The following is a 121,896-nucleotide window of genomic DNA, read 5'->3' as shown; positions in this document are numbered from 1 at the left end:
TGGTGTTCAATTTACCAACATACAGAATAACACCCAGTGCTCACCCCGTCAAGTGCCCCCCTCAGCGCCTGTCACCCATTCACCCCCACCCCCTGCCCTCCTCCCCTTCCACCACCCCTAGTTCGTTTCCCAGAGTTAGGAGTCTTTATGTTCTGTCTCCCTTTCTAGTGAAAGGGAATATGAGGGAAGGGAGAAGAAATGTGTGGGAAATATCAGAAAGGGTGACTGGGCCTTCTGATTAGGGGTAATAAGTGTCACCATTTTACAAATGAGAATAAGGCCTAAAGAAAGGTATTGCCATCATCAGTAGGAAATGAGTCATTTTTTTTAAAGGTTTTATTTATGCATTTGACACAGAGAGAGTGAGCACAAGCAGGGGGAGTGGCAGGCAGAGGCAGAGGGAGAAGCCGACTCCCCCCGGAGCAGGGAGCCCAATGCAGAGCTGGATCCCAGAACCCTAAGATAATGACCTGAGCCAAAAGCAGACGCTTAACCGACGGAGCCACCCAGGCACCCCAGAGATGATTCATCTTAATATGCCTCTTCTCTCTGTTCTGAATCCAAGGGGCTTCATATATCAAGTGGGGAAACTGAAGCCCCAGTACAGAATTGTTCTCTCTAGGCACACATCCGAAAGCCCTTGGCTAACCTTAGAGCCTCAGCCTAACGGAGCACTAGAGATGTGATATGCTCAATAGGAGATAGCAATGAAGGATGCCACAATATCAGCAAAAAAATATGGGACTGTAGGGTCTGAAAGAAAATAGGATATCCGTGTTAGAGAGTAGAGGCTGAAGATTTAGGGACTGGGGGGGGGGGGGGTGGAGATAAGGGGTAGGGGGATCCTTGAGCACAGAATGACAGAGTTGAGTCTCTGAAGCAGAAATGGAGTGGAACTGAGGATCAGGAGCAAAGGAGGAGGGAGGTCTGGGGTCTCGGTTAGGCAGTTTCCCTGGAGACTGAGGCTGAGGACAGCCAGCGGCTCCACTGCCCCCACCAAGCCTTCTGCAGCAGACGCCTGGTGCACCGCAGCGTGACTCCCAGGACGCGGGGGTTCTGGGAACCAAGACACCATCCTGGCCAGCGTGACGTGGACAAGACCCATGGGGTCCTCAGCCACCTGCAGTTGCTCGACACAAAGCGGGCTCCGGCGCAGCGGTCTCCCCGCCCCTTCCACTCCTTCCAAAATCTCGATTTCTTGGAACTTCTGGCCTAACAAACCGTGACAAGTCTCAAGGAGGCTTCGCTGACGCCATCCCGGGGAAGCTAGGGATTGCCCAGGCTCCCGCGGCGGCAGGAAACGTGCCGGTTAATCTCGCCTTTTGCATTCTGATGCAAGAAAAGCTTCCAGCACTGACGGAAACCTTGCAGGAGGTCCCCGGGACCTTGAGCCCTGGATAACGAGGATGCGGTTCCAGGAGGATTCTGGGATTCGTAGTTTTTTGAGGGGGTCTCCAACCGCGCAGGCCCAACTCCGCATGCGCATCGCGCCCCGGAGCCCGGCGCTTGTTCTCGCGCGAGGTTGGCACGTGCAGGTGGCACCTGGGGCTTAGATTGGAGCAGCTCGAAGGCGGGCAGGTGCGGCTGCCGCACGTGCCTCTGCTTCTTCATCGAGCTTCTAGCTCACCTTCCTACTGGGTAGGATTTATTCACCGCGGAGCTCCCAATCTGGAAGGGGCTAACAAGCAAACTGACAAGTGGCAGGAGTAGAAGGGCAGGTGTTTTCATTGCTGTGCGGAGCAGAAAGAAGCGAGTAGGGGAGAGAGGTTTCCCAGAGCCACTAAAGTTGGAGCTGAAACGCGAGGGACTGAGTGCCCAGGAGGAGCTGGCCGAGAGGTATGGTCAGGGCCAAGGCTTCCAGTAGACTCCCAGGTGACTGGGGAGCCTGGGTGGCTCAGTCGGTTAAGCATCAGCCTTGGCTCAGGTTATGACCCCAGGGTCCTAGGACCCAGCCCCTCCCTCAGTGGGCTTCCTGCTCCCGGGGCGCCTTCTCCCTCTCCTCCCTACCTGTACTCTTTTGCTGTCTCTCTCTCAAATAAATAAAGGAAATCTTAAACAAAACGAAACAAACAAAAAAAAAAAAAAACAAGTACAACGTGGTTTTAGTTTTCTGCTCCCACCTGAAATTTTTACCCTTTTTAAAATAAACTTAATTTCTCAAGTACTTCCTAAAATGCCCAGTTTTAGTAAAACAAGTAAATTTTTGTGTTTTTACCCAAGTTTAGGCTGTTAGTGTGATGCCACCTATAGCTGTTTTGTGCACTTTTTTTTTTTTTTTTACTGTTTATTTTTGTGTGACTTTTATTGTCTTGGTGTATATTTTCAGTTGTTAGCTTAAGTTGTATGATATGAGGGAGAACATGACACTAATCTTGGAATCAGGAAATGAGCATTTAGACTACAAGCCTTTGGGGTAATTAATCCTCAGTAATGAAGAATGATATGTTATTTATTGTGTTTCTTTTGGGACTTTGAACTATCTCAAGGATAGAAATCTAAAGCAATAATATTTGTAATGATTCCCTAGCTCTATAAATAAGAATATTTTATAGTGATGCCTGGGTGGCTCAGCGGTTGAGCGTCTGCCTTTGGCTCAGGGCATGATCCCTGGTCTGGGGGGATAAATAAATAAAATCTTTAAAAAAAAGAGAATATTTTATAAATATGTTGAAGGAGGAAATGGATAACAACATCTGGTTTTACACTAATAGTACAGTAAGATTTTTAGGTTGATGTGGGCTTTTACTGTTTGGTTAGTGGGGGTTTTTTTGTTTGTTTGTTTTTTGGGTAGTGTTTAATGTGGATGGGGTAAGAATAAATCTTTTGGGGTACAGGTCAATTATGAGGGGTTAAAGAGACCTGTGATGGTCTCTTAGTTTTGTTTTTTGAAAGATTTTATTTATTTACTTATTCATGAGACACACACACACACACACACACACACACACACACAGAGGCAGAGACATGGGCAGAGGGAGAAGAAGGCTCCATGCAGGGAGCCTGACATGGGACTCGATTCTAGGACTCCTGGGCCGAAGGCAGGAGCCAAACCACTGAGCCACCCAGGGATCTCCTGGTCTCTTAGTTTTGTTTTGGATTTGTGTTTATTTTGCTTTCTATTGTTTTCATTTTACAGACAATCCCTGACTTAACAATAGTTTGACTTAATTTTTTCTCTTTACTGTGGTGCAAAAGCAGTATACATTCAGTAGAAACTGCCCTCAAATTTTGGATTTAATGCATTTAATACACTTAATCTGGAACGCCTGGGTGGTAAAATAGGCTTTGTGTTAGATGATGCTGTCCCACTGTAGGTTAACAAATCTGAGCATGTTTAAGGTAGACTAGGCTAAGTGATGACATTCTGTGGATTAAGTGTATTTTATTTTTAAGTTTTTATTTATTCATTCATAAGAGACACAAAGAGAGAAGCAGAGACACAGGCAGAGGGAGAAGCAGGCTCCATGCAGGGAGCCCAATGCAGGACTCCATCCTTGGGACTCTGGGATCAATGCCCTGAGCCAAAGGCAGACGCTGAGCCACCCAGGCGTTCCAGATTAAGTGTATTAAATGCATTTTCAATTTAAGATACTTTCAACGTAGGATGAGTTTATCAGGACATAATTCCATAATAAGTTGAGGAAGATCTGTAGTTTGTTTTGGGCAGAGACAACATCCAGTAAGGAAGATTCTTGCAAAGTGTGGCATTGATGGCAAGGAACTCCTGAGGTGGGTGGTGGATAGCAGGACAATCTCTTGGCTAATTAACACCAACAAAAAACATGTCAGATCTTAGTGTTTAGGAAGATATTTACTACCTTGGTATTTTGGTAGTCCACCTCAAATTCTATGTTAAATTGGTATTGAGAAATACAGAACTGCATTCTTTTGGGATTTACTTGGATAAGATTTTCATTTCTCTGTTTTATAAATCTCATTAGACATTTTTTTTTTAAGATTTTATTTATTTATTCATGAGAGACACACAGAGAGAGAGAGAGAGAGGCAGAGACACAGGCAGAGGGAAAAGCAGGCTCCATGCAGGGAGCACGATGTGGGACTCCATCCCAGGTCTCCAGGATCATGCCCTGGGCTGAAGGTGGCGCTAAACCACTGAGCCACCCAGGGATCCCCTCATTAGACATTCTTTTACCCAAAACAAGCACTTCATCATATTTTAAATGGGCTGCTTCTCTGACTTGGTGTTTTTTTTTCTCCAGCTATAAAGACTCCTCTGCAACACACTCATTGAGATTGTCATTCCCCAGGGCACCTGGATGGCTCTGTTGGTTAAACGTCTAGCTCAAGTCATGATCTGAGGGTCCTGGGGTTGAGCCCTGTGTTGGGCTCTGTGGGCTCAGTGGTTGGCCTGAGGATTCTCTCTCTCTCCCTCTGCTCCTCCCCTCACCCTTACTCTTGTGCATGTGCTCTCATTAAAATAAATCTTTTTTAAAAATTACCATTTTTGTTATTTTTCTCTAGCTTAGCTTCTTCCTAGTTCATGAAGCCTCTGAACACCCTTTCCTAGTTCCCAGTATTTTTTATCACTATTATCCACTTTGTTAATCTCCCTTGTAGTTTAGTGATTTGTATCTCATTTTGTGTACTTTGTGTACTTTGCTGCTTTATAAACTCATGCAAGACGTGCAGTATTTTTTGCGTGTATTTAGAGACCATATATTATCTTTTATTTTATTTTATTTTTTTAAAGTAGATTGCACACCCAGTGTGGAGCCCAATGCAGGGCTTGAACTCATGACCCTGAGATCAAGACCTGTGCTGAGATCAAGTCAGATGCTTAACCAATTGAGCCATCCCTGTCTTTTATTCCTTTAAAAAAAAAAAATTGAGAGATAGAGAGAGAGTGATAGAGCACAAGCGGGAGTGGGGGGTGGCGGGGGGGGGGGGGGGGGGTGGGTAGCCGCAGAGGGAGAGGAAGAAGGAAGCTCCCAGTCAAGCAGGGAGCCTAAAGGGGGGCTAGATCCAGGACCCCAGGATCATGACCTGAGACAAAGGCAGATGCTTAAGTGACTGAGCCACTCTGGCGCCCTTCCCTCCCCCACCACCGTCTTTTATTTTTAATAGTCATGTACTATTCATTTTTATATGTGTATATACAAATGTCTAAAGCATAAATCTCTGTAATTCCCAGCCTGAGGCCAGGAACCGCTGGCAAATTATCCACCTATTTTTGATGTAAAAAAAAAAAGTGTAAACATATCTCCTCAAATAAAAAAGTGTAGATTTGAAAAAGCTATTAAAAATTATTTTTACTCAAAATATATAATTTCAAGTTTGTTAAAAGCTAATTATAAACTCTTGATTAAAAACCTGAATAAAGTTTAAGTCACTCTTTCAATATCAAAGGGATTCTTGGGAATCCCTTGATTAAAAACCTGAATAAGGTTTTAGGCAATCTTTCAATAACAAAAGGATTCTTGGGAAAAGCTTGAGAACTATTCTACTTAGTACTTAGTTAAAAAAAAAAAAAAAAAAATTAAGAGGAACCCAAAAGGGATTTTGGGAGAAAGCATCTTTCCAATCTGGTAGCAGCCATTTAGCTCAAAGGTCAGCCAAAGTGGGTGCTTACAAGTACGTCCTGGGGCTGTGGAGGAAGAAGCAGTCTGATGTAATGGGGTTTATTCTCAGAGTACACTGCTGGCCTGTCTGCCAACTCTCTGTGCTCCCCAGGATACCCTGCCCAATCTAGCCTGATAAAGTGCACAGATTGGGTTAGAAGGCCAGGCAAATTTATGTCATATATCATATTCATGTGCACTGCGGCAACTGCAAATGCCCAGTTCCTAAGGGTGTTATATATGGCAAGATTGTTCATCATGGTGTTAACCAGCTAAAGTTGATCCCAAGCCTTCAGTCTTGCCTAGGAGGGAGCTGGATTCTACTGTGGGCCTCTGAAAGTCCTGAATTCTTACTGGGTTAGTGAAGATTCCACATACAAATTCTTTGAGGTTATCCTCATTGATCCATTACACAAGGCTATCAGAAAAAAATCCTGATACCCAGTGGATCACCAAACCAGCCCATAAGCACAGGAAGATTTGAGAACTGAAATCTACAGGCCCCAAGAGGCTTGGCCCTGGAAAAGGTCGTTAAGTTCCACACCAAGCAGCTTGGAGAAGACGCAGTACTCTCCAGCTCCATGTTACTGCTAATATAAGTAATGTTTGCAAAATTCTTGCTAATAGACAATTCACAACAGTCAGAAAAAATTTTTTTTAGTATATGTGTAAGTTTGCCCCTTCTTTCCTAAATTCAAATATTGCCCCTTCTTTCCAAAATCCAAATATTCTTTTAGGAGGGAAACTGAATGGGGAAAAATTAGAGAGGAAGACAAATCATGAGACTCTGGACTCTGGGAAACAAAGGGTTGCAGAAGGGGCGGTGGTAGGATGGGGTAACTGGGTGATGGGCATTAAGAAAGGCACATGATGAGAAGAGCACTGGATATTGTACTCTATTGGCAAATTAAATTTAAATAAAATATATTTTAAAAAACAAATTAAAAAATTTTTTTCTTTTAAGTAAATAATTTTAAACAAGGTTTTAGTGATTTATCTCTTACCAAAAGTATCTTGAAAAAGCATACCTTAGAACACCAGGCTAGCTTTGTTTCTCTTCCTTTTAAAAATTCTATATTCATGTTATGGGTTAAAATGTGTGTATTGTCCTTTTAATTATCTTTTTCAAAAATTTATAATGTAGACAAGTATTGATGCTTATTGATAAGTTCAATTTTCTGAATATTAACTGCCATCTGTGTTGACTTCAGTGTGCTAATCTAGGTCATCAATGCTTTAATGTTCACCTGGGGGTACATCAGACTTTATTGTTTTTTGACCCCAACACGTTACCTAAAAGTATTTGCGAAATGGAAATTTTATTTATAAATACTACAAAATTAGCAATTCAAACAGGATGTTAATGTATTCTGACCCTAAAATTTCATCTGTTTATGAACTTGAGTCTCCTGAATTTCTAATTCTATTAGGTCAGGAGATTAAATTCCTCTAAAAAGCTATTCAAATACTCTTTTTTTCTTTAAATTTGAGAAATGTGTTTGATATTTTGCAGGTTTTTTTTTTTAACTTTCTAAAGGACTTAATTCTTAAATCCATAATTCTTAAATCTTAATTCTTGGTTAGCAAAGCATAATCCCATAGGCCGTAAAATGCAATGGTTAGGCTGTAAGATGCAATGGTTTGGTGAATTATGATGATGACTGATGATATGAACTGATTTGCTAATGCAATATAGTTTCCCACATTAAAGAAATGTTTTCGATAATGTCTAAAGTGTATTTAGAGTTGAAGTTTTAGTTTTCTTCTTTAGCCATAAAGGAGACAGAAAAACACTCATCAACCCTTGCAGTATTCATTAAATTAAGAGCTTTCACCACGGCCATAACAAGAAACCTAAATAATTCCGTGGCTCAGAGCTGTGCTTTCCTGAAGTTAGGAAAAGGATCCTGTGCAGGACACAAAGGAAGGGACAGATCCCAGGCAGGCCTGATTCTTCAGCAATTCTGGTTTTCTGCCAAGTAAGAGAACTTAATGAGTCAAGGCCTGAAGGAGGAGGAAACTACTATCTCCTGGGAAAGGCCTCTTTAATCTGGAACACCACAGATTTCTCCGAATGGGAGTTTGGATCAGAGTGTCTCCTGATTCTTGATGGAAACAATTCAGTGTGATCAAGGCCACACACCTGGTAAAATGACTGGCTTCTGGAAACAGTGTTATTCTGGTATTTAGGAATAACCCAGATGCTAAGCACCAGGAAATAAGCTTTAATCAACTATATTTCTTGTTAAGCGCTAGAGGACTCATTAGATAATAATTCTGTTAAAATAATAGTAATGACAATAAGCATTTATTGTTTACTTCAAGGCAGGCACTTGATATTCATTATATGTTTAAGGCTTGGCATTCTTTTTATATTACTTCCTTTGCCCTACCAGCTGTTATACCCAGAAATCTGCCCCAGAAACTGTTGGGGTCCTGATTAAGTCTGAGAAAATTCTGTTGTAAATAAGTCACAAAAGATTTTATCTTTTATCATCTCCTGTCTTCTCTATTAAAAAAGGAGTTCAGAAATAGTTTTGTATCATTGTTAATTTCTTGACTTAGATAATTGTACTATGATTATGTATGTTAAAATAAATGGGGTAAGAGATATGAGGGAACTTTTTGTGGTAATTTTGCAACTTTTCTGTAAATCTAACATTAATTAAAAGCGAAGTTGAAAAACTTCATAATTTACTACAATTTATATTTTTTATTATTTTTCTTGTGGCAGAACAGCAATACATATTCAATACAGGGAACACTTTACATGCTTGTAAGAAAAAAGGTGAAAATGAAAATCCCCTAATTCAATCAGTTAGAGGTATCTGCCATAAATACCAGTTGTAAATTCACTGAGAGGTCTGTGTATATGGATGTATAGTATGAATGTATTAATTTTGCAATGACTGGCTCCATTGGCAAAGGTAAAACTTTGAATTTTTTTTTATTGAACTTAATTTATCTTATACCTTCAGTTTGCCTAGTGGGAGGTAACTTCTTTAGTCACTTCCAGATAGTTCAGGCGTTTTAAGATTTAAAGTCAACTAAATATAGGTTTCATCAGATTCAGTCTCCTTTCTCTTACCCTGTAGGCTGTTTGGGCTCCATTCACCTCCAGCAGGCACCAACTACTGAGCCTTCACAGCGTTGGAGGCTCCCTGGGGACTATGAGTAAGATTTTGAAAGGCTGCCCTTGAGCTCCTTAACAGAACCACCTTATTAGCTTTTACTCCTTTATTGCCCTGGCACATTTCTGATCTCTTAAGATCTGCAGAACCTTGAGGCTACACTCTGGAAAATGAAGCATAGCCTCCTTTTTTAATGGGATCTCCAGAAATTACTGGGCTATTATCCCTCCCTTTGTGGTGCTTGGCCTAGGGTGATGGCATTTGGGCCCTTTCCCTGAGATCTACTTAATAGATTTACTCTGCGAACTCTCATATGTTATTCCTGAAAATTCTCTTTCATTGAACTTTGTCTCTTTCCCCTTATGGGTGAATACAGCAAGCAAACACAAAACATCATACATTCTTTCAGAGCCTATTTGTTATGACATAAACTTGAAAGTTTTTTCCAGATTTTTGGGAATTCAGATTCTTAAAGTTATTTTCTTTGCCAAGGGGTTCAAAATTCTATTTTGTTGACAAACTTTAAAAGACCAGTCTTTTTTTGAGACAATAGTGAAAATATGATTATGTTATTAGTTATTAGGAGACACCAACAATTGATTTATTATTAATTTTGCTGGGCGTTGAGAATGGCCTTGTGGTTCTGTATGAAAATATTCATGATTTTTAGAGTAGTTAGTGAAAGCCATTATAGGCAGACTGGGTTGGGAAGTGATAGGAGTGGGAGGCACAGAACAGATTATAAAGAGCCATACCTGCTATTCTTTGATTTCGTGCTCACAGCATCAAATGGGAGAGTGATATGATTAATTTGCATAAAGGAGGATGAGAAAGTGTGTTTGTGACTGGGAGGTAAGTAGCTGGAAGAATTTTTTATTCCTTTTCCTTGCTCAGCATCCATACCCAAATCCATCAGCACACCCTGTTCGTTCTCGCAGCTTGAGCATCTCTTAGCTGGACACAATTGTTTCCTAGTTATCAACTAAACAGTCTACTTCTGTTCTTTTCCCCAACAATCTCCACAGAGTTGACAGAATGAATTTCTTAAAGCCTAACTCACATTGTTATTTTCTTGCTTAAACAATTAGGAGTCTACTGCATTTAAAATAAAATACAAACTCTGCCATAGACTATAAATTTCTATCTGGTTCTCCTCTTCCTCACCATCCTCTTTGTGTCATGACTAAGTGAAAGAGTATTCAAGTTCAACTGCTAGATCTGAGATGTTAAATAGTGACAAAATGGGCAAAAATGTTGACTTTAGCCAATTTTTTTTTTACCTTAATCTGCCTTCTTTAACAATGGGGCAGTCATTACCCACAGACCTTACGGAGTCAGGTTTACCTGTATATTCATATTTGCAATTTTAACCTGTATATTCATATTTGCAATTTTATCTTTCAGTCTAATGAGCACGCACCAGCTTAAGAAGCCAGTGGTGGCTTTGAACCTCACTTAGGGCCCCGTGTGACTGTGTGACTGTCAAAGATCAAAGAGTAGATGTACTTGTGAAGAGGTCAGTATTGACCCTTGCCCTTCGTAGAGTGGTCCATTTTACACTTCCTTCGGCAGAGTATGAAGAGTGGTCAATAAAGACAGCTTTTCAAGAGGCATTTTGTTCATTGCCTTAAGCTATCCTCTGTGAGCATGAACCAGTAATGGAAAGAGAGATCGAATTTGCAGGGATTTATTTCATTTCAGTAAATAGAAGGAAGATGATGAGGAAGACGAAAATGGTATCATTTTTCTTTCTTTCTTTCTTTTTAAGATTTTATGTATTTATTCATGAGAGACACAGAGAAAGAGAGAAGCAGAGACACAGGCAGGAGGAGAAGCAGGCCCCATGCAGGGAGCCTGACGTGGGACTCGATCCCAGGTCTCTAGGTCACCCCCTGGGCCAAAGGCAGGCGCCAAACAGCTGAGCCACCCGGGGACCCCCAACAGTGGCGTTTCTAATGAATTTATTTGCACCCAAACTCCGGTTCTCCTCGGACTCTCCTTAGGCTCCTGAGCCATCGGTGGAGCTCAGGGTCCCCCACGGTTCCCGGAGGAGGACGAACTTCCTCTCACCTGCCCACCTGGGCCGCCAGGTGCTGCAGGCGAAGCTGGTTCTGCCCACCACGCCCGGCGGTCACCGGTCAGTTCCCCCAGCCACCCATTTTAGGTCTGTTCTCTAACTCAGGAAATGAACATATTTCCCTTAGAAGAAGAAGAAGATGATGATGAAGAGGCAACTCCGGGGGGGTCGGGGGGAGGGTGTCAAAATTCATTTTAAAACAATATATTTTTACTTAACCTAAGGGGTCGACATTCCAGACTCGGCTCACAGATTGCGAGTTCGCACAATTGGCTGCCGTGTCCCCTCAGATTTCGCTACCGACGCTTAAAAACGAGTCGCTCGGGGGATGCCTGGGTGGAGCAGCGGTTCGGCGCCTGCCTTTGGCCCAGGGCGCGATCCTGGAGACCCGGGATCGAGTCCCGCGTCGGGCTCCCGGTGCATGGAGCCTGCCTCTCTCTCTCTCTATCATAAATAAATAAAAATTAAAAAAAAAAAAAAAAAAGACGAGTCGCTCGAGGGCAAGCGCCCGAGGTTCACCGCGGGAAACCGAGGTAAGTAACTCGGGAGCTCGGGGGCTCGGGAAACCGGGCGGCACGGGCCGCGTCCGATGAGAAAGTAAGAGGTCGGCCTCGGTCGATGCTTGGGCCCGGGCAACGCGCGGGCAGCGGAGCCGCCTCCCAGGGCTTGAGGCTGGGTATCGAGCAGGAGGCCGGGCGCCGCGGGCACGCCTCTCCGACTCCCGGGGCCGCGTGGCTTTCCCGCGCGCCCGCCTCGGGGGCGGGGAAGAACCCGGATGGAACCGCCCCTGCGGCCGGGACCCCCTACTGCCTTTGAATCCCTGCGTGGGGCGGAGTTGCCCTCCCTCCCGCGCTCTGATTGGTTCGCCTCCTTAGGCCCCCTCCTCGCGATTGGGCGAGCCCAGTGTCAGTCAGCGGGCGTCGCTGGTCTCTCAGATTGTTGCTAGAAGGCGACGGCGTCGACGTCTGACTAGACTCGGCGGCGTCTCACTCCCAGCGGAGCGCTTCTCCCCCGGCGCTCGGAATCCGCGCGGTGCTCCTCGGCGGTGGGGCCTGCAGGGAGGCGTACTGAGGCGGCTCGAGGGCTCGCTGGGGCGCCCAAGCCTTCCGTCCGTTAGCGGCTCAGCGCCATGTCCTGGATGTTCAAGAGGTGAAGGGGGCGGGGGCGGGGCGCAGGGGGTAACGGCCTGTCGGCGTCCCCAGATGAACCTGACCTTCCCCGCGCTCGCGCCGCCGCTCGTGGGCGTCCTGCCGGCGGCCCCCCCCCCCCCCCCCCGCCGCGGGAGAAGTGAATGCCCAGTGCTGGCTGGGGGGGGGCTCCCCGGGCGAGCGCAAGCCGGGGCCTGGGGGGGGGGGGGTCTCTCGCCCGAGGGCCGTGGAGGGGGCGGGGCGGGGTTCGGGGCGCCGCGCCTCGGCCGAGATGCTGGCCTGAGCTTCATTCAGGAAACACCCGTTAGATGCTCCCCGTGCGCTCTCGGCGGTTGCTCGGAATAAAGGGCCGGTCCAGCCCGGCCGCGTCCCCCGGCGGCTCCCAGGCCCGGTGCTGCGCCGACATGGAGACGCCGTGTGTGCGGCGCGGCCGGAGCGGGGTGCGCGGCGCCCGGGAAAAACGCGGGGAAATAGCTCCCCGGCGACCTCGGGAGCCCGGAAACTTGGAGGAAGCCCCTCGGCGGACTTCCCCTTATTTTTCACTCTCCACACCGGTTTTCGGGCCTGTTGCAGAAAGTTACCCGTGAGGGGAGGGAGGGAGGGTACCCGTGAGGCAAAGGGGAGCGAGCGACAGGCCCGAGGGAGGGTCACTCCCCCCCCCTCCCCCACGGCCTGCCTGAAACCACGGGTTCTGTTTGGAGAGAATTATTATTATTATTTTTTTTATTTTTATTTTTTGTTTGGAGAGAATTAAAATAGCGGATGCTGGATGCAGTCTCTGTCACCGTGTAAATGGCGTCACATGTAATAACAGTCCCACATTTGCAAGTTGTTTCTGGTTCGTTGTTTTTTTTTTTTTTTTTGTTTTTTAAACCGGCGTTTGGTGTGTGGTTAAGAGTCAGAGACCTCGTATACATTTCGGTTTCAATAGATGATCATCACGAGGAAATAGATCTGTGAACCCCTGTTGGGAGTTTTCGTTTTGAGACACTGGGTGGGTAGAAGAGGCATCGCTGAACAGGTAGGGTTCCTGGCGGCCTTCCCTGCTCGCTCCAGTCCCTGCTTTACGCATAGTAACGCTCTCAATCTTTTTTTTTTTTTTTTTTTTTTTAAGGATTTTATTTATTCATAAGAGAGAGGGAGAGGGGCAGAGACACAGGCAGAGGGAGAAGCAGGCTCCACGCAGGGAGCCCGATGTGGGACTCGATCCCTGTGGGACTCGATCCCGGGACCCCGGGGTCACGCCCTGGGCCGGAGGCTGACGCTCCACCGCTGAGCCACCGCTGCGTCCCACACACTCAATCTTTATACAGCAGTTCCGACTAAAAATTTAACATGAGATAAAATGAGAAAAAAAAGTGGCCTGTGACTATAATATGATCTTTGGTTAAATATTGTATCATTTTTCTGTGCTTTCTCTTTCTTTTTTTCTTTTTTTTTTTTTTTTTAATAGAGATCCTGTTTGGAAGTACTTGCAGACTGTCCAATATGGAGCCCATGGAAATTTTCCACGCCTCTCCTATCCAACTTTCTTTCCCCGTTTTGAGTTCCAAGATATTATACCTCCAGATGATTTCCTAACAAGTGATGAAGAGCTAGATTCAATTTTATTTGGAACTTTGAGAGGCCATGTAGTTGGACTACGCTATTACACAGGAGTAGTGAGTATGACTTAGACAATCAATTGAAATATATTTATAGTATTAACCCAGAAGATAAGAATGAGAAAGTGATGTGTACAATTAATACTTATTTTAAGGAATTAGAATGTATCTGGGAGGTAAATATTTATTAACTAGTGGGTTTGTGTGTGTGTGTGTGTGTATCCTGCTTGTAATGTAAAAAGCAATTTTTCCTGTATGGTTTCATTTGATAGCTATAATGACTCTAAAGTAGATAGGACATCTATTATCCCTTTTCTGTAACTGAAGAATTGAAGCTTGATTAAGGTTAGATGATTGGCTCAAAAAGCAGATACTAGGGGTACATTTGTAGAATGTTCTTTGCTTTTTCCTCTTCTGTCCCATAGCACATTTCTGCGTTTTAATATTTTTAATTGAGGAGGATTGATTCCTACCAGATAAGGGAATTGTCTGTTTTTTAGTCTTTTTCCCCCTTTCTGTAGTAAAACTGTCTCCCAGTTTTTCTCCTTGTTTTTTTCTTTATTTGCATTGTGTTTTATGTGTGAGAGACGGAGACAGTATATGACTTTATATCTGATGAGAAGTTGTCTTTGTTACGGTTATGTAGTATGTTTCTATGTTATTTGGATCATATATCACTAGTTTTATTCTTTAACTTATTATGAAATATTTTATTTTTTTAAGAATTTATTTATCTATTAATGAGAGACAGAGAGAGAGAGAGAGAGGCTGAGACATAGGCAGAAGGAGAAGCAGGCTCCATGCAGGGAGCTTGATGCAGGACTCGATCCCGGGTCTCCAGGATCAGGCCCTGGGCCGAAGGCAGTGCTAAACCACTGAGCCACCCAGGCTGCCCTATTAGGAAATATTTTAATACTGGGTGTTATTATTCTGTATGTTGGCAAATTGAATGCCAATAAAAAATAAATTTATTATTAAAAAAAAGGAAATATTTTAAGCATGCAAAAAAGAATAATATAATAAACTCCCATATACCTATGATTCAGCATTTAAGAAATTTTTCATACATTTGTCCTTTAGTACAAAAGAATCTCTACTATATCAGTTTACATCCATATAATTCAGTATGTATTTCTAAAAAAATTCAGACTTTGTCATACTCATCAAAATTAGTAATTCCTTATTATACCCAATAACTATCCATAATCATTTTTCTTGATTGTTTAAAAATGTGTTTTTATGGGATCCCTGGGTGGCTCAGTGGTTTAGCACCTGCCTTCTGCCCAGGGCATGATCCTGGAGTCCCAGAATCGAGTCCCACATTAGGCTCCCTGCATGGAACCTGCTTCTCACTCTGCCTGTGTCCTTGCCTCTGTCTTTCTCAGTGTCTTTCATGAATAAATAAATAAATAAAATCTTTAAAAAAAGTCACCTTAAAAAAAAGTGTTTTTATGATTTTTTTTTTTTTTTTGAGAGCAAACCAGAGCATGAGGGGGGAGGGGCAGAAGGAGAGGAAGAGAGAATCTTAAGGCGGCTCCACTGTGGAGCCTAAACAAGGGTCTGGATCTCAGGACCCTGAGATCATGACCTGAGCCTATATCAAGAGTTGAACACTTAACTGACTGAGCCACCCCACCCAGGCAACCCTCCTATATTTTCTTAATATTATTTTGTATTTGTCTAGGAGATTTCTTAGGAAAGAACAAGATTTCCCGAGTTTCTTCATGCTTCTAATTGTGATATTTATATTAAAGGACAGTTTACCTGAATATAAAGTCCTTGACCCGTATTTTGTCTTCATGATATTTAGATGTTGCATAAAATATTGGTGAAAATTCTGATGACAATATGATTTTCCTCCCGTATAAGTGAATTGGGAATTTTTGCCAACTGAATTTTTGCTAACTAAAGGGTAGTTTTTCTTATCTTGAAAGTCTAGTAGTTTATTAGTGTATGTCTTATGATTGCCCTGTAACTTCGTTTTCATCTATAGCATAAAATTTTTTTGTTAACGGTTTTGAATGCTTGTTTTGTTTTTCAGGGACTTCATTCTACCATCAATGATATTAGATCTCCTCTGCATAATATATGCCTGTGTATATGCCTATTACTTTGTCTAAAATCCTTTTTTATCATATTTTTTGACTTTTAATTTTTCATCATTTATTTCCTTTACTGTGTTTTCCACAAGGCCTGTGCACTCTTGTGTTCTTTCTACTTTAGTTTTTAATTCTGAAATAGTTTCTCATTTCTAATTTTTTCCCGAAATCTGTCAGTTCTTATCTCATATCCATTTCTTCTTTAGTTCTCTGTCTCTGAGCTTTCCTATTTCTGATTTGTGCTATTTCTTCAAAACTTAGATTGTTTTATAAATTATTTTACAGCAGTGTGAAATACTAAATCATGGTGTCTGATCTTAGAACATTACTATTTGTTGAGCTTAGAATAATTTCTATGACACTGGTAAGCTAATAATAAAAATATAGTGAACTGGTTAGAAGTAATCACCACTTAATTTTCCTATATTTCAAAATATGTGTTATTTATTTTATAAGTAATACACATTCATTATTTTTATTTTTATTTATTTTTTAAAATTTTTATTTATTTATGATAGTCACACACACACACACACAGAGAGAGAGGCAGAGACACAGGCAGAGGGAGAAGCAGGCTCCATGCACCGGGAGCCTGATGTGGGATTCGATCCCGGGTCTCCAGGATCGCGCCCTGGGCCAAAGGCAGGCGCCAGACTGCTGTGCCACCCAGGGATCCCCATTCATTATTTTTAAATGGCTAAAAGAAAAAACATTAAATTTCCCTGTAGTTTACCACCTTTCACCCTTATCATTTTATTTTTTCACACTTTACGCTATGAACATATGCATGTAAATTGAAGTCATTTTATGTATTAAAAAATGAGATCATGTTATATCTGTTAATAGTGACCACCCTTTCTTTCTCCTAGTAAATTATTAGGAATATTTTTTCATGTCCGTACAAATCTATATTGTGCTTTTAGTTCCCATACTGATGAACATTTTGGGGTTGATCACTATTATGAAGGTATAAGAAAAATTGAAGTATTTATCTTTGCACACTTTTTTTTTTTGTTTGACCGAGAAAGAAAGCACAAGCAGGGGAGGGGTGGGGAGAGGGAGAAGCAGACTCCCCATGGTGCAGGGAGCCCCATATGGGGCTTTCTCCCAGGACCCTGGGGTTGAGACTCAAGCTGACTGAGCCATCCAGATGCCCCAGGCATTGCTAATTTTTAAGGTTTTTTTTTTTTTTTTTTTAAATTCATGAGAGACACACAGAGAGAGGCAGAGACACAGGCAGAGGGAGAAGCAGGCTCCATGCAGAGAGCCCGATGTGGGACTCGATCCCAGATCCTGGGATCATGCCCTGAGCCAAAGGCAGATGCTCAACCGCTGAGCCACCCAGGCGTTCCTAATTTTTAAGTTTTTAATGTGTTGTTGATAAGCTTATGGTTAAATTTTTTATTTCTTGACACAGTATTTTATAATAAAGTAGATTATTTCTTTCCTCTTCTAAAAATACTGTTATAATTAATTGTAATTCTCCTTTCTTTGTTTTAATTTTTTAAAAAATCTGTCCTTTTTGTCTTGATGCTTGGACCTTGTTTTCTTTGTCTTTTATGGTCTCCAGCATTTTCGCCTATATTCTATTTTAAATTCCACTGTCCTTAATTACTTTCTACTTTATCTACTATTTATAGTAATTAGCTATCAGTAGTGACAGTTATCTAATTTTAATAAGTGATAATTTATTACAGTAAAGGAAAATTCTCTAATTTTCTTGTTTAAGATGAAATGTTCAACAAATACCAGGTTTTTTTTTTTGCCTTTTGAGGGATTGTATATTTCCTGGGATTTGCATAATCTGGTTTAAAAAATCGTGCTTATAGGCATTGGCAGAGAGATTTGGGCTGGGAGAAAACAGAGGGCTAGAGAGGAATATCTGTCTGAATTTCTAATTGTTCAGACTATTGTCTCTTGAGAATCAGTAGATGGATGCTGGTAGTGGTTTGAAGCAGCATTCCTTTGTTTTCAGGCAATTAAAAAAGTGATAATTCACTGCCATAAAATTCACCATTTTAAAAGCGTACATACAGTTGAGTGGTTTTTTATTCACAAGGTTGTACAACCATCCCCACTGTCTAGTTCTGGAAAGAACCCTGTATGCATTAGAAATCACTCCCCATTCCACTCTCTCCTCAGTCCCTGCTATCTACTCATTTATTTGCTGTTGCTGTGGATCATGCTTACTTTACACATTGCATATGAATGGATCTATGCAATACATGGCCCTTGGGTCTAGCCTTCATTATTGCCATCTTTTATGTTAATATATTCTAGTGCACCATTTTAATTTCCTCGTTTCTTATTCTATATATTTTGAGTTGCTCTGGGGAATTACAATATCTTTTTTTTTTTTTTTTTTACAATTAATATCTTAATTCATAAGAATCTAGTTTGGATTCATGCCAACTTAATTTCAATAGTATACAAAAATTTTGCTTGTAGATAGCTCCATTTCCCTCTTCCATTCCTTTGTTGTTAACATACAAATTAGATTTTTATGTACAATTTATGCTCATCAACACAGATATATAACTTTCATGCACTTCAAAATCAGGTAGGAGAAAAAAGTTAAACAACCAAAAAAAATTGTTTGTATTTACCTAATTACCTTTACCTGTAGTCTTTATTTCTTTGTGTAGATTCAAATTATTGTCTAGTTCTCTGATTTCAGCCTGTACGTCTTTCTTTAATATTTCTTGTAGGACAGGTCTATTGGTGGTGATTTCTCAGTTTTTGTTTAACTAGAATGTCTTAATTTCTCCTATACTTTTGAAGAATAGTTTTATCAGATATAGAATTCTTGGCTTTAGTTTTTTTGAAGCACTTTGAAAAGTTATTCCACTATCTTCTGGCCTCTGCTTTCTAACGAGAAATCAGATGTTAATCTTCTTGAGGATCCTCCAATAAATAATGAATTGCTCCTCTTGCTGCTTTCAAGATTTTTTTCTATGGCTCGATTATAGTGTGTCTGGGTTTAGATATCTTTAAGTTTAGTTTATTTAGAGTTTGTTGAGTTTCTAAGATAGGCAGATTAATGTTTTTCATCAAATTTGGGGAGTTTTCAGCTATTGAGACTGATATATATGTTAGATATGGCTGCTGTTGTGCCATAGGCCTGTTCATGTTTCTTTATTTTTTTCTTTCTATTCCTCAGACTCTAAAATTGTTCTCAGACTCATTTTCAACTTCATTGATTGTTCTACTTCTACATATCTGCTCTTGAGCCTCTCTAGTGATTTTTTTTTTTTTTTTTTTTTACTTTATTGTACTTCTTGACAGCAGACTTTGTGTGTGTGGTGAGACGTATTTTTGTGCTTTCCTTTAGTTTTTTAGATGTGATTTGCTTTAGGTTTTTGAACATACTTAAAATTTAAATTTTTTCCTAGTAGGTTAAGCATCTGGGGACAGTTGATAGCTTTCCTGTGAGTGAACCATATCATACCTTCTCATTTCTTCACGTGTCTCTTTGTTGTTGTTGTTGAAAAGTAGACTTTTTAAGTAATGTGACAACTGTAAAAATTAGACTCTTCTTTCTCTCCAGGGTTGGTTGTTGTTGTTGCTGATTTTGGTATTTGTTGCTTATTTAGTGAGTTTTCTGAATTAACCCTGTAAAATCTACTCATGTCTATACTTGATTAGCTTCATGGTCAGCCTCTGGTATACCAGAACCGAAAATCTATCGGTCTTTACTCAGGGGATCTGTATGCCCAAATGGAGCACTTCTTCAGTTGACAACTCTTCCTTAACCTTCATGTCCCGCTTATTCAGAGCCCTCAAGTTTAGCCAGAGGTGAGAGCTTAGAGTCTTCTTAGGTCTTTTCCTGATTGTATTCACATCCCAGGCACACGTACAGCCATCTGCTTGCATATGGCCTTCTGCATCCCCAGAAGTACATTGGAGCTTTTCAAAGTTCAGATGGACATTCTTAGTAGTTCCCAGCCTTTCTTTTAATCCTTTCAGTTATTGTATTGTTTGTTCTAGCTATTACCCGCTCCCTATAAAATTGTTTCTGACAAACACCCAAGGGAGAAGGTTTTTTATGAGCTCAGAGATTAAATAGAAATCCTTTTGCAAGTGGGAATCTTCTGGAGAACCATCATACAGGTCAAATAATGACAATTCTTTGTAGTACCTACCAATAGAGTTGTGAATCTTTGAAAGATTATTATCATTCCATTCTCTTCCCTCTGGTGACTACTAGACTGCGCCAAGAATTTTAACAGGTTACTTTTAAAGGCTATCACGCAGTTTGGGAGCTGGAGATGGCACTAGGGTACTGCTTTGAGCTGTTTTTCTTGAATTAACACCTTCCAGGTTTCTGCAGTCCTTTGGTTAATTTCCAGATGTCTGGAAAGGTTGATTCTGACAATTTCTGCCATTTTTTTTATTGCCATTATGGAAGATGGAATTTTCAGAAGTCCTTTTCTATTTTCAGTGATGTTGCCCAAAGGCAAATTTTAATCAGAATCAAAATGGCATGAGTGGAAGGCTGGATATATTTTCTCATCCAGTCCATTCTAACTTACATCTTTTTCTTCTTTTAGAGTCTGGAGAAATCAGATTTAGGAACCAGACTGCCTAGATTTAAATTCTAGCTCTGCTACTTACTAGCTTTATGACCTTGGGCAAGTTCCTTAACTTTTCTGTGGTCTAGTGCCTTCATCAGTAAAATGGGGGTAATGATAGTACCTACCAATAGAGTTGTGGGGATTTAAAAAGTCAAATCTATGTAATGTAGTTAGAACAATAGCATATAATAAGCACTCAATAAAGATTACCTGTTTTCTGAAGTCATGATATTGAAAATTTTAGTGTGAATCTTTTATTTAGTTTTGATTGTATCTTTCAGATACCAAGGGTTTGTTAACTTCCCAGTGATTGTAAGTTAAAAATATTGTGAGAAATCATGATAAAATATATTTATTATAACACTACGCAAATATAAGTCTAAGACAATATACATTTCCTGTATGGTGTTACTAAGTAAGCATTAAAAAAATTAATGGAAAGCCCAGATAGAGTTTAATGAAGAAAGCTATTGTATGTTTATTATTTACATTATCTGTTTATTATTTTATTAGGTTAATAATAATGAAATGGTTGCATTACAACGAGAGCCTAATAACCCCTATGATAAGAACGCAATTAAAGTAAACAATGTGAATGGAAGTCAGGTTGGCCATTTAAAGAAAGATCTTGCAGCTGCTTTGGCCTATATCATGGACAACAAATTGGCACAGATTGAAGGGTAATGTACTTTCACAGTTTAGTTTTAATAATTCTAAGTTGTGATTTTTGAATTTGTTAAGAGGCTATATAGTTGCCCTGACAACTTTTATCACTATGCCTTTAGTATGTGGTCAGTAAATGTGTTAATTCTTTTCCCATCTGCCTCTACTACCGCAGCCATGAAACAACTATTCTCTCACTTTCCTATTAAATTATTACCACGGAGAAAAAAGAGGCTTTTGTTCAAATATTAGGAAGTCCCCACCATCTGCCCAAGCCTTTTAGTGCATAGATTTGGGAGTTTGGACATGTTAATTTAAATCAGAGGTTGTATACTAGCAGCCTGTGATCATATGTAGGTGAGTTTCAATTTACCTATACAGTTTTTTATAATTTCTCGTTTATTTCCAATATTGAATTATGTGGATATTCTGCATTTTATACAGGTTAATTTTTTCCCTAATGTAAAACTTATTTATGAAGATTTCTCTTGACAAATAGAAGATCTGACCTTCATGTTCACAGAACATCAGTTGATTGGAGCAGAATAGCAGCTGCTGTCTTAGGCAGGGTGTACACTCTCCCAGTTATACCACCCCTTCCTTCTTTAAAACTCCCAGTCCTCCTTGGTTACATTTTCTTGGTAACCTTTTAGGCATTTAGTCTGTGATCTCAATTTAGGTATGGAATGTTTGGGATATGAAAAGGTAAGTTGGATGATAAATGCTCGGTAATGTTTTCTCACTTGTTTTCTCCATTCTTAGTTCATTAAATTTTTTGAATATTGAGAAATTTTTGGTGAATCCTGGATCAAAAATACAATTAACCCTTGAACAACAGGGGTTTGACCTGCACAGGATCACTTAAATGCAGATTTTTAAAATAAATGTAGTACAGTACTGTGAATGTATTGTGTTCTTTATGATTTTGTTAATGTTTTCTTTAGCTTACTTTAAGAACACAGTCTTATCATGCATAGAACCTACAAAATATGTTAATTGACTATGTTAATGGTAAGGCTTCTGGTTAACAATAAGCTATTAGTAGTTAACTTTTTAGGGTGTCAGGAGTTATATGTGGATTTTTGATAGCACAGGAGGTCAGTGTCCCTAAACCCCATGTTCAAGGGTCAGATGTAGTTCTTGCAAGTCATTCCCTATTCTCCCAGAATGGGTTGCTACCCTCAGTCGTTCTGTTCGTGAAAGCTTTACCCTTTCAGTTAAACTTATTATAGTACCTATCTTAAAATCTCAGTTATAAGCTATCCTGCTTTATTTCATTTTTTCAGTTTCTTCTGGCTTTCTGTTTCAGAAACAGAGGAACAGAAACTTGGTAATCCTATTTCTTAAACTTTATTCTGTCTTTCTAGTTTGCCCAAATAGTTCCTTTTTATTTCACTTCCTTGCAAAATTTGAGTGAGATGCTTAAAATATTTAGTAGTCACATTCTTAATGGAAGTAAAAAATAAGTTCTAATTTTGTCTGTCTCTTTTTTTCTCTTCTTAAATATAATAGAGTTGTTCCTTTTGGTGCAAACAATGCTTTTACCATGCCCCTCCATATGACTTTTTGGGGAAAAGAAGAAAATAGAAAAGCGGTTTTAGATCAGTTGAAGAAACATGGATTTAAATTGGGTCCTGCACCAAAAAGTAAGTTTAGGGTTTAAGCTCCTATTATTTTGATATTGTAAAACATTCCTTCTCTTGAGAAATAATTAGAGTTTGTTTGGCTAAACTAATTTGTGTTGAAGGCTCTGAGTTGTGACTTTTCTTAGGAATCTTTTTAAGGAGATCCCTGAATTTTTTTCCTCTATTTTGAAGTAGTTATGGATTCATAGGAGGGAGGGGGTGTATGTGAGAGCATGCACATGCACACATATATACTAAGAGGTCCTATATTTTCCCCAATGATAATATCTGGAAATCCCAGATTTTAAACATCATCTTTGATAGATCATAGACAAAAAGAAACTCCCAATAGGAAGTGAAGTATTTATTTGGCAAGAGTTTGTTCAAATAATGTGGAATTATTTTAATGATTTTTAGTTCTAAAAAAAAAATCTTTTAAATATACTTAGAACACAAGTTTTAAAAGTTACTTACTAAAAGATAATTCACTTGGTGATTTTATTCTTTTCATTTTGTAAATTACAGCTTTAGGATTCAGTTTAGAAAGTAGTTGGGGCTCTGGAAGAGCTGGACCAAGCTATAGTATGCCAGTTCATGCTGCAGTACAGATGACAACTGAACAGGTTGCTTCTTTTTTACTTTGTAATTTAAAAGTGAATTTTAAATGTTGAAGGTTGATGTTTAAAAAGAATACAATAAATATGTATGTGCTAGTATTTGTGATCTTTAGATATATTGTTACAAAACATGATATTGAATAAATAAAATATATATTAAAAACTTTTTTTTTTTTGAGATTTTATTTGAGAGAGAGCAAGCGAGAAGTGCACGAGCAGGGAGCCGGGTCAGAGGGAGAGAGAGAAGCAGACTTTTCACTGAGCAGGAAACCTGACATAGGGCTCAATCCCAAAACCCTTGAGATCACGACCTGAGCGGAAGGCAGATGCTTAACTGACTGAGGCACCCAGGTGCCCTTATATTAAAAACTTTTATGTGATAAGGAATACGTACATATTCATACATATATTAAAACACAGGCATTGTTGTATATGCATGGGAATTTTTAGTATGTTATTGTATTATTTAAATTTTTTAATGTCCAAAATTTTTAAAAAATTGAAACTTGAAACTTACTCTTTGTTTCAGTAAAGCTGCAACTGGAATGCAAAAAAAAATTCCAAATTGTAGGTATTAGTGTAATTCTTACTTTGTCTTATTTATAATCTAAGATACTGTTAGGCTGAGTTAATTTGGGAAAAAAAAGGATATAAAATAAATTAATGGAGATCAGTATATAAATTACATCAAAAATTTTTTTGTCTTTACCCATCTGTGTTAGCTTTTTTGTCTTCTAATTGTAGTTAACCATATTTTACCTGCTTATTAATACGGCTTGGGCCTAGTCTGGTGGGTAAACCCCAGGTTACCTCTATAACTTTTGATATGGCCTGATTTCTTCTGGCTACTGCTTTGTATTTTTGTGCTGATTTATAAAAGTAATCATAATGCATAATACGTATTGTTATAAAATCACACTAAATCAGGTTTAAAGAACTAACTAAATTAATGTAAGATTACAAACATTTCTTGATATTTTGTATCACATAGCAGATTGCTTGCAGTAATAGAAGTGAAATGTCGTTGACATAATAAAAGTCCAATGTACCTTGAAGGATCTACCAGATTTTTTCTTTTTTAAAGATTTTATTTATTTGAGAAAGATTGAGCCAGAGAGAGAACACAAGCAGGGAGAACACGAGAGGGAGAAGGAGAGGCAGACTCCCTGCTGAGCAGGGAGCCCAACATGGGACTCAGTCTGGGGACTCCAGGATCATGACCTGAGCAGAAGGCAGACACTTAACCAACTGAGACACCCAGGCACCCCGTGCAAAAATGTTTTGAATACAGCTAATAGAATCATAGAATTTCAATGGCAGAAGGAACCTTAGAGCCACTCCAAATCTAAATTATTCCTTTTATTTTATAAAAATTAAGATATAGGTCTCTTGCCCAGTGTTCTGTATAGGTTTATTTGTGACAGAGCTGTGACAAACCCCAGATTTATTTCTTCTGTATTCTTTTGATTGTAATACAGTTGCCTCTTAGAGCTAAAGCCCTTATTCATTCTGCCTTCAATGAGCAGTGTAGCAACTCTCAAAGAATATGTTACGTACCTTTTGGTATTCAAATCTTTTAATTAAATGATTTGAAAACTCTGAATTAAGTGAAATTATTTTAATTGGTTTGTTTCATGATGTTTCTTACTGCAATTTGTTGTAGCTTAAAACAGAATTTGACAAATTGTTTGAAGATTTAAAAGAAGATGATAAAACTCATGAAATGGAACCAGCCGAGGTACTGAGCCAATATTTTCTATTTATTTAACTTTTAAAAAAAGAGCATGCACGTGTGCGAGTGGGGGGAAAGGACAGAGGGAGAGAGAGAATCTCAAGCAGACTGAGTGCTGAGCCTGATGCTGGGCTTGATCCCACAACTCTGAGATCATGACCTGAGCTGAAATCAAGAGTTAGACACTTAATTGGCTGAGCCAGCCAGGTGCCCCCAATATTTTCTATTTAAAACTATTTGGAATTTTAAAATATGCTGTTAATATGTATAGTTTTTAGCACAAGATCCAAGTGTTTTCCAGAATCTGCATGGAGAAAAAAGACTGGTTTTATTTAACTATTTAAGACATTTATTTTATTTTATAGGCTATTGAAACACCATTGCTTCCACATCAAAAACAAGCTCTAGCTTGGATGGTTTCACGGGAAAACAGTAAAGACCTTCCACCATTTTGGGAACAGCGAAATGATTTATACTATAACACGATAACAAATTTTTCTGAGAAGGACCGACCAGAAAATGTCCATGGAGGAATTTTAGCTGATGATATGGGTTTGGTAATTGTTTTTTTTTTTCTTGAGTTAATAAAATTTTATTTTGTAATTATGATTTTATAGAAAGTAATTTTGAAGTAGAGATAGAAATATATTGGTGCCAGTGTGGGACTAGATTTTACTTTAAGTATAGAACAGTTTTGTCTATGTCTTTCACTTAAAATGAGGCTTTGTTTTTTGTTCTGATTTGGTTAAGGTATCCTTAAATTAACTAGCAATAATGTATAAACAGGTGTTTCTCGATTTTCTTTTGAAATTCAAGGTGGTTTATCTTTCATGGATTTTCTTTTAAAAAAGAGGAAGATAACAGTGTTACATGAAATTGTTTATGTTCTATCACGGTATTGTGATATATAGTGTTAAATACACATTTGTGATTTTTACACCAGCAGTTTTTATTCTGTTTGTTCTCCCTTATACTCTTAGAAATTTTTGATGATCCCAAAACATTTTTTGTGTTTGTGGGTTATATCAATATTTATGGTAATAGATGTTAAAAAATTTTAAGTCATTAATTTAAAAATAATAGTTAATAAACTCATTACTTGTTATACATGTTTTTAAATGAAATGGGACTATTCAAAAAAGTAATTTTGATAAGAATGGCATTATTTTACATTCTTACAAATCTCTCTCTTTTTTAAATATTTTATTTATTTATTCATGAGAGAGAGAGGCAGAGACACAGGCAGAGGGAGAAGCAGGCTCCATGCAGGGAGCCCGATGTGGGACTCGATCCCGGGTCTCCAGGATCATGCCCTGGGCCGAAGGCAGGTGCTAAAATGCTGAGCCACCCAGGGATCGCCTGCTGAGCCACCCAGGGATCCCCTGCAAATCTCTTTAATGTTTGGCCTCAGAGATGAGTTCTGAGTTCTCATAACTGCTTTTTTTTGAGTCTTGTGATATACGTACATAAAGATTAGACCTCACATAGGTATGTAGTTGGGAAATAGGAAGAATATTTTAATGGTCTCTTTAGATAACTATATTATAATTCTTTGATACAGCAACAAAATTAAGCATGTATTAGTTTATTGAAGGCTAACAGTTATAATGTGGAGCTTAAAATGGTATCCGTGATCTTTCTGTACTCTTTTGGATTAAAACCCATTGGTATAACTTGCACATTGAATGGATATTGTGCTAATGCACGATTTTATACAGACATTGCTTATTTGGAAAATAATTGGTTCATTGAGTTAGTTACATAGATCTGCCAGATGTTGACACGTTTCACTATATAGTATCAAAAGTCCTTTTTTTTTTTGGTATTACTGCTGATCTTATTAGAAAGGCATTGACATTTTGGGAAACTGCTGTGCTCATGGTGTTAGATACAAGTTTTCCATCATTCTAATTTTTGCTTGAAAGTTCAGATTTTATAATTTACAACCAATCTGTCAGTTATTTCTCCTTGAAGATAGCCATACTTTGTTCTGCCACTCAGTCATAAATAACTGATTGTTGGTCATTCTTTCAAGTAAAAATAGTGATGCATGAAACAATGATGATGCATGGTAATGTATGGTAGCTAGTTGAACTTGTAACCTCAGCCTCACAAGTACTTTTTCTCTAGATAATCCTCATATTTTGGTGTGCAATGAAAGTATGTGTGCTGCCCATCTTGTAGTACTGCTTCATTAAGAGTATTCTTTTTTATTCTTTTTTAACATTCTTAAAACTAGCTTTTTTTTTTTTTTTTTTAAGCATGTGAGTATGTGGCAGCCAAAAAAATAATGAACACTAGTACCATGTAGTGCCAGCTGCTTTGTTTCATGTTAAGGTACCAGCAGTTTTACCCACAATTCCCTTTTGTGGCATTACTACAGATATCAACACAAATAAGGTCTTAGCAGTATTGTGAAAATAAATTTTCATATACTCCTGAGAGGGTCCTGGGAAACTCTAGCACCTGTGGGCTACACTTAGAAACTGCTGCCTTGACTGTTTTAAAATTGCCAGAGAGTTATTCTGTGTTGCTGATTGTAAATTCAGCTATGGAAAGTAATGAAAAATTACGTTTCTATTTAAGAAAACTGCACAAGAAATATATCCTGTATGCTTTATTGATTAAGTTATATCTAAGTCTTATAGTGATCTTTAAATGAAATTTAATAATAAGATGATTATCTCATGTGGATGCCGAATTACTAATCATTTTAAATTAGCTCTGATCTACATGGCAAGCAAATAGTTGTAGTTTCATAATGAAGTTATTAGTTCAGAGTTAAATCTTAATAACTGTGGTCTTTCAGGAGAATGACAATTCTCAGGGATGCTTATAGTATTTTATGGAGTAAATCATTTAATAATTTTTAGTAATAGGGTGGGAAAGCATTTCTTAATATTTTTATTAATACATAGATTATTTAATACAATAGTATGCTTCTGTGGCCTTGAATGCTCTATGATATTTGCTCACTTGATTTTAAAATTGGTTTTGAAATGTTCTCTGGTCAATTGGGTTTCAGAATCTGACCATTTGTCTCTTAAAATACTTTAAAGGGCAAAACTCTGACAGCCATTGCAGTAATTCTTACCAACTTCCATGATGGCAAACCTCTTCCTGTTGAAAGAATTAAAAAAAATCAAATGAAGAAGGTAAAGTATTAGTGTGTTTTCTCTGAAGTCTCTGGTTCATTATAAAACCTTTTAATTTTGTCATTAAAAAATAATTTGCCAAAATATTGATAGTATGCAATGTTTTCAGAGAATTGATGAATGGCCTCTCTTATGTGTTGCTAAGAGCAAAAGTGGGGTACTACATTATTGAGGGTAATAATTGGGTAATATATATCAAGAATCTTAAAAGCGTTTATAATCTGTGACTCAGTATTGCCATTTCAGAGAGACTGTCTAAAGAAGTTATGAGAGGGGCACCTGGGTGGTTCAGTGGTTTAGCGTCTGACTCTTGATTTTAGCTTAGGTCTTGATCTCAGAGTTATGAGTACAAGCCCACCGCTGGGCTCCACATTGGGTAGGGAGCCTACTTGAAAAAATGTATTTGTTTAAAAAAACAAAGAGAAAAAAAAGAGATAAAGAGAGAAAACGAGACAGACAGAAAGAGAGAAGTTATCAGAAATACATTTTTTCCAGAGATAAAATTACAAACTTTTTCTCCACATTATTTTGTTTTTTTCTCCACATTATTTAAAGGCAGAAAAGAAACTCCTCTCAATAAGGTAACAGTAATGAAGAAAAAAGGTAACAGTAATGTTATTATATAGCCTTAAAATTTAATATTTTGCAACTACAAAATCCTATTTTTGAAGAATATTTATTTTTATATTTTTTAGTTAAAAAAAAAAAAAAGGCCAGGGATACATTTGTGAATGGAGTTGAGTCTCATTTTGGAAAGGCATATTTATGTATGTCTGAGTCCGAATTTAGTCATACATGCATACGTGGTGATAATTATGCCCTAGTAATGATGACATTATACCTAATTTGTATGTATTTTTACATATGGCATATAAACATAATATACTTGATTTCTAGGAATTAAAAGTGAATTCATTTTATGGGAAAAATAAATGGTATTAGAATGAAACAATTTTCATTTTCAGCTGAAAATTCAAAGAACTTAAAGTAGGAAATAACTGAACAAAAGGTATATGCAAAATACCTCTTTTTTTTGGACTTTTCTATACTGCTGCTGTTCTCATTTTTTAGTTTTCAAAGAGGTTGCATATCAATTTACTGCCACTGCTTATTGAGAGTCTTTTATTAATTTTTGCGTCTTGGTTGCATTTCCTTCTTTGTACTTTTTTTTTTTTTTAAATATTATTTATTTATTTATTTATTCATGAGAGACACAGAAAGAGATAGAGGCAGAGACATAGGCAGAGGGAGAAGCAGGCTCCATGGGAGCCCGATGTGAGACCTGATCCCTGGACTCTGGGATCATGCCCTGAGCTGAAGGCAAATTGCTCAACCACTGAGCCACCCAGGCATCCCTCCTTTGTACTTTTTATTGTGACCTTAACTTATTAAATGTCTGAGATTCAGTTCCTAACCATGAGTAGTTTGATGCTTTACATCCTGTTCTTCCTACATTTTTTTTTTTTTTTAAGATTTTATTTATTTATTCATGGCAGAGAGAGAGGCAGAGACACAGGCAGAGGGAGAAGCAGGTTCCACACAAAGAGCCCGATGTGGGACTCAGTCCTGGAACTCTGGGATCACACCTTGAGCCGAAGGCAGACTGCTCAACCACTGAGCCACCCCAGGCATCCCCTATACTTTGTTATTAAAATGGAAGAATATCACCTAAGACTACTTCTAGCTTCAGTAACAACTATCAGTTTAAAGAATTATCTATTATCTGTAAGGCTTTCCCTCGCCCCCGCCCCCCTCAAAATCAGCAATGCTTTTAAGGTGTTACATAGTAGGAAGGTGTTAGTATGTATCTAGTTTGTCACATTTTTGAAATTGAGGCTGAAAATATGATTTTCAGCTAAGAACTTATTGCAACAAAAATATTACACTGTTTAGATTAGCTACTCTAAGCTTACAGAGTGAAATGTCATTGATTTAAGTTCCAGTAGCGTGTAATATGACTTGCTAGATTGGACTCTGTAGGTTTATTTTTGAACTCTGAAGAAAAAACTTGCTAAGCAAAGTTACTTAATACATAAGAGTAATGTAATGGACATCCTTTATATGTGGATAAATAGATAGGTTTTATTTGCATGTTATTTAACATAAATGGTCGTACTAGTTATTGAAGAAGACTGGGTAGGACATTTGATGGAAAACATTTTGAATATCAGTTTCTTGTACTGAATATTGTGTATAAGTGATGAATCACTTAAATTCTATACCTGAAACTAATATTTATACTCTATGTTAATTAACTGAAAACTTGGAAAAAAAATAAAATCATTTGCCTAACTTGTAAAAAAAAAAAAAAAAGGGAAAGAAAGAAAGGTGTAATACTACTATGAAAAGATGGTAGCTTTGAACCATAATGTATCAAATATTTAATAATAGCTATGCAGTCTTAAATAATATAAATACTTGTCAGTGACTAAAATAAAATATCCTGAGCTCTGAAAAAAAAATGCAAATAAAACTTAATTTTCTACAGTAACCCTTCTAGTTACATATTTCTAGATATGTTCCATTTAAAATTTTCAACTTATTTAGACTCCTACCATTAGAAGGGGATGGATTGTTTCACCTATGTTTTTAGTTAAACTTAACTGGTAGGGTTTTGTAAGATGTTTCAAATTGTATTTTTTTAGTACTAAAATCAAATTGTCCTATCCCAATCTCAGCAAAAATTGCTTTGTCCTCTTGTAGTATGACTAAATCACTTACCTTTCTTTTTTATTGGGAAGAATTAAATTCAACCCAATTGGCATTTGTTATTCCTATCTACAGAATCAAGTTAATTAATTAAAGATTAGAGGAATCCTTCCCTATTAGACTCATTTAAAAATATTTTTACAAAAATGTAAAATTTTACTTTTATACAAGTTTAGGTATTCATGTATACATTGATGCATTTTGAAACAAAGGGATATACATAAAGGGAAAAAAGAAAAAGTCAGGATTGGCAAGAAAATCCCCAATAGAGTATGATAAGTACCCTGGAACCTGTACTATTACCCTGAGAATTTTGGAGAACAAGGATGACAATGGCAGCCTCATTAAAGATAAGTTATTTACTGAAGTAGGGACTCTTGGTTTAAAAGTTTATGGTGAAGTAAATTCCATTTCATGTTCAGTGTTTCTTTCAGTAATGAATATGCCATTTATAATTGAGTTTTGCTATTTGTATTCCTTTTGAACAGATAAAGATCGACTAGTTTTCTCTTTTGAACTCCCTGTGAAAAAATTTTTTAATCTATTTTTTCCTCTTCACTTAATGCACCTTCCCCCATTGCTCCAGAATGGGGGTACCAATCTAAGTAAACTTTTTTATGTAAAGTAAAGCAATATAAAGGATGCATTTTAAGCTTATTTAAAACTGACAACAGTGCTGTGTAAGAAATATGCCTTTTCATCCAGGAGTGTAATGTTAACGATCAATCTATGAAACTTGGAGGAAACAATGCCAGTGAAAAGGCAGATGGACTAATCAAAGGTAAAGTTTACTTTTCAACATGACCCCATATTTGATTTAAATTTTTCCAGTTTGATGATGTAATTCAAATTCTGGCTTTGTAATATATTTTAAGATCTCTCTTTTCTAAGGATCTCATAAGAACTGGTAGGAAAAATTTCATCAAGGAGGTCATGATGGAATTGGGTGGTTCTACACCAGTCAGAAAAGCTGAGGAAGAACATTTTTGGTTGAGAAAAAAGTTTGCAAAAGGAAAGTAAAAACAAAACAATAGCAACATAAAGGATATTTTGTTCTGGGACCTCAGAGTAGTTTATGGTAATTGTAATGTGCGTGGACAACAGCAGATAAGGGTGGAAGGTAGGTTAGAGCCAAATTCTGAAGTTAGAGGAGAAATGAAAAGAGGTATCTGGATTTAGCGATTATATAGCTGATGTAGCAGTTAATGACCTTCACTAAATTAATTTTTGAGAATTAGAGCAGAGCAAAACTGAAAATATTTTAAGATAAGAATAGCAAGTCAAGAATTGGAAATAACAGTTGTGTGCTATTATGTATTTTGCTAAATGTGAGATAGAAAAATAGGTGGAGATGAAGGCAGAATTGAGGGGCTTCTTGCAGGGGGTGAGGAACATTAAGAAATCCATGGGTTGGAAGAGATTTTAGGTACAATGGAGAGAACTTATAGGCCTTAGTGGGGGCAGTGAGATCAAGAGAAAAGATAGGTGAGTTAGCATCAGAAGCAAAGGAAGTAAGGTTAATGGAAAATATAAATAGTTGAAGGGGAAAAAAGGTAGGAAAAATGGGAGTTTATAGAAGATGCATTCAATTTTCTTTGTGAAGTGAAGTAGATCATCATCTGGGAGTCAGAGGAGTTAAGAATCTAGGCAAAGGATGAGTATAGTATAGACCTTTGTGGTAAGTGGGCAGAGAGGACCTGGCTAATTGGAAGAACAAGAATGAAGAGACTAAGAAAGTTGAACTATTAAGTTGGAAAACCAAGGTTTTAAGGAGGATATTACTAGTCAAGATAATTTACTAATACTCTGTGTATTTGTCCTCTTTTTTTGAAATGAAAGGATCTAGATGTAGTGGAGAACCCAGTATTTCAGATGTCAAGGGAAAGAAAAAGTATACCAAATCAGAATTGTCTAGCTCCCGCCCCAAAAGGTAAACTCTGTTAAGATTGATTGTGTGTAATGTTTGTTTAAATTCTCTCCATTTTCTCATATGTAGGAAGGAGATATGACCATTTTATTTCAGTTATAAAGTTCTTTCAAATTCTTTGTTATTTGAAACTGCCAAAATCACTGAGTTAGGCAAGTAGGTGTTATTTTATAATTGAAGAGAAGTACCGTTAATCTATAAAAGAAGTGAATTAGTAGTGTTTAATAATCACTTACCTTTTTACCACTTTTTCTATTTCTTTCACATAGGAACTAATATCTAGCTCCCAAGTTTTTTGTTTTTGTTGATTTTTAGAAGAGTTTTCTTTATATTTTTGAGGAGATGAAAACTGACACCTATTAAATGATTTGATAGAAGCACTCTTTGCCCATCTCAGTTCTTTTGTCATTTTACCTTTAGAAATAAGACGTGATGAAGTTATTTATGGAAAGTATTATATTGTATACTAGAGGGAGAATTTGTTTTTGTTTTTTTTTTTTATATATTTATTTATTATTTATGATAGAGAGAGAGAGGCAGAGACACAGGAGGAGGGAGAAGCAGGCTCCATGCCAGGAGCCTGACGCAGGACTCGATCCCCGAACTCCAGGATCGCGCCCTGGGCCAAAGGCAGGCGCTAAACCGCTGAGCCACCCAGGGATCCCCTAGAGGGAGAATTTGAATAAAATATATAATGCTCCTCTGATCTTAACTTGAATCTGTAACCTTATAAATTTCATTTACCTGCAGAAGGTCTAAATACTTGATATTTTGTTGTATTGTCTACCATGATATATGCAGATGTGATCTCAAATCTGAGTCTCTGTTAGCTAGTCCAATAAAGATCTCAAAAGTAAGACTTTGCTAATTGTTTTTTTTTTTTTTTTATTTTTTTTAAAAAGATTTTTATTCATTCATGATAGAGAGAGAGAGAGAGAGATCAGAGACACAGGCAGAGGGAGAAGCAAGCTCCATGCACCGGGAGCCTGACGTGGGATTCGATCCCGGGTCTCCAGGATCGCGCTCTGGGCCAAAGGCAGGCGCCAAACCGCTGCGCCACCCAGGGATCCCCACTAATTGTTCTCTATTATTAATACCTATCTAAACTGAGCATAAAACCAGGACTCTTCAGTTTCTCATCTAGATCTCCAGTCTTACAACTGAAGTAACCATGAATTGAGAAATAGCACTGTTAGGTTGACCAGATAAGATTTAAAGGATGTGGAAATAATAATGAGGATGTGGGAAAAACTAATAACCAACACACATATGATAGTTAATTACATGTATGTTTTCTGTGCAACAGGCATTATTTTAGGGGCTTTGAATGTAGTAACTTATTTTATCCTGTGAAGTGAATTGTGTTTTTATTTTTATTCCTGTTTTCCAAATGAGGAAACTGAAGCAGAGAAGAATATTAAGTGAGTTGCCTGAAGCCACATAGCAAATAAGTAGTGGAATGGGAATTTGAATCTAGGTAGCCTGACGAGGCAGTCCATTATTTTTAGGTGCTTCACCACTGAAATGTACTGTTCCTACACAAAATACATAAGATTTTTCATTGTGAGCGAATTATATTTTTTTCTCTTAGCTGCTCATTTCATTATACTAAAAGTATTGTCTTTGATAAGAGTTGTTTCTTTTTAGTTCAGTTTTATATAGGTGTTTTGTTTGAATGGCCAAATATTAAACACCGTATTAAAATGATTATTAAGATGGTTAACTTTTTCAAATTTAATAAATAGTGGTACTGTATTTTGTATAGTAAATGCATCTGCTTATAAAGCAGAATTTATTTAGCTAATTTTACTTTCATTTGGCAAATTTTTCTTTAATTTTTTTTTTTCAAAAAACAGGCAACACAAACATTTGTGCTACATGTATTAAACCTATATTTTCATATCCCATTTTGTTTCATTTTGATAAAAAATTTTTGTATACTTTATTTTAGAAGAAAAACTGCTGTCCAGTACAATGAAAGCAGTGATTCAGAGGAAAATGAAACAAGTGAATTGCCACAGAAAATGAAAGGTAATGTGAAATGAATTTGATTTGGTAATGTGTCTTATATTCTAATTTCCTAGTGTGACCATGTTTGTACTTGGTTTTGTTGTAGGCAAACTAAAAAATGTACAGTCTGAGACTAAGAGAGTAAAAGGTATGTATATAAATCTAGTATCCATAATCTACACTTAAAAATTATTGCAATCAAACCCCATAGGTTTTTTATATCTCTCTAGCTTAGAATTCTTTAGTAATAGGTCTTAAACTTGTCTGCTGTCTACATTTGAATTACACGTGGAGCTAATCAAGGGTGGTAAATGAATGAGGCAAATTGAAAGATTAATTTCAAATTAAAAGAAATTTAAACAAAGTAATTTTTACTACTTTATAAAATGACTTCAGTAAAACCTTATTCGCATATGTATAAATTAAAATTTTACAAAAGTTGGGTAGGAGTGCCTTCTTGGTAATATTGTTTGCATTACCATACAGATGTAAAAACAACCAGTGAGGATCATTACTTTTTCCTTTATCTTTAAATTATAACCCTTTATTTTTTTTCTTGTAAATTGGATCATATTGTATTTTTAATTATTTGAGAAATTGTATTCCATTTGAAAAATAACTCATCACCAGCTTATCTAAATATTTGTCAGACTCATCATTAGAAGTCAAATACCTGTTTCCTTGAAAATATTCTTCTGTAGGAAAGCTGAGTCCCCTTGCATATATGGCTGCTCCTACTGTCACATCTCTTCCTCAAGAGAAGTAATACTTTATGACAAGTGACTACATTCCTTCTTTGAGCTGGAATATGCTTATTAGTGTCAGGCATGTATTGGTCACTAGATATTTTGTTTTTATTTAATAATCTAAGCTTTTTAAAATCTAGAGTATGGAAGTATTTTTATTTCCTATCTTCAGGTGGTACCTGCATTTAATAAGCACAAGAGAAAATTAGTTTTCAAAGATCTTAATGATTCTGTGGTTTTTACTTCAGCAGGATCTTCTAAAGTTAAAGAAGATTCAGAGTTTGCATGTGCACTTATTTCATCTACCCCTGCAACAAAAAGGAGAATGTTGAAAAAGGGTCAGTAAATCTTCATGGTTTTTTTTTTTTTTTTTTAAGCTGTTGTTTTTCAATGTAAAAAATTTTTAATGATAAAAGTTATGAGAATATGGTACAAGAAGTTCAGAAGGTAGAAGAAAGAAAAAGATAAAACCCATTTTCTTTGGAAGTGCATGTTGATGTGTTCTTCTAGAACCTTTTCTTATTCTATTTAATTAGGTCAAAAATATGATGGAAAGAGGTCCTTTACTCATCTGAATAGCAGAAATGTTTTTTTCTAGTGAAGGCCTAGAATAATCGATGGCTCTTTAAAACCTAATTTCATTTTAGTTTATTTAAATTATAATAAAGATTCAGTTCTTGGTATGAGTAGGATTTGTTTTTCACTTATGAATGTTAGTGAGCTTTATTATAATTTTATATTTTGTAGTTAATAGGAAAACATTGCATGACAGTCTAAATATGTGAGAAGGGAAGAGGTTGAATTCTAGGGTTATGGAGGTCTGGGATAGGTTATTGTATCTTTGTACTTTAGTCTCCTATATTTTACATGTTGGGGATAATAACAGACAAAAGTTTGTTTTCATGGAGCTTATGTCTAATGATGGGGAAACCTAAACAAATGAACACATAATTTTAAACATTAAGCATTGTGAATAAAATAAAGGAGGATAATGAAATCAAAATTGTTGAAAGGGACCTGTTTAAGGAGGTGATAATTTGACCCAACACAGAATGATGAAAAAGAGCCAACTTGTGGTCTAAGAATCAGACAATAGAATTTTAGTATATGTGCTGCCGAAGCAAGCACTAGTAGAATTGAAAATATAGGCATTTTAAATAGAATACTCAACCCAAATTTTAGAAATTTTAAGAAATGTGGAATTTTCTGTTGAGATAGAATTAGAATTTGGATAGAATTAAGTTCACACACAGAAAGTTGTTCTTGCAGGCACATAGCCATTATAGAAGAAACTTTAAAAAAAAAAATCATAGCTGTGAAAAAAAATAAGCACATTTCTGGAAGAAAAGAGAATAGAAACAAAAATCAGTGAATGGAGACAGAACTGATAGTGCTCTCTTAAATAAGAAATAAAAGTCAGAAGGAAAAGATTGATGAAATTCTACTACATTTTAAATTACTGTGCATCAAAGTGTACTGTAAATAAGGTGAAAAATGTTAAGACTAAAGAAGGTATTTCTGGTAAGTGTAACTTAACAAAGGATCAGTGTTTAGAATGTGTAAAAGAAATCTCTACAAATCTATTGACAAAAGACAAACTAGTAGGAGAGTGGCCACTAAGAATACAAATGTGCATTCTAAAGAAAGAAAACAAATAACCAATAAACATAGGGAAAGATGCGCAGATTCAGTCATTGGGGAAATAAAGGAACAGAGAGATACCATTTTACCTGTTACATTTATAAACATTTAAAAATCTCATAGTGGGCAGCCCCGGGTGGCTCAGCGATTTAGTGCCTGCTTTCAGCCCAGGGCGTGATCTGGAGACCCGGGATCGAGTCCCACATCGGGCTCCCTGCATGGCGCCTGCTTCTCCCTCTGCCTCTCTCTCTGTGTCTCTCATGAATAAATAAAATCTTTAAAAATAAAAATAAAAATCTCATAGTGCCACATATAGGCAAAGTCGTAAAATAACAGGATGATGTGGTATGGATGGGAATATAAATTACCGTAGTGAGTAACTGAGCCAAATATAATGAAGATAGATATATCATTGAGATATGTAGAAGGACCCATGAAAAAATAGTTTTCACTGCTGTGTTATTTTAGAAAAATATTGGAAATAACGTAAATACTGTCCAGCAGGGTAATGGAAAATAAAATTGTAGTGTGTCCTTTCACAGGCTACTTGAGTCTCCTTGTAGCATGGCAGTTGGCTTCCTTCAAAGGGAGTAATCAGAGAGAGAGTAGGAGAGAGTACCTAAGACAGAAACTGCATCTTTTCTAACTTAATCTCTGGGGTGATATACCCCCACTTTCGCCATATACTATTTGTCACCCTGTTAGAGTGGGAGGAGACTGTATGAGGTTGTGACTGTCAGAAAGTGGGTATCATTGGGGGCCATCTTGGAGTCTGGTTACAACAGTAACTATAGTACAGATTCCAAAAACTGCATAAAACAAATGTTACCTTGTTGAATAACTGAAGAACTTAAGTACATATCAGGAGATACTCCAGACTTTTTCTCTCAATCACAATTGTCTATCTCCCCCCATAAGTAATCACTGGATTTTTATTTGTTTAAAGTGTCAAGGTAAAATCTACTTCCTGTTAACTTCATCATGGCTGGAAACAAATTTGCTTCATTTTAATTCTTTCTGATTTCTCTTCATAGAGGCACATTTTATCATCTCTTTATTGACTTCATATATATGAGAAGAATACTTAAAGATGTTTCAACTGATTGATTCTTTCAGGAGCATCTGCAGTGGAGGGTTCAAAGAAAACTGATACTGAAGACAGACCAAGGACAACACTGATCATCTGTCCACTTTCTGTGTTAAGCAACTGGATTGTAAGTCTTCACAGCCTTTTAAAAATGTTACATAATTTATGTTTTACTCTTGTATGATTAAAAAGTATTGTGTTAGAGTCATTCATTGGGAAAGATGTGGTAGGTCAGCCCTTTATGTCTAAGTTAAAATAATTGTTAGGTGAATTGGGGTTTTATTTGCTGAATTGAAGTAATTCTTCTTTGGAGATTTATAGTAGAGAAAGAAACCTAATATAACCTTTATAACCTTAAATGTTGTAAGATGAGGTTTGTACTTCTTCCTCTGTCATTTCTATCCCACAAGGTAGGAGAGGTATATATAGTTTAAGACTCTGCTGTATTTATGAACTATTGGAGACTCTTTTCTAGGAACTACCCTAACTTCTGTTTTATATAACAACTTGTAGCATTTAGTAAGCTCCTGTGTGTTCAGTTTTTCCCTAAGCTCTTTCCATAGATGTCTTCATTTAGCCCTCACAAATACTATTCTCACTTTTCTGATGATCAGTTTGAAACACACAGAAATTAAATAACTGAGTAAAGATTGTTGATAAATGATGGAGCTAGGATACAGTCTCCCAACATTCTGATTCTTGAGCCTGTGCTTTTAATTTTAAGGCTACCCACCAGAAAATTTTGTCTTTTTTTTTTCTTCCAGATTGCTTTTCTATTCTAAAACATTATACTGGAATGGAACCTCTTTATATGTTATTTGTAAGGAGCAGCTTTGGTTATGTTTCTTTGCCAGTTTGAGCTTCAGGCTGCATGTTATAATGAAATAATGACTCTATTGGAAGCATTGTGAACATAAAAGCCACTGGATGTGAACTCTATTCTTGCCATGTCCAAGGTTATTTGCATCTCTCCTGACCTTTCCTCCTCTAATCTGACCTTTCCTCCTCTAATCTCAGAGGTGGAAGAGGTCCTAGTTTTTGTAAGACCATTACCTTAGTCTGTACATTGGATTCCATTTCTTCCCATCTCTGCATTTTATCTGTTATTTTTCTCTTTGCCTGGTTATTTAGTCTCTTCCTACTGGCTTTTTCATGAAACATACTCAGACTTTTTTTTTTTTTTTAAGATTTTATTTATTTATTAGAGACACAGAGAGAGAGATTGAGAGAGAGAGAGAGAGAGAGAGAGGCAGAAACACAGGCAGAAGGAGGAGCAGGCTCCATGCAGGGAGTCTGACATGGGACTCGATCCCGGGTCTCCAGGATCACACCCCGGGCCGAAGGCAGGCGCTAAACCACTGAGCCACTGGGGCTGCCCAAACTCAGACCTTTTTTATTTTTTAAATACTTCCTCTTGATTTTGTCTTTAAGTTGTTATTCTTATCCTCTCCTTCACTGTTACACTCCTGGGGTTTAATTTCCACTGTGTGCTTTTATTTACTAATTCCTTAACTTGTAATCTGGCTTCTGCCACTTACTATCTAAATTACTTTGGAAAAGAGTAGTTATTGTCTAATTGTCAAATTCTGTGCCTCTTTACTTTCTTCTTGACTTTTATGTACTCTTGCCTTTATTGATTCTTCTCTTTTTAAGTTTTTGGTATATATGTTTTTTTAAAAATTAAACCCTCTTCTGATTTTTTTCTTCTTAGGACCAAAGGAGGTTTAGTTCTATATTAATGCTAAATATTAATGCTCTATTTTTATTCCAACAAAAGCATTGTTTTGAGATGCAGTGCATTTTGGGAAGGCCAGTACATGGGTACTAGAAGGACTGTTTCGGAGTGAGGTTTACACGTATTATCGGGGGTATAAATAGAACTGTGATTCTTTAAGAGCTTGGTTGGGGATATATATTTTAAAAATGGGTGATCAGCATTTCATTATAATTTTGTATTTGGAAAACAACAAAATTTTTGATAATAGAAACTTCGTAGAGCAAGCCCTGGCAGTCTTGCCTAATGAGATTATGGGAAAAACTGATTTTTTTAAAGGAATGAGGGATGGTTGAGCATATATGGATTCCTGGTCAAGAATTAGAATTTTGTGGGGTGCCTCGTGGCTCAGTTGGTTAAGCTTCTGGGTTGAGGTCAGGTCATGATCCTGGAGTTCTGGATTGAGCCCAGTTAAGTCAGATACTTCTGACTGAGCCACCGAGGCGCCCCAGTTCTTTCTCATTTTATACCCACTTTTCCCTTCTTTTTTTTTTTAGCCCCCCCCCCCCCCCCCTTTTTAAAACTTCCTTGTGTCTTTAACACAGTTCTTCTTAGGCACTCACTTTAAGTATCAGAAGCTTGTCTACTCCCTTTTTTTTCATATCCCATATTTAATTAGTCCTCAAGTCCCATCAGTCCCCTTTTCTTGGTATCTTTCTTTCATACCTGTCCTTCCCATTCTGATCTTCTGATACTTTAGGGCTTTATCATCTCTCACCTAAGAGATTCTCAGCTTTGTCTCTCTAGTATCCTTTGTTTTTATTTTAATTTTTTTTTAAAGATTTTATTTATTTATTCATGAGACACAGAGAGAAGCAGAGACACAGGCAGAGGGAGAAGCAGGCTCCATGCAGGGAGTCCGATGTGGGACTCGATCCTGGGACTCCAGGACCACATCCTGGGCTGAAGGCAGGTGCTAAATCGCTGAGCCACCCAGGGATCCCCTATCCTTTGTTTTTAAAATAAAGATTTTATTTATTTATTTGAGAGAGAGCAAACGCAGAAGCAGGGTGGGGGTGTGTGGGGGAGAGGGCCAGAAAGGGACGGAGGGACAGAGGAAGAAGGAGAAGCAGACTCCTCTTAGCAGGGAGCCAATGCAGGGCTTGATCCCAGGACCCCAGGATCATGAACTGAGCCTGAAGGCAGACACTTAACTCACTGAGCCACTCAGGTGCTCCTCTCTAGTATCTTTTTTTTTTCCAATCTACTCATGATTTGTTTTTTCCTGTTCAAAATCTCTCAGATCTGTTGTTTTCGTGATTAAAAAAAAAAAAACAAACCACAATGTCAAGTGTTTTAAACAGATTGTGTCTTCAGAGAGGGCTGGGACCAGGGTTTTTTTGTTTGTTTGTTTGTTTGCTTTTTAGCTTTACTACTCTTCTGGTTGATAAAACCTGGCAAATAGTAGGCTTGTGATAAATGAATGAAAGTGGATACTATGCTTGAATCTCTGCCTACATTCTTGAAAATATTGGTTGCTCTTTTACAGTTTAATTTTTATATTATGAAGTTTATTAACTGGAAACATCCTGTTAAAATATTAACATTTTTAAAAATTAATTATAATTTTCAAGGAATTTGGTTGTTTTCCTCCTAAAAATGAAGTGGCTGCTCATTGATAGGGCCAGGGAAAATTTATATAATGTATTATTATTACATATATGTCCATTTTCCTGACAATAAAATAATAATTAGTATTGTTACTGTTGTTATTTTAGTTTAGATTGTAGGAAACTTGATTTTCTGTAATTTTATTGGTTTGACAGTACTTTTTTATATCAAACATGACACTAAATCCATTTATTATTTTAAATATTTCTAGTGTAGTTTTTAGTAGTATGACAGTACTTTTTTTTTATATGAAACATGATACTAATCTGTTTATTTTTTTTAATATTTCTAATTTTCTTCTAGGACCAGTTTGGACAACATATAAAATCAGATGTACACTTGAATTTTTATGTTTATTATGGTCCTGATCGTATAAGAGACCCAGCCTTGCTTTCAAAACAGGATATTGTTTTGACTACATACAACATTTTAACTCATGACTATGGAGTAAGTATGCTGAGACTTATATTTCAGAAGTTGAATTTGAGAAATAGGTTTCAGATTTCTAATGTGTTCTAAAATTCAGACTTCATATTCTTTCTGTCTTCCTAAATATTTCTTTCATCACAGTGTTAATCTGAAGCAGAATTAGCTCAGTGTATTGAACCAAAGTCTGAGTAGAGAGCTAGACTATGTAGGTTTAAAAGCTAGCCCTGTTTATTTCCTAGCTGTGGTACTTTGAACAACATACTTCACAGCCTTGTTCCTTCAGTTTTCTCATCTGCAAAATAGGAGTAAATAATAATACTTTATAAATTTTCGATTATTCAACTTAATGTATATAATGATTAAAGCAGTATCTACCACATAGTAAGTCTTGATATTAAAAATTAATAACTTATATTTACAAAATTACATGAAGTACTATTTTAATTCCCTGTGTTTTAATTCACATGAAACATTTATTTCAGACTAAAGGTGATAGTCCATTACATAGCATAAGGTGGCTCAGAGTGATCCTGGATGAAGGACATGCCATCCGAAATCCAAATGCTCAGCAGACAAAAGCTGTACTTGATTTAGAAGCAGAAAGAAGATGGGTATTAACAGGTAAAAGGGTTATACTTATTAAGTAAGTTTAGGTGAGGTAACTTTGTAAACTTCATGTGGGTATAAAGTTTGTTCCATATTTAATCATAGAAGTCATTGAATAAAATATTTTGATTTGTTTTTTATAGTTGCCCATGCTGTGGCAACATTTGAATTCTAGTCTGTTTATGGAACAATCACTAGACTTTTTTTTAAACTTTGGAGATTCATTAGACACTATTTTTTTTTAAGATTTTAAAAATTTATTTGCTTGAAGGATAGAGTGCACAGAGGGAAAGGGAGAAGCAGTTCCCCACTGAGCAAGGAAACCTGATGCAAGGGTCAAAGCAGCGCCTGATCCCAGGACTCTTGGATCATAACCTGAGCAGAAGACAGACACTTAACTAACAGAGCCACCTAGGTGTCCCGTGTTAGACACTTTAATTTTCCAACGAGAATCTTGATTTCTGTTTCTCGTCTTGAAGCCAAACCTGTTTCCTAATTGTGATACTTCTAGAATATGAGGAAAAGGATTTATTTTTTTCCTTCTTACTAATATTGCCGATTTATTTATAGATTTTATTTATTTATTTATTTATTTATTTATTTATTTTTTATTATTATGTATTTATGATAGTCACAGAGAGAGAGAGAGAGGCAGAGACACAGGCAGAGGGAGAAACAGGCTCCATGCACCGGGAGCCCGATGTGGGATTCGATCCTGAGTCTCCAGGATCGCGCCCTGGGCCAAAGGCAGGCGCCAAACCGCTGCGCCACCCAGGGATCCCTAGATTTTATTTATTTGAGAGAGAGAGTGTGGGTAAGAAGGAGAGCATGAGCAGGGGCCAGAGGTCGATGGACAAGCAGACTCGGGGCTCGATCCCAGGACCCCAGAATCATGACCTGAGCCAAAGGCAGATGCTTAATTGAGCCACCCAGGCGCCTCGTAATACTGCTGATTTAAAATCAAGCTAATGGGGTAGCCTGGGTGGCTCAGTGGTTTAGCTCTGCCTTTGGCCCAGGGTATGATCCTGGAGACCCAGGATTGAGTCCCACATCCGGCTCCCTGCATGGAACCTGCTTCTCCCTCTGCTTGTCTCTGCCTCTCCTCTCTCTTTCTCATGAATAAATAAGTAAAACCTTTAAAAAATAAAATAAAAGCAAGCTAATGTTCTTAGATAAGGAAAAGGTTGAATTTACTGGACCTGTGGTCTTTTGCTTTGTTAGTATGGCAAGTGACAGCTAAAAATTAGAGCAAAACTGTATTTTGAGATTGCACATGTGTTTAACAAAGGACTGTAGTTACACCTTGATAAATAGTGGGTGTGCCTAGTTCAGAATGCCGATTTTCAACTGTTGTTTCCTCTGATTGGGTCAGATGGATTTTCTGAATGAATACACTGTAGGGTTACAACAGTGTTCTGTTATTTTTAGGTACTCCGATTCAGAATTCTTTAAAGGACTTGTGGTCTCTTCTTTCCTTTTTAAAACTTAAACCATTTCTTGATAGAGAATGGTGGCATAGAACAATACAGCGTCCTGTCACAATGGGAGATGAAGGAGGACTTAGGTAAGCAATTTCGTGAAAACTGATTAATATTAGCAACTAATAACTATAAACAGCTTGAACCAGTTGCCCACTTCAGTTACTATATTTTAACTTCAATGTTGGTTTTCTTCTCCCAAAAGTGTTTATAGCTTTAATGCCTTTGACTCTCAAATTCTAGTGATTCTTGTTTGGGGAGACAAGGATTCCTAACTACCACTAAAACTTAATAAGCCTTCCCTTTCTTTGATTTTAGTCAAACTGAAAGGAAAGGGAGAGCTTTATGGTCTCTGTTGCTCTTGCCCCTGAAATCACCATTAATTGATGAAACAATGACAGAAAAAAACTGTATGCTCTGAGGATACAAATATGCATTAAATTTTCACAACTTACCTTATATCACTTTATATAGTGGTAATTGAACAGTATGACATACACTGCTATCAGCAAGAGTTAAAGAAAATGGTTTCTCATGAAGACCGATAAAATTCAACTTGGTCATAGCCATTTCACAAGGTACTAGGCTAATATGTGATTTAATGTTTTTGCCTAGAACAGTGGTTTTTGGAGTTTGGTACCCATTAGCAGGTTGTGAAATCATAATAAAGATGGTAGGTAGCATTACAAAAGGAAATGAAATAGTAGATTTAAGAAAATAGAGTGCATCACACATAGTATTTTTTTTTTCATAGTATTGTTTTGTGAAAGGTTTCTGTTACGCGTCTATGTGTTTACGTGTGTATTATATATATATATATATTTGTTGGATGGAGTAAAATGTGTTTCTTACTGTGGTTATAGTGGAGGAGGTTCAACAGCCACCAGCCTCATCTGCAAAACTGCTTGATTCTCAGAACCAATTATGTAAATTCTAATTTAAGAAATTGTATTTATATTTCAGTGTTGGGAAAAACCTTAATTGATGTGCCTTTTTTTTTTTTAATACTGAGAAGGGAGTGTAAAGGTTGTAGAACCTAGAAGGTATTTCTCCCTCTTTTGAGTTGTTACATCATGTTTTAATCTTTTTGCCATCGTTACTTTGTAAAAATTACTGATTTTTGTACCTTGATTTTCATATTACTGAAAAACCTTTTTGAAGGTAAAATCTTTCCTCATAGTTTTATGATTTTTAGTATAATGCCTTCTACTTTGTGTTGGTACTTAAGAGTGTGAATGTTGAATATTGGATGATGTCGTTGACAGAAGTAAGAAGTAAAGGTAGTGACTAGAAGAACAAAAATGGGGAGAAGTAAGAAAAATAAAGACAGGATAAAAGAAGATTAAACTGACAGGTATTGAATTGAGGTCAAGGAATTCATTATTGTAACTATTGGTAGAATTTATGTCTGATTATCAGTTTGGGTAAGACTCAAAATAAAAGAGTTTTTTAAAAAAAACCTTTACTTAGGTTCTTAAATAGTAATATATTAAAATACTCTTTTTTGTCTTTGTTGAATCAACTTATATAGAAGTAAAAAGTTATGTAATTATTTGTTTTATTTTGACTTAGGCGTTTGCAATCCCTGATTAAAAATATTACTCTTAGAAGAACAAAGACAAGCAAAATTAAAGGCAAACCTGTTTTGGAGTTACCAGAACGTAAAGTATTTATTCAGCACATTACACTTTCAGATGAAGAGAGAAAAATTTATCAGTCTGTGAAAAATGAAGGCAGAGCTACTATTGGAAGGTATGGAAAAAAGAAAGCCATTTGAGAAAATAATTTTTATTTTCTTTCCTATTTAACTGAATAATATTTCTTAGAAATGTTAGTAAAGTCTGAAGTATAAAGTTAATTTGCTTCTTTATTTAAATTCCTTTTTTACAAATTCGTAGTTGAAGTAAATGAAATAGTATAATTTACCAAGTAAGTCCTTAAGTTAGGAAAAAAATGAAAAGTATATGTGAAATGGCAAGTTCTGAGTACTAGTCAGAAGACTTTGCTCACTTCTATTCCTGGCTCTCTGTCATGGAAATTGATAAAAACATTGAGAGAAATATACATATAAAGAGATAATAAACCTATTTAAGGACCAAAACCTTGGGAATGTTCACATTTAAGAAATAGGAAAGAGAAATTATCGTAGAAGATTCTGTCAAGGGCAGAATTATGTTTTCATAATTTCAAAGTAAAGAAAACTGTTGGAGAATCCCATGGAAGACCGCATAATCAAGAAAGAGGTAATGGTCAGTAGTGTCATATAATGCAGACTTAGAAAAGCTGTTTAATTTGGTGATTCAGAAGTTACCGGTGTAAACTCTTAACATAGTTTCACCAGGATAGTGAAGCATGTACCAAATTGTAGGAATAAGGGAATTATAAGGAAGTAGTAGCGGTAGGTAGGGTTAGGCCATTTTTCATGAAGCTTGTAAGAGGAAGATGGAAGTAAGACTGGTACATAGGATTGATAGTTGGTTGCTCTGTCAAATTTTTGCATTTAATTTGGGTTAACTGCCTTGAGAAGAGAACATGGAAGAGACTATAGGTAGAGAAAAAAATAAAGCAAATTGATGAAGAAAAATGAAGCCTAGTAAGGGATAAAGAGTGTAATCAGTGAAATAAGAGACAAGAGTATCTGCAGAGAAAGGTGGTGGGAAGTTGAGGAAGATAGCAGGATTTACAGCCATTATAATAAGTTGTAAGTTCTTAGAGTGGTAGATAGGCTTCACATAGTATTGGATATATATAGAAGTCAATATGACTTACCAAACATGTGAAATCTGGGAATAGGAACTGATAAAGTAGGGTTATAAAGGGATCGGGGTTGGTAGAAAGTGAGAAATTCTAGTTCAAGCAAGGACATGTTTGATGTGAGTGCCCATGGAACCAGAATGAGTAGGAAACAAGTGAAAGCAGAAGAGGGTTGAGAAAATAAATTCAAGTTCAAATTTAAGAACTTCCACTGAATTTCAAAGCAGGTTTAACAGCAATTAGAGAGATTGAAAAATATTTTTCTAACCAAGTTATTTCAGAGTTCAGAATCTTACAGTGGTGATTGAAAGTTCCTTTATTCATTCTTTCAACCAAAATTTAGTATGTGCCTGTGTAACACATACTGAGATACAGCATAATAGACAAAAATCTCCACCCTCTAGGAGTTTATACTTTAATGCAGGGAAGAGACAATTTTTAAAAATTAAATTTTATGGAAAAATTTAAAGCAGAGAAAGGGGATAGGGAGTGCTGACACAGTTTTTAATAGGGTATTCACTGAAGACCTTTCTGAGAAGGTTTCTGTGGGAAAAGATCTAAAAGGTAAAAGACATTGGAGTTGGGAGACATTTCAGGCAGAGGGAACAGCAAGCATAAAGGCTCGGAGTTAAGAGTGTATTTGGTGAGTTTGAAGAGCAACAAAGAGGTAAGTGTGTCTGGATAACATGAGCAAGATGTCATGATGATGTCAGAGATTGGAGTGGGAGTACACGATGGTTTCATAAGACAGTCCACATATTTCAAGGACTTTTGGCTTTTACATTCTATTAGATTAGAAAACCTTGAAGGGTTTTGACCTAGGAAAGTGATGTAATCTTAATATTTTAAAAGGATCACTGGCTGCTGTGTTAATAAGATTTAGAGTCTAGGAGTAAGGGCATAAATAAAGAGAACAGTGGGCAGTGATCAAACTAAGAGATGATGGTGGTTTTACTACTGTAGTAGTAGTGATGAAGGGTGTAAAAAATGGCTGGATTCTGTTATAGTTTGAAGGCAAAGCCAGAAGAGCTTGCTAATTGATATGGTATATGAGGAGTGATAGGAGTCAAAGATAACACCAGGTTTTTCTTTATTATTATTTTTCTTAAGATTTTATTTATTTATTCATGAGAGACACAGAGAGAGGCAGAGACCCAGGCAGAGGGAGAAGCAGGCTCCGTGCAGGGAGCCCAATGCATGACTCGATTCCAGGACTCCGGGATCATGCTCTGAGCTGAAGGCGGCTCTAAACCGCTGAGCCACCCAGGGCTCCCCAGCACCAGGTTTTTCACATGAGTATGACTAGAAGGTTGGAATTACCATATGTAGAAATAGGACTAAGAAAGGAACAGTTTTTTCAGGGAAGAACAGAAGCTCGGTTTTGGTCCCATTGATTGTATGATGCCTCTGAGATTTCTAAGTGGAGATGTCTTGTAGTCAGATATGAGATTAGAGTTTATGGGAATGTTCTTGATGTATATTTGAAAGTCACCTACGTGTAGATGGCAATTAAAGCACAAGACTAGATGATAGATGAGATCACCAAGAGTGAGTGATGTTAGAGAAGAGGTCTAGTGAGACCTCTAGAGAGTGGCTAGTGAGGTTGGAAGAGCCTTCTACTCTAATTGTCTGGTACTCAAAAGAGATTTGTTAAACAGAAATGCTGACTACTAGTGTAGTAAGTGACCATGTCAGAGAATAGACTGTGAAAGTTAATCTGTTTGAAAAGATTAAAGGAATAACTTTATTGAATCCTTAGAAAATATATAGGTTATTTTTAAAGTATTCTTTTTAATATATAATACATTTAGTAACATTTATTGAGCACTTACTAGGTGTTTTGCATTCATCTAAGTGCTTTATATGTTTTTGGTTTTTTTCTTTAAGATTTTATTTAGTTAGTGAAACATGGAGCTGGATCTCAGGACCCTGAAGTGATGACCTGAGCCTAAGCCAAGAGTTGCACGCTTGACTAAGCTACCCATACTAAGCTAACCTAACTGCTTTATATGTATTAATTAACAATAATCTAACTTAGTATAATAATTACCTACCAACATTTTTTAGGTGAAGAATGAGGCACAGAACAGTTAAGTAACTTATACTATGTCACACAGCAAGTGAATGACAGAGCTGGTATTTAAATTCAGGCAGTTTGGTTCTAGAGCTTATAAGTTCAACTTCATATTGTCTCTTCTTTATATTGTTGAATATTTATGTATTTATATTTTTAATAAAATGTATTTATTCATGAGAGACACAGAGAGAGAGGCAGAGACACAGGCAGAGGGAGAAGCAGGCTCCCTGCAGGGAGCCCGATGCAGGACTCGATCCTGGGACTTCAGAATCACGCCCTGGGCCGAAGGCAGGCAAGGCACTAAACCACTGAGCCCCCCAGGGATCCCCATATTGTTGAGTATTTAGAAGTAATTGTTGACATAGTACTACAATTACTAATAGCAGATATATATACATCTAGATAGATATAAATATTACTTACCATAGCCCAGGCACTATTCTAAATGTTTTCCATGTATTTTTTTTTTTTTTTAAAGATTTTACTTATTCATTCATAGAGACACAGAGAGAGAGAGAGAGAGAGAGAGGCAGAGACACAGGCAGAGGGAGAAGCAGGCTCCATGCAGAGAGCCCGATGTGTGGGACTCGATCCAGGGTCTCCAGGATCATGCCCTGGGCTGCAGGCGGCGCCAAACCGCTGCGCCACCGGGGCTGCCCTGTTTTCCATGCGTTAACTTTTTTTTATTATGACAGTCCTGTGAGGTATATGTTACTACCATGCCACTGTTAAAGCTGAAGAAGTTGAGTACACGAGTTAGGAAACCTACCCAAAATTTCACAGTTAAATTGGCAAAGCCAGGTTTTGAACTCAGTCTAGCTCTAGAGTCTGTGCTCCTAATCATTAAGCTGTACTTTTTCTTTTGCCTTAATGTACTTAAATAATGTGATAGACGTATAAGTACATGATTTTTGGATCATCCATTCTTCCTTCAGAAGCCTGTATTGTCATTGTTCTGCTGTACTTTCTATTGAATATTTCTATTGAAAACATGATTTTATTTTATGTTTTTCTCTAAGTCTAGTAATTTGACCAATACCTCTCTCTGTTGATTTCTTTCTGGAACATTGTGGTACCATTTAAATCTGTGGATTCCAGGCTTTTTTTTTTTTTTTTCTCTCTCTTTCCTGTAAAATTTTTTTAAATGTTGTTTTCTCTTCCATTATTTTATCTTTATGTGTTGGATGTTCTTTGTTTTTCATGGGTATCATTTTATGCTAATTTTTTTACATATTTTTGTTTTACTTTTTATCTCTTCTGTTTCCCACATTCTTTCCTATGTTTTTCCACAGTGGTTTGTCTCTTTTATGCTGATTTCAGTGTCACTTTGATTTCTCTAATGGTTCACTCTTCTTCTTCACACTCCTGAGCTGTAGCACCTCATTTTTTATCTGTTATTTTGCCATGATAGTAAATCATGGCATTATCCTTGCTCATAATTTTTATTTGTTCTATGGCAATATTTTTTTGGTGAGTTTTCTTTCATTGCCATTTTTTCCTTCTTTGATCTTTGCTGATTATTATATTTGAATGTCTTGAGTTCTTTCTGGCCTAGCTATTTGCAAAAAGTTAATATGAAGGAGGAAGGGGAGGCATAGCTGTGTCCCAGACTAATAGGAAATATCCTATTTAATTATGACTCAGGGTTATATCTGAGTTTTTTTAGGTATTATTTGTGTTTATACAACAAAGGTCAGAAGCTGTAGGGTTCCTTATAATGTGGAATCTTGTGCCCATAATCTTTCCTGAAAACATAGTAGGTCTGTTGTGTTTTCTTAGCTTGCCTTCTCTTCTTGGTGTAAAACTTATCCTTGCAAGTTCAGACCACAGCCGGGCACTCTGTTTTTGTCAAATTTTGCACATGAAAGATGATGATTTTCCCCTCAGGGCATGCCATCTATTTTGAAGAATTGTGCTCTAGCAGGTCTGTTTGAGATCTGCAGTCATCTCTCTCAGCATCTCCCTATCTGACTTCTATTGCAGTTGGTGGAACCATTTCTCAAATATTTTGCTTTATTGTTGCAAATCTCTTATGGTTCCATTAAAGGTAGTTGGGCTTTTCTGTTTTCCATTGTTTTGAAGTCATTTCCAGAGAAGAACAATGCCATTTTTATTCCACTTTTTTAGAATAGGGAATAATATTGTTTAGAGGCCTTCATAATATTTAACATTTTTTTTTACTTCTAGGTATTTTAATGAAGGGACTGTCCTTGCACACTATGCGGATGTCCTGGGGCTTTTGCTTAGACTGCGGCAGATTTGTTGTCATACTCACCTTCTTACAAATGCAGTGTCTTCCAGTGGTCCCTCAGGTAAGTAGATATGGCTTGTTTACACTGTTATATTTGTTAGGGATTTTTAAATCAGAATGAGAAATTTTTCTTATGCCCTAAATATAGTGTCTTATTTGTTAAATGGACATTGTTTTTGGAATAGGACACAACTGGAACATACCCACAAATTCTTACCAATGAAATGGAATAATAATGATGTCTTCCAGGATTTCCAGTGATAGATACTCTTAGATTGCCATTTTGAATTGGATCTGCCTTTTATTATGTGGTAGTATGTGCTGATTCTAATGATGCTTTTGTGTAAGGTATATTATATGGGTTAGCTACTATTTTAGCTTATGAATTTTAAATTTAAACTATGTTTTTTTTCCTGAGATAGTAAAAGCCTAAATAAAGACTATAAACTATAAAAACTTTTTCCTATATAAGGAAGATTAGCTTGTCTAGTCATATTACAAATAGTGCTGTGAAATTAATTTTTCAGCCTTTTCTCTAGGAAATGATACACCTGAAGAACTACGAAAGAAGTTAATAAGGAAGATGAAGTTAATTCTGAGCTCAGGTTCTGATGAAGAATGTGCAATTTGCTTGGATTCTTTAACGGTTCCTGTCATAACACATTGTGCACATGTCTTTTGTAAACCCTGTATTTGCCAAGTCATTCAGAATGAGCAGGTTAGTTTTATCCTAGATACAGATTCAGTGTTTGGGTACACTGGTCAGTCTTGAGTGTAATGAAAACCTAAGTCCAACAGACTATGAGGAGTTTTGCACTTGGATTCACTAGTGCACCTTTTATGGTTAATTATGTCAGTGATATATTTCTTTTAATTAAGTCCTTTTAAACATAAAAAGACGGGATGCCTGGGTGGCTCAGCAGTTGAGCGTCTGCCTTCAGCTCAGGGAATGGTCCTGGAGTTCTGGGATCGAGTCCCACATCAGGCTGCCCTCCAGGAGCCTATTTCTTCCTGTTTATGTCTCTTGTCTCTCTCTGTGTCCCTCATGAAAAAATAAATCTTTAAAAAAAACAAAACCATAAAAGACACTATACTTTTGGAGGCATGTTCATAGGCAATATCCTAGTTCTATTGTTAAGATCATTGCTGTCCAATAAATAGATCAGTAATGTGAGACTCAAAGGTAATTTTAAATTTTCTAGTAGACAGGTGCCTGGGTGGCTCGGGTTGAACACGTCTGCCTTTGGCTCAGGGCCTAATCCCAGGGTTCGGGATCGAGTCCTGCAGTGGGCTCCCCACAGGGAGCCTGCTTCTCCTCCCTCTGCCTGTGTCTCTGCCTCTCTCTCTGTTCCTTTCATGAATAAATAAATAAAATCTTAAATTTTCTAGCAGAAACAGATGAAGTTAATATTTTTATTTATCTAAAATATCTAAAATATAAAAATTTGAGATACTTAACATGATTTTTTAACTTAAGTGTTTAGAGTCTGGTGGTATTATACATTTCTAGCATGTCTCAGTGTGGCTTTTTGCTACATGTGTTTTATTGGCTATTGGATAAGGTAGGTCTGGATTCTAATTTATGGTAGAGTTTTTTGGAATGGAATAATGTTTAAGCAGTTTTTCAGCTGAGGGTAGAGTTTTTAAAAACATTTTCATTGGTATACATATAGAAAAAAAACCATCATTATTGTACAGTTGATTATGAAGTAAACATATCCATGTAACTACTACTTTTGTCTCCTTGTGTCCCCGTCCAGTCAGTTACCTTATCCCTAAAGGTGACCTTACTATATTGACTTTTAACAGCTTCAGTTTCAGAATTTTTTTTTTTTTATTACAATATTATTTGGTGTATAGTTATTTAGGAGATATTTTATTAGTATGGTACAAGTGGACACAACAAATACTGCTTTGAATGAGCCTGATAGGATTTAACAGGTCTAGACCAGCTTTATAAGCTATTAAGAAGGACATTTTTCCCTTCTAAAGACAGTTCCAAGTAGTGTGCTGTGTTGTAGTTAGGTTTAAGGTACTGTTATTCATGGTTTCTTTACTGGTCTGCAAATAGTACAGGTCACCCTGAACAATGCAGGGAGGGGTTAGGGATGCTGACTGCCTGTGTAGTTGAAATCTGTGTATCACTTTTAACTTCTAAAACTTTACTAATACTAATCGCCTACTGTGGACTGGAAGCTTTACTGATAACATAAACAGTTAACACATATTTTTATGTTATATATGTGGTATTCTTTTTAAAGTTTTTATTTATTTAAGTAATCTCTACATGCAATGTGGGGCTTACACTCCGTGACCTCGAGATCAAGAACTGCATGTCCTCCAACTAAACCAGCCTGCCATCCCTATATGTGGTATTCTTAAAATAAAGTAAACTGGAGAAAACACTAAAATCATAAGAGAAAATCCATTTATTTTACTGTGCTGTATTTATTGAAAAAAATTTTCATATAAGTGGACCTCTGTAGTTCAAACCCATGTTTAAGGGTAAATTATTTTATAATACTTGTTTTGGATTCCTACTGTTTGTCAAGATGACATACCATAAGTTATGCTCCCTTTTTTACCCAGTCCCACATAAGAATATTACATCTGCTTGGAGTTCAGTGTGTACAGATTTATTTCAAATGAATGAATCTAATAAAAAAGTCTAATGTTAGCTATTAAGGATATAGAATTTACCATACTTTTAAAAAATTGTAGGGAAGTTTATATTTGTTTCTTGGATAAACTTATATCTTATTTTTTCTTATATAGCCACATGCTAAATGTCCTTTATGCAGAAATGATATACATGGAGACAATTTATTAGAATGTCCTCCGGAAGAACTGGCATGTGACACTGAGAAAAAGTCTAATACAGAATGGACATCCAGTTCGAAGGTAATACACATGGGCAATATCTGGAGTATTTATTTTATATAAGGATACCACGTCTTAAAATAATTCTGCTTATAATCCTATCATTTGAATATTATACTCGGTTAGTGTTAACATTTTTATTGATAGTGGTGGATTTAAGAGGCAAGGAACTTCAGTTTGTATTCTTTCCGTCTTAATTTCTAAAAACATTAGTTGTCTTTTACTTTTGCATTTTAGGGAAATAATGGGGCAGGACCATTCTTTTCTAATAAAAAAAAGTTATATGTATTTTGCCCATTCAAAATGGAATCTAATGGGTGTCCTGATGTTTTTTTCAGATTAATGCTCTAATGCATGCACTGATTGACTTAAGAAAGAAGAACCCCAACATAAAAAGTTTAGTTGTTTCTCAGTTTACAACATTCCTGTCTTTAATAGAAACACCGCTCAGGTAAATTCACTGTTGATTCTCAATGTGAGTAAAAAGATTTTATGTAAGTGTTTTGATTTGGAGAGCAAAAAATAATGTTCTTCCAGTTCTATTCATTTCATCTGTCTAAAATGGTAGTCACAATAAATATTTCCTGGGAGCCTAGAATTTTAAAGATTAAGTCCTGTATTAGAAAAAAAACTGACTTCAGAACGTGACATGGTAGTAGATGGTTAGCAAATATTTGAATAAATATTCAATAATGAGTTGAATAAATGAGTGGAAGGATTAGTTTGAATGAAGAAATTTGTAATTACTTAACATTTTAAAAATTGTATGTAAAGTGTTACTTGTCTCTTTTGTCCCTCCATTAGAGCCTCTGGATTTGTGTTTACTCGTTTGGATGGTTCCATGGCACAGAAGAAAAGAGTTGAATCAATTCAGTGTTTTCAAAACACTGAAGCAGGATCTCCAACTATAATGCTTCTGTCCTTAAAAGCAGGTGGAGTTGGTTTGAATCTTTCTGCAGCTTCTCGAGTGTTTTTAATGGATCCAGTAAGTAGTTCTCTAGACTTTTCAGTATGTTATTAAGCTTTTTTTTTTTTTTTTTAAATAAACTTTGGTAAATACCTTCATTGTTGTAACTGAAAATTCTTAGACAAACTTTAGAAATAGATAATAACAAATGTTTATTGAGGACTTTCTTTTAAGCACTTGATGTATCAACTGAAATTCTCACAGTATCCCTATAATATTCCTGTGAGAGATCCCTGTGAGGTCTTATTGTCCTTATTTTACAGGTGAGGAAACTGAAACACAGAGAAGTAAAATAACTTGCCCAATATCACACAGTAAAATGCAAACCAGGATCAGGGTCTATGTTCTTAATGTCTGTGCTGTGATTTTCTACCTCTGTATATAGAATTAAGTTTCTATTGACTGTAATGCTTTGGTGTAGTGGTTTCATTCATTTGGCTAACAAATAATACAATCCTGCGTTGTGTCAGGGAGTCTTAGAGACACCAGGAATCTGGCTATAAATAAGGTAGACAAAGTAGCTACCATCATGATGCTAATGATCTAAAGTTTTAATGTGCAAAGAATTAGGTAAAATGTAATTTCTGACCTCTGTCCTCAGAGATTAAGGAGTTCTTAGATGAGGCCCAGGAAGCACCATTTTTTTTTTTTAAGATTTTATTTATTCATTCATTCATGAGAGAGAGAGAGAGGCAGAGACACAGGCAGAGGGAGAAGTAGGCTCCATGCAGGGAGCCTGACTGGGACTCGATCCCAGGTCCCCAGGATCATGCCCTGGGCTGAAGGCGGCGCTAAGCCGCTGAGCCACCTGGGCTGTCCAGAAGCAGCATTTTTATATAGATAATAGGTGATTCAGATACAGGTGGTCCAGCATAACAGTTTTAGAAACTAGTACCATTAATGGAATATTTTGGATAAATTTTAGCATCTAATACAGTATCGTCACTTGTGGTTGTACACTATAGGCCTAGCTGTAGAACTTTACTCACCAAACTGTGACCACAGAGGAGCAGCACCTTTTTCTTTTTTCTTTTTCTTTTTTTTTTTTTTAAGTTTTTATTTATTTATTCATAGAGACACAGAGAGAGAGAGAGAGAGGCAGAGACACAGGCAGAGGGAGAAGCAGGCTCCATGCAACAAGCCTGATGTGGGACTCGATCCCGGGTCTCCAGGATCACCCCCTGGGCTGCAGGTGGCGCTAAACCACTGCGCCACCAGGGCTGCCCCTTTTTTCTTTTTTTAATAAAGATTTATTTATTTATTTGAGGATAGAGAGAGAGAGGCAGAGACACAGGCAGAGGGAGAAGCAGGCTCCATGCCGGGAGCCCGATGTGGGATTCGATCCCAGGACTCCAGGATTGCACCCTGGGCCAAAGGCAGGTGCCGAACCGCTGAGCCACCCAGGGATCCCGGCAGTACCTTTTTCTAATAGCACAGATTGCTGTAGGCACTCTGAACTACTAATTCAGTGAATGAAGTTTTAAATCTTTGCTAGAGTTTTAATATTTTATTGTTAGATTTAAAAAAAATCATTGTAGCCATGTATTTGTTATATTAACTAACCTGAGGGTAATCTTAGATGATGATTTTTGGACAGATACGCAAGTTATTTGCTTCTTGATAAGAAAGTGAAAGAAAAAGACCAGCAAAAGGGGAGAAAATCTTTTTCTGCAAATTATATTCTTTGCAAATTATAGATCTTTTCTGATATAAATTAAATCATTTAAGAGGATGTGTAACCCTTCCCCCCCCCTCTGTTAAGCAGACAGATCAATTTTAGAATGGAAAGAAAAGATACTTTGTGATTACAGAACAAGCACTCATGCTGTGTGCTTTCTGTATATCAGGCACTGGATTAGATACTGGAAGCAGTGGAGTGAAATGATGGAGGAGGGGGATAGCTGTGGCTGTCACAGTTGGGGCGGGGGAGGTGTATTTTTTTTTCTCAGAGCAGTTATGTCAGTATCTGAATTTGGTCAGAAAAATTTGAGTCTGTAAAAGGTAAATGAGTAGTACTGAAATGAAAGGATTTGTGCAGAACACTCATAGATCAGGGTGGTAATAAAGTAATTCATATTCTTGTTAGGCCTGGAATCCGGCTGCTGAAGATCAGTGCTTTGACAGATGCCATAGACTTGGCCAGAAGCAAGAAGTTATCATCACAAAAGTGAGTTTTTAAGCCATCTATTTTAAAATTAGGCTGATAAGGTTTTTAAGATTATATAAATAATGCATGAATATGTTACAAGATTGCAAAATAATTATGCAGAACAAAATAGGAAGGTCAGCTTTAATCTCCTTTAGAGGAGACCACCATCAGCAGTTTTACATGTTATTCAAAGTCCCTTTCTCTCTGTTTACATAGATTCATTTGTATGTATACATCTCTCCTTTAAAAAATTTCTTTTAAGGTAAGTGGGATCATACTTTATTATATTCTGCAACATATTTTGCCCCCTTAATAGTATATATTGGGGACTACCATATAAACATATAAAACCTATTCTTTTCCCAGTGGTAAAGCATACGTAACAGTATCATTTTGGCTATCTTTAAGTGTACAGTTAAGTGGCATTATGTACCTTTCACACTGTTGTGCAATTACATCCACAAATAGATACATCATAATTTATTTAGCAGGTCTGATACTTTTCTAATAAGAACAGTGCCATAATGAGCATTATATTATATGCAAATACTTCTTCAGAACTGGTTAAGAAAACTAGAATTCTGGGGATGCCTGGGTGGCTCAGTTGGTTAAGCATCTGCCTTTGGGTCAGGTCATGATCCTGGAATCAAGCGTGTGTTGGGCTCCCTGCTCATTGGGGAATCTGCTTCTCCCTCTCACTCAGTCCCCCTCCCCTGCTTATGAGCACTCTCTCTCAAATAAAACCTTAAAAAAAGAAAAGAAAACTAGAATTCTGGACTTAGAATTCTTTTAACTTCAAGTTGCTTTCAAAATAGGTTTAAGGATGTATGTGAGTGATGTAAGTTATTTGCTTATAAAATATTTTGTCTCTTGTTTAGGATTCATAATATAGTTATTTTTCAAATGAAAAGCCATTTTATTTTTAAGTATATCCTTTTTTTCTACTGATTTGAAATTTCACTTTTACCATAAACTAATTCATATATATCAGTGTTCCTTCCTGGACTTTGTTCCTATTTTATTGATTTCCCAGGACAGTATTACTCTCAGAATTACAATGGTTTTTTTTAAAAGTATGCTTTGATACCTAGCAGGGCAGAGTGCTCTCATTACCCTTCTTTTTGGAAATTCCCTATTTACTCTTGAACTTTCTGGATTTAGGTTACCAGATCCCATTTAAGAAATCTTGTCTGGGATTTATTGAATTTATGATTAATTTAAGAATGGTCTTTATTATAAATAAGGAGTGTTTCCATACAAGAATTTAGTATTTCTCTCATTTAGGTCTTTTTTGTGTTTCATTAAAGTTGTATGTAATACATACATCTTGTTTAATTATCACAGTAACTGGACCTCTATATGATGTTGTATGCGCAGTGATAGTAATCATTTTTGAACTGTTCCTTTTGTTTTACATTGAGTATACTGTTCTTAGTAAATTTCTAGTGGATATACTTAAGATTGAGAAACATGTATTTTATAGGTTAATGAAGTTTTTTATCAGGGTTTTTATCAGAATTATTTAATAAGCTAAGCATCTGTTGAGAGGATGTCTCTTTACCTTTTCCACATTATAAGTTAAACTAGATAAACGCACATTCTTCCATTTCTGGGAAAATCTCATTTTAAATAAATCCTGAATTTGTTTTGCTAGTATTGCAGTTAGTGTTGCCTATAAAGTTTGCTGGGTTTGGTGCTATTTTCTTTTTTAAAGATTTTATTTATTTATTCATGAGAGACACAGAGAGAGACAGAGACACAGGCAGAGGGAGAAGCAGGTTCCATGCAGGGAGCCCGATGTGGGACTCGATCCCAGGATCTGGGATCACGCCCTGAGCCAAAGGCAGACGCTCAACCACTGAGCCACCCAGGCGTCCCGGTTTTTGTGCTATTCTTAAGATGTAACGTAAAGCCTTATAGCCATACTCTTTTTATATAAGACAACTATATTGAGAGATGAGGGAAAGCAATGTTCAGCTCTGGTTATTCTGGCATTTCTAAATATGCTCATTGTATATTGAGAGAAAAAGGAGAGATAAACAGTTTCTAATAGATTACTGACCAATTTTGAACGCTATGTAATGCTATAAGACATCATTTCGTTTTTTACATTGAAGATTTTAAATATTGTGACCTAAAAAGTACTTTTTGTTTTTTCTTTTTAAAGTTCATTGTAAAGGATTCTGTTGAAGAAAATATGCTGAAAATACAAAACACAAAAAGAGAACTTGCTGCTGGAGCCTTTGGAACTAAAAAGACAAATGCTAATGAAATGAAACAAGCTAAAATTAATGAAATCAGAACTTTAATTGATTTATAATATGTGGGATTTTGGTAAGGTCAGTTTGATTAGATATATACAGAAATTTTGGAAATCACAATACAGAGTTTTAGAAATGAGATCTAGAGAGTATGTCTTCTAAAAGGAGCATATTGTTTTATATTAGTATTACTGATACATAATCTCTTCTATATATAAACCTATTTTTAATGATATTTCAAATAGCAATAAGTTCTGTTATATACTGTGGCCTAAAATAATTTTTTTAGAAAGTTACTTTGTTATTCAGGTTTTCACAGTGTCTTTGCTGAGTATTTTCATATATCTTTCAAATACTCAGCTTTTTCATATTTCGAATAAGGTCAGACCTTTTATACTTTTGACCAAATAGAGTTATTTTCTGTGTTGGGCACATTTGGTTAATCACTTGAGCTTCCCATTTGTGATGCGATGGATTCACAGTCCTTGTAAACGATTAATACATAGACTATCTACAAGATATTTTATTATTTTGAAAAACCGTATTTACATTCCAGAATCAAACCTTAAATGAGACAATGTCCAGATTAGCAAGTTACTTATTTTTTTTTTTACAGTTCAATATCTAATTCACTTATGTGATTTACAGTTTTAGGTTTATGAAAATATTAGGGACTGTGTTAGAACACTTTTTCTCCATTACAGTCAAGTAGTACTATTATTTAAACGTAATTTGATGTGTTAGTGTGTAAATACAGTCTGTAGGGGTGAGAAGGAACCAGTTCTACCCAGTTTAATTTGAATATTTAAATTATGGGATTGCTGAATAGGTATTTCTATATATAGAGATAATTTTTATTTATGTAGCTTTTCTTTAAAAAAATAACTTTATAAATTTTTATAATTCAGAAGACTACTATATGTGAGAGGCGTGATATCTGGATGGAAGTTGGGCTGGATGACCTCCAAAAATCGTTTCAACTCTTAAAGACATCTTAATCCTGAATGGAAAGATTTGTTACTGTGTTTAGAATCAGACATTGATTTTGGAACTTCAGTAATTCATCCTTACATTTATCTATAAAATTAGTCCTCTTTTTCTATTTTGTTAATAATCAGACTCATCAGTAGTTGCCATGGCATTCTAGATGACTAAGTCACATTTAAAATAAGTTCTACATTTGGCAATCACGATAGATATTGGTGTTTTTCCTTAAGGGAAACTTTAATCCAAAGAAAGATTACTGTAACAGGAGAAGCTTCCTGTTTGACCATGCAGACGTACGGAACACCTTGTATTTTACTTATAGTGTTAAGAAGTGACTTGACTTAAAGAGGAGGTTGGAGGCAGTGTTGTGTTCTGGGCATACGGCTAGATATGTGCTAAGTCTATCAATAGCTAAATTCCCCCCTCCCTGTGCGGAGTGGTCTCTTGCTCCAAGAAACAGTGGATTAGACAGCAAGAGTCTTCCCAGCAACTTTTCTCTTTGGCAGCAGGTAAGGGCAGAGGCCTGGTTAAAAGGATCAACAGACATTTCTGTACGGACAAGAATGGATTAGTAACTTGGGGTTGGTCTACTAGCATTAGGAGCAGTAGGGAATTTCTTTACCTTATAGAACTAGCATTACACAAAATCAGGTTGATGAAAATCTCATGAAATATGGTATGTGGGTATCTGTGTACCAATACTCCCGTGAGATTAAGTACAAAAAGAATTTCCAGCAAAAAAACTCTTCTTGCTTACAAAGACAAAGCCTTGCAAACCCATTGTAAAAGTGAAGACTTTGCTTGCTTCTTTACCCATTTATAGACTTGTTTTTAAACATTCATAATGATAAATTTGGCAAGTCATTTAAAAAATAACCTGTTTTTGTACAGTCCTCTTAAATGGTGTTAAACAAATTTAATTCATCCTAAGAAAATAATATAAACCACCAGAATGAAAAGTTCGTATTATGCTATGCTGTTAATTCTGTTTCATCATTATGTAGAATAATAGCTTTAGAGATATCTTGAAGACATTGTATTCCCACTTGTGGTTCCAACAGAATTTTGTGGTTCAACTGGACTTTGTTTTAAAATCAATAAAAGTTTCAAAAATTAGCTTCTGTGCCATGATTTTTGTGAGTTTTTCTTTGAAGAAAATTTTTATGAAATCTCATACCTGTATTACACAGTTGCTTTCTACATAAAATACTAAGAATACAAGTTTACTCATTCTTAACACTTTTTATTTTGTTCAATTTGACCAAATTGTTTAGAAGTCAGTGTATACATTTTAAAGTTAAATGCCTTTTATCTTCTAAAACATTAGTTCCAATTATTTTTTCCTCATCTGTCAGAAAAAAAAGGAGGTGCAATACTTACGTAGAGTGGTATTACTAGATAGCACTCTGCATTGGAAATTTTGCCCTAATCTAGGATTGTAATAGTAAATCAAGAAAATACCTTGTGTTTATTACTAGTGAATGCCAATAAAACTAGCGACTTCAGGCAGTGTATGTTTTCTATTGGGGGAAGTCAAGGGCACTTTTTTCCGTTATTTATAGAACCTGCCAAAATTCTGTTCATTAGGATTTGGAAGATATGTTAAACATGAGGACAAATTTTATATTTGGCTTAATAAGAAAGATGTTTAACCTTTTTAACTATATTAACGTTAAAATATTTGTAAAAAGTGTAATAGTTTCCTTCATTTATTAAGAAGTATGTAGTAACCTTTCTTAAGTTCTACATTCTGAAATTTGTACCTGAGCTGAAGGCAGACACATAACCAATTGAACCACCCGGGTGCCCCAACATTGTAGTTTTTTAAAGAAGACTTGACCTGGTATCAATATGTTGGTAAAGAAAAGATAAATATTTCATGAGAAATGTTATAGTGAAGGAGATTTAATTGGCTTCTTGCAAAGACCAGTAGGAGTAAGGAGATTTAAGATGAACATTCATTTTAGGCATGAATTACAGACCTTGATCAAGCATGGAGCTAATCTCCAAAGGTACGGATCTGACCTCTGTGTAGGCATATTTGTCTTCTAGCGAAAGCCTATTCTACCTGCCACTGTTCACAAGATTAAAAAAAAAAAAAAAACATATGTTGATCCTCTATCAAATGTTTTATAATCTGAGTTGTATCATTGCCATTTTATGTGTCTTCCTAGTAGACCCTTGGTATTTTAGGCTCCTTGGAGAAGATTTTGAAGTGTAATTGTACAGCTTTGCTTGGAAAAGTCAGTACTTCACCTTGAAAGATCAAGGAAAGAAATGTTAGCTAGTTCAGTGACTTCTTAGCCTCTTAACTGGATACTTTCATGCACATTATATGCTATTTTCTATGATCTACCTGTCCTCTTTTCTGATGGTGTCATCCTTTCTGATTTCTGAAGCTAATAGCCTTCAATAAATATTTAAAACAAAAATTATGTAAGCTTTTTCACTTTTATGCAATATAAAAAAAGGGGGGGGACAAGAAGTATTAAAACAAAAACACCAAGTGAGATGTTTGATTGTCCCACACTCACCAAATGTGATGCTTTGATACTTTTTCTCAGCTATCAAAAGGCTTTGAATGTTGTGATCTCTTCCAACACAGAGACTTTCAAAATACACTTAAAATTTGGATTACCTACTGTTGCATGGCAGTATTGGTTGCCTGAAGACTGGATTTCTGTTAATCTCAACCAGGGACTCGGGCTTTGATCACCTAAAATAACAGCTTTCGGTAAATCCATATACAGTTGGCCCTTGAGCAACATGGGGGTTAGGGGTGCTGACCCCGCCTGTGCTGTTGAAAATCCACATATAACTTTTGATTCTCCCAAAACAACCTACTAATAGCGCCTACTGTTAACCAGAGCCTTACTGATAACACTCAGCACATACTTTGTGTATATATTATATACTGTATTCCTATAATGAAGCTAGAGAAAATTACTAAATTTCGAACAAGAAAATACAGTAATGTACTGCGTGTGTGTATATGTTACTGTGTGTACACACCTATATAAAAATCCATGTGTAATTATACCTTCACAGTTCAACCCGCATTCAAGGTCAACTGGAGTTGACTCCGTGGAAAAGGACTAGCATTCAGAGGCCCTTTATGAACATTTGACTCTTTTCCTATTTTTATTCTAGGCAAAAACAGTAGTGAGAAATGATAGTTTGACAGACAGGATCTCAAAAAACAGGTGAATACAGAATAAGTAGATCACAAGAAACTGCTTAGTGCAAGATGTAAGCCTTTGCCCAGGGAGCTATGTATGGTGACCTGAATCCATCACAATGTCACAGCAGAGTTCTGAAACTGTGCCTCTTCCAGGCCAATAACACCGCTGAAAACAGGGTAACGGGGCTTCTTGTAAGACGCGTGTGTAGGTTTAGAGGCTAAGTCCCGCCCAAAACTCACAACAAATTCTATTCTGGGATTTTATCCGTTTATTTTTACATTATAGTTTCAGGCAGCCAGTTTAACGAAAGCCTTTGCTAAAGGTATCTCCCAAGTCCTATTTCAAACACGGTCCTGATCTTCACACCAGAACGAAAGCTCTTCTATTACTACACTGTGTTACTCCCCAGGTTTCTGGCATTTGTATTTCTGGTTATATAGAGAAGTTTCTTTGATTGCATTGTCTGTTTTGACCATACTTTTTTTTTTTAATACAGAGCATAATCTGGTGTTGGGAGTACAAAAATTTGAAGTCTGCAAAGTCTGCAAATTATTTACCTTTCTTATTCTCTGATTATCTGCAAAATGTGTATACTATGTATACATCATAGAATTGATAGAGGACAACGGAGATGTAAATGCCCAGTCAACTTTCTTTCCTCTTTTTCCTTTTTTACATAGTTTTATTTTGAGGTTGAATTTCAGCATCTGAAACCCAGAGAAATAACCAAATAACCCGAGTATAAAAAGACAGTAATCAAAAAAAAAAAAAAAAAAAAAGACAGTATTCCGTTTGTGCGTTTGTAGTAATAAGCAAAAAAGCAAAACATGGTAGACTTATTTTAAGGACATGCCAAATCTTACTTAGCTTAATGCTCCAAGTCTCAGTGACATTAAAAAGGTAAACGCTACACAAACATACATAAAGATGTTATTTCTGGTGATGTTTCTGTGTCACTCAAAGAGCTGAGACTGTCTTTTGGAAAGGCTTTAATTAGAAATTGAGGCCCCCCCCAACAATCTTACCTCTTCACACATCTATCCCTAAAAACCTCATTCCCTGTTGTATCTGGTATAAATACCTCAATGTATCAAGTGGTTCTCAAATGTCATTTGGGTCAGAGGCTTTTGGATCGCCTGGTGGTTACTTGGCGCAGAGATGCTGTGGCCTCAACCAAGACCTACTGAATCAGATTTTGTAAGTGAGGAGGTGTAAGAAACTGTACTTACTATTAAGTCTCCAGTGTTTTAGGGAGCAGCAAGGTTGGAGACTCACTCAGTTGCCCGAGCCCCTCATCTTCAATTACTTTTTCCTCAGTCTTCAGATCCAATCCATCAGCAACTTCACTGCCTTCATCCTGGTGAAAGGTACGCTAGATTACCGCCGTCTCCCCGGGACCAGAGTAAACTAACTGTCCTTCCCTTCAGCTCTTTTGTCCTCAGTTCAAGCTAGTTTCCAGCAGCTGCAAAAGCAGCGGCCTTAAATGTAAATTGTAAAGACAATCAGATCATCTTTAAGAATGCCAGAGGATTGAAACCAACTACATTAGAATTCAATCATTCATAATGATGCTTAGGAACACAATCCACCCCCCCCCCCCCCCCGGTCACCTTGGTTACCTTTAGAGGAGGCCAGGAAACCAGTTCCCTATTTGTTACACACATCTCTCTCAGTTTATGATGGGGTGACATCCTGATAACCGCCCCCACCCCCAACGCAGAGATCCTTGGATTTAGGAGTATCTGGAGGGGAGGTACCACAGCACCTGTCATGGAGGCACTTACATCTCAAGCGGTGCTTTGTGTACCTGAAGATTATAGCAACTCCTCCACCAGTCCTAAAGACTGTAGTTTATTTTCAGAAATCACTTAATATTTTACAATTTTAGGTAAATCCTCAGGTTCTCGAGCTCTTCCGTAGCCAGCCTCCAAGGAGGCCCTTGGCCATTCTTGCCTCCAGGATTCCGCATCCTCCTGTGTTCATTCACGCCCATGCTGAACAGGGCTGACTTGTGTAACCAGTAGGATATCGTGGGAATAAAGAGCATCGACCCTGAATGTTGTGGGGGTCGTAAGAGTCACTGCAACTTGTGCCTGCTTAACCGTCTCAAGTTTCTTTTGTCACGGTTTCCTCTACTATTTTGCTTTTGTTTTGTTCCCAATAGAATGATCTCTAATTACTCACAATGGTTTTAAAAGGTCCCTTTGAATCCTGCCCATCCCTGGCTTGCCGTCCTTGCAACCTAGAATCACCTGTACGGTTAATAAATACCCTTCTATACGTCCATCATTTTGATTCATGGATAAAAACACTAGAAGTCACTGGTTCCAGTACTGATTCTAACAGTCCTGAAAGGCCATCAACTGTGTCCCGAGATGGACAATGAACCTCTGATAATTTGAACGTTATAATATGTTCTAAAATCTGAATACTCCCCTTGATACCGAGATATATTGTGAGTTGACAGACAAATTTGAGCTCACTCTCCTCCATCGATCGCATCCGTCACCGTCGCTGGAGAACACCAGACTGTCTACATATCCAGACACCGGTTTCGGTGTCAAGTTTTACACTGGTTTTTAAAACACGGACAACTTACGAAAAACCACCTAATACATTTTTTTTCCCAAGGGGAGTGGGAACCCCTTAATTAGACAACCAAGATATGGCAACAAGTCTTTATTTTCATACAAGGTGCCCCGGCAGGTGACCATCAGAGAACACACTGCTGTTTACAGATACACAGAACCGAACAAGAGCGTGTTAGCATGCGGCCTTACTGTACACATGGGACACTGGTGAACGGTTTCAGATACTGCAATTAGGAAACAGAATGGGCCAACGCCACCTGTCGAGAGGTTCACGGATCACTCAGCAGTGCCGCGGGCGGTCTTTACCTGAAAGCAGAATCACGATCACTCTGGCAGTCTCTGAGCAACTCTAAAACGCAAGTCTAGTGAGAGGTACGACAAGCAAGCAAGCGAGAGATACCCTGTCCCATCGGAGGGAGGCTGATTCAGGGCCTGCACTGGCACGTTTCTCGGCGGCAGTGTAGCCGTTTTAATAGCCTGGGTTCCCTTACCACATTTGTTGGCCATCAGCAAAAGTAAGAATTTCCGACACATGAGCTGAATAAGCCTAGGATTAAAAAGCAGAACACTGTCCACGTAACAGAGCTGCTGCTACTTTGCGACTTCTGCCCAGTTCTCACCTGTTGTCCTGCAAAATCCCCTCATCTGATGAATTTTAGCAAAGCTTCTAGCAACTGTAACAGACCTTTCCTAACCCAGCTCTAGATGCTAAGTATCAGAAACAAGTGCCCGTGAAGTGGATGTGTCCATGGGAGAATGGCAGTGTTTCTACTGGAGGTAAGTGTCAAGTTTCCTCTTGATGTTGTCAAAGGAATCTGCTCCCATGTAATCAGCCTGGCCCTGTTCCCACCGCTCCTTCCGTTCTTCTGAGGACACAAAAGGTTGTGCCGCAGCCGGGGTCTCCCCAACGGACAGATGCGATATGGCTCCCGAGACGCCTTCCTAAAAAGGAGAGCATAATCAGAGACTCGTTGAGCGCTGACAATCAGACTGTTTTTAAAGAACGCAATAAGTTGAAGGTGAGAAAAGCCAGGATGAATCATCATGCAAAGTAGCAAAAACTGAAAAGTAACACATGAAACAAACAAACGAAACACACAGAAAATACAAGGGTCGCATGATTTTTTTTTTTTTTTTTCCTAACGAAATGAAGACTTCTTGACTCGGTGAAAACATTGGGAGAACGAAGTAATTAGGGTTAATGTTTAAGTTCTGCATACCTTTCTACAGAAGCCACAAGAGAAAGCCAGTGTATAGACCAAGTCTGAAAGCTGCAAACAGTTCATTAGAAAGTGTAAGATGGACGGACAAGCGAACACAGTCTCACGATAAATTCTCGATCTGTGTGGGCTCTGAAAGGTTGAGAACTTAAACAAAATGATACCTCAGAGGCTAGGCTTCACAAGGCACCTACCCAGAGAGCCACACCACATACACAGGTTGTCACGTTAGAGAAGACCAGAAAACCACAGCTTAACGGTTTTGAGACTATGCCCCGAACTCATCTGCCTGTTGAAGCTTATCAAGGAGCGTCTATTCTTGTAGCTTGTGTTAATTTGCTTAGTTTTCAACAACTGTGTCAATTCCCATCGCCTTTTTCCTTGGTTCATAATTCGGTCCTTGGGTTGTGGAAGGGAGAAGGTAGGTAAATGTGCAGGAAATGAGCAAACCTACCCTACGTTAAATTAGAATCTAATTAACTTGTAGAAAGGCAACTAACTTCAATTGTGCCAAAACGAGTGTCAGAGCTAGTCTTCAAAAAGGGGAGGTGAGAAGGTACTGGAAACAGCAGAGAAAAAGGAAGGTGAATGGATACAAAGAGGTCCTGCTTTTAACAGAGAAAATGGGAGAACAGAATTTTTGATTACCAGTTTTTGTTGCACTATATGAATGTGTGTGTTTATGTATGTGTTTAAATACACTGGAACTCCAAGGTATTTGGGCAGATTCCATGGGGCTGTTTCGCAGCTGAAGCCACGTAAGTCCTTAGCCTGGATTAGCCCTGCCTTGCTTCCACCTGCAACAGGAATGACATAGGGAGGCTCTTCCAGAATCCTTTGTTTCATGATGTTGTTCAGAAGGTAACAGTCTTGCAGGCCTAGATTTGAGTCCCAGTTCTGCTTCTGATGAGTGTTTTATATGTAAAAGATGTTATTTAACTTCTTTAAGCCTCACTTAATTTTCATATATAAAAAAGGCACTTAACACTAATACTTGACTAGAGTAGTTGTAAGGATTACATGCTAATATCCAGCTTTCCTTATGCGCTTACTGTGCTCCAGGCAATATTCCGAGGGCTGTGCAAGTATTATTTCATGGTCCATATAAAGCAATTAAAGAAGGTTATGTTATTTTTCCCTTTCTCCATTTTATATATTGGTACAAGTGCTACTATGTGAATCAGGCTAAATAATTTCTACCTTGGCAAAGAAAAGGATGTCCTACAACCTTCTAGCCTCTTATAATTATAGCAAGGTAAGTAACTGGTCAGTTAGAATTGATTGTAATTCGCCCATTCAGTTCTATATTTTATATCTTGATATGTAGCACAGAAGTGTAACTTCTCATCCTCTTTCAATTCTTCCAAAATAACCACCCCAGAGGAAGACCTTCAAAGTCAGAAAAGAGGCTAAGCAAGTTGTTGCTGTAAATGTTAATGTAATCTTCCTCTGACAAGGAGGCTTCTTTTTCAAGATTCTACGTAACTGGAAGAGCACAAATGTGGCAAACCAAAATAATCCTAGAAAGTATTTATTTTCGCATGTTCATGTTATTGTAACGTTCACTGAAAATGCAATCTTCTAAGCAGATGGCAAAAACAAAAAAATATGTATATTTAAATGTTTTCAGTTTCTAAAACATGAAATAAGGCAATCTCTTTATGCTTTAGGAATAATCTCAGAATTTTAGGATAATGGGCTAAGTGTTCTACAGACACTAGATATGGATACACATGTGTGTGTATATAGACACACACACTCTCAGATGTACACACACACATATATATAAAACCTATAAAGTCCTTTCTTATGCTCTCAGATCTAATGAAATCTGCCACATAATCTGTTTTAGTCTTTGCTGGCAGTATTTATTCCCTGTAAGATGAACAGTTTTTTTCAACAAATCTTATTTATCTCTGTTTAAAATACCACTAAACTCTCTACGTCTACCAGAATACCAAGTTTTAAGAACAAATACAGCATTAAATTATCTGAAAGAAAAAAACAGAACCTACCACATTTAAGTATGAGTGGGTGTCTTTGACGAGGCCAAATTGTTGAAGCAGAGGTAAAATGTTGGTGGTGAAGATGTCCCACCACAGGTTGAGAAACTCTGGATGAGTCATGGTGGGATCATGAGACTCACTTTTGACACATTTTGTTTTAGGATCATACGTATAATTCCATGGCTTGATTCGTCCCAGGAAATGCACAACTTTGGCATTTGCACCAAATCTGCCAAGAGGACACAGGTTGAAACCATTAGTGGATTCTGAGGACTAACAAAAAGAGAAGCAGCACTTTGTTCTGTAGCCTTAGCGATGCACCTTTTGCTGGAAATAGCGGTTGGAAAAGAACGTGAGGGACGCCTGGGGGGCTCAGCGGCTGAGCATTGCCTTCAGCTCAGGGCGTGATCCTGGGGTCCCAGGACTGAGTCCCACATCGGGCTCCCTGCATGGAGCCTGCTTCTCCCTCTGCCTGTGTCTCTGCCTCTCTCTCTCTCATGAATGAATGAATAAATAAAATCTTAAAAAAAAAAAAAAAGAACTTGAGCTCACTGAAACATTTTTAGACATACTTTTAAAATTATTCCATCGTATATTAAATATATGCAAAAATCCAAAAGTAGCAGTGGATCAGTGCAACAACCAAAACACCAACCCACTGTGGTGGGAAAGGCACAACCACTTGGAGAACCATTTGGTATTACTGAGTGACACTGAAGACGCTCACGCCTCCGGCCTGGAAGCTCGGCTCAGCTCCCAGGCATTTATCCTAAAGGAGCTCTTACGAGCAACAGGAGATAGGATCACAGTGTTCACAGCAGCAGCAGTGCCGTCTGAAACACTCCTAGCTACACACAACCTAAATGACCACATCCTAGTAGGTTAAGATTGTTCAGCTCCTTTCCCCAGTCTCCACAGGGGGAGAACCTCCCGCCTCGTGCTCGCAGAACCTGCCTTTGCCAGTGGAACGTGGGAGGAAGGGACGGTGTGTTTTGAACAGAGAGCCCGCCCTGTTTCTGGTCCCTCTCTCTGAGGGACCTCTGCCAGCAGAAGAATGGAGGAGCCCCATGGGGCAGATGTGGAGCCAACCTGTTGGCCCGGCCCCAAACCCTGCCGAGACCACCCGAGCCGCTCCAGCCGATCCACCAACATCTGGGCAAGACACACACACATACTGTTGAAGGTCACTGGGATTTTCATGGTTACTTGTCCACTTGATCATTTTTAAAGGACAACTCCTGGGGTAGTCAGATCATGGGCTATGGTACAGCAGTGAAAATAAATGAACTACAGCTACACGCATCACGTAGCAAATGGATGAATTTTTTAAATGTGCTGAAAAAATTCAAATTCAACTAGAAATTCTTATCTAAGAACCCAATTACATAGGGCAAAACCAAACCAAACAAAGTACTGTTTGAAGCGTAGGAAGCTAATCAATGCGTCATGATGTTATCTCTGGGGGAAAAAGGAAGCAGTGATGGGAAGGGACAGACGGCGGCCTCTAAGGTACAGGTTGTGTTCCATTCCTTAACTTGAAATTTAAAAAAGAATTTTTTTTATATACCCTTTTGTGTATGCATTTTACAATAATTTCTTAAAAAGAGGGAGAGTTAAGAGCGGTCCTGCTGTGGCCGGGAGGGACTCGAGGCACATAAAGCCAAATAATAACGAGGAACACAGCAAGGCCAAGAGGAGGGTGGGGACGGCGGGCGCTCACCGAGGCGGGCAGGGCCGCCGAGCCGCAGTGGGGCTGGCGACCTCACGGACACCTCAGCAGTGACACTTCACCGAGGGGACGCCCAGGGCCAGAGGTGACACTGGCAGGGAAGGGCAAGCGGGCGACCCGGGCTCCGGGAGGGGCCCCCAGCACCCACATCCTGCAGGCCGCCGGCGCAGCGGGCTGTTAAAGGCTCGTGGGCTGGTTGGTTTTGAACGCCAGGGACCTACCGTGGCTATCGTTCTCGTTCTCGCAGTGGCCTCTGTTCAGGCCCAAACTTTTTTTTTTTTTTTTAAAGACTTTATTTACTTATTCAGGAGAGACACAGAGAGAGACAGAGACCCGGCAGAGGGGGAAGCAGGCTCCCCGTGAGCAGCCCGACGCCGGACTCAATCCCCGGACCCCGGGGTCACGCCCGGAGCCGAAGGCAGACGCTCAGCCGCTGGGCCCCCCGGGCTGCCCTGGGGCCCACACTCGTTTAAGGACACGACTGGGGGAGACAACAATCCCACGGCCCATCCCGCTAACGCGCTAGGGGCGCCCGCCGAGGCCCCGAGGCGCAGGCACAGCCGGGCCCCCCAGCCCGGGCCCCACACGCCGCCGCTCCACGCCCCGCCAGACACAGACCCCGAAAATTCGCTCCTGGAGTGAGCGCTGTGTACCACGTGGCCTTTCTTCTGAACATAAACAAGATCCCCGGTGTCCCTCCCCAACCTTGCTCTTCATTGTACATTTTACACGTAGGCACGTGCGCGCACAGGTGTGCAAGGCCTCTGTTTTATTCTTAAAAGGACAGAGATCACAACGCGCAGAACTTGTGCAGACCCGGCTGCCGATTGCGTCAGCAACTGTCGGGACGTCTGTGCCCAGGGCTGAGTGTCTGCCTGCGGCCCAGGGCGCGATCCCGGGTCTGGGGATGGAGCCCCGCGTCGGGCTCCCTGCGTGGAGCCTGCTTCTCCCTCTGCCTGTGCCTCTCTCGCTCTCGCTCTCGCTCATGTTTCTCCTGAATGAATAAAGTCTTTACAAAATACAGAAATAAATAAGCAGCGTTAGATGTTCAGCGCCCGACCCCGGAAGATTTTCACCCACACACACAGGGAAGGGAGTCCCCGAACACGAAAAGAAGAAGCAACAGCGCACACGAGGCAAAGGTCGGGCTCCCAGGGCCGTGGGGGTTTCGGAAGAGGCAGGAGGTGGGCCTTCGCCGAGCGCTCTGCGGGGACGGTGGTGACAAGCGGGTGGTGACAAGCGCTCTGCGGGGACGGCCCAGCCCGGACGCCCGAGCCTGCTGTGCGCTAGGGGCGGCGGCGCCCTCCACGACAGACGCCTGAGGCCAGAGCGGGCACACGGGAGAGCAGGTGTGGCCGCCGCCTTCTCCGCCCCCGCCTCGCCCCTCGCCCGCGAGGCTGCCTGCTGGCTCCTCCGGCCAGGACACCTCCAGGACACCGGCGGGGAGTGCGAGCCCGCGGCCGCCTCGACCCACCAACGTCGTGTGGTCAGGACGGGGAGCCGCGCCCATGAGCCTGAAGCGTGAGCCCAGCACAGCTCTCCCGACCGTGTGCACGCGGGACACGGAGTTCCGGGGGCAGCTGACCGCACCGGACACTTCACCAGCGCCGGCGCGGCTGCACGGGGCACCTCAGGGGATGTCCGGGCAACTACGTGAGGAGGCCAAGGTGTGAAGCGGTTCACGGATCGTGTCTAGGGCCACGCGGCCGGCGGTGCCACAGCGGAGCGCTCGCAGGCACCCCCCGCAGAAGGACGTCACCCGGGAGTGACAGCTGCTACTTCAGAGGTCACCCTGACAAGTGGGAAGATGTGTCCATCGGGCCCGGAAAGATTCCCATACGCTCCAGGAGGGAGCAAGAAAGCAGCCATGGGGGACGAAAGCCCCGACCAAGCCCTGTTCTCAGAAGGGTTCGTTGGCACAGAGGCCACTGCAGCTGCGGAGCCTCGCGGCGGGCGCCCGGCTCGAGCCCTCTCAGGGCCCCAAGGGGGCGCAGGGCCGCACCCGGTCGGACACCGCCTTCCACCAGCACCCGGGGCACACGCCGCGGCCTGCATGGCCCGGAGGCTCAGGCCTGGGCTCCCCCTCCCTGAAGCCAGGACCCCTGAGGGTCTTCTGAGTCATCGACGCCCTGTGTGGCCGGAGGATGTGGATGTGGATGTGGACGGGACGGCCCTTTGTGCCCAAAGTCGAGGAATTCCTGGGTGCCAGGAGGATCGGGTGACGGCAAGAGGCGAGCGGGAGGGTGGGGATGTGACGTAACCGCCCAACGGCTCCCCACATCTCCGCAAAAATAAATCAAAAAACGCTTCCCGCGCCCAGGTGCCTCCTGCAGCGGGGGTCGGAGGCCAGACCAGCGAGGCTTCGCGAGGATCCAGGGGTGCGAGGCAGGGAGACGCGGGGCGCCGGGGCATAACGTAGTCCTGCGAGGCTGAGGGGTCCCGGGTCCTGGCCACGGTCAGTCCTACTTCTGCCCGGTGAGCACTGGGAGCTCTTTTTAGTTTTTTAATTAGGTGTCGGGGTGTTCCTTTAGCCGAACGGCCCCCCACACCGGACTGGTCTGTGCAAAGGAGCAGGGGCAGGAGCAACACACGATTCAGAGCAAACACTCTGGACGGGAAGCACAGGCCTGGCAGCCCACAGGGCCCGACGGGAGGACGACGTGGGCGGGGGCCAGCCAGGCGGCTGCTAACGGGAGACACGGGGCTCCGACACGAGGGAGGGAGGGAAGAGAAGACGGACTGGCCGTGGTGGTGGGGTGGTCACACACGGCCACGTTCCTGGCAATCCCCGAGGGCTGCCTGGCTCGACAGAGGGGGCACGTCCGGCCTCTCCCTGGCCGCCACCTGTGAGGGCTTGTGCGTTACAGGGGAAGGCTGTGCACCTGTGCTCCACCTGTGCTCCACCTGTGCTCCACCTGTGCTCCACCTGTGCTCCACCTGTGCTCCACCTGTGCTAACAGAACAGGACGCGCTTACCGCAAAGCAGCCGGAGGCCTTGCTCTATTAGCTTTCCCCACAAAACGGTTTGCAGAAAAGGTGAGCAAGAGGTCTCAAATACCGTTTTTTTTCTTTCTTTCTTTTTTTTTTTTTTGGTATCTGGAGTTTTAATTAATCTAGATAGGAATTTCATGTAATTATTTTTAGGTCTTAATCCTGCTCCCTGAGGAAGGTTTTTAAAAATCATTTTGTGTCATTTTAATCAGTTCAGCGCTTCAAATTTTTTTTCTTAAATTTTTTTTTAATTTTTTTAAAAATTTTTATTTATTTATGATAGTCACACACAGGGAGAGAGAGGGGCAGAGACACAGGCAGAGGGAGAAGCAGGCTCCATGCACCGGGAGTCGGACGTGGGATTCGATCCCGGGTCTCCAGGATTGCGCCCTGGGCCAAAGGCAGGCACTAAACCGCTGCGCCACCCAGGGATCCCTGTTTTTTCTTTTTTTAATTAAGTAGGTTTTGTGCCCAGCATGAGCCCAACGCGGGGCTTGAACTCAAGACCCCGAGACTGAGACCTGAGCAGAGATAGAGTCGGACGCTTAACTGAGCCACACACCTGGGTGTCCCAACTACTCTTCAATTATGTATGAAAATCCTAAAAGACCGCATCAAAATGAGATAAGAAAACAGGTCATAAGTGAAATGGGAAATTGGTTTTTGCTTAAAAGAATATTTCAGCCTAAATGCACATGTGGGGCTATTCCCGTCTTATAGAAGGGTAAGCTCGGGACGTCTTTCTAGTTCTGGCTCTTTCACCAAAGGCAACAAACGGGCAGCGGTCAGAACTTACGCTGCCTGGCTGAAAGCAAAATAGTTAGCTGACTACCAAGAAGGGGGAACTACTGATGTCAAAAGATAAAAGTTCGATTGACCTCGACCCAGAACAAGGAAACCAGAGGGTTCACTGACTCACTGCCTGACTTACCTACCAAGTTACCAGCCAGGAATAAAAAACAAAAACAAAAACAACACTGGGTACATATTACAATGGTCTCTAAATTACTAAGAGTCATTCATTCTGACCCAGTAACGGGGATTTGTCTCAGCTTGCATACATCTCTTAAAATAAATGTTCTAATTTTAACTTGATAGAATCTCAAAAGAGACGTCCAGATCACAAGACAGAGTCTGAACGTGAGCCAGCAATAATACTGCTTATGTTAGCCGTTAAAGTAATCCCTGTGACCTGATGTCACCAAAGGTCAGATAGAATTTTCATGACTAGTTCAGCAGCTGGTAACGTGTGGGTGAGCCCAGAGGAGCGTCAGGATGGAAAGGGAGCCACCTCCTGGCCGTGCCCCCGGGGCCGGCTGACTTCTCACACAGCGCTGTATCTGTGATGTTGCACGAGACGCCGAGCAGAAGAACACGGCCCCGCGTGGGAGACCTTCCTCTGGGAAATGTGGCAGCAGCATGGGCCACCCATCCTCTACCCACCGCAGCGACTCACGCTGTCTGGCATGTGGCCACCTCTTCCCCCAACCCCCAACATGCCTCCTCTTACCACCGCCCCCCCCCCCCCCCCCCCCCCGCTTCAGTCTAAACCAGGGGTCATGAGCACAAACGTCCGAGGGCTGTGCCGTCCAGGCAGGGGGGAGCAGAGCTGGTGGGGGGTCGGGACCGTGGAGCACAGCTGGGTACACATCCCATCACCAAAAGACAGCTGCTACCCAACAGCGAACAACTGTGGCCACCAGGGACCCTCCTGATTTGTCCCCACCTTTCATCCCAATCATGCCCTGGAAATCAGAACATCAGTCCTCCAAGGTGGACTTAATCACCTATACTAGGACCTCATCAACTACTTCACCTGCCAGGGTGGCCTGTTCTCACAGAGTAGGCCAAGGGAAGCCCCTCGACTGCAGGCCACCATGAGACTTTCCTGGAGACAGCATGTCGGTCTCTGTGCCCTCCTGGCTGACTGCCTGCTCCCTCATTCATTCAACCAATATACCCATCGTCTTCTTGGTTCTTACCTGATACCAACCTCCCCCCTTGTGCACCAGGACACACGGCCTCTTAGCTACGCAAGGACATGACTCCAGCAAGTCTAGTTTTCTGCATTATTAGTGTGCTCACTCTTGCCCTTCTTGATCATTCCCATCAATCTACCAATATGCTGTGACTTGTCCCATCTTCAAAAAAACCAGCTCCACTGCCTACTCTCTGGATCCTAAAGCCCTATGCAGCTACCAACCCATTCCTCTGCTCCCTCTTAAAGAAAATGCTTCAGAAGACTTGTCTATGTTCACCGTCTCCGACTCTCCATTCTCTCAGACCCACTTCAATCACGCTTCCTCCCACCACTCCAGCAGAGCACTCCTGTCAGTCACCCTTAGGTCGGTGCCAATTCTCAACTGTCTTCTCGCCTAATTGCAGCATCGGACACAGGTGGGTCCCTCCTGCCCCCAGGAACATTTTCTTTGGTCGGCTTGTGCAGCACATCACTCTCCTGGGGTCTCCTCTTGCCTTACTGTTCTCTGTCCCGGGTCCCTGCTCCTCCACATTTTCCTGTTTTGGGGCTCAGTCTTCAGGACCCTTCTATTACAGTCACACTCTGGGTTACATCGTCCTGTCTCATAACAATGAACAGCACTTCTAGGCCGACACTCCCATGTGTATGTCTCACCGGGACTTCTCTCCACAACCCCCCACTCTTACATCTACTTACCTAGGGTGTTTCATAGGCACCTCACACTTAATACATCCCAAACTGGATATATTTAATACACCTGTGGTCAATCCCTGTCCCCTAAAAACCTGTTTCCAACCCCCCCCATCTTAGGAAATGGCAACTCCTTTACTTTCATTGCTTATGGCCTCAAACCTGTAACAGTCACTAGACATCTTTCTCCCACATCCCACCAAATGTCGGATTTTTTTTTCAAAAAAAAAAAAAAAAAAAGGAAATCATGTAAGGAAGACAAAACATAACTGTGGGACAAATCCAGTCTGCAGCCCACCGGTCCAAGACCTGGAGGGTACGTCTTCCACTCCACCTGCACGCTCTTCCCCTCCTCCCTCGTGCTGTTTCCTACTGCAGGCATTTCTTACTCAGGAGGTACCACTCCTTGTACCCTCGTAGCCTAAAGCTCCCTCGTTTTGCGGCCCTCAGCAAGCAGGATGTGTGGCACCCTCTACGTGCTGCAGGCCCGCCAACCAGACGAACGGGTGAGGGGACAGACAGGCAGCTGAAAAAATAAGATCCAAACTCCAAGGCCTTGGGGTTTAGGGGCAGATGTAAGCGTGCGAAAGTAATGAACACAGAAAGGCTCCGGCTTCAGAGACAAGAGTCATGGATGGGGGGCTGGAGCCAAAGGTGTCTCAGGGGGCAAGGAAAAAAAAAAATCAATCAAATCAGAAACACACAAGAACAACAGAATTCAGGACCCCAAAGGTTCATTTCATTTTTGGGAAAATACTGATTTTCAAGAGAAGGTCTTATAGGCCACATTCCTGAAAAAAATAACAGTGTATACAAACATCCTCAGAAGAATTTAAAGCAGTAAGCAAATAGAAATCTTTTAGGTTTCTAGACCCACTTTCTAAGACTAGACCAGTCAGGTCTCAGATCATATCTGAACTTGAGTTTAAAAAAAAAAAAAGTTAAAATACTTGGAAATTATTTGGTAAAACAAGCTCTGTAGTCAATCAATAGGACTAATAAATTTGTATGGCAATTTGAAGCAATACCAGAGAACTCTCTTTGCTCTGGGCCCACTTTATATAGCACAAAATGCCATAAGTAGCTTTTAGTCTCTAGTTAGGATAGAAAGCTAAAATAGAGCTAAATGACTGATTTTTTTTTTTAAAGGCTGAGATTTTTGCCTAGCACTATGCACAAGCCAGATTCTAAACTACACGAATAGAACAGGCCCTCTAGATGAAGAAAACTAAAAAGAAACTAGTATCGATTATGAGCCTATTTCCTAAACACGCTAGGCACTTTCAGGAATATTATTTAAGAAATACACTTGTTTCTCAATTCATCTATTACGAATCACCTTACAAGTTATTGGACCAAGCATTTTTTTTTTAAGATTTTATTTATTTATTTATTTATTTATTCGAGAGAGAGAGAGAGAGAGAGAGAGAGAGAGAGAGGTAGAGACACAGGCAGAGGGAGGAGCAGGCTCCATGCAGAAGCCCGACGTGGGACTCAATCTCGGGACCCCAGGGTCACGCTCTGGGCTGAAGGCGGCGCTAAACCACTGAGCCACCCGGGCTGCCCCAGGACCAAGCATTTTGGCTCTCAAAGTATACTGTGTTAAAGAGGATCTTCTATTACAGAAAACACACTAATTATGTTTTTCGGGAGCTATGTTTGAGTATTCATCACTCAAAGTGATAGAACTATTAAGTGTGTTTCCTTTCTGTTTTGTTCTATCCAGACAGTATACAGAGAAAGGCATTAGAATTGCTACTTCCGTGGCTCAAATTCATGCCAAACAGGATTCATATTAGGCCATCCTTTAGCCCATAAAATCCCATAAAATAGCAAGGCTACACTGTTCTAAGTGTAGCATGTGTTTTAACATATCCAAGGCTCTAAGATTCCAGGGCATCTAAATACTGCCTCAGTGACCTCATGGCACATGGTTGCTTGGAGCTGGTAAGACAAATTCTTACTTCCTCAGTGGAGCCCAAGTTGCTCCGAACCACTCCACAGTTTTTCACTCTACCCGCCACCACCCGTACGCTGTCCCTGGGGAAGGCTGGCACACCACAGGGCCACTAAGTCCGGAGACCCCCCCACCCCCAAGGTTATTCGGAGCCCCTCACACTCATGTTGAGCTCCCAGAGGTCCACAGGGCAATCTGTGGAGGAGCTATGACAGACCAAATGTTCGTGATCATCTACCTCGGCTTAGCAGAACAGGGTCACAATTTTATATTAACACAAAACAAAAAAGAAATAGAACTGTCTGTTCTTTCAGCCCTTCCCATTTGTACGAAAAATGTCTCTGGAGATGGATCTCTGCAAGAAACAAAGGCGTTTTTTGGCAGAGGGAAGGGAAAAAGGAGTTCTGTGATGTGGTTTCAACATTCCTAAGTGGGCAGCAATGGGATGAGACAAAGCCTCTGGAAGGTCTTATCGAGAAGTGTGGGGTGGACACCCCCAGGGGCGGGCCGCACCGAGGCGGCGGGGGCTGCTGTCGGGCCACAGGCCAGCTGACAGCCAACACGTGGATGCAGTTGCTCCCCACTTCCCCAGTGCGTCACATACTCTACAGTTATGGCAATAAACCAAGGCGATTTCCAAAATTAGCACTAATTTGTTGAGCTGGGAAGAAGAAACCATCCTAACCATTCTGGTCATTGAGATCTCAAGCTGCTTTTCTGGGAAATTCATTCAGAGGATATAAAAACAAGTGGGTTCCTCTGAGGGAGGGGCAAATAAGTCCATCTTCCCCGACCCCTCTGCCCCAAAACCTAACTCTGCTCTACCTGCTTCTTGTTCTTGTCAGAACAAAATAAAGGCAAGCAGTGTCTGCGCAAAGCAGGCTACCGCTGAAAGGTGCAGCGCGCTCAATTTCGGCGTTAAGGTGAAAATCAGATGGAGTCCAAATGAACCACAGCGGAGATAGTTGCTAGGCACCGGGGGCCACGTTACACGGAAAACACAAAACTTTAACCACTAGGTTGACTCTGTTTGGGACCGAGACCAACTGGAAGGAGATCAGATTCGCGTCTCCCCCACACAGTCATCCCAGGACTCATGCTCACGGTGCAGAATCAAGTGGGATGGTGGGTAGAGTTGCTCACACTACCAATGATTCTTTCCCCTTCATCCTCTCATCTTTTTGCTTGCTCAGCTGAGTCTAGTCAATTACATTAACCAACTGCCTTTTTTTTTTTTTAATATTTTATTTATTCATGGGGGTGGGTGGAAAGGGAGAGGCAGAGACACAGGCAGAGGGAGAAGCAGGCTCCATGCAGGGAGCCCGATGTGGGACTCATTCGTGGGACCCCAGGATCACACCCTGGCCCGAAGGCAGGCGCCCAACCACTGAGCCACCGGGGCGTCCCCCCAACGCCCTCTTATAAACAAATTCAGTTCTCGGGGATCGAGCTATCACGGCCTGCAGGAGCATGGCTCAGAGTTGCAGGGTAGGTTGTGAGGCAATAAGGATGAAAAGAATCAGGCCCACATTTCTAAGCAAGACAAGCTGGTACCTGACAAGGCCAAGGACAGAGAGGCCAAAACACAAAACAAACAAACAAACAAGTTTCTCTAAATCCACCCCTTGCTAGCGAATCCTGTTCTATTTGTGTTACTTGGGCTGCAGCTGGCATGTTGGAGAGTTTGCCTGTTTCATTCTAGAGAGGGAAGACAATCAAGAGGCTATAATATGTCAGAGACATAAGCCAAGAGAACAGTTAGGGAGGAAAGAACACAAGACACTTGTAATCCTTATCTGGGGGAATGTTGACAGAGTTTGCCCAGGAAAAGAACAGAAAAGGAAACACTTCTGCCACAAAAAGCCAGACATGCTCATTATTGTGGTAGGAGACTTAGAGAGAGGACTTTGGATAATGAAATCCGAGGAGTGAAAGGCCCTTTGTTTTCCTGGCTCAGGAATGCCCAAGCAGGACAGACTGCAGAGCCGAGCCCAGCTCAACCGAGACCTCTGCCGCTCAGGGCTGTGTCTCAGGATCTACCGGACAGCTTAGCTTGGCCTCTGTTCAAGAAGCCTGAATCATCTTCCTCGTTCAACACACATGAGTCAGAGGCTAAAGAGCAGGGCCCGGGCCCTCACAGTGAGACAAGCCCTGCAACGGGGCTGCACTAACTGCAGAATGAGAACCACACGAAGGGGGGAGCCAAACAAGTAAGGCTGCCAAAATCAAGATGTCCACTGAGCACGTAATGTCTATGCGAACTCATGCCGTCCCCATGACAACTCCAGGAGGTAGGGCTTATTTTCCTTGTCATTTTGCGTATGGATAAACTGAGGCACAGAGGCTAAGCCATATAGTTGGTAAACGGTACAGTGAGAACACACACCCCTGCCTTTCTGGCTTCAGAGATTACGGTTACTGCTAGGCCTCCTCTCAAATAAAAACGACTAATAGTCTGACATTTACTGAGTGCTAAAGGGAGGCCAGGCCTCCTTCTACCCACTTCATACAATTACCTCCCTTAACGATCACAATTGGCTTTGGAGGACATCGAGGCAGAGAAGTTCGGTGACTAGACTAACTCATCCTGAGCTAGAAGTTGAGTCACTAGTAACCAACCAGGAGGAAACTACTCCAGAATGTGAGCTGAGGTAGTTCGGCTCCACCCCCTCTGGACCGGGACCCCACCCTGTTGCCAGCATCTTGCTTAATCTCCATAACAACCACGGAGAAAGCGGTTAATGTCCTCATTTTAAAGGTCCGGGAACTGAAGCCTGGCAGCCACTACAAAGCAGAAGTTAGGGTTGTGCCCAGTATGGGTTCTGGACCATGACACAGGGATGATTTAATAGAGGGCGTGGCACCCCAGGAGCAAATGGGAGCCTTCTCCCAGAAGATGGCTAAGTGCCCTCGGGGTTACTCCAAAGTAACTGATAACATCAAGACCTTTCCCCACTATAGCCATGTTTCTCATAAAAACTTCCCTCAAAGTTCCCACCTGTGACTGACCTCAGAATAACCATGAGGAGCCCCACCAAATTGTAAATCCCACTCCCCTGCCCTGACAACCCCCAACAACAGTTAAACCTGTGCACTTACGCTTTAAATGCTGGGAGGTAGGAGTATATAGAAATGCTGCTTAGGTTATAAATAAATGGCAGGTGTTTTCTGATATCTGTTGTTGCCCAGCTGCTAAAAAATGTGTTCAGTAAACCCTGGTCCCCACCTGAAAGACAAAAAAAAAAAAAAAGAATCACAGTCATAAACTTCAAAGACCGGTCAGTAATTTTATCAGAACACATAACTGGATCTTCAAAAAATAGGTACAAATTCCATTATTAAAACAAGAAATTCTGTGTTAGACGTACCAAGGACATTTTAGGAGGTGGCCATTTTCTCAAGTTAATTCATTCATTCAACAAATATTTACTGAGCAGCTGGTACATGCCAGACACAGCACCAGGCACTGAAGAGTCAACAGAGAAATGGTCATTATCCTCTTGGGGAGCAGGGCAAGGAGAGGATACATGGGTACCAGCAAATTAAGAGTCAATCAACATCACAAATGGAGAGGAAAAGCAGCAAAGTACTGGGTGCAAAGAGGCACATGGAAGTGGCTCAGGAACATGTGAGGAGCTGGGGAAGGCTTCCATCAGGAAGCTGTTTTGAGGCCAAGATTGGGGGGTACATAGGAGGACTTGACAAACGCAGGGAGAGAGCAGGAGGGCAGATGGTGGTTCAGGAAGAACAAATAGCATGTTCCAAAGATCTGAGGTGGGCAGGAACGTGAGGCTGTGCAAAGACGACCCGGGAGGTGGCCTGTGCAAGCGGACCTCGGGGTGGGAGGAAGGGCTGCGTGGCACCGGGTGAGTCTCAGAGAGGGAGGCACGGACCACGACATGCAGGCTCAGACTACAGACTTTATCCCCAGTTAAGGACTTTGGACTTTATGTTAAGAAAATGGGGGCAGGAGGAGTCAAAAAGCAACAGAGAGCAAACTGGGATAACGGAATGGTTTTCCAGAGCCCCAGAAAGATGCATCACCCGGGTGCACTCTCCTGCCACCGAGCAAGCCTCTGGACAGGTCCAGGTCAGTCATCCCCGGGACCAGCGTGAGCCGCGACCACACAGCACAGCGTCTGCTTAGACCCCGGGGCTCCTGATTTTTAGGCCTTCCTTGGAAAGGCACAAACGTGGCCACTCATTCAAAAGAAATAGCAGTGGAAAGCCAAGCTGCTAAGTGTCTGACCTAAATCATAAACACACAAGTAACCAAACAGGTCACTAAGCCACCTCTGCCACACAGCTCACGTCCTCTCAGTTTTAGGTTCATGAGATTTCAGGAAACATGCACAGAACCAGTCTTTCATACAGCAAAACAGCAGCTTGGGTGGGGTGTGCGTGCGTGCGTGTGTGTGTGTATGCACACAAGTGTGTGGGCACAGGCGTGCAGTGTTAAGGGCAGGTTGGCAGGCAGGGAGACGAGCAGGCTCTTCTGAAGTGCAAGGCTAATACACTGAGCAGTTACTTCCCTCCTCAGTCTGCTTTGCCCCCAAGCACACATATACAGCAGCCCCAACTGGCTAGCGTTATTATTTGGTTTCCATTGGTTCTGAGAGACTTTAAAAATCTGGAGATTATTTAATATCTGGAACTAAGTAGTAAGATCAAAGCATTAGGGTTGAAGTCCAAGTGTCCCTTATCCAGCCTCTGTGTACTCTTATCCTTTCTAAATACCCTCAATCAACTCTATGGATCAAAGGCATTCGTTGAACAAATGTCTACGGAGCAACTTCTTTGTATAAGGAGGCTCCTCCGATGGGTCCTTATTCCTCAAGGGACAAACAGCTCAACAGAAAAATCAAGATTTTATCCTCTTAAGTTCTCAAGGACAATAAAGACAGTGTGGCAGGATGTGCTTCACCGGTTACATGAACAAAAGGAGATTAGCTATGTTGGCAACATATTTTGAGACACAAAATATTAAAGCCAAAACACAATACCATTCATTGGATTCTACAAGGACACCCCAAATGTAGACACTGGTGGCTGAGGTCCAGAGGTCTGATGTCTTACTGATTTCCTTTCACATATAATCATTAAAAAAAAGGGTTAGGAAATCATAGCTTTATTCATAATAGCACAAAACCGGAAACAGTCCAAATATCCTTCAACAGGTGTATGAATGCGATACCTCCATACAATGGAGCATTACTCAACAGTATAAAGGAAAAAAACCTACTCATACCCACAGCAATTTGGATGGATCTCAAGAGAATTATGCTGTGTGAAAAAGTCCAGTCTTACACAATTACATACTATATTGTGCCATTTATATAACATCCTTTACGTTACAAAATTATAGAGAACAGATTTATGGTTGCCAGGGGCTAAGGAGGGGGAAAGGGTGGGGGAGAAGAGATCATGGCTATAAAAGAATAGCATGTGATGGAACTGTTTTACCTCGACTGTGGTGGTGGTCACACCAAAATACACGCCTAATAAAACTGCACAAAAACACACAAACATACCTAACACAAACACATAACACGTAAAACTGTTAAAACTGTTGAAATCTCACTGAAGCTGATGGATTCCATCAGTGTCAATTCCTGTTTGTGGAATTATGTGAGATTTTTCCATTAGGGAACTGGGTGAAAGGTACATGGGAACTTTCTGTATTTTCTTACAACTGCATGTATATCTACTATTCTCTCAAAAAAATTTTTGAAAGTCTGGGGATTAATATATGCTTTAGATACAATATACAATAAAGAAAGGTTAGCCATGAGACTCTAAACTGCACAAGGACACAGACTAGGACGTTTTGCTGACTACGTTCTAAGCACACAGAATGCCTTACAGATAACGTGAATGACTTGTGGAATGAATGCAAGAAACCTGACGATGTTCTGTGACAGCAGAAAAGTCGAGATGACTTGAACATTCCACCAAAGAGGAATGGTTAGTACGTTAGGCTACTGACCACCTGTGCATTATTATTCTGCCGTTAAGACTAAGGGCTAGAAAGACCAGGAGTCCATCACGCAATATAAAGATACACAGAGACACACATCTTTATCATAACTAACAACGTTCATATTGGAAGGAAATAAATGAGACAACAATAATTGTAGGAGGGGACTGGTGTTCCAGGTAAGCTCTCCCTGACTTTTCCTTAGCACAGGTGCATTATTTTTAGAAGTTTAAAATAACGATATGATGCGGGGCATGAACAAGATTGTGCCAAGATCTTTTCTAAACATTCTTTACCTGTTATTTTCATTGTGAAATATACTATCAAAAATACACGTGTAGTTTATAAAGCGTATTAATTATATAACTCTACCCAATACCCAATTTAAGAACTCTAACGTTACCGCTGCTGTTTAAATTCTACGTGGGCTCCCTATTCCAATTCCACTGCCCCTGCCCCAGAAGTAACTAAAGGAATTTTGTTCGTAATGGTCTTGATTTCCTAGGTTTTACCACGTGTATACATATCCCCAGACAACATACGTAGTTTCACTTGTTTCTGAACTCTGGAAAACTGGGCATCATGCTATATATATTTTTCTACCAGCTTTTTTTCAGTGCCACCTTATAAGACCTTTGTAAAGTTGAGCAATTCCACCGAAATGGGCTACTGACTACATGCAGTAGTACAAGGAAGGCATCTAAGTCCATGAAGGTCAGAAGAGTAGTTGTAAAGCAGAACTTCCCAATTGGACAGGATGATCCCAGGAAACAGAAGCCAGCGCGGTTGATCCCTTAGAGCTCCTGGTCAGCTGCCTCTGGCCACAAAAGGCTGTTTCCGTTTACCCTCAGGTAGCCCACAAACATCATCAGCCCTGCGCCACCCCGGGGCCAGGCAGCACCGGCGGGATAGGAAACAAGCATCAAGTGTAATGGGCAGGGAAGACCTGTGCGTCAGCGGTGCACATTCAACTGGCAAATCCTTACAACAGCCAATAGGGATCTTGCTCCCGGAGCAGACAGGACAGAGCACAAGAGGTCCACGGCCACCGACCTCATTCTGGGACCTCAAAGGGTCAACTTTTAGCCCAAAATTGTGGATTGAAAATAGAATTAAACATCACCTTGGGAGTCTGTAGCTTCTTACAGGATTTTTAAGTTTAGCACTTCAAACATCTTTTTCCAAATGCACAATTTCAAATTTCAAGGTCAGGCAAATTTTTAACTTCATCCGAAAAAAAATGTATGTAGGGTTATCAATCCTGTCTTTTTATTTTTTATTTTTAAAGATCTTATTTATTTATTCATGAGAAACACACAGAGAGAGGCAGAGACACAGGCAGAGGGAGAAGCAGGCTCCCTGCAGGGAGCCCAATGGGGGACTCGATCCCAGAATCCCAGGACCATGCCCTGAGCCAAAGGCAGGTGCTCAACCACTGAGCCACCCAGGTGTGCCCCTAATCCCGTGTTTTTAGAAGTCCCTAAGTTAGGGGATCCCTGGGTGGCTCAGCGGTTTAGCACGTGCCTTCGGCCCAGGGCATGATCCTGGAGTCCCAGGATCAAGTCCTGCATCGGGCTCCCTGGATGGAACCTGCTTCTCCCTCTGCCTGTTTCTCTGCCTCTCTCTCGCTTTCTCTGTCTCTTGAATAAATGAAAAAAATCTTTTTTTAAAAAAAAAGTCCCTAAGCTAGAACACAATTCAAAACAGAATGCAAATCTAAGCATGTCTGTGCTACAAAACCTAAGGAATTCTATGAAGGCTGCTGACTTCTCACTACAAAACCCCCAGGACTTTTTAGTCCAGTACATTTCAGTCAGACTTCTAGAGGCAGCTTTAATTTATTCTGACAGGTTAAGACACTTCTAATCTCAATCATCTCTGAACCGACAAACATGATTAGGAGACATCCCGGCCGGCAGCTGTGATCCATCAGGCCAGGGCGTGGCAACACAGGTGAGAGAAAAAAGGAAATGGGACTAGAGACACTGACACCTGTTTTGCAAACAAAAGCAAATATCAGATCCTGCATCATCCTTCCACCTGGCTGCCCGAGTATAATAACTGCCTTACAACCCTTCAGTATTTTCCAGGTCTTTTGAGCAGAGTCATGAACCTGGCAACCATAAACACATCACAGCATTTATCAGAAACTCGGTCTATTTTATAAGACAGAAATGGAGTTGAGTGCTGCCTTTCAAATTTGTGCAATTGTTTCTGTACTCCTCCATAGTCTGTTGGCAGCTGGCCTGCCTACAGTGGATAGCAGGGAGGGTGGGTCATTTCTGGTTTAAACATGACCCCTAGTAGCTCAGCCACAGGAACATTCCCTTTAGAATCCTCCTACTCAAAGTGGTCCAGGTTTCAGTACCACAGGCATTGCCTGGGAACCTGACAGAAATGCAGAATGATAAGCCCCAACCCAGACCTGCAGAATCAGAATCCACCTTTTAATCCTTTAATCCAGGTGATTTCTTTGCATATTAGAATATGCGAAGCACTGGTTTAGAGTCTTTTAGGGGAAGGACTCCTCCTTTACCAGAGGATGCAACTCGCAGTTTCATTTCTATAGAAAACGGCTGACGTATCATAAATTAGGTATAGGTATTATGAACAGGATGATTAATAAGATAGGTTTCAGCTCTCCAATGGTTCTCAATCTAATAAAGGGGCAGAGGAGCGGGTATCAAGCATATAGAGTAAAACATGCTTAGTACTATATAGAGATACAGGCAAGTGCCAAAGTGAAAAGGTGACTCGCCTGTTAACACTGATTTCCACGATATACTAGTGTCATCGCTTCTGCCTAGAGCAAGCATGCTAAGGATTACAGTTTATGAATGATCTTGGTGATATTTCTAAGAGGTTTACCAAGGACCAGCGGATGAGCCCTAGGCAGCTCATGGAAATCCAGGCACTTGCAGCTTGGGACTCACTGTGATAGTGAGTGCATCTCACTTGCCTCAACCCACTTAAGCCAAGAACAATCGATTTACTTTACCACTTCATGTTAAATAGCTCTTTTCTTTTTAACTAATTTTCTTTCATTTAAATTCAATTTGCCAACATATAGAATACCCAGCGCTCATCTCATCAAGCGCCCTCCTCAGTGCCCATCACCCAGTTACCCCATCTCCCTACCTACCTCCCCTTCCAAATGCTTTATTTATTTCCCAGAGTTAGAGGGGCCTCTCATGGTAATAACTTTTATCACTTTTTTTTTTAAAAGAAAGATTCTTGGGGTGTCTGGGTTGCTCAGTAGGCTAAGTGTCTGCCTTTGGCTCTAGGTCATGATCCTAGAGTCCTGGGATTTAGCCCCAGGTTGGGCTCCTGCTCAGCAGGGAGCCTGCTTCTCCTTCTCCCTCTGCCCCCAACAGCCCACCCCCACTGCCGTGCCCTTGTGCCCTCTTACATGCCTGCTCTCTAATAAACAGTACCTTTTTTTAAAAATTTTTTTTATTATTTATTTATGATAGGCACACAGTGAGAGAGAGGCAGAGACACAGGCAGAGGGAGAAGCAGGCTTCACGCACCGGGAGTCCGACGTGGGATTCGATCCCGGGTCTCCAGGATCGCGCCCTGGGCCAAAGGCAGGCGCTAAACCGCTGCGCCACCCAGGGATCCCTAATAAACAGTACCTTAAAAAAGAAAGATTCTTAATAATCAAGAGGTTAATTAAATAACATATAAATGCAAGGGAACATTTATTCTAGGCCTATTAAATTTCTGTAAGGTCTCGTAAGCTTTAGAGAGGCAGGGATAAAAAAAATCAATTATTTACTAGTCCACTGCTGGCCATTAAACTTAGCATCTTGCCCAGATTAGTAGAGTTATTTATGATTTTTTTTTTAAAGATTTTAGTCACTGAGAGAAAGAGAATGAGCAGAGGGAGGAACAGACGGAGAGGGTGAAGCAGACTCCCCACTGAGCAGGGAGCCCGAAGTATATAGCTCAATCCCAGGACCCTGGGATCATGACCTGAGCTGAAGGCAGACACTTAACCGACTGAGCCTCCCAGGTGCCCCAGTACCTACCATGATTTAAATGCCAAATGGACTACTCTCTAAATGTAGACAGTAATATTTCCAAGAATACTTCTGGACTCACAAAACAATGTAAGACTATAAACTGTGCAGCCGATGTAGAAAAAGACAAGATACTTTAGATATTGCGGTTTGGGGGAAAAGAGCAATCAGCTGTAGAGACAGTAGACAAGGGCCTCCGTTGATCTGTACGACGAGGAATGTAGCAGCTGTTCTCTACGCAGAGAAATGAATTTTAAGTACTTAATCTGTAATAAGGCCCATGTCAGAGATTCTCCTCCATCCTGTGTCACTATCAAGATACGTTTTCATGAATGCTGCAGTAGGGACTAATTAGGAGGGAAGGAGAAAAAAAAAACCCACACACACAACCCAGCCACGGAGTGAAGAAACGCTGTCTGGCTCAGGCCTGGCTCTGCCACTGGCTAAGCTGCTGTCCTGACGCTACGCCAGGGGCTTCCTCATCCTGGTTACAGAGCAGGCCCTCGAGAAAGACCTGCTGCTACGTGAATATGTGAACGGGAGGGTGACTGACAACCTCATGGGACCACTGGGAAAGGTGTGGAGGAGGAGGGCCAGTGTGAGAGCTTGTACACACGTAACACGTTGGTCCTTTCCCCCTTCTCGATTTCTCACGGGGCTCATGATCCCTGCTGGTTACAAGGCTAGAGACAAACAGATGGCTAATTTAAAAAGAAATACTCATGGGTACAAGGAGGTAAAAATAGCTCTTGAGAAAAAAACCTGGGTGCTCATTTGTCTTGCTATTACATGTCAGGACTTTTGCTTTTCGTTTTTACTTATTCGGGATGCTGACTACTCAAACTATCAATTAAATGATATAAGTGCAAAAGCGCAGAGTAATTTTCAAAGCAACCTAAGAAGAACCCTCCAGGCCACAGGCAGCCTCGTGTCTGGGCAGCCGGCAAGGGAGAAGCCCTCGAGTCAGCGGACCAAGTGAGGCACACTGGAACTTGAGCTGATTTGGGTTGGACAAGACAAGTGTTATCTGGAAATACCTCTCACCTTCATTCCTTTTTTGGGCAGGTTCAATTTGAAGCCTAACCTACCACAAAGATTAAAAGAGGTAGCAGTGCAGTCAATTTTACACTTTAGAAGAATTTAACGTCAACTCTTTTCTGTTAAAAATCATTTTAAAAACTTAGCATACTCTCCTGGTTTACTGCATCTGCTAGTACAGAAAAAAAAAAAATCTTTCAGTTTAAGGGGCTCCGTGACCACTTGGAATCTGAATATGGAACATGTAAGTATAAGGAGCTCATGGCAGGTCTTGGGATTCTGCTTAAGGTGAAATCATACCTAATATTCAATCACCAACTGTCTATTCTTTCCGAAAATTCAACTGTAGACCAAAGTTTCATTACTCCAGTAAACAGCACAGGGTATTTATGTTAAAGCCAATCCCCATTTTTTTTTTTTTTTAAAGAACACACTCCAAATGGGGAAAATATGAATTCTTCTTTTTGATTTAGGTTTTTGAAACAAACACAAAGAGATAAAATTAAACATTCAGCAATCCTCAAGCACTAAACTTCCAACTGTATAGGCGTCCTTAATTTAGGATACTTTAGAGTAATGAGGGGAAAGAAAATAAACCTCAACTTGCATTCAGATTGATTTCTTCAAGAGCCGAGGGCATCACCTTTGTTGCACATGAGTATGCAGAGACAAAACCGATGATGAGTATCTGATATGACCTCTCTCTTCCTCTTGCTGCTAACAAACCCCGACTTAACCTGACCTGTCACAATCTATAAAATGTATAAAATGCTAGCGTGTATGTATTTCACAACAGCTATTGTTCAACTTTCAGGAAACCTGTAACTTCAGTTATGAAGTAAGCGCCAAGACAGTTTGCAAACACGAACAGTATAGGAACTTAGACACCGCACTCCGGAAAATTAGGATTCAGCCATGAATGAGGTGCACAGCCACTAGCTCTAAATTCTAATACTCCATATATTTGGAAGGAAGAGAGAAGTCAAGGTATCTAGCGTGATTTGCCAGGTTAGGGCTATTCTCTTGGCTAGAGGCATGGCGGGGGTGTAGTAATTAGAGGGCTGGTGATTAGAGGCATGCCAGCCACATTCCTCTGCAGCAGAAGAACTGTAAAACCAGTCACAAACACTCAGGCACCAGGGGCCTGTGAGGCTTGTCACTGGACACCAGGCCCCATAGTTTTTGTTGAACGTATGCAAGAGATTAAGCAGGACTTGCAAGACATTCAGACTGAAATACAATCATCTATAAATGGGTTTTCTTTAGTACCAATCTAAAGAGGCTGTGACCTAAGCCCCCTGTTCAGTAAAACTGTGGGATGAAGAGAGATGGCAAATACCTATGGATATTAGAAAATGTGAAACACTGAAAATGTTCATATCTCGGTACATGACATTTATACAAAATGGTGCACTGCGCTGAAAACGTGAAGCAAAGCGAGGTTCCTACGGCCATTAGAAAAAAAGAGGCAGTTCACGACAAGATGTTAAGGGTCAGTCCAGTAAGTCTTTATGTCATACTGGTATTAATTCAACAGGACAGTAAACTTTTCCAATGCAGAAGAGGCTCCCACGGTATGTTGGGAGCTTTCTTTGGGAAGTAAAGCTCATCAACACAAAGGGAAAACTACCTTTCACGTAAGAGCTGCTGATCTATTCTTCTGTGGAATTTAGACAACATATTGAGAATAACTATACGTTTCCATCTGCATAACTGAATTTTCAACTCTTTAAATTAAGCATTTCTATTAACAGAGAAAATTCAATCCCTTGCCACCGACGAGCCAGTAAACGGAACACCTTACAGAAAGACCAGCTCCTGGAAACCCTGCTGAATAATGAAATGTGCTACTAGGCACAGAGAGACTCCCTCAGTGGTTTCAGATTCTGGCTGAAAAAGCAGCAAGTGCTTTCTAGTTGGGCACATTTCACACATCCTGGCTTCTTAACAACGAATCCATCAACTCTTCTAGTACCTCCTTCATTCCCAGACAAGGTAGACAATCCAGATCGGGTTCTAATCAATGGGTTTTACATTCTAAAATTGTAACCTGGATAATTTGCCACGGCATCCTACTGTTTGGTATCCAAGCTCTTTGTTCTCAACAACAAAACCTAGTACTTGTCTAGATTAAAAAACTGGATTGATTCTCTTTACGCTATTACGAGTCATTTGGATTTCAGGTTGCTGGAGCTACTTTAGAATGTGAATTGTTTATTGGAGTTGAGAATTTATACTGAATTTCTGGCAGATTACACTACTTCCTCCAAATTTGATCAGAGAAGGTGAAGAAAGCTCTATTTTGACGGGAAGGCTTAGACAAACAGTGGACTTCTGCTAAAAATACTCTCACCTTCCTTTTATGCAAAGTAGAAGAAATAAGGAGTGTTTTGAACTCAAGTACTAATAGGTCTTTCGTTTTTTAGCAGCTCCATAGAAGAAATAAGTCAGTGAAGTGAAGAAGTTGTATTTGGCCCTGACCACAGTGATCACTCAACACATTTCTTACTTAAGGGTGCTTAAACTAAGACTGCACCTCTTATCAGATGTCACCATTCATTTTGGTGAAGATATCCCTGCTCACTGTTTTAGAGCATATAATGTCTTGGCACAGAGCAAAGTTTCTCCACCTTGGCACTACTGACAACTGGGGCCTGCTAATCCTTTGCTGTGAGGCCTGTCCCGTGCACCACAGGATGTTCAGTGGCATCCCTGGCCTCTATTCACTAGATCCCAGTGGCACCCTTCTTCTCAGTTGTGACAATCCCACAGGTCTCCAGATGTTTCCAAATGTCCCCTAGGAAGCCAAATCATCCCCACGCTGAGAGGGCTTGATGAAGAGTATAAACTAGCCAAATAGGGACTCAAGATGGAAACTTAAACTTTCTTATTCTTTTTAATGACATTTCAGTAGCTGCATATCACATGTTCTCTGTCAAGGGACCAAACAATTTGTTTTCCTGTGAATAGCAACAACAAAAATCCCAATTTCAGATTTAGGTAGAACTTGTTTTAACTTCAGCAATTTGATAAGCTTTTAATCTTTTAGTTTAAAACGTTTAAATGTGAGATTTTGACTTTTAACTTTATAACTAGTTAATGGAAATGAATCTTCATATCTATACTGAAGGCCAAACCTTATATCACCTGAGGAAAGTCATTTATGCTAATTTCAAAAGATCTACTCCCTGCAATCTCAGATTTGCTCTTGGAGAGGAGAGGGGGGAAGAGAGGATTCCTGGTGCCAAGCACCTGCTTCCAAGCTCAGAGCTCCCTGCCACAACGTCAAGTATCTGCTAGTTAAGACACTGGCTGCTTCTTAGAGTGGATCCTTCTCTGATATAATTGGCTTTCTTCTTTATTCAAAAGATCCACCAGAATTTTAGAAAGAGCTGCTTTTGCACATTAACTAGTAGTTTTGTCTTGGGATAGTTTGTTGTTGTTTAAAAAAATGGATTATTTATCATTTCAGAGACTGGCCTGAAACAGAAACATACCATCTGATCAAATTTCTGCAAAGGATGTGGGTCCCTAAATCCACAAATAGTCAGAAACTCTCTATATATACATGTAGCTACAGATGCACTTATAAATTATAGAAAATGGATGCTGACTTTGCCAATGTCCTACTCTTTGGCCTTGCAAATGCCACTCTGATGTGCGGCATTATAGGGAATGAGAATTTGGAGACAGAGATTAATCATTTACCTTCCTGTCTTGCTTTTTAAATGCTTCCCAGGAGAATGAGAGCCAAATTATCAGGTTTATTCCTCCAATTTCTATGGGGAAAATGGTTGGTCCTCCCATTAGCTGTTGCGATTAAGTTTACTTTGGTTTAAAGATAGATGTTAACATTTTTGATTTGTTTAATGTCTTTTTAATTCTTGAATAGTCACGGTTCATTTATCATACTCTAACTTAGACACAAGAAAGCCAGCTAAAGGCAGGTGTGTAAAACTGCCTCTCTGAGCTTAGGTTAATCTTATGCACTTATAAAAGAAAAATGCATATGCACACACAGACACACAACAGTCTTTTCAACAAGAGCACAAATGAAAATGTGTGCTACATCTCATGCATTGCTGTCTTCCAGGCACAAGGAATCAAAGCAACTAGATCCCTGAGAAGAGCAACCCCTAGAAGTTACTAACAGCTTATCGCATACAAAGAGAACAGATACCTACCATCAAAACTGCCTTGCTCAGAAGCAAGGTGCAATAGCTGATTGTACGTTTCAACTGAAGGCTGATAAACAAAGACTCCAGAATTGAAGCAGTCAGGCCACCCTGGGTCTGGTGCCGCCGACAATTCTTCTCTCTCAAAAAGATCATCAATATTTGCTAGGACCTAATTCAAAGGGGGGAGGGGTGGGAGGGAAAGCATTACAGGAATGTTCTGCCCCATAAATATAAGTTCTCCCTACATTATCCAACACAAAAGATGCAATCTGCTGCTTTTCTTAACCATTCAAGTGACAGCTGTTAAGGTAGCCTGGGTTTACTCTCCTTCATCACCTGATGCTCTTAATGACTGGTTTTATCTGAACTTCACTGTCAAGCCTTGAGAGCATTCCTCAAATGCCTAACTGGTCTCAGTTACTATATACATCCTGTCAGTCATCAAAGCCACACTCACCAGAGTATCTGCATCCATGAACACACATTTTGAATACTGCGTAAGTGACCAGCAATGCAGTTTAGTCAACGTGACGCCCAACTCAGGCCTCTTCATTAAGGTTAGATGAGCAGAATCGCCACTGTCCAAGACGTCTACTGTGATGACTTCATCAAAGACTGTTTCTAAAACTTTTCTGACAAAATAAAAACCAGAAAACAGCACTTAGTATCTTTTCAGATAAGTAACAAGTAACCCATCTAATGTAAAATTGAACTATTTGCCTACCCATCAATTACTAAAGCAATCTGTTATTTTGATATAGCACAATCTCTTAAATAGGTGGTCTTAATTTACTTCAGGCCAAACTGTAGTAATTTGCATGTGCAGCTAACTTCACTAAAATAATAAAAATTGCTCTGGTGAAGATGAAGTACTTGTCTTAAACATTATTATAGCAAAAGGTTCCTAATTCTTATTGGATCACTGAATACCAGGCAAATTATAGAAACTGCCTGTCGAGATGTGACTCCCATTTGGAAAGAGCACATCTTTACAACAGCCTACGTATTTAACAGTGATATCTCATTAGAAGGGATTCTTGCGGGTCACTGCATGTTTTTACAAATGATGCTTAAGTGCATATCATACCTGCAATGAAGCCTAAAACTAGCCATTTTTGCTAAAGTAGTTGACAGAGAACACTGCGTCCCAAAAGGAGTTAAAGGACTCAGTTATTTGGGTGCCAATTTTTAGAACAGAATATAACCAACACTTACATTACAGTATGCTTAGCACTTTGACATAATGAGGGACTCACTTTGGTTTGTGAGGTACACTTTTCTGGGCCCCAAATTAACTCAAGATTTATTTTAGGAAGCAATCTTGAGGTGGGTTAAGTGGGGGAAGACTTAGGTAAAACAGTAAGTTCAGCACAGGGCAACAGAAATGATTAACAGGTCATCGCTGAAAGTTTATAACAGTCTGAGACATGTAGAACAAAACTCGAAATGTACTGTCTCCAGGCTGTGGAAAAATATGTTCTAATTCACGCAGTAAACTTGATATTTTTGAAAATAAATGGTCAGCGGTGCCATTTACCACAGTAAAGGGGGATCTAAGACTTACATCTGTCTTCTTACACACATCCTCACTAAAGAGACTACAAATTAGGATGTACACGTTAGGAAGCATTAGCATTTTCCCAAATTGCCCTTTAGAAATAAGGTTATTAGTGTGTGAAAAGCATCTATCTCTCATTATATAAAGCAACCTTTTCAGAGGTCCTTGGCATGTGGTATATTTCTTGTCAAAAGTCACAAAAAGGGCATTTTCAATTTCTAAAAGGTCTAGGAAAACAAAAATAGACACCATACAGAGCTGCTAGTGTGCCCCCATATTTTTGTAGTATTAGGATCTAGGTAGTTCAGTCCAATACTTCAAAGTTTCATACCAACAAATCAAAGTGAACTAACCCAATCAACAAGCAGTTAGTGTCCTCCAATCCCCACCCCTGGGGTGCTCTCCTAGCACAATCCCTAGTTCAGAAAGCCCTGGCAAACATTCTAGTCTATTAAATGATAGACAAACATCTTTGGGTTACAAATGCCTATGGATACTGGAGAAAACTGCCTTTTTTTTTTTTTTTTTTTTTTTCCCAGTCACCTGAGCTTTCCCTGGGTGGAAACAGGAAACAAAGCAGCCCCTGTGGCATTCTGGGAAAGGAATGCAAGTGAAGTGTGACCACCTAAAAGGAATGCCTGGACTAAAACATTCACTCGGGTCATCCTAGAGGACTTGCTTACAGAAGAGTCCTTCTCCCACCAGAACCAGTAAGACCATGGGTCAGAACAGCAGCTCCCAGGAAGGAGCTCAGCAATTCTGATCTTTCTCCACCTAGTGTTCAACCCCTGGAAAGGGTATGGCCTCAGTGCCCAGGGATGCCAGAATTGGGAGGCGGAGGGCAGAGTGGCACCCACAGAGCAGCAGGGAGATCCTCACCTCATGGAGTCTGAGACCTGCGGGGTGGCAAGCACGGCCAGCTTCCTGGTGGTCCTGTGCTGTTTCAGAGACGAGCCCAGGACCAAGGCTCCTTTGGCGTAGGCATCGTTTGTGGTCAGTGTCACAAAGGCCTGATCTTAATACAAAGACAAAGAGAAAAACCACACTGATTATAATATCCTACCTGGGAAAAGCTACCCCAGGACCCTTTGCAACCACTAATTTGGCAAAATCAGCCTCTCTGAGATCAACTTGCTCTGTTAATTAAGGAGCAGCCTCTTTGGAAGTGGGGGGGAAGAACCCAAGTGCCCACTTTAAAAATGATTCACGACCATTCTTTAGCAGAAACATCCTTGGCAATCTCCGACAGGCTGATTAAGCTATAAAAATCAAATCCAATTTAGAGCCCAAACACGCAAAATTCTCAGACTAAATAGTAGCTTAACACCAGAAGGTGAACCTTGGGCAATTAACAGGTGGTAATGAAGAAATCAAGAGGTCCATTTTCTGTTTCCTACAAGTATTTTCAGCCAACCACAAATCTCACTAATGACCTCAAATGAGAGCATCTGAAAGCAGAGGCCACAGTCTTCATGCTGATGCTTAAGCTTCTGCCAAGCCTCAGGCTTTATATAGTGTTTCCTCAACCTGGAGTAAAGCCCCCTGACCCCCAACCACCGCCGCCGCCGCCATACCAACAGTCACTGCTCAAACATCACCTCGACAGAGGCCTTCCCTCCTTAGTGCTTTTATCTAAACAGCAGCTAGTGTTAACTGCATTTAGGGACCACCTCAAAAGCACTAACAAATCTGCCTTTTTCTTGGAGAGGCACGCAGCACGCCCTACCCTGTACCATGGGATCCCCCAACACATACACACACACAAAACCACTCAGTTGCCAGAAGGAAAGGCAAACACATGAATTATTCTTCCTATTGAACAAGCCTCACCCTCCCAAGACCATCAACCCGGCCTTTGGGATTTCTCCAGGTCTTCCCTGGAAGGAGTCTGAGGTACGCTCTATCTCTGGGGGGATTTTAACAAGTTAGTGGGCATCCAAACGTACAGGATACTTAGGATCAAACACTGGCAGGGGTCACTTGGGGGCACTGTTGCCCAACCAAGGAGTTGGGACATTTTGTCATGAAGTAACGCTCTTCATTATTTTCCAGCTGTGAAGGCTGGAGACAGAATAAATTCCTCTGATAAGCCAGAGAAAGTTGCAGGCTGTCAAGGGGGCTAACACGGGGCCCAGTCTCAGACCAGAGGGCATCTTCACCACCATCCCCCCCACTCTCTTCCTGTAAAGGCTCGCTATTGAGCCTTGAAAGAGTGCTGTTCCCCACTCCTCAAGGGCCACTGGCTTCCCAGCTAGTCACACTGTAGGGTAGCTCAGAACAGTGACATCTGTCACTTGACATGCCCATCAACGTCTGCCTTGACTTGTTCCTTCGACCCACCATGAGAAGGTGGCAACATTTCAGCCAGTCTGCCCCAGGAGCCTTTAATCTGGGGGGATAACATGCCTAATGTGTCACCTGACCAACAGTGGTCCAGATTCCAGGGGAACCTGGATAGAAGTTGGACAAGGGATTTAAATAGGACTCGGTGATTTCAGGAAGCAAGGATGGGGATGCTGTGCACGGTGAGGCAGGGCGCAGGCTCAGGGCCACAGGCTGCAAGCCCCGGCGCACGTTACACGCCAGGGAAAGACCTGGGGCCGCTGGCAAAGGGAACCGCGCCGGCCCCGCAGGGTCTAGTCGCGCTCTCGGCCCCACCACAGCGGAGGGACCGCCCGGGCCCGGCCGCAGCGGCCCCCGCAACAAGGGAGCGGGCGCTCCCCGGCTCCAGCTGGCCGCAGCCCCGCCCCAGGCCTAAAAATAGGCTCGGCGCGGCCGCCAGCGAGCGCCCCGGAGAGCGGCACCGGGGCCGGGCCTGCGCCCCTCCAGGGGCCCCCGCCCGCGCCCCTCCGGGTGCCCCCGCCCGCGCCCCTCCGGGTGCCCCCGCCGCGCTCCAGGGCCCGGGCCCGGCACCCCCGGAAACCGGCTCCCCGCCCGCGCCCCTCCAGGTGCCCCTGCGCCCCCCCCAGGTGCCCCCACGCCCCTCCAGGTGCCTCTGCGCTCCCCCAGGTGCCCCTGCGCCCCCCACAGGTGCCCGCGCGCCCCTCCAGGTGCCTCTGCGCCCCCCCAGGTGCCCGCTCCCCCAGGTGACCCCGCGCCCCTCCAGGTGACCCCGCGGCGCGCTCCAGGGCCCGGGCCCGGCACCCCCGGAAACCGGCTCCCCGCACCCCCCGCCCGCGCGCCCCTCCAGGTGCCCCTGCGCCCCCCCCCCAAGTGCCCGCGCGCCCCTCCAGGTGCCTCTGCGCCCCCCAGGTGCCCGCGCGCCCCTCCAGGTGACCCCGCGCCCCTCCAGGTGACCCCGCGGCGCGCTCCAGGGCCCGGGCCAGGCGGCCCCGGGCACCGGCTCCCCGCACCCCCCCACCCGCGCCCCCCCCAGGTGCCCCCGCGCCGCGCTCCAGGGCCCGGGTCGGGCGCCCCCGGGCACCGGCTCCCCCCGCCCCCCGGCCGCGCCGCCGCTGCTCCGCCCGCCCCCCCGCCCTTCCCGGCGGCAGGAGGAAGCGCTCGGAGACGGAAGCGGGCGCGGGGGCCCCGGCAGGCGGCCCAGGCCCCGCCAGCTGCCCGCCCGGCCCCGGCTGCCGCAGGCGCCCACGCCCGACCGCAGCCACAGCCTGCAACTTCGCGGCGGTCCGCGGCCGGCCGGGAGCTCCCGGGGGCGCGGGCGGGCGGGGCGAGGGGCGAGGGGCGAGGGCCCGGGGGCTGCGGGGCGGGGCCCCGGGGAGGGCTCCCGGCGCGTACCTGTCATGGTGCCGCCGGGGCCGCCGCAGCCGCAGTCGGGGGCCGGGAGGAGCGCGGGGGAGCGGGGCGGGGAGCGGGGCAGCGCGGCGGGAGCCCAGGCCGGCCGAGCGCTCTTATAGCGGCCGTCACGTGGCCGCGCGCGCTCCCGGCGCCCGCCCGCATCCTCCCCGCCCCCCAGCCCGCCCGGGCTCGCGGCCCGCCCCGGGGGCACCTGCCGGGGACCTGGCGCCTCCGCATCCTCCGTCACCCGGGGGGGGGGGGGGGGGGGGGGCCGCGGCAGCAGCTGCACAAACTCCCGAAGAAGCCGCGGGGTCGAGGACCCGAAAAGCAAAACCCGCCAGACCACTCCGCGGAGCGTTCGCTTGAACTGCTGGGAACAAAGTGTGCATTTCACTCATTTCGCATCAGCCTCTGGAAACCACTTATCTATTATTTATTATTATATTTATTTAATATTATTATTTTTTATTTTTTATTTTTTATGTCCACAGTGGTCTCGTGGCTTACCAAAAAAAAAAAAAATGCAATGACTCTTCACTATGTAATTTCGATCCTTGGAGCCCTCTGCATCCATTAGATAGTGATCCCTTTACTCCTTCCACCAACTCACTGAAGCAGGTGCTATATCCTCTTCCTTTTACAGATAAACTGAATTACAGAAGGTTTGAATGACCTGCCTAGGGTCCTGTCATGGAGTGCAGAAGGGGGGCATTTTGGTTTACAGAACTGATCTTCCTACCAGGAAGGCCATGACATCTCTGGGACCTCGGTGCCCTAATACGGTCAGCAAATTATGGTAACTGTGGTTGGGTAATACAGCTGTTTAGGTTAATCTGTTTCACAAATCATGAAAAGGTGAATTTGTCGTTTTGCTAGGAAGTTGAGAAATAGCCCTTTATTGTGCTCACACCCTCCTCCTCTCCCCATCCCCTCCACCCAGCCCAAACATACCAGGAAAGGAACAGGTAATACAATTCTCTGCCAACTGCTGCTCAGTAAATGCTGAATGGAAGCCAAATAGGAAATCGACAACATCAGCTCAAAAAGTGGAATAGATGCATAAGAATAAGGTGTTTTATTGCAAAGGCCTATTGCTTTATTCTTAGACCAATTATCTCAGTTTCCTCAAGTGTAGGCCTGAACTTCCTACATTATAATTGCTTAGGGCACTTATTACAATGTTAATTTTTGGTCCTAAGTCCAGACCTCCTGCACCAAAATCTTAAGGGTCCAACCCAAGAATCAGCATCTTAATTATCATCCTCCGGGAAACTCTCTTCATTCCTTTCCTTTCTCCCTACCCCATCATGGCTTGGAGACCACTGATTCACTTGGAAAGACCTCCTGGTTACTTGGCTTTATAAACAGTTCTTTTGTAGCAGGCGGAAATGTGGTGGCAAGGGTGAATTGGAGGAGTTTTCACATATTTGAACCCTGCGGGTTTAGAAAAGTTGACTTTTTTTTTTTTTTAGATTTTATTTATTCATGAGAGACACAGAGACATATGCAGAGGGACAAGCAGGTTCCCCCCGGGGAGCTTGATGTGGGGCTTGACCCCAGGACCCTGAGATCATGCCCTGAGCCAAAGGCAGATGCTCAACCACTGAGCCACCCAGGCGCCCCAAAAGTTGACACACTTTAAGAAATATGTAGGCTGGGCAGCCCCAGTGGCCCAGCAGTTTAGCGCCACCTTCGGCCTGGGGTGTGATCCTGGAGTCCCAGGATCGAGTTCCATGTCAGGCTCTCTGCCTGGAGCCTGCTTTTTCCCTCTGCCTGTGTCTCTGCCTCTCCCTCTCTCTGTCATGAATAAATAAATAAATAAATACATAAATCTTAAAAAAAAAAAAAAGAAATATGTAGGCTGTGCTTGATTTGTACCTACCTGAAAAAAGGAAAACAGTGGTGCTCCAGGTCTAAATGGCTTCTTTCCATAGTGGTAAGTGGACCTGAAAGAGTCAAGTATCCATCTTTCACTCAGAAACCCTCCTGCCTTTGGTGATCCTTTACCACCTGCTGCTTGACGGCAAAGTTCCCCGGGCTGGGCTTTCACAAAAGGGCAAATCCAGGAGGAAGATCTGGGGACAATCAGTAGGGAAACAGTAGGGAAAATTTCCTTAGGATCAAGTGCCTCTCTGCTCCATCCTCCAAGATGTCTAAGTAAGAGTGGTCACCACAGCCTTCTTTCCTGTGTTTTGTGCACATTTACAGTAAGAAAACGTTTATAGCTTTCACCGCCTTAAATCAAAGAGGGACATTTTGAGGTTGCTATAATGTCTCAATCGAGATTACTAATAGTGAACCACTGCCCGGTTTTCCCGGAACTGTTTTACACTGAGTTTCAGTTAGGTATGAGAGCAAGTCCTCTCAAACTTTAATGGGCACACAAATTGTCTGGAGATCTTGTTAAAATGCAGGTTCTGACTCAGTAGTTTGGAGGGCATCACCCTGGTGATGTCTGGGTTGTGGACCAATTTTGCATAGCAAGGTGTTTGAACATTCTGGATTGTAAGGATTTAGAGGCAGTGGGTAAACTTACAATGTTGTGGGACAGACGTTTGAGAATTTAATTTATTAACTTTTTTCCCACTGAAATTTCTGTAGCTGAATATCCAAATCCTAAAAGAAAGATTTAAATAAGTCTAAAAAGAAAAGCTACATGGGTACTACTAACTATTAGCATAACTATTAACCATTTAAACCTATGCTAAATGTGTATATTTAGCATGGTTGGTCCAAAATTCATTTTTAGTTGGCTTTGGAATGCATTATGTAATTTTTTTGGCAGGATACTTACTTTCTTAATTATGTTTTGTTTAAGATAATGCTGAAATCAGTTTGCATTCCCTTGAGCACACACACTAATTGATGGTGAGAGCAACTGACCTAGAAATATATTCCAGAGCAGAGGGCAACCTGCTGACCTAAGATACAAACGGTTCCCATGGACAGTCCATGAAATAGATACACCACATCTGGCCAGACACAGAAACTAACTAGTTAACTACTTAGTGTTTTGCCCTTAATTGGTAACACACAAAGTCTGTACCTGGAATTGCTGCCAGTGATCACATCCCTGTCCAATTCCAAATGAAAGTTTATTCAGGAAATATTATCCTAGGAGGCCCCAAGTTGTTCATTCTTCACTTGAAAGCTGGAGTCTCAAACCCCACAAGTTGCAAGGGCCTGTTGACTGGTTACAATGCCTTTAAAAAAAAAACAATTTTTTTATTAAGATATAATTCACATACCATAAAACTCAGCCATTTGAAGCATATAATTAGATTATTTTTAGTATATTCAGAGAATTGTGCAAAGATCGTCACAATTTAACTTTAGAACATTTTCATCGCTCAAAAAGAAAACCATACCCGTAAGTGGTCACTCCTCATTCTCTCTTTCCCTCAGCCCTCAGCAACTACTAATCTTTCTGTCTCTATAGCTTTGTTTAGAAAGATTTGCCTATATGTGGTCTTTCATAACTGGCTTCTTTCATTTACTACCATAATATTTTCATGGTTCTTCCATGTTGGGGCATGTGTCGGTGTTTTGCTCCCTTTTATTGCCAAATTATATTTTATTATATGGATATATGACATTTTAATTATCTATTTCATGAATAAACATGTTGATGAACATTTGGGTAGTTTCCACTTTTTAGCTATTGTGGGTAATGCCGCTAAGAATATTTGTGTCCAAGTTTTTGCTTTGCTTGACACACATATATATGTTTTAAAACATATTTTATATAATCTCCTCCTGGATACATACCAACTGTAGAATTGCTGGATCATATGGTAACACTACGTTTAACACTTTAAGACGGCCAGACTGTTTTCCAAAGTGTCTGCATCATTTTGCATTCCCACTAGTATGAGAGTTTCTTAGCCAATATTGTCTTTTATTATAGCCATTCTAATGGGCTTAGTGTAGCATCTCATTGTGGATTTGATTTGCATTTCCCTAATGACTTGTAATGTTGAGCATTTTTTCATGTGCTTATTGTCCATTTGCATATCTTCTTTGGATAAATGTCTATTAAAAAACTTTACCCATTTTTAAATTGAGTTGATTTTTTGTTATTGAGTTATAAGTTCTTTATATATTCTGGATACAAGCCCTTATTAGATTTATTTTGTATGGTTTCAGATTTTTATTTTTAATTTTTTAATTTTTTAATTTTTTTAATACTGTTTATTTACTTATTTTTTAATTAATTAATTTATTTATGATAGTCACAGAGAGAGAGAGAGGCAGAGACACAGACAGAGGGAGAAGCAGGCTCCATGCACCAGGAGCCCAACGTGGGACTCAATCCCGGGTCTCCAGGATCGCGCCCTGGCCCAAAGGCAGGCGCTAAACCGCTGCGCCACCCAGGGATCCCTGATTTTTATTTTTTTATTTAAAAATTATTTATTTTAAAAAAATTTAAAAATTTATTTATTTATTTATTTGACAGAGAAAGCACAAGTAGATGGGGCGGCAGGCAGAGGAAGTGGGAGAATTAGATTCCCCTCTGAGCAGGGAGCCCACCTTGGGGTTGGATCCCAGGACCCTGAGATCATGGTCTGAGCTGAAGGCAGACACTTAACTGATTGAGCCATGCAGGCATCCCTGATTTTGGCTTTTTACTTTCTTGATAATATTTTTTGTAGCATAAAAGTTTAAAATTTCTACATAGTCCAGTTTATTTATTTTTCTTTTTTGCTTGTGCTTTTGGTATCATATCTAGGAAACCCACCCGATGAGGGACTCAATCCCAGAACTCCAGGATCACATTGAAGGCGTTGAAGGCAGAAGCTCAACCACTGAGCCACCCAGGCGTCCCCCAGCACCATTTATTGAAAAGACTATTGTTTCTCCATTGAAATGTCTTGGATACTTAGCTTTTTCTTTATCTTGTAGGCATTTTGAATCTTTTATCAGTACATGCTTCCCCCTTTTTTGGTACACTTAGAAACTTATGGCAAAATTTGTAGCTGCTTCTGGTCATTATTTAGCCTATCCATCTTGCATTTACTTGTGCTTTAATTTTTTTCCTATTACGCTTGCTTTATTTATGAAGTTGCATGAGATCCTTTGGAAGTGGGGGAGGCATGTGGAATTAATTAGTAAATAATTAAATGATCAGAGGTTTCTAGAGGGAGTAGAGCACAGAAAAAGAAATTTCAGCTCAATTTGGGTGACTCTGGAGGTTTTTGTAGTGGTTTGTCAGTAAAATGAAAATCCCATAAATTAGAGAGTCAGGGTTATGGATTCAGACATGGGAATAACCTTCTGTAATTAGTTTAAGGTTAGTTAAAAAGACAAGTAATTGCTTTATCTTTCTATCTTACTTTTATTATTTATTCTACCAGTAACACGGTAACAACATGATAGTGGTCAAAAAGCAGAAATAAGGTTGTCTAGGATCTCTAACCCTGAACATTTCGAAGATGTATTACCTTTCAAACTTTGGTTATTATATTTGTTATCTTTTAGTTTGTGGGTTAAGTCATTTAAATTAGTGAGTTATAAGACTAAAAATTAAGAGAATCTCTTTGGCAATTATCTTTTCTTTAATCTCAGGCAATATAGTAATGTTTATATACAATGAAATTTACCTTTAAAAGCAAAGAATTCAATGAACTTTGACATAATATATACTATCATAGAACCATCAACACAATTACCCCCTTCAAATTTCCCTCAAGTGCCTTTGCAGTTAATCCCATCCCCCTACCCTGGTCCCTGGCAAACACAGCTCTGATTTCTATCTATATAGATTTGCTTTTTGTAGAATTTCATACGAGTGCAATCATATAGTGTGCAGTCTTTTGTATCTGGCTTCTTTTAGCATAAGGCTTTTGAGGTTTATTCACATCGTTGAGTATCAGTGGTTTATTCCTTTTTATTACTGAGTAGAATTTTTTTGCATGCATATACTAACATGTATATATCCATTCACCAGCAGATGGACATTTATTTGAGTTGCTTCTACTTTGGGTTTTATGAATAAAGCTGCCATGAATATTCAAGCGCTAGGAGCAGCATTACTGGATTGTGTAGTATGCTATATTTACGTTTATTAGAGTGGCAGTTGACTTTCAAAGTTCATTGTGAAAACTGGATGAGATCACTAAGAATGGAAGTTATTGTTTTTATTTAAAATTGATTATGTCCTAAGACGATCCGATGTCCATTCATAGTAGGCTGAGAGAGAAGGGGACATAAGTCCCCACATATTACTGGAGATTGACTTTCCTTTAGCATGCCGATGCCATCTGCTTCTTCTTTTTTATTATTATTTATTTATTTATTCATGATAGAGAGCGAGAGAGAGAGAGAGAGAGAGAGAGGCAGAGACACAGGAGGAGGGAGAAGGAGGCTGCATGCCGTGAGCCCGACGTGGGACTTGATCCCAGGACTCCAGGATTGTGCCCAGGGCCAAAGGCAGGCTCCAAACAGCCGAGCCACCCAGGGATCCCCTGCCATCTGCTTCTAACCATCCAGCATGTGTACACTCAGGGTCTCATTTGAGAAAGGTTAGAAAAGATCCCAAGATTCATTACAATTTAGAGTCTTAGTGACCTGTGGATTGCAGGCTTTTGCTTGAAGAGAGAACATCACTCTCATGAAACCTCTGGTCACAATATATATTATAGAAAGTTCTCTCTCTCACACACTCTCTCTCTTTTTTAGAGATTTCATTTATTTACTCATGAGAGACACACAGAAAGAGGCAGAGACATAGGCAGAAGGAGAAGCAGGCTCCCTCTGGGGAGCTGAGCCAAAGGCAGACGCTCAACCACTGAGCCACCCAGGCATTTCAGTACTCTCTTGTGGATTGTATCATTTGGTCCTCAAGACAGCCTATCAGGTCATCTAGCTGGATACATGATATTTTCACAAAGCCTCTGGGACTCTAGCAATAATTTTATTCTTTTTTTTTTTTTTAAACATTCAACTTCCAGCTTAAACGGCAACAAAACTAAAGGCTGTCACAGATGTCCTTGCATAGCTCTGAGCCCTCTTACATTACCAAACTATCCTCACTCCCTCAGGATCACCACATTTTTTTAGCTCAATCCCAGCCTTGAACCTCCAAAGTGAGTGTGAGGTTGAGGGATGACTGTTGAACACAATGCTTGGAAACAAAAGTGTTTTTCTTTCTTTTTTTTTTTTTTAGTTTTTATTTATTCATGAGAGACACGGAGAGGTAGAGACACAGGCAGAGGGAGAAGCAGACTCCATGAGGGGAGCCCGATGTGGGACTCGATCCCGTACCTTGGGATCATGCCCTGAGAGGAAGGCAGATGCTCAACTGCTGAGCCACCCAGGTGACCCTTATTTTTCTTTTCCACCAGGTGCAAATGGCTTTCTTTGGTTCATGCAGAATTACTATCCCTGTATTAGAGATGATAAAACCAAAACTCAGAGAAGTTAGAAAATTGCTCGAGGCCATTTGACTAGAGAGTGGCACGTCTGGGTCTTCTTCTTCTCCTCCTTCTTCTTCTGAATTAATTTATTTGACAGAGAGAGCACAAGCATGGGGAGCAGGAGAGGGAGAAGCAGGCTGTCTGCTGAGCAGGGAGCCCGATGCGGGGCTCCATCCCAGGACCCTGGGGTCATGATCTGAGCCAAAGGCAGACACTGAACAATTGAGCCACCCAGGTGCCCCACGTCAGGGTCTTCTTAAACTGCACTGCCTCCCTGGAATTTAAGTGGGAATCAGAACATTCCTCAGAATTTGGGAACTTTGAGACACTCACTGCCAATTCAGATAGTCAGTGTGTCAATAATTCCTCCCTATCTGCTTCTCCTTTTGATACAGAGAAGATGGAGGAGTAAATGAGGCATTGGATTTGAAGAATCCCTAAGAAGAGAAAAAGGGGCAGAAGGTAGGAGATAGATGAAGATGAACGTTGGAAGCAGCCTGAGAGAGGTTCCAGCCCACAAGCACAGACAGAAGGAGTAAGAGCTCAAGTGAAGAAGAGCCAAGAAGGTTCCAAAGTCCTAAAGAAGCTGGTGTCAAAGGACATACAGGCCTTTACCCTTAGTAATTCCTAAGCAGCTTCTAGAATAGATCCCGTCGCTTACCCTCATTCCAGGGAGGGGGTCATTGGAACAAAGGCTTAATGATTTCTTGGAAAGTCCTAAACTCCTAAAATATCTTTACCTGTATGAAATTCCTTTTACAGAGGACAAAACATTTACCTATAATTGGAGAAAAAAATAAATTCTGGTTACAGAAGAGGTATTTATTTTAAGAGCTAATTTTATGAGGCACAGTGAGGGATAGGTACTACATATATAATCGTATTTAATCTTTTTGACAGCCCTGTGCAGGAGGTATTATTAGCTCCATTTTGCACACAAAATGATGAAACTGAGAGGTTAAGAAAATGTTCACCTTCAATATGTGAATATCTCTTTTCTGAGGCAGTAGCTTCTATGTCCAGGGGTATTTTTGTCATACATGAATACAGTTTGTGTGTACAGCTTTGCTTGAAATGATTACTGAAGATTTTTTTTTTTTTGATTACTGAAGATTTTTGAAAACAAACTTCTTTTAAAAAATCCAAAGTTTATTAAGATAAAGCAACATGTTTTCAGAAGATCCATTCTTTGAGGTATCACTATTTTGCACACAGAGCAATTACAGTAAGTTATAATTCTTAGAACCATAATACCTAGTGCTTTTGTGGTCATTTATAAATTAAAGAGGTGTTTGTGTAGAGATAGAAATTTACTCAGTCCTGGTACTTAAATTTTTAAGGGGTATTTAAGGGTTTTTCCCCCCAAATATGTATCTTAGGCATTTTTAAAAAGGTGAGAACAAGAGACATTTTTATCATTCTACATGAATCAATATAGCCCTTGAGCTTTAAAATATTTCCTCACTTCTGTTTTATGTTACGTGGCTTGTAAACATATGCTTCTGATTGCTTTCATTTTTACTTCTGATGATCTTGAAGTTCTTTAGTTTTGGACTTGTGTGTGTGTGTGTGTGTGTGTGTGTGTGATAACTAGATAAATCTTTGGTTCCCAAAATATTTCAGATTTTGTTCTGTTGGATGATTGAGATGATTTTTGATTTGGATTTAAACAGCTTTAAAAATGTACTAAAGGATCCGCCACGTTAAATTTCATTGGCAAGTAGTTAGGAATTATCGTCTGCTAACATCTATATTCCAGAAACAGATTTTTAATCAAGGGCTGGTGGGTAAATTGAATCTGTGCATGCAGACTGACCTTGAGCTGAAGATTTTTCACTGTCAGTTTGCATCAGGAAAACCCCTTCTGCAGCCCAGGATCTTCCTTGAATACTACAGAGCTGAAAGCTGTTGCCAGAATTTGATACTGCACCATTCTATGCCAAACAGGGTGCTACGGCCCAGTTTGGTCACGGTACATCATTGGGACGCACCCAGCTTCTGGCCTGGCCAAAACCTTGAGTGGTGATAGCATCTAACCTTGCTGGGCCTATCAAAAAAAATCAGCATGTGAACTCTTTGGCAGGTTCTGTTGGTGTCAGCTGAAGGCAGCCCTTTCTGGAGGCAAGTGGGTTCTCCCAAAGGAAGGAGAAGCAGAGCTGCCCTGCCACCTGCTAGAATCAAATTCAGAAAGTCTGTGACCACTGTTTGTTAATCTCATAAGGACACTTCTGTAAAAAAGGTCCTAACCACCTAAGGGACAAGCAGAACAACAGTTATCAAACATATCGGTTACAACAATTTGACAGATCTCCTGGACAAATCGGTTCTAAAAGAAATAGCATTCATCCAGAAGAAGTGTTTGGATTTTTTTTTTTTTTTTTTGAGGTCAGTAGAAAAATTCCTTAAAGGTCCAGAAGGCCTGCAACTAGCAGCTCCCAAAGAAAATGTTCAGCCGGTGAGGACAGCTGGGTGTTTCTAGCACGCCCACGACACAGTACCATATGTTCCCTGCCCGCAAATCTTTGGAATTGGAGGCTTAAAAGTTAAGACCTTAAACGGTAAATAAATAATCAAGACTCATGGCTGATATTTAAGGTAAAATTTCAGTAAGAGAAAACATAGTGGAGGTTCATAGGTATCTACATGCTTTTAAGATTTGATTTTTCTCTTTTGGAGATTTTATCAGGTTTTGTTTATACTTTGGTTTCGAGAAGTTTGAAGCTTTGGTCCAAATTTTTAGGGCTAGACCATTGTGTGATGGTCTCCATTAAAAACAAATATGAAAAGAGTTAACTGCTTGAGGTAGTATTTCAATACTGAGATTTTTTTTTAATGGACTATAAGAAAGGGATGGAATTGACCATTCTCATATATTTTAAATTATTTTATTTACTTTTTCAAATGAGTACTTTTTTTAATGGTTTAAAAATAAGTATAAAAAGCTCTATGGTGAAAAGTATTCCTCTAACCCTTGTCCCATTCTCCACAGGTAACAATTTCATGCATAAGAAAAATGAATATAGGGACGCCTGGGTGGCTCAGTGGTTGAGCCTCTGCCTTTGGCTTAGGGTGTGACCCCGGGATTCCAGGGTCGAGTCCCTCATTGGGCTCCCTGTGGGAGCCTGCTTCTCCCTGTGCCTATGTCTCTACCTCTCTCTGTGTCTCTCATGAATAAATAAATAAAATCTTACAAAAAAAGGAAAGAAAAATGAATATATTGGTAATCCCTTCCCCAATTTTATGTAATGGGAACATCTTATACATTTTGTTATGTATTTAAATTTAAAATTAATTAATTAATTAATTAAAATAAATACATTAAAATTAATAAACTTTATTTTTTAGAGCCGTTTTAGGGTTGAGGCAAAACTGAGCAGAAGGTACAGAGTTCCCATATATCCCTCATCTTCACATACTCACAGTCTCTCCCATCAACATCCCACACCACCCTGGCACATATGTTACAGTCAGTGAATCTACACTGACACATTATTATCATCCAAAGTCCATAGTTTGGACTTTGGATGATAATGGTTCAGTCTTGGTGCTGTACATTCTACGGGTTTGGTGCATAATGACACGTATCCAGCATAGCGATATTGCACAGAATGGTTTCAACACTCTGAGGTTCTCTGTGTCTGCCTATTCGTCCCTCCCTTCCTCCTAACCCTGGCAACCACTGGTCTTCCAAATTTGACTCAGTAATATGCTTTTCAGCTTCCTTCATGTCATTTTGTGGCTTGATAGCTCATTGCTTTTATGCACTGAATAATATTCCACTGTGTACCCCAGATTATTTGTCCAGTCATCTCCTGAAGGACGTCTTGGCTGCTTCCAAGTTTTGGCAATCATGAATAAAGCTGCTGTCAACATCCATGTGCTAGTTTTTGTGTGGACATGTTTTCCAGCTCTTTTGGGTAAATACCAAAGAGCGTAACTGCTGGATCATGGTAAGAATACGTTTAGTTTTGTAGAAATTGGCCCAACTGTCTTCCAAAATGTACAGTTTTGCAACCCCACTACAAAAGAACGAGGGTTCCTGTTGTTGATATGCTCACCAGCATTTGTTGTTGTCAGTGTTCTAAATTTTGGCTATTCCAATAGATGTGTAATGGTATCTTATTACTCTTTTAATTTGCATTTCCATGATGTGGAACATCTTTCCATATGCTTATTGGCCATCTGCATATCTTCTTGGTGAGGGATTTCTTAAGGTCTTCGTCCTATTTATTAATTGGATTGTTTGCTTTCTTATCGTTTACTTTCAAGTGTTCTTTGCATATTTTGGAGAACAGTCCTTTATCAAATATTTTTTTTCCAATCTGTGGCTTATCTTTTCATTTTCTTTTTTTTTTAATTTTTATTTATTTATGATAGTCAAAGAGAGAGAGAGAGAGGCAGAGACACAGGCAGAGGGAGATGCAGGCTCCATGCACCGGGAGCCCGACGTGGGACTCGATCCCGGGTCTCCAGGATCGCGCCCTGGGCCAAAGGCAGGCGCCAAACCGCTGCGCCACCCAGGGATCCCCTATCTTTTCATTTTCTTGACAGTATCTTTCACAGAGCAGAAAAATTTAATTTTAACGAAGTACAGCTTATCAATTCATCCTTTCACGAACTGTGCTTTGGTGTTGTATTTAAAAAGTTATTGCCAAATCCAAGGTCATCCAAATTTTCTCCTTATCTTCTAGTTTTATAGTCTGGTGTTTTACATGTAGGTCCATGATCCATTTTGAGTTAATGTTTGAGAAAGGTGTAAAGTTTGTGTCTAGAATAATTGTTTTGTATGTGGATGTCCAGTTGATCTGGCACCAATTGTTGCAAAGACTATTTTTTTTTCTATTTTAGTGCTTTTGTCCCTTTGTCAAAGATAAATTGATTATATTTGTGTGGATCTATTTCTGGTTTTTTTGTATTCCATTGACTTAGTAGTCTATTCTTTTGTTATACCACACTATATTGATTACTGTAACTTAATAGTAAGTCTTGAAGTCAGTCCTGTAACTTTGTTTTTCTTTGATCTTCAGTTTATCTGATCTTTTACCTTTCCTTTCCTTTTTTTTTAAAAAAAGATTTTTATTTATTTATTTGACAGAGAGATAATGAGAGAGCACAAGCAGGAGGAACAGCAGAGGCAGAGGGAGAAGCAGGCTCCTCCCTGAGCAGGGAGCCTGATGTGGGGTTTAATCCCAGGACCCTGGGATCATGACCTGAGCCTAAGGCAGATACATAACACCCTGAGCCACCCAGGCACCCCTCTTTTGTCTTTCCATATAAACTTTATAACCAGTTTGCCAACATCCACAAAATAACCATTACGGGTTTTGACTAGGATCGTGTTGAGTCTACAAATCAAAATGGGAAGACCTGAAAACTTGACAATACTGAGTCTTCTTACCCATGAATATGAGCTATCTCTCCATTTATTTAGTTCTTCTTTGATATATTTTTAAAAAATATTTTATTTATTTATTCATAGAGACATATTATTCAGAGAGAGAGAGAGAGAGAGAGAGGCAGAGACACAGGCAGAGGGAGAAGCAGGCTCCATGCAGGGAGCCCGATGAGGGCCTCCATCCCCGGTCTCCCAAGATCACGCCCTGGGCCGAAGGTGGCGCTAAACCGCTGAGCCACCGGGGCTGCCCCTTCTTTGATATCTTTCACCAGAATTTTGCAGTTTGCCTCATATAAATCTTGTACATACTTTGTTAGATTTATGCTCAAGTATTTCATTTTGGGAGGTACAGAAGTAAACAGCAATGTGTTTTAAGCAAGTCCACTGGTTCATTGATGGCATACAGGAATGTGATCAACTTTTGTAAATTAACCTTGTATCCTGCAACTTTGTTATAATTGCTTATTAGTTCCAAGAGTATTTTTTTTGACAATCGTTTCAAATTTTCTGCATAGACAATCATGTTAACTATGAACAAAGATAGTTTTATTTCTTTCTTCCCAATCTGTATACCTCTTATTTCCTTTTTACCATCTTATTACATTAGCTAGGATTACCAGTGTGATGTTGAAAAGCAGGTCTTCTTGATTTTAGTGGGAAAGCTTTAAGTTTCTCACCACTAAGTATGATGTTAGGGTTTTTTTTTGTTTTTTGTTTCTGTTTTAATAGTAGTTTGTTATCAAGTTGAGGAAATTCTCTATTCCTAGTTTGCTGAGGGTATCTTGATTTTTTTTCTTTAAACAATAAAGTTTGGAGAACTTTCTATTATGAACGTTAAGAGCTGCCTTATTATCGTTATTACTGACAGCTGCATAGTACTCCATTGCATGAATATATTATTCAACTGCATCTTTGAGTATTAGGTTATTTCTACATCTTTTGTTAGCACTAATAACTGCAGTGGCTACCTGTGTAAGTAGACCATTTTGCATCTTTAAAAATCCCCAAAAGTTGAAGTAATGAGTAAAAGCATGTATATGCATCTGTTACTTTAATTACTAAATTTTACTCTACAGAGATTGTACAAAGTTATAGTCAAATCAGGAATATAGGGAATATTTGAAAAGCTGTATTTCAGTGTGGTTTTCATTTGCATTTCTCTTACTATGAGTGAAGTTATCTTCTTATTTTAATTTTAAAAAAGATTTTATTTCTTTATTTGAGAGAGACAGACCATGAGCATGAGCAGAGGAGGGAGTGGGAGGGACAGAGGGAGAGAGAGAAGCAGATTCCCTGCTAAGCAGAGGCCCCCATATGGGGCTAGATCCCAGGACGCTGAGATCACAAACTGAGCCAAAGGCAGATGCTTCACCAACTGAGCCACCCAGGCGCCCCTCTTCTGTCTCTTTTTCAATTTATTTTTATTTATTTATTTATTTATTTATTTATTTATTTATCTATTTATTTATTTATTTCAAAGTATTTACTTTTTTAAAATTTATTTATTCATGAGAGAGAGAGAGAGAGAGAGAGAGAGAGAGAGAGAGAGGCAGAGACACAGGCAGAGGGAGAAGCAGGCTCCATGCAGGGAGCCCAACGTGGGACTTGATCCCGGGTCTCCAGGATCCCACCCTGGGCTGAAGGCTGCACTAAACCACTGAGCCACCCGGGCTGCCCCTCCTTTTCAATTTGTAGTCATGGCTATTTCTTTTTCTTTACAGATCATTTGCCTGTTTTGTTTTTAATTGGACTATTGGCCTTTTTCTTAGTGAAGTGTAGAAGCTCTTTACGTATTATGGAGATTATCCATGTCTGATATGAATTACAATCAAGTGTATGTATATAGACTATTTTAACACAGAGTAGATTTCTTGGTCCAGAGGTGTTCAAACATATGATCACTTGATTATACAGCAGGTATTCTTGGATTAGATCTCTGGGCCGTATGATTAAAAACAATATTGATTGATTTATTTTAGAGAGAAAGAGCGTGTGTGTGTGAGTGGGGGGTGGGGCAGACAGAGAGAGAGAGAGAGAGAGAGAGAATCCTCATGCAGACTTTTCGCTAAGCACAGAGCCAAAAGTGAAGCTTGATTCTGGGACCCTGGATTCATGATCTGAGCTGAAATCCAGAGTCAACTGCTTACCTGACTGAGCCACCCACCACCCCAGGACCATGTGATTTTTAAAGTATATTCCCATTCTCAGCTTTTATGATTCACTGATCACTCAATTGCCTTATTTAAACTAGGAAACCTAGATTTGGTTAACTACATACTCTCTCCATAAAGCAGTTTGCTACTCAGCATCTTCTTAGAAAGCAGGGCCTGCACACTCGGCAATCACACATTTGTCAAGTATCCAGTGACCTGTATCTTTGTACCATTTTCCTTAGGAAGAAGGAAGCAGCTGTAGCCTATCACCTTTGAGCACTTTGGCCAGCAGCCTGGCATCTTGGGAATTTATCCAGCATGCATTTCAGAGGTATTCAGATACTTTTAGAAGAAAGCGAAATCACTAAAGGAAACCAAGAACATTAAAGATTTATGCATGTTGTGTAATTTGGCTGTAAGAAACAAAGCCAGTTTCTGCTCAGCACTTAATATAAAATGAACTGAAAACTGCAAAGAAACATGTTTAAAGATAATTAATAAATTTGTATAATATTTTTGTCAAATCACTCACATCACACGTTTTGCAGGCAGCTTGAAAACATTTGGCATACTAGAAAGATGAAAGGAATTGATATTTGTTTCCTGGAGGTGGAGGGACTAGAAGAGTCCTAAGTCTTTGGAGTCCCCAGAAGATGATTCTGCATATATTGCACATAGTTACCAACTGCTCAAAATCAGCAAGGCCTCATTTGGGACTTTGGGCATGTCAAGAAACAGTATGGGGCTGATTGAAGTGAATGGCAATGAGAGGTCAGCAATTGCTGAGGATTTTTGTTCAAGTGTTATTTTTTTTTACTTTTCAAGTTTAACAGCAAGACCTCACTAACTTAGAGTACTTCAAGGCAGACATTTTTCTAGAAGGGGTGAAGTGAGTTTAGGTCATATCACTTTGGTACTTCATTTTTTTCTTCCTTTTTGGGAAAAGTATTCCTTTTCCCAATTCTTTCCTAATGTGCTTCTGATCCCTCACTTTTTCCCCTTCAAATTTTATTCTTCCCTATCTCCAGCAGATGTAATCCAAGGAATATGTTCTTTACTTTCTTTTTGCTTTGTATTTATGGACGACCTGACATTGTTCAAGAAGGATGAGTTCGGGATCTAAAAATGGTGCTAGACGCAGCAAAGAGCACAATTGTAACCACCACCCTTGACTGAGAGGTGGTGTTAGGAGAGGTCAAGAATGAGCTTGGTTATTCTGGGAATTTGTCATGGCTGATCTGAGGACTAATCAGGTTATAGATAGAAGCTGATGCTCTGGGAAACTGTGAACAAGCCAGGCCCCACTAGGATTCATGCAAGTCAAATAATACTTGGACCCACTATATTTAGCCAGCCATGAAGAACACCCCAAGATATCCCACCTGTTAGACACCAGGTAGAAACAGTCAATCTTCTCTGTCCATGAAAAAAATGAGGAGGGTGAATGAGAGGGAGGGGGAGGGATATATAGAGAGAAAGAGAGTGAGAGATTAAAAAGCAGAAGCATTTCTTTTCTCACCAAAGTCACAAGACCCTCAGGTTGAATTCACAATAATAACAGGGAAGAGAAAGTTCAAATGGATATATCCCATGCATAGCATTAAAAATGGAGCTTGAGCATATGCAAACAGCATGTCGATGGCAGATCTGAGGTGATGGCGAAGCACAGGCTCTGGGGTGAAAAATAAGCTTGTGCTGAGAAACCATCTGGGAAAACTCTTAGACTAATTTGAATTGAACCAAGCTGAGACCTTAAGCATTTCTTTCCAAAGAGATCCAAGCCAAACAATGACACGAGCTGATGTTCAGTTGTGGAGATGCCCATGTGTCCTCGCCTAACAGCTGTCACGGTAAGTCCACGCTGCTCCTGAAAGCTAGATAATTAACTGCCTTTTGCTTTGAAGTCCATGGAAAGCTGCTTCCTACTGTGGTACATTTACAAGTTCTACAACTGCCATGTCAAATGTTCAGTGCCTCAACTGCATCAGCCCCACTAACTCCTTTAGATGTTCAGGTTTCTCAAAGGTATTCAAATCCCCGAAGCTGCTATGTGAGGTCTTTCAAGACAGGTGTTTAAAAAAATGATTTATTTTTAAATTATTAGATTATTAAATAAGTTTGCCATAAACATGATTCTAAGTCATGGATGCTTGTAGTTTATCTTTTTTTTTTTTAACTGAGGGAGAGCCGTTCAAAGGGGTCAAATTTGGAGGAGTGGATATAGAATTGTAAAGTCTATAGAACTGTCCAGATAGTAGCATCATGCTAAGAAGCGTGAATAAGAATATGTTAATGATTTTTAAAAAGCTTACTAAGAGGATCAATTTCACTTTTTCTCTACTTTAGAGGTTTCAAAATAGGCCTTTGGGGGGAAAAAAAAACATACGTATAGAAATATCCAGACATAGGTTCAGAACAAACATAAGTTAAAACTAGCATATGTATGTGTCGAAGGTAACAGGGAAAAAAGCACAACTGACTGAATAATTTGAGTTTCCTGTATTCTGTATGTATCTCCGTGTCAATGTGACAGTGAATCTCTGTAAAGGACTTTGGTTTCTAGATCTTCGTCACTCCAGCCAAAGTGAATATAGGGAAAATAATTAACATGGTATTTTTAAAGATAATGTCTCATAGCACAAATCTGAAATGGATTACTAAGACTCTTCGTGAAATTGCTTTAGTTAATTCTATATACATTGCACTATAGCAGGAAAAATGGCAGCGTTTTCATGCTGAGATTATGTGGTAGGGTTAGCAAAGGGTAATTGCCAGTTTGAGTTTATCTTTGTAGTAAAAATCAAATGTGGTCTGCATTGAGACAGAAATTCAGGACTTAACCTGTCCTATGGAAATCATCTGCACTTAACAAAGCTTCATAGTTATTTTTCTTTTATATTTATGTTGTTTTGCCTTTAGGGAGTTGATGGAAAGGCATTGTGAGTGTTTTTGTGGATAAAGTTAAAATTGTTTCATTAAATGTTAATGGACTTAATAGTCCAGTTAAAAAGGACCCATATATTAGCCTGTATTCAGCACTTAGTGCTGACATGGCTTATGTTCAGGAATTGCATTTGGGCCCACAGAGCTGAAGATCATATATGAGCATAGGTTAGTAACGGGTTTTGTTCTTTTGCTATAAGGAAATAACCATTCTGTTTATAAATGACTCTGGTTTTTAACAAAACAGCTATTTTCGGATGCAACCAATTGGTTTATTTTGGTCCAAAGAGAGATTTGGACATCTATTTGAACATTAGGAACACAGCATGGCTCACTGGATTCAACAATTGAATCGAATGTGAATTATATAAAATTCCATAGTATGTCTCAAACTGTCTTTAGCACCTTCACTATAAAGTAAGCTAATTCTACTGGGAGAGATTACTGATTTTCAAGCATTTTGCAAATGCATAAGAGATTTTTGTTTATTGGTTTTTTTGGAAACAGAACTATGAGACTACAGTAAAGATGGATCTTGAAAAATGCATTTGTTCTTGGCTGGTGTAAGAGATTTAAAGTTGTGCATTCCTTCAGATTAGATGAGAATAAATATATATATATTTTTTTGTAGTTTGAGCAGTTAAAGGTATATTATGTAGAGAGAGCAAGGGATACAAGCTCAGCTTAGCTCACAATTCTACATGACCTCCCTTGCTCTTGTCTTCAGGAATCACCAAATCATGTGGCATTGGGTAAGTTGTTGTCAGCCCTGTTGAAATCAAACAACACTCATTTTAATGTATCTATAAACATTTGGAAATAGAAATACTTCATTCCAAGTGTGATTATGAACCATATGGACTACATGTAGGCTGAGAACCTGATAATACATGAGAGTTTCTATTTCCTCCTCCTGCTTGTTAAATGGGGGAAGAGTTTGATGAGATCGCAAGATAACATGAAATGAAAGCTGAAAGAACTTTCATACATTCATTTAACAAGTATTTTTGAATAACACTTTCTTTTTCCACCAAAATAATTTAAAATCTGCACAAAAGTCTATGACTGTCTTTAGCTGCAACAATTCTAGTGTTACAGATATAAATTCGTACAAAAGGACTCAGAATAAGCAATATATGCAAAATGATGACAGAGGTGGCAAGACTAGACATAGAGAGCTTGAGACTAACCAACATGACCTTGAGCAAACAGCTGTGTCCTCACCAAATGAGGGACGGGCTGATAACTTGAGAGACTCCTTTGCCCTCTATGACTCTACAGACGACAGCAGAAATCACTGTCGATTATTATCCCAGTACAACAGGGGAGACTGGTGCTCTGGGTCCTCCCAGTGGGTTGAAGTTTTCTCAAGTTCTCTCTTGTTTTTAGTTGCTTCAAATGTATGTCACTGTATACTGCTTGAGTGCTTTGAAAGTTGCTAGGCACTTGATGATGCAAGGCATATTTATTTATTAAAAGACCGTATCTCTTCAGGATATCAAACGTGATACATGGGTAAGTTTCAAGGTCCAAGTCTCCACTTTGAACTTCTTTTAGAGACAAGTGGGGGAAATCAGGAAGCTGATAGAAGGAAGACAACATACGATTAAAAATTAGCCAAGGCAAGCCTGCATAGATATTCATCTATCTCTTGAATTTTACACAGTTACCTTTAGGAAGTCGTTATAAAGCTATTGCCTTCACGACCAGAGAATGCTTAGCTTTTACATGTTAACTCCATACTTTCATCAATACCCAGAACCATAAAGCCAGTCGGTTGCGCTTGGGGGATAAAGTCAGCCCTGCCTCCAGCTCAGCAATGCTTGGGCTACATGCTGGATGAAAACTCTTGGTTACTAGCTATTGGTACAGGTCACTGTAAGTGTGACAAATCAGTAGTCCTGTGGGGAGGCAGCTATATTACTGTGGACACAAAACATGGGCCATAAAAATGCTCTGTATCGGTTCAAATCCCAGCCCTGCCATTTACAATTTAAGCGATATTAGGCAAGTCACTTACCATCTCTGAGCCTGGATCTCCTCATCCATGAAGCATGAATAATGACAGTACCTACCTGAGAATTGCTGTGAGGATTAAAGGAGTTAATGTATGTAAACAGCTTAGAAAAGTACCTGGCAAAAGTAAGAAATAGATGTTGGCTATTATTTTCTTCTGTTGTGTTCTCACAACTGACTGGCTTTATGGTTCTGGATATTGATGAAAGTATTGAGTTAACATGTAAAAACTATGCAAACTGCCTCTCTCTCTGTGTCTCTCATGAATAAATAAATAAAATCTTTAAAAAAATAAAATCAGAAGGAGAAAAAGAATATAATCCAGCCTGGTTCATTTACCTTTATACTAGGATAGCCATAATTTACATATTTTTCAACGCGCCCAGGAATATCCCAAGGGGGGTCCTGAAAAAAGGGTGGAGCAGAGGTAGCCAAAGCTACCTTGGCTGTGGCCAAAGCTGCTGTGTAAAAGCCCTCTGGAGGCTCCTTGTGGGGTCCCTCCCTTTCCTGTGCAGTTTGGTACCCGGGCAAGCTGCTTCAGAGTCCGCCTTTGGCAGAACCACTCAACTCACTCTCAGAACTTCGGATTGTCTCTGAGCACTGCCCCTCCTTCCTGCCCTTGTTTCCAGGGGGGTGTGGGCTCTACCCTCACTTCTCTGATGCACCTTCCTGAGCTGAGCTTGCTGACAGGTTTCACTGCTGGCCTGCGGGTGGGTTTGGTCTGGTTTGTGCAGTGTTTTAACAAGCCAGAGTGAGCTGTCAACATCAGAAGTGGGGGTGGGGAGGACTGCACATAAAGATGTGGCTTCTTGGCTTCTTTTGAGAGGCCGAAAGGCTTGGTAGCAGCGCGCCCACAATGCACGGCTCCACGCAGCTGGGGTTCACTGGAGCTGTTTGCTTCCGTCCCCTCTTAGCCCTGCCTGGCCCTGTAAATTCAGAAGTTCAACCTTTGCCCTAAGGTATACATGACAGCTTAAGGTATTATCTTTCCTCAAAATTCCTGCAGGTTCCCAGAGAAGGAAGGAAGCTGGACACATTATCCAATAATAAAGGAATTCCAGGCTTTGGCTAGTGGGAAGACCTGGAGGGTACCAGGGCTTCTGTATCCCATGTCAAGTAAGGATTTTGCCTACCGTCCCTACGGGCAAGTCTTGTCCTGAACCTTCACTTGGATGGTGTAACCACTGCTGCAGACTCTCCGGGAATAAAAGTAGGAGGAAAGACAAAGTTAATGATTTGCCACCCAACCCCTCCCATCCACCTACACACCCACCCTTCTCTTCAAGTGCTTCACCTTGCTGAAACAAGGTGAAATATGAATTGAATACAGAATTCTTGCATCTCTTATTTTTGACTTAATTATGACTATTATGATTTTGAAAGATAGGACTTCAAAGACCCTGGCAGATGCTAACTTCAAAGAACACACATAAAATATTGTCCAGACAGTTCAGATCTGTTGGGCAACTCTGTGCAAGGCCATCAGGCATTCAAAGGTGAAAAAAATTTTTACATTAGCCTCTTGTTGGAAACCTTTCTACTTAAGAATGAGATTTTATATTTTCTCCATAACAATACAAGATTTATAAACTCTGCCTATGTTTTTATTGGCACCCATATGAGCTTTCTGTGTGGGAAAAACATTGCTATTGTCCAGCCTTTTACATTGGTGTTAAAGACTGAAGAAATGTATCTGCACTTTTATAAAGCTCTTCAGATCTGTTAGCATTACCTACTAGAAGTCCATGTAAGTGTGTGCGGTTTTTCAGTGTGTGTATGCAGTTTTTACATTTGGTTCAATCACACTGATAGCATTTCCCTAGAGAATTTGTAGAGTCACATATTCTCACTGTTTAACATAATTATGGGAGCTATCTGATTACTTATAGACAGTTAGTTACTGAATATAGGTTATGAACAAAATACGATTTTTGTGACCATGCTGCTGAGCTTTCCTTCCTTTGAATTACGAGGAAGATGACCTGGCATTGAATAAATAGCCCCTTTTGTCTATAGGAAAAGGATGGCTTCAGTGATACAATGTGGTCGTTTTATTTCATTTTTCTTACCCAATCCAGTGCCTACCAACTCAGAACTTTACCTTTATTAGGATTTATTTTCCACATATAATATAAAATGTGACTTGTATATCCATGGTGCTCAAGTGATGTACAGGATGTAGAAGAAATGGTTCCTGTCCTCAATGAATTTAGTCTAATTGGTGAGCTAGAACCAAAGAAGAAAGCTATGGGCCTTATATACTGCTGTACATTAAGCAGTAAACTGGAGATATATTGATGACTCAGTGTGTCAGGTGTTTGAGGGAAGAGGCAATCTTTTCTGGGATGGGCTTCTCAGAGTAGGCTAAAGTGGGTCGTAGGCTGGGCTTCAAGGCTCGAGAGTGAGGACCCCGATTATATGGCATGAGAGGTGGAGGTCCCAGGAACTGGGAAGGTGGTAACAGAGATACAAAAGGATGGACGTTAGGGCAGATTGAGGCAGGAATGGAGGAGGGGCATGCTAAGGAGCTTCTGCTTTATCCTATAGGTAATGCTAAGCCATTTTTATGCAAGGGAGGAAGAGACATGATGAAAGCAACGCTCTAGGAAGATTAATCTGGAAGCTTAAAGTGATTAGAGCAATAGATGCTGCATGAGTTTGGAAGGTCAGTTAGGAAGCTCTTCAGTAATCCAGGCATAAAATGAGTACAGCCCGAATGTAGATGAGAGCACGGGGAGAAGCAGGGAGAGAGTGATTTCAGAGAGTCATCC

General features: G+C 40.3%; 2 protein-coding genes, 1 long non-coding RNA gene and 1 pseudogene across 17 annotated transcripts; 2 read left to right on the top strand and 2 right to left on the bottom strand.

Moving 5' to 3' along the window:
- The first annotated feature begins 1,406 nt into the window (after positions 1 to 1,406).
- Positions 1,407 to 6,364, top strand: LOC140594382 (large ribosomal subunit protein eL15-like; annotated as a pseudogene).
- A 5,309-nt stretch (positions 6,365 to 11,673) lies between these two features.
- On the top strand, positions 11,674 to 61,464 carry HLTF (helicase like transcription factor). Of its 12 annotated transcripts, none has more exons than XM_072727096.1 (26): positions 11,674 to 11,936; positions 13,389 to 13,596; positions 20,726 to 20,892; positions 22,388 to 22,521; positions 23,026 to 23,123; positions 24,781 to 24,855; positions 25,215 to 25,406; positions 27,909 to 28,004; positions 31,419 to 31,494; positions 32,553 to 32,643; positions 34,592 to 34,671; positions 34,757 to 34,798; positions 35,645 to 35,734; positions 38,154 to 38,251; positions 41,813 to 41,956; positions 42,421 to 42,559; positions 43,973 to 44,108; positions 45,595 to 45,774; positions 51,041 to 51,165; positions 51,644 to 51,822; positions 53,880 to 54,005; positions 54,323 to 54,435; positions 54,789 to 54,969; positions 57,038 to 57,118; positions 59,268 to 59,439; positions 60,270 to 61,464. In XM_072727096.1, the coding sequence occupies exons 1-25, from the start codon at positions 11,917 to 11,919 to the stop codon at positions 59,418 to 59,420; spliced, it is 3,024 nt and encodes a 1,007-aa protein (XP_072583197.1). In that variant the 5' UTR covers positions 11,674 to 11,916; the 3' UTR covers positions 59,421 to 59,439; positions 60,270 to 61,464. The 12 variants fall into 12 exon arrangements, with proteins under 12 accessions (XP_072583197.1, XP_072583198.1, XP_025871580.1 ...); XM_072727097.1 differs by having other exon boundaries at positions 11,676 to 11,936; positions 59,268 to 59,434; XM_026015795.2 differs by having other exon boundaries at positions 11,676 to 11,936; positions 51,632 to 51,822; positions 59,268 to 59,434.
- A 2,319-nt stretch (positions 61,465 to 63,783) lies between these two features.
- Positions 63,784 to 64,895, bottom strand: LOC112932830 (uncharacterized). Its single transcript, XR_003237564.2, has 2 exons — positions 64,760 to 64,895; positions 63,784 to 64,237 (listed from the first exon to the last, which is right to left on the bottom strand). It is a non-coding gene; the product is annotated as an uncharacterized lncRNA (long non-coding RNA).
- A 1,299-nt stretch (positions 64,896 to 66,194) lies between these two features.
- On the bottom strand, positions 66,195 to 99,383 carry GYG1 (glycogenin 1). Of its 4 annotated transcripts, none has more exons than XM_072727105.1 (8): positions 99,204 to 99,383; positions 96,348 to 96,483; positions 94,368 to 94,542; positions 93,917 to 94,079; positions 81,795 to 81,921; positions 69,357 to 69,576; positions 67,342 to 67,392; positions 66,195 to 67,063 (listed from the first exon to the last, which is right to left on the bottom strand). In XM_072727105.1, the coding sequence occupies exons 1-8, from the start codon at positions 99,208 to 99,210 to the stop codon at positions 66,890 to 66,892; spliced, it is 1,053 nt and encodes a 350-aa protein (XP_072583206.1). In that variant the 5' UTR covers positions 99,211 to 99,383; the 3' UTR covers positions 66,195 to 66,889. The 4 variants fall into 4 exon arrangements, with proteins under 4 accessions (XP_072583206.1, XP_072583204.1, XP_072583203.1 ...); XM_072727103.1 differs by having other exon boundaries at positions 96,348 to 96,478; positions 99,204 to 99,372; XM_072727102.1 differs by lacking the exon at positions 67,342 to 67,392 and having other exon boundaries at positions 99,204 to 99,355.
- Between the last annotated feature and the right edge of the window lie 22,513 nt (positions 99,384 to 121,896).

This window comes from Vulpes vulpes, chromosome 11 (assembly GCF_048418805.1).
Source record: "Vulpes vulpes isolate BD-2025 chromosome 11, VulVul3, whole genome shotgun sequence".
In the NCBI taxonomy this organism is placed as follows: domain Eukaryota; kingdom Metazoa; phylum Chordata; class Mammalia; order Carnivora; family Canidae; genus Vulpes; species Vulpes vulpes.
Note: the sequence above shows the minus strand (reverse complement) of the source record. Positions and strands in the feature narration are given on the sequence as shown.

Coding starts and splice junctions, on each gene's coding strand:
- HLTF (XM_026015795.2), top strand. CDS start 11,917: ATGTCCTGGATGTTCAAGAG. Junction 54,006..54,322: donor AATGGACATCCAGTTCGAAG/GTAATACACATG, acceptor TGTTTTTTTCAG/ATTAATGCTCTAATGCATGC. Junction 57,119..59,267: donor AAGAAGTTATCATCACAAAA/GTGAGTTTTTAA, acceptor TTCTTTTTAAAG/TTCATTGTAAAGGATTCTGT.
- GYG1 (XM_072727105.1), bottom strand. Junction 81,922..93,916: donor TGAGCAAGGCAGTTTTGATG/GTAGGTATCTGT, acceptor TTTGTCTTTCAG/GTGGGGACCAGGGTTTACTG. Junction 67,393..69,356: donor CCCACTCATACTTAAATGTG/GTAGGTTCTGTT, acceptor AACTGTTTGCAG/CTTTCAGACTTGGTCTATAC.